At 42.8% G+C, this 121,896-nt stretch overlaps 1 protein-coding gene and 1 long non-coding RNA gene across 3 annotated transcripts; one reads left to right on the forward strand and one right to left on the reverse strand.

The window, feature by feature from the left end:
- Positions 1 to 47,379: 47,379 nt before the first annotated feature.
- On the reverse strand, positions 47,380 to 116,436 carry Gipc2 (GIPC PDZ domain containing family member 2). The gene is made up of 6 exons (XM_036190720.1): positions 116,124 to 116,436; positions 90,465 to 90,650; positions 82,526 to 82,706; positions 62,595 to 62,701; positions 58,804 to 58,885; positions 47,380 to 47,770 (listed from the first exon to the last, which is right to left on the reverse strand). Exons 1-6 carry the CDS (start codon positions 116,361 to 116,363, stop codon positions 47,622 to 47,624), a joined length of 945 nt encoding a protein of 314 aa, XP_036046613.1. The 5' UTR covers positions 116,364 to 116,436; the 3' UTR covers positions 47,380 to 47,621.
- Positions 61,148 to 66,963, forward strand: LOC118585224. Of its 2 annotated transcripts, none has more exons than XR_004945164.1 (5): positions 61,148 to 61,196; positions 61,647 to 61,738; positions 61,964 to 62,079; positions 63,273 to 63,354; positions 66,536 to 66,963. It is a non-coding gene; the product is annotated as an uncharacterized LOC118585224 (long non-coding RNA). The 2 variants fall into 2 exon arrangements; XR_004945165.1 differs by lacking the exon at positions 66,536 to 66,963 and adding an exon at positions 64,074 to 64,467.
- Positions 116,437 to 121,896: the final 5,460 nt, after the last annotated feature.

The following is a 121,896-nucleotide window of genomic DNA, read 5'->3' on the forward strand; positions in this document are numbered from 1 at the left end:
GCCTACCCTTAACTGTGGTTTGTATACCCAGTGAGACTCCATTAGAGAGAACTAATTTTTCCTTTGCAAGCAGTTGTCAGTTTGTGTCTTGGTTAGGGTTGGGAGTTCCTGCCCACTTCCCCCTTTCGGTTCTGAGACCCCATCTGACTTGAATCTCGGCAGGCCCTGTGCATGCTGTCACAGTCTCTGCACGTTCGCATGTGTGAACAGTGCCTTCATAAGAAGAAAAAGAGAGGTTCAAGCTAATGGGCATGCTTTGTCACCAGAACCTCAGCAATAGGGACAGCACAGAGGTCCTGAGCAGAGGCTGAACAGATGTCAGCATCATGCCCTTAGACATCCCAACTGATGACATCAGTCTCAGGTACTTCAGAATTACAGCAACAGAAAATAGACCAAGACATTGGATGCTCTAAGCTCCAACCTAATTTTTTATGCTATCTAGATTTTCTGTATCTTCATTGGGGATTGATCTTCAACAGACTTGGTCTTAAAAAAAAAACAGTCACAGAGCAGCCTCTGTATTCCCTGCTAAGAAGCATCCTTAAGACTTCCCAAGCCCACCAAGATTTTTCAAGTCTCCAAGAGTCAGTCATACATCCCCATCTATACTATTCCAGAGTTACAGATTATGAGAGAAATTTTATCAATTCATCTTATGAAGTTAAGACATTCTTGAAACTTAAAAAAATCCTAACAAGTATAGTATAAAAGAATTATGACAAGTAGAAAAATATCTAAATAATATTACCTATTGGAATTCTATATTATCTTTAAAAAATAATGGACCATAACCCATAACCAAGTTGGGTCTATTTCTCAGAATAAAGAATAGTTCAAACAGTGGTTTTGTTAACTTTATGTGTAATTTAGCATCTCAAGTATCCTGCCTTTTGCCTACCAGGTTGTGGATCTAATTTCTCATCAAATTGCAATGTGACTTTGTGATTTATGCTATGGATGCATTAGGGAAGTGTTCACAATTGATAACATTTTGGTGGGCTGTGTTTTATGAATGCCTCCTCTACATTATCAGCATGACTTTGCCTTCACTTTCTTTTACCTGTCTATATCAATCAACAATTCTCTTACTCCCTAGCTAGAAAAAATAAACAAATACTTGATCATTACTATTTTATTTGTCAGTTTTAACTCCACAGTGCTATAAAAGCATTTGTTAATTAATTATGTTAAAGCAATGTATCCAGTAATGCACATCCAGGTTATCCTTAAACTCCTCAGACAGATGACATTCAGACAACTAATCTAGATGGTCTCAGAAAGACTGAGCAACTGGGCACAAGAAAGAAGAGGGCAAAACATCTCTGGATGAAGTTTCAGATATCTGTAAGATGTTCCCAGTTATTTCAGAAATCTTTCCCAAAAAATGCCTATCAAATTAGTTGCAAAAAAAACTCTAAAATCTGGGCCCCAGAAAGCAACCTTTCCTCTACTTACTACATAGACAACAGGGTAATTAGAAATGTGAAAATATCTGTGAACTACACAATGATGCTGATCTATAATCATTCAAATGCATGAAGATTGGTCACTATGGTTTTTCTGTGTTACTTGCATTTAAAAAGCTTTAGAAGGGATAGGAAGAAGGTGTGGCAGTTAAAAGTGAATGTGTTCAAGCAAGAGGGCCAGAGTTCAGATCCCCCAGGACCCACATAAATTCCAGGAAGACACAGTGGCCTGCCTGTAATTCCAGCATCAGAAGGTGGAAAGAGTTATCCTCAGAGGAAGCTAAAGAGATGATAGATACAGGAGCTCTGAATTTAACTGAGAATCTCTGCTTCAAAGAAACTATGTGGAAGAGGAATCAAGGGAGATTTCAGAGTCAACCTGCAGCCTCTGCATGCATATAGTACACATACATGCATCTACATACATGCAAACACAGATGCATATACAAGCATGCATGTATACCATACATACAAACACATGAAAAGAAAAGACAAACTGAAAAGCTTTAAAGAGTATAATAGTGTCATTTATTACTCATTGAGTTTGTTAATTTGTGGCCAAGGGACATTGAAAACCAAGTCCATTATTGGGGACTCCCCCTCTTCTTAAGAATGGTATTTGATTATCTCAATTTCCCACCCCCAATTTACCATGACTGGCAATCTATGTCATTAATATTTCCTATATTCATTCTACAACCACAGTCTCTTTCCTACCTTTCAATTTGTGGGATTAAACTAGATTCTTTCCAAAGAGAAAAGAGTCTAACATGAATGTAAAATGATCCCACCCCTGCAGGTTTTAACCTCCATTAGAAAACAAAAAACTAACAAACTTCCATGAGTCTAAAAGACACCAACAGCTGCTGTATTGCATAACACTACAAGATAATATTTTCCTTGGTAAAAAAAAATGGGTGAAATTCTAGGAAGCATCTAGAATGATTGTCTTTCTGGAGCAAATAATTGTGTTGATGGGAAATTAAGACAAAAAAACACACATCTGCATTAAGAATTCAAACACAATTCCCAAGTGAGACATTAGAATTCCATTGGATTTTATGGGAGGAAATTATCATAGCTTGGTTAAAATGTGTATGACTCTGGCCAACTTCAACCACACAAGACTGCTTTTCATCTATGTGTTTTGGTAAACAATTAGTAAAACTAAATTGATTTTTTTTAAAAGTACTTGAGCATCTTCAACAGCCCCAAAATCAAGCACTTGGCTCCTGGGCAGCTGACCCAAGCCATGATATCAGTATACAATGGTAACTACCCCAGTTTGGCTTTTTTCCATTCTCCAAAATATCCATGAATGTATCTATATGCTCTCTATATAGCAATGAAGGCTGTCACTATGTGCCCCTACCTAGAAAGAGTATACATTCCTCCCCTCCTGCTTGTGTTCTATCTTGGATGAATCAGTCACTGTGGAAAGATTACTTACTGTTCTTATAAAATACTCCAAGGGAACCCCACTTCCTAGGGGACCACACCCTTGTCATCATCAAAAGACAGCTTGACAGACAGACAAACACAAGAGGATGGCATGTGTTGAGTCCAGCCTGCGTTCTTTATAGCTCAAGCTGTAGTTCTACAGACAGGCAAATCCATGAAGGGAACCAACAATAACCTTTAAAAGATTTTTCTGTTTCCTCATTGGAATATAACCTTGAAAAGATTTCTGTTTCTTCTCATTGGAATAATAACCTTTAAACGACTTCTCTGTTTCCTCTCATTATGTTTAATGTCCTTCTTTAAAACAATATCTTAAAAAGAAGCTAAGGATTAATGATCAGTGATAAAGTGGGAAGAAGTTGAGTCACACATTGCATTGCCCATCCCCAAGTTTCAAGGACAGCCTCAAAGCAGACAAGGTGAGCAGCTTATCTATGACCACAGCCAGCGACACAAGACTGACGTATTTCAAACCTGACTCATGAATGTGTCTACACTGCCAGGTTAGCATGGAGCTCTTAACAACTGAACTAACAGCCTGGAAAACAAAGAAAAAACAAAATACTACCATGATCAAAATTGTTTTGTTCTTAAATTTTGATAATGTTGGTATAGCCAAAACTCATCTTGGCCATAAAGCAGCCTTAGGAAAACATCCATAAAATCTGAAGTTTTAGGAAACATATCTTCCTAACTAGTCATGTGTAATAAAGTCACCACAAAAAGTTTCTGCAATGAGCCACTTGCTGTGTGGAATTACTCTCCATAAACCAGTGAAGAGTTGGGGGGCAGGGGAGCTCTCTTTAGCTGAAAAAGAAATTATCATAAAAGTAATGGTTCAAAATAACACCCCTGAAGAGTACTATAAGTCAGAATCACATCATGGTGTGAACAGGTCCAACTCAAGATTTTAAAAGGCCAAAACCAACGTGTTTGCCATGATGAGCTCCTTCTGAAGGCTCCAGGAGAAAATCCACTCCTGTGCTCTGAACGTTCTGGGAAACTTGTTCTCAGGTCCCCTCATGGTAGATGACATTCTAAGTCATGTTTCCTTCTCATTCTTCACCCAGCAAAGGAATTCCCTCCCCTGAATTGGGCCAAATGCCCATCTTGGTGAATATGTTGGTTTAAGCCAGCCAGAGTCAACCTCTGGAGCCAGATGTGATATCCACTTCACAGCTGACCAAAATGCAACCTAACCCAAATGACATAAACACCAAAAGAAAAAGAAAAAGAAAAAGAAAAACAATCAACTATGGTGATATTTTGTTTGTACTCTTAGAAAATAAAGCTTGCCTGAAGATCAGAGGACAGAGCCAGTCACTAGCTTAAATATACAGGCAAGGCAGTAGTAGCACACACCTTTAATCCTAGCACTCAGGAGGCAGAGGCAGAGATCCATCTGGATTTCTGTGAGTTCAAGGTCACACGGGGCTACACAAGATTAATCCAGTCTAAAAGAGAAACAGAGCCAGGCAGTGGTGGCACACACCTTTAATTCCAGCACTTGGGATCACACACCCTTAATCCTAGCACTAGGAAGGCTGAGACAGGACGTGATATGGCTGGGCAGAGAAAGGAACATAAGGCGAGAGGAGACAAGAATTCGGTCTCTCTCAGGCTGAGAAGTTGATGAGGTAAGAGGTGGTGGTTGTGGCTTGCTCTGTTTCTCTGATCTTTCAGATTTCACCCTGATATCTGGCTCCTGGTTTTTATTATAAGACCATTTAGGATTCATGCAACTATCAACAAATGCCTGTTGCACATAGGAGATGAATTCTCCAAGGTCACGCTCAAGAGCTTCACCTCTCATGAAAAACTAGTCATTGTTATTATGTAACTTATGGGCTCCTCAATCCTTAGTGTTAGAACTCTATCTAATTTCCTCATGTTTCAGCAATTACAGCACAGAAAATGAAAGCAATGTGCCTGGGGATACACATCTCATTAGGCTATTGAAAAGAACATTACCCAGGTGTTGTTATTTCTGGTCTAACCCTCCTGGTATGTTATTACTACACAAACAGGATGAAAATCAGGCCATGTGATGTGTCATTTCTGTTGTTCTATAAACACAGAGTTTACTGGCAAAAATAATGTGTTTGCTAGATTTCTAAGGAAGGCAAATGGAAAAAAGGGTGAAATGGGGGTAGTATAATACCTTTTGTCTTTAACTCATAGAACCCTAGAGCTCTCCTGGAGGTCGAGGAAATGTGGCAGGGGACATCGATGATAAGATCCAAATAGTAACACAGTCGGCTCATATGTCCAGGTTCCAGGAATGAGCAATGACTGGAAGACAAACAAGTCCTTGGCTCTGCCCTCAGCCACCCCTGTACCTGGAACCTTTCTCAGCATCCGGACATACTCATTCTGGTTGACTTTTAAAAATCATAGATGGTGATGTCATCAAGGCCATCCATATTGTCACATCTGGTGGACTTCCTTCCTTCATAAGGCTGAATGACATTCTGTCATATGTATATATTGTCGTGTGTGTGTGTGTGTGTGTGTGTGTGTGTGTGTGTGTGTGTGATCACTGTTCTGGCAGGAACACAAGTAAAGAGACATCTGTGTCCTCCTTTTAGCTACTGAATCAGTGCATGCCCAGGGACACTAGACTCTGGTGATGGAGGAAGAAAATGGCAGAAGACTGGGGCTGGCAGAGGTGGAGTGTGTCCTCAGAAAGAGATCTGTAACTTGTAGCTGAGACTAGGACAGAGATGACAGGGATGGTTAGGACCATGCCTAGGCCGGGATTGCTCAGGTATGTACATCCCTCACCTGCTCTTTAAACCTGAACCTAATATTAGGAGCCCAAAATGGAGTGAGGGTCACTGAATCTTTTTTTAAAAAAAAAATGTTTATTTGTTTATTTTGTATACAGCATATATGACTACAGGTCAGAAGAGGGCACCAGATCCCATTACAGATGGTTGTGAGCCACCATGTGGTTGCTGGGAATTGAACTCAGGACCTCTGGAAGAGCAGTCAGTGCTCTTAACCTCTGAGCCATCCCTCCAGCCCCTGAATCTTTTTGTTGCTCTCCCAATGTAGCCATATCAAACAAATATCCTTTTTCTACTTCTCGCTATTACTCTCTTTTTTTTCTTTTTTTTCTTTTTTTTCTCCTTTTTATATTTATTATATTTGTGTTTTAATTTTACACATCAGCTATGGGTTCCCCCTGTCCTCCCCCTCCCCCATCCCACCCCCACCTTCCCTCCCAACCCATCCCCTCCATTCCCATCTCCTCCAGGGCCAAGACTCCCCTGGGGATTCATTTAAACCTGGTGGATTCAGTACAGACAGGTCCTGTCACCTCCTTCCAGGCTGAGCAAAGTGTCCCTGTGTAAGCCCAAGGTTCCAAACAGCCAGCTCATGCACTAAGGACAGGTCCTGGTCCTCAGCCTGGGTGCCTCCCAAACAGTTCAAGCTATTCAATTGTCTCGCTTATCCAGAGGGCCTGATCCAGCTGGGGGCTCCACAGCTTTTGGTTCATAATTCATGTGTTTCCATTAGTTTGGCTATTTGTCCCTGTGCTTTTCCAATCTTGGTCTCAACAATTCATGCTCTTAGAGTCCCTCCTCTTTCTGGACAATTGGCCTCCTGGAGCTCTACCTGGGGCCTGGCAGAGGATTTCTACATCCACTTCCATCAGTTATTGGATGAGAGTTCCAGCACGACAGTTAGGGTGTTTGGCCATCCAATTACCAGACTAGGTCAGATCAGGCTTTCTCTCAACCATTGCCAGCAGTTTACAGAGGATGTATCATTGTGGATATCTGGGGACCTCTCTTTGCTTCTTCCTGTTCTCACGTGGTCTTCATTTATCATGGTCTGTTATTCCTTGTTCTCCCTTTCTGTTCTTGATCCAGCTGGGATCTCCTGCTTCCCTAAGCTTTCTTTCCCTCAAACCTTGCCCTTCATTACTCCCACTGTTGTCCAGGTTGTTCATGTAGATCTCATCCATTTCTCTGTCATTGGGTGATCCCTGTATCTTTCCTAGGGTCCTGTTTTCTAGGTAGCCTCCCTGGAGTTGTGTAGCAGTATAGTCATCTTTGTTTTACATCTAGTATCCTCCTATGAGTGAGTACATGCCATGTTTGTCCTTCTGAGTCTGGGTTACCTCACTCAGGATGATTTTTTCTAGATCCATCCATTTGCCTGCAAACCTCATGATGTCATTGTTTTTCTCTGCTGAGTAGTACTCTATTGTGTATATGTACCATATTTTCTTTATTCATTCTTCAGTTGAAGGGCATCTAGGTTGTTTCCAGGTTCTGGCTATTACAAACAATGCTGATATGAACATAGCTGAGCAAATACCCTTGTGGTATGATTGAGCATTCCTTGGGTATATGCCCAAGAGTGCTACAATTGGGATCTTCCAATTTTCTAAGGAAGCAACATATTGATTTCCACATGAGTGACCCCAAAAATTCAACCAAGGAACTGATACAGCTTATAAAAACCTTCAGCAACATAGCAGGATACAAGATCAACTCAAAAAAAAAAAAAAAAATCAGTAGCCCTCCTATATACAATAGACAAACAGGCTGAGAAGGAAATCAAAGATACATCACCCTTTACAATAGCCACAAATGATATAAAATACCTTGGGGTTACTCTAACTAAGCGTGTGAAGGACCTATATGACAAGAACTTTAAGTCCCTGAAAAAAGAAATTGAAGAAGATGTCAGAAAATGGAAAGATCTTCCATGCTCACAGATAGGCAGGATTAACACAGTAAAAATGGCGATCTTACCCAAAGCAATCTACAGAATCAAAGCAATCCCCATCAAATTACCAACACAATTCTTCACAGGCCTGGAAAGAATAATACTCAACTTCATATGGAAAAACAAAAAACCCAGGATAGCCAAAAGAATCCTGTACAATAAAACAACTTCTGGAGGCATCACAATCCCCGACCTCAAGCTCTACTATAGAGCTACCATAGTAAAAACAGCTTGGTACTGGCATAAAAACCAACATGTGGACCAATGGAATCGAATTGAAGACCCTGACATTAACCCACATACCTATGAACATATAATTTTTGACAAAGAAGCCAAAAATGTACAATGGAAAAAAGAAAGCATCTTCAACAAATGGTGCTGGCATAACTGGATGTCAATGTGTAGAAGGCTGCACATAGATCCATATCTGTCACCGTGCACAAAACTTAAGTCCAAGTGGATCAAAGACCTCAACATAAATCCAGTTACTCTGAACCTGATAGAAGAGAAACTAGGAAGTACTCTTGAATGCATTGGCACCAGAGATCACTTCCTAAATATAACACCAGCAGCCCAGACACTGAGAGAAACAATCAGTCAATGGGACCTGTTGAAACTGAGAAGCTTTTGTAGAGCAAAGGACACGGTCAACAAGACAAAGCGACAGCCTACAGAATGGAAAAAGGTCTTCACCAACCCCACATCTGACAGAGGGCTGATATCCAAAATATATAAAGAACTCAAGAAATTAGACATCAAAATGCCCAACAGTCCAATTAAGAAATGGACTATAGAACTAAACAGAGAATTCTCAACAGAGGAAGCTCAAATGGCTGAAAGACATTTAAGGAATTGCTCAACATCCCTAATTATCCAGGAAATGCAAATGAAAACGACTCTGAGATACCACCTTACACCTGTCAGAATGGCTAAGATCAAAAACACAGAAGACAGCTTATGCTGGAAAGGATGTGCAGCAAGAGGAACTCTCCTCCACTGCTGGTGGGAATGCAAGCTATTAGTCTCTTTAATTGGCCTGTTAAGAGTGGTAACCAATCCCAGTTGATTAGGGCATCCAGGACCAGGCTCTTACCTAACAACTCCTGTGACAATACCACTCTTCTTTGGACATCAAGGTATGTTCTCTTCCTTAGCTGTTGTGTATAGTGCTGCAATGACCATGGGGGTGCATATATGCACATATTTGTTGGAATCCTGCATTGATTTAAACATATTGGTAATAATCTTGGAGTACCAAAATGTGCTAGTGTTGCAATTAAAAAGAGAAACAAAACACTTCCCCTTGGGGTAGTCTAGCCAAGAGTAAGCCCAGATTTGAATTCTGCTCTTCTCACTATTTCTCCCAGCTGACCCAGAAAACAAACAAACAAATGCTATCAAGCAATATCCATATGTTGTCTTCAATGTTTATAGTGGACATTCATTTTATATGGCTGCTTTCCGCCTCTCTGCTGTTTTCAGCATTTATGACTATACAAACATATATGCATTACTAATGGGTCAGGAGCACAGCAAGGGACCTAACTTAAGATTACAGCTATGCATTAGCTTGGCTTGTAAAAGCTGATTACATGGGAAATTCAGGCAAGTGAGTAAGGTTGATTATTACTTTGTGCTATGAAAGGCAAGTTAAAGAAATGGGCTGAAAAAAAAAAAAGAAATGGGCACAGTAGGACAGCAATCAAGCCTTAAGTGACCTCAAGGTGTATTATTAACTCAGATGTGGAGTCCACCAGAAGTTCCAATCTCTTTTAATATAAGGGATATTTTCAAATATTCTATTACCACAAAATCCCAACTTCATTTCTTTTAGGTAACACCATCAAATTGAGGTTGCTGGGTCATGTGGTAGTTCTATTTGAGGACAAACTCTTCATGACTCCAGTTATCTGAATATTTCAAGTGATTAAACTCGAGGAAGCAGAGCACACAAGGCTAATGACCAGGGGGCTTGGCGTGAAGACGAAAATGAGGACCAGCCGGTCAAAAGACGTGCGGTTTCAGCTAGGCCAGACAGGGAGGTCAGGAGGTGGCCCTGAAGTTATGCTAAGATGGCAGTAGCCCTTACATTACCAGTAGTACCACCGAAACAACAAGCTACATTTTAAAAATATTTAAATCCTAGAGAAACGTGCATACTGGAGCCTAGGAACCTAGCCGGGTCTCATAACTGTGAGTCATTTTCAGGCAGGTCACCTAGTGACAGCCAGCTAGTAGAATAAAGAGAACAGACAGGGGATAATCATGATATGGATGTGCACTGTCTCCTGTATGCTCATGTGTTTGAACATGTGGTCCTCAGCTGGTGGCACTATTTGGGAAGGTTGGTGGAACCTCATGTGCAGCCTTCCTGGAAGTGGATCAGTAGGGGTGAACTTTGACCTTGTACAGCCTGATCCATTTCCTGTCCACTCTGATTCTGGACTGAAGATGTCATGTGACTAGCCAGCCTCCCACTCCCGACTCCAGCCACATGCTTTTCCTGCCTGCTACCATACCTTCCTAACCATGATGGACTCTCACCCTTTCAAACTACACACATATAAACCTTCAAGCTGCTGCTTGTCAAGGATTCTGTCACATAACCTAAGGCTCCTGTCCCAGAGGCCTAGAAACCCTGTCTAGAAGTAAGAGCTATTGTAGATGAAGATGAGCCCATTCAAGGGCCAGCTGCTCCACAGGACTGACAGTCCTAGCCTATAAGTTACATTAGTATCTCATCAGGAATGTATTTAATTAAGTTTTACTCACTCAGCTCCCTTCCACATCCCTGCTGGCCCTTGTCCTCCAGGCCTTCCTGTACCTCCTGACCTAAATTCTCTTTCTAAACATAAGGTGAATTGCATAATTGTGTTATGCACAGAACAAATACAAATAGTTGTAGAATAACATCTGCCTTGCTAACAAGACCCATGAGGTCCATCCAGCAGCAGCTGTGACTCATCTGTGATCTCATCCACCAGACCAGCAAGGCCACCACCTCCCAACCCACCTTCACATCATGCAGGCTCCTTTACACTGCTTTTCATCTACTGAAAGCCCTCTCCAACTCGACTAGAGAAGACCTTGACATTTTCTTAACATTTTTAAGTTGACTATTCTCTCCATTCCCTTGGATAATTCTCTTTCAGCATTACTTAGACCACTGTTTTATTTTATATCTAGTCTTATATATTTAATGAGCTTACAAAGTAGCAGGTTTCCTTGTGGCATTTTCATGTATACTTAAATTTAGTTGAATTTTCTTCTGCTGTCTCCTCTCCCCATCACTCAGTTACCCCATCCTTGTACTCTGACAGTCCCCTTCTGCTGTTGTAACACATGGAACAGTATTTTCCCCTTGGTTTCCTCCAGGACAGGATCTGTGTTTATTTACCACTGGGTTGTCTGCCATATTTGAGTAGATGGAAGACCAGTTAATATGTGTGGAGTTTAACCCAGTTGAATCATTCAATGTATCTAGCCTTCAGACTAAAAGTATACCTTCTTCTAGAAGGCAACAAAGCATCCTGACTTTGAGCAATCCTCATTTCTGCCTGCACCCCTAGTCCCAACTCTCGGGATTAATGAGGGCAGAGAAAAGAGACTTCCAAAAGGTCCAGTCCACACACTCTAGACTCAAGATCAAATCACCCTGCCACTGTGTGAGACTGGTGTCCACTTAATTATTTATTGAGGGTACTGGATTGTATCAATGCAAAGAAGTAAGGGTGATGAGTGGACAAAGCCACCCACCCCTCAGTAAACCACAGTCTCATTGAAAAGGATGGAAGTGGTGTAGACACCGTCACTCCACTGCTCCGCCATACCTCACCTGATCCTGTGGTGTAGACATGGCTGCTGTCACTGCCACTGCTCCGCCATGCCTTGCCCAACCCTAAATCTCTCTGCTCCATTTATTTTCCTTGGAATTCTGTCTTGATTTCCTGTTCCAAAAACCTCCACCCCTTTTAAAGACAAGCTTTCCAAGACACTGTCAGAAAGCAGACTTGTGCCCATATTTCATTTTCTTTTAAATGAGACTTCCTACTGGTCCCTCTTCATGGAATGAAGAAAGGCCCACTTTCCATTATTTCCATAAACATAATCCATTGTTTCAGAACTCTAACTATGTAGTCTGGCTTTTCAGATGAATCATCCAGAAGTCCTTAAAGAATTCAAGATTCCTTAAGGTTCCTACTTTGTGTATATCCTTAGACTCTAACCCCAGATATTCCAGTTCTCTGTATTTTCTTTCAAGCTCCTAGATGTTTGGAAGTACATGAACCTTGAGAAATACTGTCCTAACATCAGCATGCATTTAACCTCAGAACCACGTATGTACACTGTCCACATCTCACCCACACAACTCCTGGACCTATTTTCCTAACTCTTGGAATACATGTTTGCTCATGAACATCTAATCATTTTTTTCATTCCCCTGGCCACCACCCCTGCCTATCCAGATTGGTCTTCAGAATCCAGCCCAGTCCATTCAATTAAAACTGATCACTTGGGTCCTCAAAAATGACAGCTCATGTTTACATTCTCTTTATCTGAAATCCCATAGTAACAATTATTTAAATCATTATTTATACTTATTAATCATGGTCCTATTACCTGTCAGCATGTTTGTGTGTTTAGTTGGTTGGTTTGGTGTTGGGTTTTTTTTCAAGACGGGGTTTCTCAGACTGTCCAGAAACTTTCTCTGTAGACCAGGCCTGCCTCTGCCTCCCAAGTGCTGGGATTAAAGGCATGCACTACCATGCCTGGCCTCATTTTACCCATTTCTTATTTATCCAGATGACTATAAATTAGAATTACTGAGTATTTATAGATTAAGTAATCCTAAAAGCTTCAATTTAAAGAAGGGTAAAATAAGAACTGCATAATAATGGTAAAAATCCAGAGAATCTGATATTACAGGGAAAGAGGCTGGATTTTACATTGAGTTCCAGAAAGAAGTTTTAGCATGAGATTTACTGAGGGATATTTATATGCTGAGTACTATGTTAACTGTATTGTTCATGTTTAATCCTCACAGCTGTCCTATGAAGAAACAAACTCAAGAAGACTCTGCATGTCACTGACACAATGGAAACCCTGAGATGATGTGGTTGACCCTGAAGACCATGAACTTTCCACTACCTACTTGGTGTGCGACAAAACCTCCACCTCAATGCTATACCACTGCTTCTCCCTTGAAGACTCTAATGTCACTTGGAAACCTCCAGCATTTCTTCATAAGAAAGAAGAAAACTTCCTAGAGCAATCGGAGACTATTAAGCCATTGGATCTACAGAATAAGGAGGATTCCTGTTATTCAGCACTTTTCATTTTTCTACTCAACTCTGTGATGTGACATGAAAGGAACTCTAACTCTGAACAGTTAAGGTTGTTTCCTTTTTATATTCTTTAATTTCTTTTTTAAATTCCATATGTGTTTAGTGTGTTTATATATACATGTCATTCTCCTCCCTTTCCTCTCTCCAACTTCTCCTGTGTCCCCTCCCCATTCCCTCTCAAATTCAAAGCCTCCCTTTATTATTGTTGCATATATACATATATATAAACAAATATATAAATACAACCTGCTGAGTTCATTTAGTGACACTTATATGTTTATGTTTAGGACTAACCACTTCTCATTGGATAACCATTAGGGGCTCCTCCCTGGAGAAGACTGATTCTCCCTTTCTCAATAGTCATTGATTACCTGTAGCTTTTCATCTAGCAGTGGGGCCCAATGTGGATTCCCCCATTCACATTGACAAATCAACTGTTGTCATTGTTCCAGTCTTGTTTTAGCAACCATATTGTTGAGACTTTGTGATGCTACTTCCCTATCAAGTATAGAAGACACACCCTTGGAGCAGACATTCGGGTCCCTCTGGTTCTTAAACTCTTTCCACCACCTTCTTTCACAATAGTCCATAAGCCTTGACTTTTGGGTTCTATGGTATACAGGTTGTTTTATCTTTGGAGAATCTGATTTCCACTTCATCAGGCAAGAAAACAGACAAATGAGTGGACTGTCTCACCGTGCTCATCCAAGTTAGACTTCATGCCTGAGTATCTGTGATTTCTTTGTCAACTTATAAGAACTCCTACTACCTTTCCTAATCACAGAGGTAGGATCACTAGCCCAAGCTGAAGAGCACTTAGTGTCATGCTAACCAGAACATCCTCTTGGCTTCCAGGCCTTTGGCTGGTGCTAAGAATTACTTCATTGATGTCAACGTGAGTTGAAAGCTTGAGATGAGGGTGCCACAAAGCCTGGAAGCAGATTCAGAAGAGCCACAGCCTCATACTCCCAGCTGTCCAGCTGCAGTAGGAGCAGCAGGGAGCACACCAGATTTCAAGTCCCAAGCCCAGGGCTCAGTCTACAGGAAGTTGAGTCTCTCCAGTCTTTCTAGAACTGATTCCTGAATGCTCATTGCACAGGTGTGGGAGAGGATCACATGGGATATTTGGGTGTGAGCACTCTGTAAAGACTGAAACTAGATTGAGGACCCCCTCAACAATGCCACAGCAATCAATGCTGCCACAACAAATACTAGCCTGTCTCTCACCTGCTTCTTGGTCCTTCTCTTCTAGATCATAGGTACCACAAGGATAGAACCAATAGTGTTTACCACTCTCTCCTAGAATCTACCATAGTTTTGGGCATTTAAATGGTGCTCAGTAAGTATTTTCAAGGTAAATGGATGGATGGATGGATGGATGGATGGATGGATGGATGGAAAGAAGGAGTCCAATAGTGTTAATTTTTTCCATGAAATTCTCACACCATGCCAAAAGAAACCTTGTGTCATTGATGTCTGATGTCTTCTGATTGACAAATTTGCTTCACTGTGTAACTGAAAAACACCTGTCCGACACAGCTGCAGCCCTGAAGAACTGTAGCACAAAAGAAACAAAACAATACATACAGTCAATGTCCCTTTCTCAGTTTCTCCTTTGATTTAAAACTTCTCATAGAATTAACTTCTAAGCTGATTTCTATACCCTAAAACCATGTGTTTCTATATACATATTTCTTAATATGACTAGATGGAGTATTTTAAACATAAATTCAGTCATGTAAAACTCTCAGATGTTTCCTTGTGGGAGAATAAAGCAAAGAGTTTAGAGGCCCAGAAGTAAATAGCATACACAGAGAGGATGGGAGCAGGAAGCATTTTGTAGAAACAATGATTCAAACAGAAAGTTTACAGACTCTGTCATTCCGAACATCTGAAGGCAATAAGAAGAAACTGGGAGGCAAACAAACAGCAGAGGTTTCATGCCCCAATACTATGAGTACCTTAGAAATACAAATACTCTTTTCTCTGCTTCTATGTGGAACAAATATGCAGACCTAGCAACTCAGTCAAACCACCAGAGGTTTTGTTTGAGGGATAGTTTTCCTTTGTGGTGATGAGTCTGCAGAGGAGCTGAGGACAGAGTGATCATGTGACACCACTGTCATTCTGGAAGAACTGAATAAAGTCTGTATCACTATAGAAAGTTGAGGGCTAGAAACATGGTTCAGCGGGTAAAGTGCTTATTGTAAAAGCATGGGGACCTTAATGTGGATCCCCAGAACCCACACAGGATGCAGTGGTGTATGTCTTTACCCTAGTATTCTTCTATGAGAAAGGAGGTAGAGACAGGAGAAACCTGCAAGCTCATGGAACACTAGCCTACAGTAGAGACTCTGATCAATAATACTTCCCCTTCCATGGGTAAAGAGAATCTTGAGTTAGTTACACCTGTACTACCACATCCTTTCAACTACACTCAAAACAATTCTCGGGCAATAAGGTTGTATCACTGGCATTCTATTTTCAATGTCACAGAATCTCAGTTCTTCATGCTAATTATCCTGCACTTTCTGATAACACAAGTCATAAACTAGTCTTTATAGAAGTAAACTTAGGATCAGTATTAAACTTCATTATTAGTCGAAATGTTTGCCTAAGGAAAAAAAAACTAATTACTATTTATTAAGTAGGCTTTTGAACTTGTTAAACATTCAAGCAATTCTTATAACTCTTTTCAACATTTGTAAATCAGGAGATGTTAAGTATGTGCTTACTCAGAGTTTCACATCTTATTGCAATGGACCAGAGTCCAGTGTGTACAAGTCTAAAGTCTGTAGTCTTCCCATTGAATAACACCACTCAAAAAATGTGGTAATGTTCAAACACAGATAGGTTATTTTTTTTTGAAAGCCTGGATATAATATAAAGAAGAATAGAAATATGTACATGCAAACTCAAAGTAATTACCACTTTAATTAATGTAGAAATACTAGAGATTCTTTGACTCTAAAATGTTCTCTATGGCAGAAGAAATTATAGTAATTAAAATGTGTAGGAAACCTTGAGCAAAGGAGGAAGAAAGAGTTTGCTCTTACAGATATTCAAAAAAGTATACAAAGGGGGAAATAATGATCTCATTGTATTGTCCATCTGAGCCCCTCACTAAGAAGGGGCAGCTCTGTTCTTCCCCTACTCTTGCTGCTGGCTGACGTAGGCTGGGGCATACCCTGGGAATAAATGGAATGTGCTCTTACCCAGTCAGCAGTGACACAAACAGGCTGCTCTAACTGACCCAGGTCAGCTCACAGGCCAGCTCTCCCTGGACCTTTGGTTGAAAAGAAATGACTTTTAAGAAACTGTCTAAAGTTTGTATTTCATCTGTGGAACAGGAAAGGTGCTTTTGTTCTCAGGTCTGAACCAGGAATGTGATCGGTTTGGCAGGAGCACACACTGCCCAGGATCCACATGGTGTCAGGAATGAAACAACTCACATCAGTTGTCCTGTCCTCCATACAGGCACCATGATCCACAGGCCCACAAATATGTAGATAAACATACACACAAAATTAACTACTTAGTAACTAAATTGGAGGATACCAGGAGTTTCAAAATGAATCAGATGGAGTCCTACCATCAATATACCTTTACCTATAAGAAGAGAAACAGGCAGGTTTTCCACTAATGAGTTTATACTAACAACAAGTGTTGGGGCAACTACTGTGTGACCCTGGGGTTCATTTTGGGTGCAGGAGAAGTGAAGACAAAAGTCTATGCTCCACAGAGAAGTAAATAATGTCCAGGGGAAGCGGAGAAAAATTCCAGGGGCAGTAGTCTTAAAGATCCGGGAGGAGTGAGCATTCTGAAGTGAGCTGTGTGCAAAGGAAAATTACTTTGCTGGGCAAAAACTCTGCTTCTAGAAATGAGATGGAAGAACATGCATACACTAAGGAAGACAGACTGGGAAAGGCAGAGGGATACCCAAGGCTCCCAAGAATGTCCCCCTCTGGTGTTGAAGCTGGAGACTAAACAAGGTAACAGCATTTCCTTCTGAGATTTTTCCCATGCATTTCATTCATGCTACAAATTAGTAAATTGTTTATAAGACAATCAAGCCTGGTACTGAGTGCCAGAGATAGGAAGGAACAGCGGTTAGTGGCTAAGTGTAAAATTATCCTAACTCAACAGTTCCAATGAGAAACAGTGGCTCCTCTTAGGAGACACGCTTTGACTCCCAAAAGATACCAATGTTTCTGAGTATTTACTTTTTCCTATGTCATTGCCAACCCAGCACAGTCTCTATATTTTCTAGACTGTAGGGTTCATGTTGGCTTCATTGATTTCACTTGAGTAACACAGTTAGCCAAGTGTAAGGCCTAAATGGACTATGAAACACTGCCAAGTTTTGATGTCCCCTATGCAAAAGGAAACTTAATTAAAATTTCGCTAATTTCTAGAAGCATTTGAATTTGCTCCTCTCTGGAGTTTCCACCCATTCTGAGGAGGTAAAAAATAATTATAGATTGTTGTTGTTGTTGTTGTTGTTGTTTAGAGACAGCGTAGAAACCTGTGTAGCTTTGGAACCTGACCTGGATCTCACTTTGTAGACCAGGCTGGCCTCGAACTCACAGAGATCCACCTTCCTCTGCCTCCCAAGTGCTGGGATTAAAGGCATGTGCCACCACCGTCCCGTTTATAGATATTTTTTAAAAACAGTAGATGAAGTACAAAAATCAACACTAATTCAATTCATGGAATGATTTAGAAAACCTATCCTGCTTTGGGAACTCTAATAGCAAATTATAACGATATTAGCCACTAAACAGCAGAGAGTAGGGAGGAATGAGTCAGCCCCACTGTCTCTTTGCTTACCTCCTTCTCGATACCACCTCTTTAATCCTGGCCTCTGCTGGCCTCAGAAAAGATAGAGCAAGGTAAAAACACCTTTAAATGCTGCTCGTTTTTAATATTTGTTTGTGTATTTCCTGTAGAAATTGTCACTTTCCTGGAATTATGACACATGAAAATTGGAATGCATTAATCCAAAATTGAAATGTAAGCAAGTTAGTTACTATCTACTCTCAAGTGAGTCCTTACTAGGAAATCAACTTGAGGAACTTTGGCTACAGTGGAAGATGGTAAATGTCATTATTCTCTTGGCTGTATCTTTGCCCAGGAATTCAGTGTGATGGTTCTTCTGAGAGTGCATTTCAAAGAGAAGTTGATAGAATGACATTAACCAGAACTGAGCTAAGGACAGCCCTGCCCCCAAAGGAGATGTAGTCCCTTCACATCAACAGCGGGAAGACACAGCCTTGCTGTGTTTGTTCATCCAGATATTGCTAAACAGGAACAAAATAAAGAACTCTACTCTATCTTTGACTTGTACTTCATCTACTACAAAATGATATTTGATGAGGATTCCAGTTAAAAATCAGAATAGCCAAGATCCAAAATTCTCAAGTAATAAGTATGTAGTTCAATGTCATTTCTCCATCCCACATGGTATTTTCATGACTCTGTGAGTAAAGTATAATCCTGCTCTTAACTACATCCTATAGAAATTACATAGGAAAAAAGCCAAGTGGTGGTGGCACACACCTTTAATCCCAGCATTCAGGAGGCAGAGGCAGGAGGATCTCTGTGAATTCAAGACCAGCCTGGTCTACAGAGCCAGTCCCAATACAGGTTCCAAAGCTACACAGAGAAGCCTTGACTTGAAAAAAACAATAACAGGTCCTCCCCGGAACCCCCATCTGGACCAGAGGTGAGTGTCTGGGGTTATAGCCAGAGAGGCAACTGCGCCTGGGTCCCACTGCTGGACACAGGCCACCCTGGGAGGACCTGACCAACTTGGCCCCAGTTTCCTGACAATCGGCAGGCCCTGCGGGAAGGCTCCCCTTTTCCAAGACTGCAGGCAGATACTACAGTCTCCATACACTGCCCCCACACCCATTTGCCGGAGATCCCAGCCACTTCCTGAGACTCAGAGACCAACCCCCAGCTCCCATCCACCCCGGAACTCCCATCTGGACCAGAGGTGAATGCCTGGGGTTATAGCCAGAGAGGCAACTGCACCTGGGTCCCACCACTGGACACAGGCCACTCTGGGAGGACCTGACCAACTTGGCCCCAGTTTCCTGCCAATTGGCGGGCCCTGCAGGAAGGCTCCCCTTTTCCAAGACTGCAGGCAGACACTGCAGTCTCCACACCCTGCCCCCACACCCATCTGCTGGAGACCCCAGCCACTTCCTGAGAATCAGAGACCAGCCCCAAGCTCCCATCCTGCCCTGAACTCCCATCTGGACCAGAGACCAGAGGAACTCCCATCTGGACAAGAGGAGCTCCCATCTGGACAAAATAAGGAGACCCCAGGGACTTCCCAAGACTCAGAGTCCAGCCCCCCAGCTCCTATCTGGCCAGCACTCTCATCTTGACCAGTGCTCCCATATGGCCCAGAGCTTCCATCTGGACCAGAGAGAGGCTCCCTAAATCTATCAACTCTCTCTAGACCAAGTACACTGATAAGACCAAGAACGAACACAAGAGGAGATGGGCAGATGTCAAGGCAGAAGTACATACAACAAAATAAAGAGCAATACAGCATCACCAGAACATAGCCCTTCTCCAACAGCTAGACCTGAACATCACGGAATGGAAGAAGAAGAAGAAAACAACCTTATAAGTAACATCATGAAGAGGCTAGAGCCTTATATAAAAGAAATCAAGTAGAGGAACAGACAAACAAAAAATGGGAAGAACGCTATAAAAAAAAACTAGAGGAAAGGGCAATTAAAGCAGAAGAAAACAATAAATCCTTGAATGAAAATCATGAAAAAGCAAGGGAGACAATCCAAGACCTGAAGAGGGAAATAGAAAAAAATGAAGAAGACACTAGCAGAAGGAATGTTGGAAATAGAAAATCTGAGTAAAGAAACAGGAACTTCAGAGGCAAGTATAACCAACAGAATGCAAGAGATGGAAGAGAGGATCTCTGGTGTTGAAGATACGGTAGAAGAAATAGATTCATCAATCAAAGAAAACACTAAAACCAACAAAGTCATGACTCAAAACGTCCAAGAAATTTGGGACACCATGAAAAGACCAAACCTACCAATCAATAATAGGGATAGAGGAAGGAGAAGAATACCAACTCAAAGGCACAGAAAATACATTTAACAAGATCATAGAAGAAAACTTTCCCAACTTAAAGAAGGAAATGCCTATGAAGAGACAAGAAGCCTATAGAACACCAAACAGACTAGACCCCCAAAAAAAGTCCCCTCGCCACATAATAATTAAACAACTAAACGTACAGAATAAAGAAAGAATATTAAGGGCAGCAAAGGGAAAAGGCCAAGTGACTTATAAAGGCAAAACCATCAGAATAACACCCGATTTCTCAATGGAGACTTTGAAAGTCAGAAGGACCTGGACAGATATAATGCAGACACTAAGAGACCATGGATGCCAGCCTAGACTAATATACCCAGCAAAACTTTCAATCATCATAGATGGAGTGAACAAGACCTCCCAAGACAAAACCAGATTTAAACAATACTTATCCACAAACCCAGCCCTACAGAAAGCACTAGAAGGAAAATTCCAACCTAAGGAAGGCAGATACAACCATGAAAACACAGACAATAGATAACACCACAGCAGTAAACACCAAAGAAGAGAAGTACACACACACTACCACCAAAAAATAAAAATAACAACAGGAACGAACAATCACTGGTCATTAATATCCCTTAATAACAATGGACTTAATTCATCTATAAAAAGACACAGACTAACAGAATGGATATGAAAACAGGACCCATCTTTCTGCTGCATACAAGAAACACACTTCAAATTCAAAGACGGACACCTCCTAAGAATAAAAGGCTGGGAAAAGACTTTCCAATCAAATGGTCTTAAGAAACAAGCTGGTGTAGCCATCCTAATATCCAGCAAAATAGACTTCAAACTAAAATCAATGATGAAGGACATTACATACTCATCGCAGGAAAGATCCACCAAGATGAAGTCCCAATTCTGAACATTTATGCCCCAAACACAAGGGCACCCACATATGTAAAAGAAACATTACTAAAGCTTAAATCACATACAAAACCCCACACATCAATAGTGGAAGACTTCAACACCCCACTTTCACCTCTGGACAGATCTGCCAAATTGAAACTTAACAGAGACATAATGGACTTAACTGATGTTATGGCTCAAATGGATTTAATCGATATCTACAGAACATTCCACCCGAACAAAAAAGAATATACCTTCTTCTCAGCACCCCATGGAACCTTCTCTAAAACCAACCACATACTTGGCCACAAAGCAAATCTCAACAGATACAAAACAACTGGAATAATCTCCTGTGTTCTATCAGACTACCATAGTTTAAAGTTAGATTTCAACAACAGAAAAACTACAAAAATCCTACAATCTCATGGAAACTGAATAACGCTCAACTGAATCACCAATGAGTTAAGGAAGAAATAAAGAAATTAAAGACTTCCTAGAGATCAATGAAAATGAATACACCATATACCCAAACTTATGGGATACTATGAAAGCAGTGCTAAGAGGGAAATTCATAGCACTGAATGCCCACATAAAGAAGCTGGAGAGATCTCATGCTAGTGATTTGACAGCACACCTGAAAGCCCTTGAACAGAAAGAAGCAAAGTCTCCCAGGAAGAACAGATGCCAGGAAATTATCAAATTGAGAGCTGAAATCAATAAAATAGAAATAAAGAGAACAATACAAAGGATTAATGCTACAGAGAGTTGGTTCTTTGAGAAGATCAACAAGATAGACAAGCCCTAATCCAAACTAACCAAAAGACATAGAGAGAGCATCCAAATTAACAAAATCAGAAATGAAAAGGGGGACATAACAACAGACAATGAGGAAATCCAGAGAATCACCAGATCATACTTCAAAAACCTCTACTCCACAAAACTGGAAAATCTAAAAGAAATGGATAATTTTCTGGATAGGTACCACATAGCTAAGTTAAATCAAGGCCAGATAAACCATTTAAATAGTCCAATAACCCCTAAGGAAATAGAATCAGTCATTAAAAGTCTCCCAACCAAAAAAAGCCCTGGACTTGATGGTTTCACTGCAGAATTCTACCAGATCTTCAAAGAAGACTTAATACCAATACTCTTTAAATTGTTCCACACAATAAAAGCAGAAGGTATATTACCAAACTCCCTCTATGAGGCTACAATTACCCTGATTCCTAAACCAAACAAAGATGCAACAAAGAAAGAGAACTACAGACCAATCTTCCTCATGAACACTGATGCAAAAATACTCAATAAAATTCTGGCAAACAGACTCCAAGAACACATCAAAACAATTATCCACTATAATCAAGTAGGCTTCATCCCAGGGATGCAAGGGTGGTTCAACATACGAAAGTCCGTCAATGTAATACACCATATAAACAAACTCAAAGAAAAAAACAACAACAACAACAAAAGTTACATATTGGCTGTTTGGGGTGACTAGTCTCATGTTTAAAAAATAATTCTACTTGAAGCCAGTGAGGGCAGGCCTAAGTTTTGATTCTGATGGATTACAGAGCAACCCTCTGTTCTCTGAACCAGCAGCATCTGGTCCTCCAAGAGCATCCCATGGGTCCTGTCAGCACCAGCCTTGTTAACTCACTCACTCGGCTCCTTGCCCTTCTTAAGGGTAGAAAACAAGAGTGTGGCAGAACCCATTCCTCAACACTTGGCCCAAAATTTACCCACCTATTTGTTGCTGGTGGTCAAACTTTTCATTTCCTTCTTGCCTCAAGTGTGGTTATTTTGTCTCTTGTCACTCTTCCCTCCTTCAAACACTTGGACCCCTGTACCCTTTCCTTCCTTGACCCCACCATGGTGGAACTTTCCACACTGCATTGTGACTACAAACCTCTCCCTCCTCACATTAACTCTATGGGCCTCTATTCCTCTATGGGCCTATATACTCTAGGAGCTATACCCTCCATGGTAAGCTGCTAGAACACCATTTGGTTCACAGAAGTGTTTTCATAAATACCTTATTTGCCTGTTTGTTTGTCTGTCTGTCTGTCTGTCTAAATCCCTGGGTTATGTTTTATAATTTAGCTTCAAACCACATTTTCTTCTTCAAGGTTGAAGGCTTTTACTTAAGGACTTGCCTGGGTTTCCCAGCCCAGCTACCAAGCTTACAGTTAAGGCAACACAACCCTCTGCTACTCTTCCCTGGCTAAAGCCAACCAAGTTCTACCCAGAAACCCCTTCTAACAGCTTAAAGTGAGAAATGTTCAAATCTGTGTCTTCTATCAGAAATACAATCCTCAGGTTGCCACATGATCTGCTGCAGTCCACACCCACGGTGAAGGAGCTCTGAGAAGGTTCTGTGCTGTGCTGTTTCATCTCATTTAATCCTTAAATCCTATGAGTAAGAAGTTGTTCTATCCATTTTACAAATTAGAAGAACTAAAATTTGAAACTGATAACCAAACAGCTAAGTAACTAGTATGTTAGAACCACAGAAGTTAGAAGTAGGTTAGAATCACAGCCAGATCTGTCCATCTCCAATGCCGATGTTACTGTTATTTCCACTAAGTCAGGTAGCTACACTGTATTTTGGCTTCTAAATACTCTCTATCAAAAGCCTGTCTTAGGAAAAATGGAAAATACATCCTCAAAATAGAATTCACCAAGTCTAAGGAAAGAATAAAAGTCGGGGGAGGGAGTGAATCAAAGGCATGTAATGACAGTTAAGACATAGCTATGCAGTGTCGACATTCTGGTCAAATAATGGTGCCATGTTTTCCAGAGTCATAAAGATCCACAATAATTATAGGGAAAGTCCATCTCTGAAATAGCTTTGAGTAATACTGCTGGAATAGAGAGAATGCTACCGGAGAGCTAAAGTTAATTACAGTTGTAATTGTTTTTCCCACCTTGCCTTTTCAAGCACACAAACTATCTCATTAGTTGTGAATATAAAATAATCTAAGCCAGAAGTGACCAGCATCCAAATGTCTATGCAACACAAAATGTTCTCCTACCACCAGATGACTGAACAAGATTAATGTCAGAGGGCATTTCCACCAGCGCTTAACTTTCTAACACTTGCCTTAGACAGAGTATCAAACTATTTCCTTGATCACATGACAGATAAAAGTAGGGACCAAATTCACACCGGTGGGGGAGGGAGGGGTGGTGTTTATGAAAGAGCCAGTATTTTCATATACAAATCTGGGCTTTTTCATCAAGCTTTCAAGGTACAGAGCTCTGCTTTATCTCCTCCCCTCCAACTACCCTCCCTGACTGTTTGATCCACTGCCAGCCATGAGTAAAACTCCACTCAAACATTCCAGCCTCAGATCTGCACCAGGTTTCTAACTCTTTCCCATGGCAAGCCCTTACTCTGTGTACTCCAACAGCCCCAAAAGACCCCTGGAGCTGCCTGCTCACCCTTCAGGTTCTAGCCTGAGGGCATTCTTCATCGGAGAGGCCTTCTCTAGCTACTAACATAAATCCAGTCTCCCATTTGACTCTCCTGGAGCACTTTTCTCTTTGCCTAGTGAATGCTGACTGATTTCACAAGGATGTATTCCTTTGTGGATTTAGTACTTGGCCCTCTACATCAGCACCCAGCTATTTTGTTCATCATCAATTTTCCAAGATTTGACCATGTCTAGAAGTTAAGAATAGCTCCAAATATTTGCTAAGTGGAGGCTGGAGAGATGGCTGTGGTCGAGGGCATTTGTTGCTTTTGCAGAGGACTTCAATGCCCAGCATGCACATGGTGGCTCACAGCCATCCATAACCAATTCTTGGGGATCCAACAGACACACACATGGTGTACATAAATCCATGCAGGCAAAAAATTCATAATCATAAAATAAATATGAAACCTTTTTAATTTGCTAAGTGAACCAAAATCCATAATGTCCCTATATCCTTTACCAGGAAACCCCTCTATCAAAACGCTATTCTTCCCCCAAACACACCTTCTCTACTACCTTGTGACTGACGCCAAACAAGCCTACCTTTCAACCAAACCTCACTGCAGTTCACTTTCCTTACCTAAATAGCTTACACTATTGAATTATTCCTAATCAACTGATAATAATAACTGACTTTAGTGCTCACATGACTGATGGGTGATGTCATTCTGTATGCTGTGAAGATGTGTTGCTCTGATTGGTTGATAAACAAAGCTATTTGGCCAATGGTGAGGCAGAATAAGGATGGGTGGGACATTTTAACTAGAGGGAGAAGAAGGAGAAAGAGCAGAGAGACGCTGCTAGCTGCCGCCATGAGAAGCAAGATGTAAAGATACCAATAAGTCATGAGCCACATGGCAAAGTATAGATTTATAGAAATAGGTTAATTTAAGATGTAAGCACTACAGGCAGGTCCAGGTTGTAGTGCTTACATCTTAAATTAACCTATTTCTATAAATCTATACTTTGCCATGTGGCTCATGGCTTACTGGTTCCACTAAGTTTAAATGAATCCTCAGGGGAGCCTTGGCCCTGGAGGAGATGGGAATGGAGGGGAGGGCCTGAGGGGAAGGTGGGGGCAGGGACGGGAGGGGGGAGGACAGGGGAACCCATGGCTGATGTGTAAAATTAAACCACAAATATAATAAATAACAACAACCAAAAAAAAAAAAAGATGTAAGCACTAGCTAGGGAGAAGCCTGAGCCTTTGGGCTATACCATTCATAATTAATATAAGCCTCTGCGTATTCATTTGGGTCTGAGCAGCTGCAGGACCACAGGCCATGGGAGCTGAATGGAACCAGGAAAACTTCAGTTACACATGACTTTTGAAAGTGGTATTTAACATTGTCTGAAATGTAAAAATAATTCTACATCTACATAGACAAATGTAATGTCTATATACATGCTCAGTTCACTCATGTGTAAAATACCTTCTTCACTGGGAAAAATGTTAATAGTTCAGATGTCTGCTGCCTTTATGTATCTGTGTATTATGTGTTTTATGTATAAGAGTCTTCTGTATCTTACCAGCACAACTACATGATTCATTAAAAAAAGAATTCATGAAACCATGTCTCACCCCTTTTGTCCAGATCACACATTCCTGAGATTTCACTCCTCAGTGTCTCTGGAAGCCACTCACATCTGTCTCCATTTCACCACATCACCATCTTCAGGCTGCAGAAAGCTTCCCCAATGGCTCTTTAGTGTCCCCTATACCTCCCACCTCCATCTTTCCATTCTGAGAAGCCAGATGCTCTGTCCAGACTGGGTGTAGCTCTTGCCCACCCTCACTGAGGCAGGATGCACCATGACTGTCCGCTCCTCTGAAAACAGGGCCGTCCCCAGGCTGTGGGCTCACATCCTCCCTCACCTCTCCACCTAACTGTTCCTTCCCTTCACCCTTCATCACGAACTTCTTTAATCTCTGAGGAAGCACCTCAGCTACTACCCCTCCCTCCCCCTGGGGTCCTCCACCACAGCTAGGAGCTTTGTCTTTTCTCTAGTCCTGAAAGGGGCTGAAAGGACATACCTAAGTGTTATCCTTCCTATTCCCGGCCATCCATTCCCTGTTTATATCGTCCTGTTACTTCCACTTTACTCCATTCATTAAAAACAGTAATAAACACAGCAGAAGCTGAGTAGTTATATTTAATTGACTGATAGCTACAACTAAAGGTCATACAATAAGGAAGCAGCATGAAACACATCGGCATGCTCATCAGAAATGCATGCTCATGGGCTAGAACCATACACACTGATACAAAAATGTTAGATGGAGGTGATGAGATTATGAGTGTTCTTTTCACCTTAAACAAAGGTTAGCATTTTAGAAAGTCTGGTAACCTCTTCAGAATCACTTCCTGAGGCTTGGAAAAGCAAGAGTTCACAGGTCCTCTCACAAGCAGTACTGCCCCAACCCAGCCTCATCCTCAACCCCTCCATTTTATTCTTCTTGATCCTATTATGTACATGAAGAAAACTTTCAATCTATTCTGTCTTTCTTTATATAATACATTATGAACAGCTTGGGGGGAGGGGAGGAATGATTGTTTCCAGTTACAATGCCGCATTGTAGTCTATAATCAGGGGAAGTCGGGACGGGAGCTCAAACTGCATGGACTTGGATGCGGGCCTGCTCCTATTCCACGCCGCAGGAACCGCGGAGAGTGCAGCCTGGAACTGTAAACCATTGAAACACCTCTCCCCTACACTGCTCTTTTGTCAAGCTGTTTCATACCACAAGAAAACTGAAAGTGGGACAGAGATGTTCACATTGTGTTTCATCGTCACTACGGCTGGTTAGGAAGGGCAGCACAGCAGCAACTGAGCAGCAGACAGGTCAGATGTGGAAATTACCGCCAGTGCTTTTCGAGCTGGAGGTCAGGGTGGCACGGCTCAGGGGTGCATCTCAGATTCTCAGCAGAGCACCTGGAATTAAAAAGAGATCCATCTCCGTCAGCAGAGCAGAGCTGCACGAGTTCAGGCCTCCCCAGAGAAAGGAGGTCTTCTCTTGAATCCGTCATAGCAGGCCGCCCTGAAAGCTCGGACTCCCAGCAGACAGAACCCAAGGTGAGGTAGTAGAGGCAGGCAGAGTCCTGCCTTAAAACCCAACAAGTTACTTCGTTTGCCCTAAGAGGACTGAGTGAGGGCACAGATGCCACAAGAGAAAAGGAGGCTCACCGTCCTGGTATCATTTTGTCAGCAAAGCTGAGTGAATTTCCTTCACTTACGCATTTGTAGCTGTCCTGTTATCCCCTTAAAACTAGTTTCTAGAAGTGGGACACAGTCGAGCGTCAGGCATCTCTGACCTTCTCGCCCATATGATCAATCTGAGATGGTACACAGATCTACTTTCCTAACAGCAGTGGATGGAGTGTCCACTTCTTCACACCCGCTATGGTGACAGGGTGTGATGGATAGCTCATTATTAACTCAGTTTGGAATTCTTTACGAGTGTGATCAAAATGTTTTCTACATTGTGTACACTCTCCTAAACTCCCTGGTTGTTTTTATTTCTTCTTTTCTGACTCCTTTGATAATTGCCCTTGCCCATTTCTCTAGTGAGATTTTCATCTGCTCTTACTCATTTATAAGATGCAAAGGTATGTAAGTCATTTCTTCATCTTAGAACCATGACACATTGGGCAGGGGCCCAGAATGGCAAGCCTGACAATGCGCATGATGTTGAAAGCGATCATTTCCATATTTGTCTAAACTTTTACTTAAAGCAAAGTGAGAACTTCCTTGAAAAGAGGCAGCCTTTTAGGACAGATAGACATGAATGGTCCATGGAAGTGCTTAGATTTAACATCTATTAATACCTAATTTTAATCTTAATTTTAAGAAATTCAATGATTATTAGTACAGAAATATGAAATTTTCTCCACAGATATATTCCATTTAAAACATACTGAAGATGTGGAAATCTGAAATTTATGAGAAAAAAATTTCAGAGAGTAATTGCTTGTGTTCTCTATCAAATGGAATTGCCATCAGAGAGAACTTTATCAAGCAAAATGAGCCAGAACCATAAAGACAAGTGTTGCACACTTCTATTACATGAATCCGTTTCTATCACATGAATCGATTTTCACAATAAATTGCCCCTGATATACGTGTGTCTGTCTGTGTACAACCTATTGGTTCTGCTTCTGTGGAGAACTTTGGGTAATATTGGATATCTTTATGGGATAGACCAGATAGCAAAAACAAAAAAAAGATTTTATTATGATATCACCAAGATTGAGAAATCAGGGAAGGGGCTCATCCAGGAGGAAGAATGAGCATATTCTAGGTGTTGGGGGGGGGGGATTGCAAGATGGGTAACAATATAAAGAATAAGTAGTTCAGTTTGGCAGAAACATCACTAAATGGGAAGACAAATTGGAAGGAAACTACAGTATAAAGAGGATAATATTTCAGCATCAGTTATAGCAAAGTTAGCACATGCTAGGCAGTACATTCAGTGCTTTATAGTTCATTAAGATCCAACCAGAACTGTTGAGGAAAGGGCAATTATCAACCCCTTTCCATTTTATTATTTAAAAAATACAAGCTCAGTTACATTAAGTAGCTTGTCTACAGTCATACTTTTTTAAGTGGCTAAGGCAGAATTCCAACTTAATTTTTTTTTTAATTTTGGACATGTCTTCTACACATTACCAGATTGTGTGCTATGCTAAGGAGTTTGCATGAACAGTCAAAAGCTGTTTGACATCCCAAGTTGCTGAGGGGAGTTCAGGTGACACTAAGATATGACCATTGTGCTGTGGAGGTTTGTTAAGCTGCAGTCTATAAGGGTAGCCCCTGGGGATGCAAGTTAATAGCAATGACAGCAACCAGATATAAAACGTATGAATGTTTGAACTAAGGAAGGGCAATGGCAAAGAAGAGGCAAGGATATCATTCATGGACATCAAGGATGTAGGACCAGCACGATTGGATGATGAAGTGGTTTTGCTCTGTCCACTTAGGACCACATTTTAGAATCCCCTGCCCTATTCAGTTCTAAGTTTGGTAATACTACAAGAGAAACTTGTACACACTCTGGAGAGTGAAGTAGCAGTCACTATCTCTGGTGATCTCTATGGTTTACTCGTGTTGAAAGAGAGAAACACATGCTAGAAGGTGTCACTCTTTCCTCCTTTCTTTTCAACTCTGCATCCTGAGTCTGCTTGCTCTGTGCACTCTGTCTTCCCAGACCTGTTGACCAGCAGCAGTGCAGGACCAGATGCCTGCTGTAAATTCACAGAAGTAGCAGCCAACAACAGACCTTCTGAAGACTTCTACACAAGCTGCTTTCAGACCCACCCTGGCTGACTCCCCAGAGCTCTGACTTGTCCACAAGGCCAGTGTTTCTAGAGGACTCCTTAGACACTCTTCCATTCACCACATCTACTCTGTAAACCCTTACTTTCTCACCTCCAGTTCCTTATCCAAGTAGGTTTTCATGTCGCAACTTAAATAGATGCTTCTAAAATCTGGATGGGGCTGCAAAGGACCTGTGGCAATCAAAATAGCTCTGAAAAGAGCTAATTTGGAAGATCTCCATCATTTTATTTCAAGACATTTTTCTAAGAGTTCTATAACCAGTACCTTGTCTTCTGCTGAGAATTCTTTCCTGTTCTCTTATTGGCTAGTGTCTGATGTACCACTAACATTCTACCCATGAAGTTGTGCCTGGTTCCACTGGAGTCTGTTCCTCCACTTCTTTGCAACACCATTGTATTCTAGGGAAGTCACATTTTCTGCTTTTATCATCGCTATTTTCTGACTCACTGCTCTCATCCAGTCTCTAAACTCTAAGCTCTATAAGAACCAGGAGTGTTTCTGTTCCTTTCTTATATTTCCAATACCAAGGAAAGTATCTTTCATGTAAGAATTCTCAGTAAGTTTGAATCTTATATCCAAAATCCAAGACCTATAGACACTAACTACACACACCAGTGGTCACTGCAATTTGCTCTTTGGTGCAGAGCTTAAGTATGAAGAAATATGTGGTGTTTTCTTGAGGAAGAAAGGGAATTTTGTAAGAGAATTCAATGACCATGAAGAAAGTATAAATAATGCTGCATACTTGTTTCCAAGTACTGCTCAATTATGTCACCAAAATTATCCATTGAACTTAACTTACTGATTTAGAAGAGGTTGCATCTCCAAGTCTTCTTTATGGCAAAATACTGTTTTGTGAAGAATCTGTTAACCTTTTAAGATGGCATGTCAGCATTTTCTCTTCCGAGATCCAGCAGAGGACAGGGGCAGTTACCTTGGCAACATCAAACCCATTAGTAGATGGTATTGATAAGAGGGGAGGAAGTGGGGAGGAAGCATTGGCTGTCCATATGCCCCCACACTGGTGTTGTAAGAAACCTAGAAGATAAAGCTCAGATCTGAACAGTAGAATGGTGAAAGCAAAGGCAGAAGAGATCGATGTCAGGAAATATTAAATATTTCAGGTTTGCTGACTGCAATCTAAAATATAATACAGAAGACATATGCTCAATGCTTCAGAGTCAGGATAAATCAATGAAGAAGGTATTTTTCTTGGTGGGCAAATTTTTAAGCTTTGATTAGCTAAGAGATAAAAGCATCAAATTATGAAAAGGTAGATAGATTCATTAGTTTAATGATATTTTGTGAGAATAATAATCAGTCTCAGAGTTTGAGGCCAGGTGGCCACTAGTTATTATTCTACAAGCTGACCTTCAACACCCACACAGTGACATGCCCAATACACGTGAACCAGCATTGGACACAAACACAGAGCTTTCACTGCAGAGCAGTGAATGTTGGGTAGATGGAGGGAGCCAGGCAAGGAGTGGGCCTGGGTAAACAGGAATGCTGGGTCCCACCCAACAAGGCCATGAATCAAGAGTATGTGATCGGAGATCTCACCAGAGTTTCTGCTTTGCTTTCCTCCTCCACATCTTTCCTAACAACAACCTGAACGGTTACTGTTATGGTCCTCGGGAGCAGGATGAAGAGAGTAAGGCCCAGAAACTACAGTCGCACAACTGCTAAATATGCCGCACACATAACATAGAAGGAGCCTTTCAAGCCCAGATGAAGTGGAATGTGGCTATAATCCCAGCACTCTTGGCCACCTGAGGATACACAGTTAAGACTCTATTTCCAAAAAAATAGAGTAAAATGGGTCTGCAGAGATGGCTCAGCTATGCAAAGTCCTTGCTGTTCTTTCAGAGGGCCAGAGTTTAGCTTCCAGAACCCAGGTAGGGTGGCTCACTACCACCTGTCCTCTTTTGGACTCTGCATGCTCATGCACAAACACACACATAACACATACACATTAATTAATAAGGCTAAAACTTTAAAATAGTAAAATAAAATGACTTTTTCAAACATGTTCTTACTTTAGCTTTATAATTTATATACTTATCCACAATTTATTTAATATAAGTTTCAGTCCCCAATATTTATGCAGAGTTTAGGCTATGTTTACACCTGTACCTTTGCTCTTAGTAATTGAAAGTCCCCATGAGACTTAAATGTAGCCTTTCTATTACTAAGTCCACAGGAAACACAAACTCACTAAGACTTATGTGATGGTAATTCTTTTAGAACTAAGATTCTGCTGTGAGAAATCTTAATTGAATTCTATTTATTATTTTTCACACTTACCAAATAATCAAAAAGAGAGAGAGAAATGTCTGAAGGCAAGAATTGAGTGTGCCTAAGAGGCAAAAAGGATAACTGGCATTATAAATATCTGCTAACAGAATGCTAAGTTGTAAAAGAAGGGAAGAAACCAAGCCTGAGGACTGTGAGAATGATGTCCGGACCATCCGGTTTGGCCTAATTGTTGAGACTGGACTTCCCCGAGAACAAGAATCCGTGTGTCACCAAGACCTCATAGCAGGAGCTGCAAAGATGCTTTGAAGCTAAAGTAATGCATCCTTACAGGAAACTAAGTTAGCAGGAGGAGGGGGCGGGAAAAGGAGGAGGTGGGAGGGCTTAGAGGCAGATCTATCGGGTCTCAGAGGCAGGGACACATTCTCCAAGTCTTAGGCAGCTCTGGAGTGCTCAAGCACTAGCTGAGTCTGAGAAACACTTGCATTTTCCCTATGGCAACAGAACTTACTAAACTTAGACGCTTAAACCCACACTAAATCACCATGTACTCGGCTGTCTCTTTTTCCCTAACATCTAGTAACTTCTCTGGGCTCACTGGAAAGGAATGGTGTCTGTCCAAGTTCTCTTTGTCGGACATTTCTTTCTACCACCTTTGAGCACTTGGCTTTGTCTCTCCGACAGGAAAGTCTCTTTTGACAGATTGATACCAAGATTTATGTCAACTGCAGTTCCAAGTAGAAATGCAGGGCCACTCAGACTTGCAGGCCGTTATGAGAATTCTGAAGCAGTCAGAGGTCAGACACTCCTACCCAACTGGAAAATTCTCACACAGACATATAAATATATAGCCATCAAAAAAAACCCTCTTCACTTCGTGTAATACATTTCCTGGGAAGAAATCCAAAAATTTCACAATCGATCCATGACCAGTTCAGGGAAACCTTCTCAAAACTTTCAGAAAGAAACAAGACCGTTGGCACAAGATGCAGGGTCCAGACCTCTGAATCTGGAGAAAGTGCCTGAAACCCTGAAACTGGAGGACTCTACCTGAGGAACTCATCGAGGCCAGCATAGGTTCTGATTCACACTAGGAAACACATTAGGAGGAAGAGCTGACTGGAATTAGAGTGTGTTCAGAGAATGGAAGCCACTAGTCCTGGATTAGATAGTAATCTAAGAACCATTTTTAGCCACTCTTACTAATGAAATCATAAGATCAGAGGAACTCACCACAAACATCAACAGACCATCTGGTTTTGGTGGCACTTTATCAGATGCAGGGTGTCTTACTTGAGTTTCTGTGCTGCGATAAAATACCATAATCAAAAGTAACTTGGGACCAAAAGGGTTTATTTTGCTTTATACTCCCACATCACAACTCATCATCCAAGGAAGTCAGGGCAGGAACCTGGAGGCAGGAGCTGATGCAGAATCCATAGAGGGGTGCTGCTTATTGGCTTGCTCCTCATGACTTGCTCAGCCTACCTTCTTATAGCCCCTAGGACCACGGGCCCAGATGGCACCACCCACAGTGAGCTAGGTCCTCCCACATCAATCATTAATTAAAAAAAAAAAAATGTGCACAGACCAATCTTATGGCAGTATTTTCTCAGTTAAGATCCCAGATATTTCTGAGTTTGTGTCAAGTTAACAAAACAAGACCCACCGGCACACACACACAGCAGTTTATGATTTTGTTAATTCAATTCTTGTGTTAAATGGAATGCAGCTGGAGGTGAGTGAGGAAAAGCTTGAATGTAGCATCTGTTAAGTTGCTGGCAATTTTGTATACATTTAAAGAACAGCACTTTGTGCTGTGGATATCGCTCTGTGTAAATAAAGTTCTGATTGGCCAGTGGCCAGGCAGGAAGTATAGGCGGGACAAGAGAGAAGAAAGAGAATTCTGGGATGGAGAAGGCTGGGGAGAGACACTGCAAGCTGCCGCCATGAAAAGCAACATGTAAAGACACTGGTAAGCCACAAGCCGTGTGGCAAAGTATAGACTAACAGAAATGGGTTAATTTAAGATAGAAAAAGTAGATAACAAGAAGCCTGCCACAGCCATACAGTTTATAAACAATGTAAGTTTCTGTGTGCTTTCTTGGTTGGGTCTGAGTGACTGTGGGACTGGCGGGTAAGAGAGATTTGTCCTGACTGGGTCAGGTAGGAAAACTCTAACTACAAATGGCGCCCAACATGGGGCAAGAGTTTCTACCTAAAACCTGACAAAAAAGATTCTAAGACAGAGCTAAAAACAGCTTCCTAATTGTCTCTCTCAAGTTAGCAGCAGCCTGCCGGTTTGAGCTACTCTGGCGGGTTCCTGGCACGTGCGTCTGACCTGCAGTGCGGCAGGAATGAGGAGTCTACAAGCGGCACTTTACTCTGCTGCATGGTGGATTTAGCCTTTGCTAGTTAAAAAAAATAAAAAAAGTTTCTGGGTTATGCACTGCTTTGATAGAACTGCTTCTGATAGTTGATGGTACACATGGCTCCAGACCCAGAGCTGGCATGTGGAGAAGAACAGGATGCCAAGATGAAGCCACATATACACAGCCAAGAAAAATGGACAGCTGAATTGAAAAGACATCAATAATTTCCAGAATTTAAAATCCTGAATCATGACATGACACTAATGGAATTCAGGTGTTTCTGGTACATGGACTGCTCTCACCAAATGTGAGGTCAAACTGTTGACCTTGTATACATCTTAGTTCACAAAAGAGTCTGTCAGACACGCTAAGCCTGTAGGCTGAAGATGATGCCCCAACACTGTGGAGAAACCTTAGGTGACTGTCCAGGCTGCCAGCTGTCTCTGTCTACTCTTACAAGACTCCTGAAAAATGCTTGCATCCTTCTCCCGGTTCTCAGGTAATATTATATCCTTCTGAGGTCTTTGATGTGGTTGAAGACTAGATAGTTATAATTTTCTCAGTTATGATAAAAGATAAGTTAGATATAAAACCTTAGACTCACAAATATAAGATAGATAGGATATCTTCTTTAATATTGTAACTGTAATTCTTGCTTGATAATTGTTTTGTTATATGTAATTGTACTATGTAAAAGTTAAAACCTTCCTTAAAAAAAAGAAAAGGGGAAGTGCTGTGGATATCGCTCTGTGTAAATAAAGTTCTGATTGGCCAGTGGCCAGGCAGGAAGTATAGGCGGGACAAGAGAGAAGAAAGAGAATTCTGGGATGGAGAAGGCTGGGGAGAGACACTGCCAGCTGCCGCCATGAAAAGCAACATGTAAAGACACTGGTAAGCCACAAGCCGTGTGGCAAAGTATAGACTAACAGAAATGGGTTAATTTAAGATAGAAAAAGTAGATAACAAGAAGCCTGCCACAGCCATACAGTTTATAAACAATGTAAGTTTCTGTGTGCTTTCTTGGTTGGGTCTGAGTGACTGTGGGACTGGTGGGTAAGAGAGATTTGTCCTGACTGGGTCAGGCAGGAAAATCTAACTACAACTTTGTCTTAATAGACACTACAAGGTTAAGCCAAATCTAAGTCCTTTGGAGTCATAGGGAACTTTGGCACTCTCGGTTTCCCATATAAATTCATAATCCTTCTGAATCCTGGACTGATTTTTTGGCTGTTTTGTTAGCTGGTAGAATAATACTTCATACTATTTAGATATCAAAAAAAGAAGAGGAAAAAAAAGCTTGTCAATCTGGGGGTGGAAAAACACCTGTAACTTTAGCACTTAAGCAACAGAGGCAAAGGAATTAGAATATAAGCCAATCTGGGCTATACAATGAGACACTGTCTAAAAAGAAATTTTAAATGCTTTTAATTTTTTAATGGCTTATCAAAAACCAAGAAAGTACAAGATGAAATGTTACTCGGGAAGTTCTTTCTTTTTTACTTTAATAAAATGTAGCTTGTGCTAATCTCTAAAATGGTGAAAGATCATTGTCCCAAACAGGTGCCTTGCTTCTACTGGGACATGTGCCCACCAACATGGTCATCACCAACATAGAAAGAGCCAGGCATCTTATGCTAACATTACTCCATGGTTTTAAGATGCACACATTCAAAGATTGCTGTGGGATGTTCCGTATGTCAAATGTGTTGCTCTGATTGGTTAAAATAAATAAAGTACTAGTTGGCCAGTAGCCAGGCAGGAAGGATAGGGTAGGCGGGACAAGGAGGAGGAGAATTGTGGGAAGTGGAAGGCGGGGTGGGAGACACTGCCAGCAGCCGTCATGACAAGGAAGATGTAAGGTACTGGTAAGCCACGAACCACATGGCAATTTATAGACTAACAGAAATGGGTTAATTTAAGATAGAAGAAGTAGATAACAAGAAGCCTGCCACGGCCATACAGTTTGTAAACAATATAAGTTTCTGTGTGTTTACTTGGTTGGGTCTGAGCGACTGTGGGCCTGGCGGGTAAGAGAGATTTGTCTTGACTGTGGGCCAGGCAGGAAAACTCTAACTACAAAAGATGCTCCATCTTTTTTCCGGCAGTAAAAGTATTTGTAATAATGTCACAGATGCTTAGCATTCTCTAAATTTCTTCCTTCTAGTCAGTCATTTGTTCTTTAAACGTTTCATCTGACACAGTTTCAAAGTGGCCCTCAAGAAAATTCCTGGAGATTAATGTACAACCCACTATAAAAGTTATATCCCCTAAAAATTTATCACTTACATCTCTGAGATAAGTCAAAGCCTGAAGCAAAACAATTGTCATTTATATAACCTTAATTTTCTAGGATTATCCAAATTTCATGTATTTAAATATAGATTGAGCTATCTAATAGTAATGGTTTTGCTAAATAAATAATAGATACAAGGGCAACCTTTGCAGCCATTTAATAAAAATATAGAAGAACATGAAACATGAATACTTCTGAACTACATAGTTATGATAGAAAATAAGATACAAATAGGGTTGGGGATTTAGGTCAGTGGTAAAGTGCTTGCCTAGCAAGCACAAGGCCCTGGGTTCAATCCTCAGCTGAACAAAAAAAAAACAAAAAAGATACAAATGAAAAACTGATGGGAGTGGATGCAGAGATCCTCAGCCAGGCCCCAGGTGGAGCTCCAGGTGTCCAATTGTCCAGAAAGAGGAGGGTCTGTAAGAGCATGAATTGTTGAGACCAAGATTGGAAAAGCACAGGGACAAATAACCAAACAAATGGAAGTACATGAATTATGAACCAAAGGCTGTGGAGCCCCCAGCTGGGTCAGGCCCTCTGGATAAGTGAGACAATTGAATAGCTTGATCTGTTTGGGAGGCTCCCAGGCTGTGGGACCTGGACCTGTCCTTAGTGCATGAGCTGGCTGTTTGGAACCTTGGGCTTACACAGGGACACATGCTCAGCCTGGAAGGAGGTGACAGGACCTGCCTGTACTGAATCCACCAGGTTTAAATGAATCCCCAGGGGAGTCTTGGCCCTGGAGGAGATGGGAATGGAGGGGAGGGGCTGGGGGGAAGGTGGGGGTGGGGATGAGAGGGAGGAGGACAGGGGACCCCATGGCTGATGTATGAAATTAAAATATATAATAATAATTTTTAAAAAAGAAAAACAATATTGGAATATAGTCCTGATTTTATAGAAAAGGAAAGAGAAAATATACACATCAAAATAACAATTGTAGCTTTATTGAATCAGGATTTAATCTTTGCCTTCAATTTTTCCATACTTGAGCTTTTATTAAAAGACCTCATTTTGTTAAATGTATTTTGAAATATTATAAAAAACATTCACTATGATACATTCGGCAAAGCATCCTGAAATAGTAAAAGTTGAAATATTTTCTGTACAGGCTTACACTACCAGAGGAAGTGGGCCTCAAATCCAACCAAAAGGGTTTGGTTACCCACAAAACAGCTGCACCCCTGTTGTACCAGCAAGCACACACTGTGTGGCAGGTTGTCTGGCTTCTGACACACTGTGACTGGCGCTGCTTGTTGGCTGCATTCTTCAGAGGAGCCCCTTCTTCAGTGGTGACTGCTGATGGAAAGTTCATTCTGGTCAAGAGCTGAGAGTAAGTGACTGTTGTATGCTCAGGCCACAACAGGACATCTGCGCCAGCCCTCCATGCCCAGGGACTGTTGCGAAGAGAGGGCAGAGAGTGCAATAGCTGGAGAAAGGGAAGGGGCACTGTAAATACTGGCTTCTGGACATGACAGGGCCATTGCAATCATGAATGCACAGCAGCTGTGGCCACCTACACACACACACACACACACACACACACACACATACACATAAATAAATAAATAAATGTAATAATTTGATTATTGTATCAGCATCATGCTACATTAAAGTATTTAATTGGTCAAATTTTAGTACATTGCCTCTATGCTCTGCAACCATTCATATAAAACATGAATCATCTTTTCCCAAAACAAATTCTGTGATGGAGTCTTCCACTGCCTAAGACTTGGCTTGTGCTGGGGCACAGGAACAGAAAGGCTGGGTCCCAGGTGAGGACTACAAAGAACAGAAGCATCCTCTGGATGTAGAAATCGCCCCTCCTGTGGCCTACTAAGGAAACAAGCCTTTGAACTTTGTCCCAAATGCTGCCTCATTTTATTTTCTCTCAATTCCTTCCAAAGATTCTAGGGCCAGCCACCTAATCCCTTTCTTACAACAGATTCTATTCTCTGTAACTCAGGATCATGTAGAGAAAGTTCAGCTTGGAGGGGCCTAAGGACAACAAGCAGAATTAAGACCATGAAGAGGGGGACCCTCTCTCAACATCAATGAGGCTGATGCTCCATGTAGAGATTATTTGATGTCTTATATAGGTTTCTGTTGCTGCAATGAAACACCATGACCAAAGGCAAGTTAGGGAGGAAAGGGTTTATTTGACTTACACTTTCACACCATAGTTCATCACTGATGAAAGAAATCAGGACAGGAACTCAAACAAGGCAGGATCCTGGAGGCAGGAGCTGATGCAGAGGTCATGGAGGGGTGCTGCTTTCTGACTCCCCACTGGCTTGCTTAGCCTACCTTCTTATAGAATCCAGGACCAGCAGCTCAGGCTGTCCATGACCCCTTCATGCAGTCAAAACCAGCACCACCTGGGTGATTCTTACACTACCAAGTTCAGCGCCAGCATGAGGAACAACCTGGGCCACCTCTGAACACAGCTTCTGTGATACAAACTCTCAGGAAACACTTCCCAGAAGACTTCACCTCAGTGATGCTGTTCTCTTCTTAACCACAGTTAATTTCTTAGTTCCAGCTGAACAGCATCTGTTGTCCCGGGAAAGCACAGGATTTGATTCCCTGGTTCTGGTCTCTATCACAGCAGATTCTTCCACCCAGTGCAACCAGAACCACGGACTCTCAACTCAACAAACAGCTCCGATGGAGTCTTTGTGTATTTGGGGGTTTTTTTTGTTTGGTGGGTTTTTGTTTATTTGTTATTTTTGTGTGTTTGGGGGGTGGTTTTTCATTTGGTTTTGTGGGGGTTGTTTTAGTTTGGCTTTTTGTTTTGGTTTGGTTTACGGTTTTTCAGTTTTTCGAGACAGTGTTTCTCTGTGTAACTGTCCTGGCTGTCCTGGAACTCACTTTGTAGACCAGGCTGGCCTCAAATTCACAGAGATCTACCTCATGTCAGGCCTCCATTTTCTTCATTGCTCTCAATATTCTTATCTTCCAAGTTCCCACAGAAAAGCTCACCAAGCTTTGAACAGTCGATGGTTTTTCTAGCCCAAAGTTCCAAAGACTTTTCACAGTCCTCCCCCAAACAACATGGTGAGGTCTGTCACAGCAATACCCCAGTGTCTGGTACCAATTTGTCTTAGTTAAAGCTACTAGTGCTGTGATGAAACACCATAACAAAAAGCAACTTGGGAAGGAAAGGATGTAATTTTCTCCCAGCTCTATATAGTAGTTCATCATCAAAAGCAGTGAGGGTAGGAACTCAAGCAGGGCAGGAACCTGGAGACAGGAACTGACGCAGAGACCATGGAGCAATGCTGCTTACTGGCTTGTTCCTCATGGCTCTTTCAGCCTGCTTTCTTATAGAACCCAGGACCACGAGAATGAGGTACCACCAGAGTGGTACCACCCACAGTGGCCTGAGCCCTCCAGCACAAACCACTAATTAAGAAAATACAGTCTTGCCTACAGCCAGATCTTATGGAGGCATTTTCTCAATGAGACCACCTGCTCTCTGATGACTCTGACTTGTGTCAAGTTGAATAAAACTAGCCAGCACGTGCCCTTAAAGGGTTGTTAGGATATTCCAGACCCATAGAAAATGAGTCATATGGGTCCCTGTGACTGTCCGTCAAGAAAACACAGTCTCTCACAGGCTACTAAGATCCATGTCAAGCATGCGACTGGGATATTTGGTTTCAATTAGGAAGAGGATGGCATACCCAATAAAACAGTATGAACAGAGAAAATAAACAGTGGTATAAAAAATGAACCACAAATCAGCAATGTCAAGGAATCTACTATAAATTAATGCCTGGCATTCACCACCTAATTGTCCATGCCACTCCTGGAGTCCATGACTAAATTCTGGACAGTTATGTAATCCTATTATCAAAGCAATATGAAGAAACCAGGCATGGTTAAGAGCGACACTCAGGACAGGGCTTTCCCATGGGTGTTCTATGGCATTCTCTAGACGTGACTTATCATCCTTTTGGCTCCCTTTGCTTTCACAGCTCTGCTATTCCCTATGTGATATAACAACCAGTTATAAAGCCCAGAGCAAACCTTTTGATGGAAGGAGTTAATTTAGATCTGGCTGTGTCTCTCCTAGGCAACTCCACCTCCTATAGGTATCATCCTACAGAAATCATCCCTGTCTGTACTGAACCATGAAGGCACAAGCGTACCCTATAAAGTAGGGTCTTTATAGTTATAATTATAGGAAACTACAGCAGATGCTACTTTTAAAACTTTCAGGTAGAGAAGGTTGCTCAATGGTTAGGTAAAACTGCTTCCTGCACAGTCTGAGAACACATGAACCCATATAAAACGATGGATTCAGCCACACACATCTGCAATCCCAGCATTCCCACAGTGAGACTGAATCAGCCAGAAGCTTAAGGACCTGGAGCCTGGAGGACAGCGTGCATCAGCACAAAGTAGCAAAAGGCCCTGACTCAGAACAGAGAGGAAGATGAGAACCAACCCCCGGAAGTCGTTCCCTGACCTCCACACGGACACAGAGGCATGGGAGCCGGTGAACACACGTCATAGGAACAAATGCAAAAGTAATTATTAATTAATTAGCAAAGGCAGCAAGGCTCCATACAATATAAAAAATAAAAATAAATGAAAAAAAAATCTTCTCTTTACAAATTGCCTTTAACTACAGTTAGTGAACCTCCCGAGCAGTGACAGAATTAAAAACACAATTCATAAAAAGGAAGACTCCGGGATAAACACAGTGTTACCGCTCAAAGCCACAAAGAGTAAAAAGCTCAACTGACCACAGCTGAAACGGTAAGATCTGAATCAACCTCCAATCAGAACTGTACCTTAATAAAGATAAAAGCTTTTTCATGATCTACATAATATTGACGATTAGCTGCAGCGAAGCTTGGCTTGTTTATTCGAGCAAGGAACAATTTAATTCTCAATTTCTTGTGTACTCTATTCTCATTCAAAAGTTTCGCAGCCATGAATTAAGCTTTAAAATTTTTAATGTGCCTATTTAATTTTATGCTTGGTATGAAGTCTTCTGTAATTTTCACAGGGTTTTACCCACAACCATTCCCTCTGCGCTCCACTGTTCGGAGCCTCTCTGGGCTAGTGGAACCTGGGCTGGCTCCGTAGACTTTGTCATTAAGCCTCAAAACTCTCAGAGACCACCAAATGCAATCCCCAGAGTTCAGAAAAGAAGATGAGTATCCGAGACACTTTAGCTGTCAACTGGCTATGCTTAAAAATCAGACTAGACAAGTCAGAATGAAGAGAAGATGGTAACAAACACCCGACTTGCTGTCCAGATTCTCAAGAGAAAGGCAGCTTCGAGTAAGCAGCCTGGACAGGTAGTGCCACCTACTGGTCAGACGAGGTAGAAAACAAAGAAGCAGGGTTGACCCACCTGAGTCATGAAATGGCTCACCTGGATGAATCTATCGGGAAGGGAGTTAATTCACTTTAATTTTTTATTATTATTTTACGCATCTGACGGTTTTGCCTGCGTGTCCGTCCGTGCACCACGTATGTTCCTGGTGCTCACAGAGGCCAGAAGAGGGCGCCGGATCCTCTGCAACTGGAGTTCCATAAGGTCACGACTCACCGTGTGGGTGCTGCGAATCAAACCCAGGCATTCTGGAAGAGAGTCCAGCGTTCTTAGCCGCTGAGCCATCTCTCCAGCCCTGGGTTAATTCACTTTAAAAGACTAACCCAAACTGAGCAGTGGTGTTTAATCAAGAAAACTAAAGGAGCAATACTGTCGTATCCCAGAGAACTTTAGAACGACCAGTTAAATGACACTGGCTCCAGCCCAGTCCACCTTCCCAGTCCAGAGCCTCAGTTAAAGTGCAGCTCAGTAAGTCCGTCCTCTGAGAAACTGAGTATTTGACCATCTGGAGGAGGAACGTCCTTTTCTTTCTTTTTCTTTCCTTGTTTTGTTTCATTCGTTTCATTTGAGGTCTAATGTCGAAGACATCCTTTTTCAAATATTCCTTATTTATTCGATGCAAAAAGCAAAATACCTTGTTCGTTGCATTCAAAACCAAGTACTCAGAGCTGGAGTCAAATCAGTTAAACCATGAAATCACTTTGGGCAGGAAGACCCTGTCAGCTGTGTAAGGCCAGTCCTTACTCTCCAAGAAACAGCCCAACCTTCATTTTCTCAATCTTCTCTTTCAAGTCATTCAAGCAAGAACTTGCTACAGCCATGACTATGCTGGTCAATACAAGTTCCAGGCTTAATTATTACTGACTTCAGTTTTCCTAGCCTAAAGAACCACTGCATCCAAGTATGGTTTCCATCCTAAAATCAATCATGTATCTGGACCAGCCCTCCGCTGCTCCAGACAGTGAGAGCAGTTTGAATCCACAACCTTGCTTTCTGGGCTCCCATTCCCTAACAACTTCCCTTGGCCAAGTGACTCGTACATTTTACATTGTTCCCATAAAATATTAGCAGAATTAACTTTGCAGAGATCTGAGGGACTAACTGAAGACTGGGTTCAAATCCTGGGTTTACCACTAGCCATGCATGTGCCCTGGAGCAAGACTTGATTTCCCACAACCTATTTTCTTTAATATTTAAAGGAAGGTGGTTGCTAAGGACTGTGTGAGGTGGTCAACTGAGCAAAGGACTTGGACTTGCTGCATTCCTCCTCCGTAACTGGGATCATCTTTAAGTGTGCAGTTCCTGTCCAGCAACACTCAGACTGTCTTCAGCCGTATACAGCCCAGGGGCCACAGGTTACACAAAAGCTGCTGGTAAGAAAACAAAAATGCCAGTAGTACATAAAAGAAAATGAAGGCCAGAGTAATCATAATATCCTTTTCACTTATTCAAATAACACTTAAAACCCTAAAATTGTTAAAACTCCAAAAATATTTTTAAACTTTCTAGATGTGTTTGGTTTATGTGCCTGCATGTGTATAAGTATACCATGCACATGTCTGGTGTCCCCAGAAACCAGAAGAGGGTTCAGATTCCCTGGAACTGGAGTCACAAATGATTGTGAGCCACCAGATAGATGTTGAGAACTGAACCCAGGTCCTCCGCAACAGCAGCAAATGCTCCTAACTGCTCAATCATCTCTCCAGCCTCAACTCCAAACCTTTTTGATAACAAAAACTGATCCACCCCTTTTTTTTAATAGTTCAAATTTTTCTTTTATTTTTTATTTTTTTTTATTTTTCTATTATCAGCTTGATACAGTATAAATTCTTATCTTAACAGTGTAATGTTTCATTGAAGGTTGCTCAGTAATTGAGTAAGACCAAAACTTATTATAAGCCACAGCCATCCTAGGGTCCCCCATGCCATATATATAGCCTCCATGGTTCTGTGGGTTACAGTCTGATTGTTCTTTGCTTTATATCTAGAATCCACTTATGAGTGAGTACATACCATGTTTGTCCTTCTGGGTCCAGGATGATTTTTTTCTAGTTCCATCCATTTGCCTGCAAATTTCATGCTGTCATTGTTTTTCTCTGCTGAGTAGTACTCCATTGTGTATATGTTCCACATTTTCTTAATCCATTCTTCAGTTGAAAGGCATCTAGGTTGTTTCCAGGTTCTGGCTATTACAAATAATGCTGCTATGAACATAGTTGAGCATGTATCTTTGTGGTATGATTGAGCATTACTTGGGTATATGCCCAAGAGTGGCATGGCTGGGTCTTGAGGTAGTTCAATTCCCAATTTTCTGAGAAACCGCCATACTGACTTCCACAATGGTTATACAAGTTTGCATTCCCACCAACACTGGAATAGTGTTCCCCTTGCTCTGTATCCTCTCCAACATTGACTGTCATTAGTGTTTTTTGATCCATCCCTTTTTTATGAAAAGGTTTACATTTTAAGAAACTATACTTTAAACATAAACCTTATGATTATAATTTACTTTTTGATCAACATTAAGTTTTGCATCTACAAGTAGAAATACACTAAATAATATATGCTAGGATAGTATCAAAATAATTTATTGTTTTATATATAGATCAATAAATCAAAAACCAGACATTAAACTATATGGTTTTTATTCTAAAATGTCTTCCCAAAGCAGAATGTTTTGTCTGACTCTATTTGATGCTATTGTATGACACACATTAGCAAATAGTTACATTTACCCAAAACTCCTTTTTAAGAATCTTTTAGTTTCTCCTCTTTGTTACCACTTGAAAATGATCCATGACCATACCCTCTTCTCACAGACACTGACTATTCCAACTGAAATGACTTAGTTCTTAGAACTCAGTTTGCAGGTAATAGTGCTATTTTATAACTTCACAAATTTAGAATCATTTTATCACCATGTATTGAGGACTAGTAATTACTTTTATATTCCACCACCCAGTGTCAGGAACATAAAAATACATTTAACATAAGGCACAGTCTTTTCCACCCTCTGTTCACTAGCAGCCTGGGTAAAACTTAACTCCCCTAGCCTGTATCTCTATCAGGATAGCAGCGAGGCTATTGATAGCTGCACATTCTCAGATGTCTCAGTGGGCAGGGCCATTCTGTAGTCTGTGTTGTGCATCTGTGCTCTGATTAGAAGATCTGTTACAGTGTTGAAAACCCCTTTTGCAGAGAAGGTCATGTTGCCACCATCTACAGTGGTGAGGAACAGTGACTGCCTCACAGGATACCAGAGAGTCACCCAACATGGTAAAGGATGACTTGGTGGAGACCCAGAGATGCCTGTTTGCTGATGTTAGAAAGAGAAATATTGGAAATCACACATCCTCCAGGAGGGTAAGACCTCTCTTTTTAGCTAACAATCAGCTGCATTATCATATTGATTCAGTGATTCAGACATGGGCTCTCGCTCTCTCTCTCTCTCTCTCTCTCTCTCTCTCTCTCTCTCTCTCTCTCTCTCACACACACACACACACACACACACACACACACACACACTAACCCAGGCACACACTTGCACTCACACACACACTCTCATACATACTCACATATTCACACACTCTCATACTCATTCAAACACACCAAAAAAATCACAATGATGATAAAAATATACAATAAACATTTCAAATCTAACATCTAGTGACTAAAGAAATTACATTTTTTCCTGTTGTTTAAACTACAGTGTTTCTATGGGCCTCCTGCTTCATGTAGTAACTTTCCTGTTCCTAAAACATCAGCTCTCTTTACCTATCTAAGACTACAGGCATTTTTGAAGAAAACTCACTGAACACTTACCAATGGAGCACAACTGGAGCACACAAAAGAATTAACCGGCCTGTGTCCTCTGGACTACCCGTGCCTCATGTTAATGACTTAAACAACTCCTGTGCAGGGTCCAGATGAATAAACAAAGAAAATCAGCCAGAGCATTGCTCTGCTGTGACTGAGGCAGTGACAGAGCCTCAGTGGCATCATGTCACAGGAGGACAGAGTTATCTAGGCATTAACCCAGCATGAAGAAGGCATTACTTCTGGTCCCCAGAACACCCCCACCCGTTTTTATTTCTGATTACTGCCCCAGCACCCAGCATCCTTCATCAGATCCACTAGAGTGCTTGCCCACACTGTCTTCCACCTTATTAAATGATCTGTGCTGGAGCCATTTATTTCCATTTCTCTTACATCCGTGAAATGTCCAAGAAGAGGGAGACTGTCATTTCCTCTCAATCTTCTCAATAAAGTAAGGGTGAGAGGAGGGTGCTAGAACTCTAAAATAATGGCCTAATGCACTTCTTCCCACTCGGCCCTCCTCCTTTATTTCCACTGGGGAATTGATTTCTGACAGTGTTTCCTCCGATGCTTCGGAGGCTGGAAACGATTGCTGCTTAAACCGCTTTCTCACACAGCAAAGACAGCATGGCAAACGCAGTCATTTTCTGAGCAAATATATTTCAAAATAAAAATGCTACAAATATAAACTCTGGCCTAGAGGCCTTAGAAAAGTCAGCAGGAAAGAAGCTATAGATGAAAACCGAAATAATACTTTAAGGTCTGAAAAGAAGAAAAAAAGCACCAGGACTTCTACCCGTCACTTTTTTACCTTGTGTGCCTACCCACCCTGGGCCCCTCCCTACACACACACACACACACACACACACACACACACACACACACACACACACACACACACACTGTGTGCACACAGCACAAGTTCAACCAATTGCTCTTAAGAGCAATTACAAATTTTTAAAAAATCAACCTTACTTTTACAAAGCGTGCCCTAGGAACCAGTCAGCCAAAGCAACCTCCCCCTGCTGCTGCTCACTTCAAAATGAGCGACTGCTTCTACACTGGCAGGTGCCCCTGTGGCTCACCCCTACACATACCCTGTTAACATAACAAAATGAAGATGTTATGAGGTAATTGGACTCTGAGCCTAACTCCCATAATATTAAGATTTGGGAAGAAAGGCATCTGGAGCGATGACCCAGCACTAAAGGGCACTGGCTGCTCTTGTAGACCACCCAGATTTAGTCCCCAGCACCCACATGCCCCTCACAACTGTGCAGACCTCCAGTTGGAGAGTTGTAGATGGTTACAGACGCCCTCTTCTGGTCTCCTCAAGCACTGCATGCGCACAGGCAAGCACATACATGGAATGATAAATGCACATTTTTTTAAAAAGATATTGGAGGAAAAAAAAACACCCCCAAAGCTGTTTGTAATCATCTATTTAATGTGGAAAGTAAGGCATGAGTGTCAACGGGGAACAAGATCACAGGTGTAATGCTCTTTTAAAAATCACTGTTAGAAACTTTTGAACAAACATTGAAATGGATCATACTTTATCTTAAGCATACTTACTACATAGGAAACTATATTAAACAGAATCCATAAATCAAAATTACATTCTGTAGACTGTATCTCATACACATGGAGCTGAAGCAGAGCTCGTCAAGTTATCTAAGAGTCCCCAGAGGGCGGAAGATCATCCACGCCGTCACCGCCCTTGTTTCACGTCACCGATGGCTCCCCACACGTCAAACACAAATTCATCAGGAAAAGCAAAGTCTCCCAGAGTCTCATCAAGTGCCACAGCAAATTCGTCTGGGTTGCTTTTGTCTTTCCCAGCTTCAAACATGGTCGTAGCTGTCAATGATAATTTGTAAAGGTTAATGAGCCGTGAGCCAACATCAGAGGACTGACTGTGTCCACCGTGTCAGATATGAAGCTGTCACCTCTGCCCTGTCCCCAACCTGAGAGCCCATCAATTGGGAGTCTCCAGCATTCATTTGGGGTTGTTTTTTCCTGTTTTGTCTGGTGTGGAGTGTGTGTACATACATAGAGAGACAAGAAGGTAGCCTCAGGTGTCAACCCCTGAAATGTCATCCACCTCTTTCTGAGACTGTGCCCTCATGGGCCTGGAGCTCACTAGTTAGGCTATGCTGGCTGTCCAGCCGGCACCAGGAATCCTCCTGTCTCCAGTAAGTTTTAAAGCACACACCACCACATCTAGTATTTGGACTCTGTGGAGCAAACTTGTAGTTCCCAGAGAAGCATCTTACTGAGTCCTCTATGCAGCCCTGCAGCATCTGATGGATGGAAGACACATGAAGAAAACCCCATGACTAACCTCACCAGGAGTGTTAGCACACGCAGCCTCACCTTCCCACAGTCACTAACCACCCTCTGTCCCTTCCATCCACCCTACTCCCAGACAGCTGGAGTATACTCTTCCCTCACCAAAGGAACATGCACAGCTGACCACACAGCAGTTTGAGTTTTTGTGGCATCTTTCTTGAGTGCCTTCTGGTTTCGGATAGAAAATTAAGATTGTGGGGTTGGGGATTTAGCTCAATGGTAGAGCACTTGCCTAGCAAGCACAAGGCCCTGGGTTCAGTCCTCAGCTCCAGGAGAGAGAGAGAGAGAGAGAGAGAGAGAGAGAGAGAGAGAGAAAATTTAGATGGTATGCATGGTCTGCCTTCCTCAGAAGTGACTTAAACCCTGTGTTCTATGTCTGGGAAACAGCATCCCCAGAGGAAAGCACACATCCCCAGAGGACTTTCCCCAGGATCTAGAATCCCATGGAGTTCACCTACATTTTTGCTCCGCCCCTTATGAGTGCTCACAACCACAAAGGATTTTTTTAATGCCACATATTACAGCTAAGTGCTGACCTCTTGTGGCCACTCTGAAAATATTTTTATGCTCCTTTCACCACAGAACTTTGACTAATATACAGTCTCCATTAACTTTGTAAATATTTAAAGAACTTTCAGGTGTAAAAATTAACCTATTACTTAAAATCTTTATTGTATGTATGTATTTATATGTATATGTGTATGTATATGTGTATGTATATGTATACATTGTATATATGGGGTGTGTGTGTGTGTATTAATGGAACTCCAACTCAGGGTCTTATGTATTCCAGGTAGATGCTCTATCTATGATGAGCTGGACCCTTAGCCCTACAATACATGTTTTTAAAAAATATTTGATTTTTTTTTTTAAGATTTATTTATTTATTATGTATACAGTGAGTGTTCAGCCTGCAGGCCATAAGAGGGCACCAGATCTCTCATTGAAGATGGTTGTGAGCCACCATGTGGTTGCTGGGAATTGAACTCAGGACCTCTGGGAGAACTCTTCCTCTAACTCAGAGGTGCTCTTAACCTCTGAGCCATCTCTCCAGCCCCTTTATTTATTCACTATTTTTTATGTGTATGTGTATCTTGCCAGCATGTATGTCTCTACACCATATATATGCAGGGCTTGTGGAAGCCAGAAGAAGGTGGTAAATGCCCTGTGACTGGATGTTACAGATGACTATGAGATGCTATGTGCACCAGGTCCTCTGAAAGAGCAGCCAGTTCTCTTAACCGATGAGCCGTTCCTCCAGCCTCTACAGTGCACTTTTTAATAAAAATCTACTCGAGATTTCATTGAACTCAACTCAGAAGCTCTTCACAGTGTGCATTGCTTTACTGACCCAGGCAAGGACCCATGGAAGAAACATCATCAATATACCTTTCTAACCAGCTATAAAAGGTATTGTGGGGAAAATGACTTAGAAACTGAAATTCATTTGAATTTTCTTCCCACACATTTCTAGCCTTTTTAATATAATAACTTTTTAAGTTCTGAAACTGCCAGAATTAGTCCAAAATCCTAAATTGGTATCAGAAAACACTGCGGGTCCAGAGGTAGTTACACTGTTGCCTTAAAGCTTCCAGATGGAGTATACAATGTATCCTTGAGTTAGATCACTCCAGGGGACTCACACCTTCCAGAATTTTTATTTTACAGATAACATCTCAAGGTACTCTGTGTTAGCTTGGCTGGTTGAAAAACCACAGCTTAAATTACAACCGTTGGTGTATGTTCATCCTCAGAGTTATTTCCTACAAAAACTCATCTGAAGCCAGGTGGTGGTGGCCCATGCTTTTAATCCCAGCACTCGGGAGGCAGAGGAAGGCAGATCTCTGAGACTGTGGCCAGCCTAGTCTACAGATCAAGCTCCAGGAAAGCCAGGGCTACACAGAGAAACCCTGTCTCAAAAAACAAAAAGAAAGAACATCCTGAAAGCTAAGAAATACTGGTTCTGCAGAGAAGTCAAGTCATGCATTTGTCTGTTAAGTTAGGCTCACATTTCTGAATGATATTTCATGCTAATCGTATCTAAACAACAGAAATTCATAATTTAACAACAGCTAACATCCTTCAAATAATGACTCTTCTTACATTTTGCCTCCCTAAGTGACCAATCATACTACTAATCATGTGTGATGCCAATGGCTTCATGTCAATTAAAGGAATTTACTACAGATATTTCATTAAACTGACAAGGGACCACTGGGTAATTTCGATGAATTTTTTAGAATATTCAATGGTCTACATTTCTGAGCACAAGAGAAAATTCACTCTTCTTTTTTAAGATTCTTTTTCAAATTACATTTATTTCGTGTGTGTGTGTGTGTGTGTGTGTGTGTGTGTGTGTGTGTAGCAGACGTCTTGTACACCACAGTGTGGACTGTGAAGGTCAGAAGACAGCTTCAACTTACAGGAGGCAGTGCTCTCCTCCCACCATGTGGATCCCTGGGATCAAACTTGGGTCACCAGGCTTAATGGGCGGTGGCTTTACCTTCTGGGCCATCTCATCAACCCAGAAAATTCATCTTTAAAGACTTACATCTTAGGCTCATTTATAATCATTTGTACTATTATCCATTATTCTGCTGTACTATCTTTGTATTTTTTAAGATTTAAGGGCTTGAAAGACGAGTCATCTATTATGAACACTTGTTCTTGTGCAGAGTATACAAGTTCAGAAGCCAGCTTTCACATGGTGGCTCACAATCATCCTGAATTCCAGTTCCAAATATGAGAGGCAAGCCAGTAAGCAATAGTCCCCCATGGCCTCTGCCTCAGTTTCTGCCTCTGTGTTCCTTCCCAACTTGAGTTCCTAACTTGGCTTTCCTCAATGGATTGCAACTAATACATAAGCAAAATAAACATGAGGGACACATAAGCCAAATAAACCTCTCCAGGGTTGAGGATTTAGCTCAGTGGTAGAGTGTTTGCCTAGCAAGCACAAGGCCCTGGGTTCGATCCTCAGCTCAAAAAGAAAACAAAAAATAAAAATAAAAATAAATAAACCTCTCCAAGATGCTTTGGTCATGGTGTTCCATCACAACCATAGAAACCCTAACTAAGACAGTGTTCTAGATTGCCAGTGTAAGAAACTGAATCTCCCTGGTGCTACCATATTTTAATCAAACCTGAGCCATGCAGATACCACACACAAATGCTATGGCACATGGCCCCAGCTGATATCTCAAGAGACTAATAATAAACCTCCAAACAAATAGGATTCCAGGTGATCCTGGCCTTGGATGTAAGAGGCCAGTCATCTTGTCACCCCAACCGAGATCCAGACAATACTGAGCAGAGACAAGTGGCTTCCACTGTGCACTTCGATTCCGTACCATGGAAGTTCTAGACAAATACACTGGATGTGTCATGTAAATCCTCTTTAGAGTAGTTTGTTTTGCAAATATCGGAACCACAACAGCACCGTAAGAGCATAAGTCATATTTTCAGTTTTCAAACTAGAAAAGGGAGACCTTAAGTAATAAACCAAGGTCACAGAAAACCAAGGCAAGAACTCAGAAACAGATATGTCTGACGATAAAACCCCATCTGTAGTCCTCCTACCACACTAGTTTTCGTAGACTTCCCTGCCTCTATATCTCTTCTGATATTTCCCCAACCAGGCACAGTGTGCACATGGCATCTGCTTCCTAAGACCAAATCATCATTCAAGGTCTTACTGACTCCACCCTCATCCATGAGACGCATGCCCACACTGCAACGGTTAGCAGTTTCTCTGTCTTCTTGTGGTCATGGGATTGTTTTCCTCCAACTGGACAACTAATGAATACTAGTGATGCTAATTCATAATTGGTGAATTTATTGCTTTCCTTATGTATGTGCAGATCCTGACTGTCCTCCTGAATTGTGTTCCTAGATGAATGCTGAACTGTAATTGCATACAGGATGGCAGCAGGTAATATATAACTGTGAGGTAGAGTGAGCACAAAAGAACAAAACCGATCTGGAGTGTGTTGCGGTGAGAAATAAATGTCAAATATAAATGTGCTGGTCACCGCCTAACTCCAGCCCATTGACTTTCTTCAGGGCATAAATCACCACCTTACATGTTACATGTGTGAATGATTCTTGCCTCTCACTAAAACACAAGATCTCTGGAAGTAATAATAATAATAATAATAATAATAATAATAATAATAATTCCAGTTATCTAATGCTCTCTTCTGGACCTCTGAGGGCATGCACATGGTGCACAGAAATACATGCAGGCAAAACACTTATACACATAAATGAAATAATTGTTTAAAGATTTGTTTTATTTGGAGGGATTGCTCGGTGGTTCAGAGCACTCAGGTTCAATTCCCATGACAACTCACAACCACCTGTAATTCTAGTTCCAAGAGCTACCATGGCCTCTTCAGGCTTCCATGAGCACCAGATTTATTTTATCTCTATTTATTTGAATGTGTGTTTGTTTGATGAATGCAGGGTATATGCAAGTGCGTGCAGTATCCTCTGGAGCTAGAATTAGAGTGGTTGTGAGTCATGCACCATGAGTACTTGGAAAGCAACCCACATCCTCTGGAAGAACAGCAACCAGTCTTAACTGCCGAACCATCTCTCCAGCCTCCATATCTGCATTTGAATAATAACTAGTTCTGATTTACATAACTATGAGAAGTTCTAATGTTGAAGACAGCCCTGAGGCCCTACCTTGAAAGCTTTGTTCTCATGAACTCTAGCACATGATCTAAGAATGGATTTGAATCCCGAATCCCATCCTGTTCACCATTATCTGTAGCTTTTCAGCTGAAGACTGATGAATGGTATCATTTTCCAGCAAACCCTACCTAGTCCATATTTTTCAGGTCCCTGCCCTCTCTAAACCCTCTTACCCTCATTTCCATGCATCTGAATTACCCCCACAAGCCTGTGTCATGTATCCAAATCCTAGAATTCCCCCTGAGTGTAGGTTCTGGAGATGAGGTGACCTAGATGGATGTACACAGGACCATCTGAACTCTACCTTTCTCTCCTCTGAACATGCCCATCTGGGATTCTGCTATGTTGGAATGTTCATTTCTTTCCCTGGATTTGGGGAATTTTCTCCTATGCTGACTAGATTTTCTGTCCCTTTGGTTTTTAATCTCAACTCATTTGTCAGCCCCATGGGTCTCAGGTTTGGTCTCTTGATCATGGTCCAGAGATCTTGGAAGTTTGTGTGCTTGACTGCCCAGTTCTCTTCTTCACTGGTATGTAAGTGTGGGATGTGTTGACCTAGTCTTCCAGTCATGGAGTCTTTCTGTAGTGGGTAGCCATTCCAGCCTTGGCCTGGAAGTTCCAACCCCCACTGAGGCTTTGGTAATGGTCACGCCCACAAGGCGGGGCTGAGAGAGGATGCTGAAGACCCAGGATCGAGAGGAGGGCTTCTCTTGGTTCCAGGACCCCGGAAGCTGGAGGTAGACCAAGCAGAGTGCTCCAGAGAACACCGCCGGACTGCGCCATACTTTTGCCAGACCCTACAAACTACCCGTCTCTTCATTTGTAAGTTACCCCACAAAATAAACCTCCCTTTTAACTACGTGGAGTGGCCTTAATAATTTCACCAATATCTGGCACCCAACGTGGGGCTCAAACCCACGACCCTGAGATTAAGAGTCTCATGCTAGACTAGATAGTTATAATTTCCTCAGTTATGATAAAAGATAAGTTAGATATAAAACCTTAGGCTCACAAATATAAGATAGATTAGATATCTTCTTTAATATTGTAACTGTAATTCTTGCTTAATAATTGTTTTGTTATCTGAAATTTTACTATATAAACGTTAAAAACCTTGCTTTTTGAAAAGAAGTAAAGGGGAAGTGCTGTGGGATATTCTGTATGTCAAATGTGTTGCTCTGATTGGTTAAAATAAATAAAGTGCTGATTGGCCGGTAGCCAGGCAGAAAGGATAGGGTAGGCAGGACAAGGAGGAGGAGAATTCTGGGAAGTGAAGCCTGAGAGAGACATGGCCAGCCGCCGCCATGTAAAGAGATAAGGTAATGGTAAGCCACAAGCTATGTGGCAAAGTATAGATTAATAGAAATGGGCTAAATATAAGAGTAAGAGCTAGACAATGGTAGACCTGAGCTAATGGCCAAGCAGTTTAAATAATATAAATGTCTGTGTGTTTATTTTATAAGTGGGTTGTTGGACTAACAGGGCTTGGTGGGGGCTGGAGAAAATCTCTCCAACTACATCTTTCGTTTGATTTTGTTCATTGATGGTGCCGTCTGCTGTGGGTTTGTGCAGTTTTGTTGTTTTGTTTTGTTTTTATGATTCACTGAATTTTTTATTTCAGTATTTCTTTTTGTTTGTTTGGTAGGTTTTTGAGACAAGGTCTCACTCTGTAGTCCATGCTGTCCTGGAACTCACAGAGACCCACCTGCCTCTGCCTCCTGAGTGTTATCATTAAAGGAATGTACCATAGCACCTGGCACATTTCCCTTCCATTTTACTGACTTTCTTTTCTACACTCAAGATTGATTTTCTTACTTCATTTATCTGCTTTTATGTATCTTTATGGATCTTCTGTGAAGTCCCTGGAAGTTTTTACAAGTAAGCTCTTAGATCCTTTACCTGACATTTTACACATTTTAGTTAGGATCGTTGAATTCAATTGTTGCAGATTTTTGATCTTTTGACTAGCTGTGGAGTTATATTGCCTTGCTTTCTATGTTTCTTGTTTTTCTGTGTTGAGAGGTGTGCATCTGTGGGTTGTACATCTCATGCAGTTTTATCTGGGATCTCAGTGAGCAGCCTGCTCTTAAGGTTCAGTCCTAGCACCGCTCAGAGAGAACACAAATTACTCAAAGAGCCACAATAGAAACCGAACAAGATACAGCAGTGCACTTAGATTAAGATCTATACTCCATCACCAATTACCATAAAACAGACTGTGAGGTGAGGTTAAAATTATTTAAGGTTAATGTAGAGACAAAAATGAGAAAATAACAGGGTAGGGAGAAGGGGGGAGCCAGAAGAGCCCCAAGTAAGGAAACCAAGAATGAATGAGAGTGTTATAAGGGGAAAGTTGAGGGGAAACTTTTATTTTAAAAAAAAAGTCAAAAGAAGGTCACCCAATAATAATAAAAAATATATATAAACAAAATCAGAGAAATGATAGAAACATAAAGCTTTTAGAAATAAGATAAAGTAACAGTATACTGGAAGCATGATAAAAAGAAAAATAGAAAACAAAGAATAGGAAAATAAATGGAGTGTTAGTGTCTTCTCCTGGATCCTTTAAAACTGCAGTAAGTCAGGTGGCCCTGGGGATCAGGGCAGCTTAACCTATAGATTCTTGCCTCTCTTTGTTTATCCCTTTCTATGCCTATGTGAGTCACATGTCAGCTGTCCCCAACTTGCTGTGGAATATTCCTTTATACTGTACAAACTATGTCACATTGCTTTAGTAAAGAGCTTAATGGCCACTAGGTAGGCAGGAAGGACTTCCAGGGACAGAGAGCTCTGGGAAGAAGAAAGGGAGAGTCACCAGCCAGATGCTGAGGAAGCAGGATGGGCAGTACAGAGTAGAAGTAACTGAGCCACGTAAAACCATGTAGATTAAAAGATATGGATTAAGTTATAAGAACTAGTTAGGAACAAGCCTAAGCTAAGGCCAAGGTTTCACAATTAATAATAAGTCTCCGTGTAGTATTTTGTGAGCTGGCAGCCCAAAGTAAGTCCTCCTCTACTAACTGCCTTCCCCTCTGTGGCTTCTTTGCATATGAGGGGCTTCTGCTGACTACATTTAGCTTTGCATTCTGTGGGGTAGGCAGGGGCTGCTGTGCTCCCCCAGCCTCTCAATTCATACACCATGGCATTCCTAATGTTCCAAATGAGGGAGCATCTCCCAAATGTGTTAGGAGTGAGGAAAGTAAACACAACTCTGTGTGGACAGACATGTCTCTGAACTTTTAAAACCCTCTAAACCACAGGGCATGGTGGGGAACACCTTTAAGCCCAGCACTCAGGAGTTAGAGGCAGGCAGATCTCTGAGTTTGAGGCCAGCCTGCTCTACAGAGTGAGTTCCAGGACAGCCAGAGCTGTCACACAGAGAAACCCTGTCTCGAAAAACCAAAAGAAAAAAAAAATTTTTTTAAATCTCTAAGCCTTAACAAGTGTCTCCTCAGAGCCACAGAGTTCCACCCCTGTGGCAGCCCCAGGTTACTCAGGGTTGATCAGCCTTCTGGCATCAGGGTCAGGGCTATTAGACTCCAAAGTCATTGTAGAATAATGAGGCCAGCTCCCAGACACTGGGCATGGGACTACATCTCCTATAACTTCACTGCCATCCTCCCAGTCTTCTGGCTGTATGTCATCCAGGGCTGTAGTAGATTGACTTCGGGCTCCCTGACCAGTAGAGCGTGGGCCTATTGCTTGAAGTGGATAGATGCAGCAGCCTGGAAAAAATCAGGCCACACTGTGCTACAGCCAGCCCCTTAGAACAAAGATCCCCCCTGCTGAGACGGAGAGACCACTCCAGTCTGGATGAGGGGTAGCAAGCTCGTCCCTCCCACTACAACTGCAAGATAAGTCTAGGTCCTGACTGTGCTGTACCTCAATAACAGGAATTTCACAGACTAGGCCTAGTTAATTCACATGTCATGGGACTTCCCACCACACCCCTGAAAAGCTATGACACACACACACACACACACACACATACACACACACACACCAAAAGTAAAGAATAAAAATAAAAACCTTGCCAGGTAGTGGTGCACGCCTCATGCCTTTAATCTCAGCACTCGGGAGGCAGAGCCAGGCAGATGTCTGTGAGTTCGAGGCCAGCCTGGTCTCCAAAATGAGTTCCAGGAAAGGCGCAAAGCTATACAAAGAAACCCTGTCTCAAAATAAATAAATAAATAAACAAACAAACAAACCTTTACTCTGAGAATCTTTAGCCTCTTTCCTTCAGTTCTTTATCCTGAAACACACTACAAGGTGGCCACCTCTCCTAACGCAGCGTCTCTCTGGACCTGCAGCCTGCACACCCCTCCCCAGCTCCTAATAGAACATTTTCTGAAGGGTAATTCTATATCAGCTCCTTCCTGCTGAACCTGCTGCTTCCATTTTTAATTTTTTGTAATTTCTAACACTGACTTGGGATTGTCCTTTATTCCCAGAGCCCAGGGTGGCTCAATTTTGAATAACCACCTCTTAGAGCAGTGGCACCCAGCCACAGCCCTCTGAGACATGGAGGAGGCACAATAGACCTCTCCCTCAAGTGCTGGGGAGTCACTGTCTCATCAATTGTACCTGGGGCATGCGGCCTCCACTGGCTTTTCCTGGGCCTTGCCTCACCTCCTCACGAGGCTTCTGTTCCCTTCCAGGAACCACCCAGCCTTAGCTCCGCCCTGTTTCCTGCTTTGTGTTGAGCCACCTTTCTGTGTACCCACCGGTCAGCTGCCCTGTCTCTCCCTGTGTGGATTTCCCACTCCTTCTCTCCTATAAGAGTCTGTTCTTTGTTATCCCAACTCCTCACTGCACAGAGGCAGCTGCTCATAAGACACATTGTCCACACTGTCTCTGGAGGTACCGTCTAGCATTCTTTTGTTTTACCTGTGAGTGTTGCGGCCACACCATGTGTGTGCAGTGCCCTTGGAGGCCAGAAGGGGGCACCAGAACCCCTGGACCTGGAGCTACAAGCGCCTGTGAGCTGCCGCAGGCGTGATGGGCACTGAATCCAGGGGAGAGCGCTCTTCGCTTCTGAGCCATCTCTTCAGCACCCAGATTTCGCCATTTCTGAAATCAAGACCCATCTCTGGATTTTTTTACTATAAATTTCTTCTATTTTTTCCTCCTTAGTACAGTTGAAGTTAAGGGTTTGGTTTGGTTTTTTGTTTTCATTTTGTTGTGCAATGTTTGCTGCTGGTAGAGCCTTAGTTGATAAAGCGAGAACTTGGCACAGTCGTGGTAGCACAAGAAGTAACAGGAACACACAGAAGCCCGCTGCGAGTCACCTTACTCGTGAGCTTTGTGTCTTTTTCTTTTATTTCAGGAATCCTATTAAATGGTGTACAGCTTTAATATCATAATGTGTGACTTAACCAATAATTGATGTAAATGTGGCCCATCAGATAAGGAAACTTTTCATATGCATCATTTATATATTTTCATGAATATTTTAATTCATAAAATATGGTAAAGGTGGTATTATTCACAGTGTCTAGACTAAAAATTAAAATTTTTGTTTATTTTTTGATACAGAGTCTTTCTATTATGTAGCTCTGGCTGTCCTGGAATACACTGTGTAGACCAGGCTGGCCTTGAACTCACAGAGATTCACCTGCCTCTGCCTCCATAGTGCAGGGATTAAAGGCGTGCGCCACCATGCCACCTTTAGCTAAAATTGTAAAAGTTAACTTAGCAGTAATCCCCCCAGCAAGAAACTTGGTAAATCACTATTCTTTACTATTTTTATGTTCTTTTGTACTCCAGAAATCCTCTTCATCTTGAAGAGCACAGTTGGCTATCGTCTATAAACAACACAGAAATATTCACTAACAGTGTGGCCTTACCCAAGTCAATATCTCGAATTCCCATGTACAGTTCCAGGAGATCATCCACCTTCTCGATTGCCTTTGCTTTGGCTTCTGAGGGCTTTAAAAGGAAAACAAGATGTTGCATTTACACAATAAAGTCTCTTGACTGCCAGGGCACACCCAACAGGAAATGTGGTCCATTAGCTGATTTTAGTGGACGGATCTGAAATATACCTTACAACCTTATAGCTAAATGCAAATCAATACAGCAAATATATAGCTATAGTGTCAGCATTAAATATTATGGATTCAGGGAAGGAAGGGGAGGAAGGGGTGAGGAAGGGAGAAGGGAGGGAGGGAGGGAGCGAAGCAGGAAGAGGAGAGAAGAGCACAGTTCCCAGGTTCTGAACTTCGCAAATGGGAGAAAGATGTGACGTCAGCGATTAGACGGAGTTTTAAGGCATAAGAGGGACAGAAGCCAGAAGTCTTCAGAAGAAAGTGATCTAAGGACGGCGTTTCCAGGGAAGGGGACATGTCAGACACACAGGGGAGAGACACCGTGAGTGACAGTAACACACATGGAAAGCCATGTGAGTCTGTAAAGTCCGATAGAAGAGTACATTACAGTCACTGTAAGAAGTCCGGAGGGCCTGAGAATACAGTGAGAATATGTGACTAGGAGTTGGAGAGCATGGCCGCTAAAAGGTTGGGGGTCTCCAAACTCTTTCCTGTGTGTGTGTGTGTGTGTGTGTGTGTGTGTGTGTGTGTGTGCGTGTGTGTGTGTGTGTGTATCTATGTGTGTGTGTGTGCATGTGTATCTATGTGTGTGTGTATCTATGTGTGTGTCTGTGTGTCTGTGTGTGTATCTATGTGTGTACGTGTGTGTCTATATGTGTGTGTGCGTGTGTGTATCTATGTGTGTGTCTGTGTGTGTATCTATGTGTGTGTGTATGTCTATGTGTGTGTCTATGTGTTTATGTGTATGTGTATGTATGTCTATGTGTGTACCTGTGTCTGTATGTTTGTGTGTGTGTGTGTGTGTGTGTTTCATGTATATGTACATGTGTGACACATTTGTGTGGAGGTCAGAGGCTGATACCAAGTGCCCTCCTCAACTGCCCTCCTTATATTTTTTGAGACAGGGTGTCTCATTGAGCCTGGAGCTTACTGTCTCAGCTAGCAAGCCCCTGGGCACCTCCAGTGTCCACCTCCCCAGTGCTGGGATCACTAGTGTGTATGACTCTTTACATGAAAAAATGCCAGTGCATTATGTATGACTGTACATGTGTGAGGAGTGAGGGTATGTGTGTTTATATAAGTATGTATATGTAAATGAGTGAGCTTTTGTGCTGCATGTGTGTAATATTTGAGTGTGAATTTCAGGAGAGGGTATGTATGTGATATGTGCATGTAGAGAGGAATGTGGGTGTACACATGTATGTGAATGTATGAACTTGTGTGTATGCACAAGTATGTAGAATTTGTGTATAAAGTATGTGTATGAATGTGCATATAAATATGTGAGAATGTGTGTGTGCATTTGTGTATTGTGTGAGTGTGTGTTCAGACTTTCTATGTGTATACATGAGTTTATGAGTGTATATGTGGGGGGTATGGAGTGTGCATGTGCATACACATATATGCCTGTGAGATAAATGTATGCCATTCTGTGTGTATGTGCGTGTGTCGTTGTGTGAATATGTGAGCATTAGTATATACATATGTGTGTGGAGTATATGCATGTGAATGAATGTGTAAAAGTTTGTGTGAAGTATGAGTATACATGAGTGTGTCTGCAATTGAGTGGATATCAGTATTTCTGTGTGTACACATGTGTGAAGTGTTTGTGTATGTCAAGTGTGTGTACATGTGTGTATGTGTGGGTGTCTATGTATAAGTATTGTGACTGTGTGTGTGAGTGTTTAGTGTCATTGCCTGAATTTGTATGTGAGTACATGTGTGTATTTATAATGGTGTGGGATGTGTGAGTAATGTGTCTATATGATGTCTGTGAATGTATGAAAGTATGTACAGAGTATGTAAGTTTGTGTGTAAGCATGCATATGTCAGTGTGAGTGTGTGTGCAGTGTGTGTGGTATGTGTGAGTGCCCTCTCTCCTCAAGCCCACAATTATTTTGTAACTCATCTCCCACTTGCACAAACTCTGCTACTTCTTCTGCAGGGAACCGCTGGCTGACCTCTTGTCTTCCCTGGTCCCTGACAGCCTCTTTGTGGTATCAGGGTGTGTCCTGAACTGTTCTCCAGCCCTGCACCCCTGGTTCCTAATAGTTTCTGTTAATGCCCGCCCTCTCTGAGGAAAAGGTCTTTATTTGTTCTTGTATCACCAGCGCCCGGACTGTGCCAGGCTCGGCAAACACAATGAATAAAGAATGAGTTCTGGGAATGGAGCATCATCCTCGGCTCCCCAGGTTTGTGCCAGGTTTGAATAGAGATCGTTTATAATCTTGTAAGTTTAAAATCCTTTAGAAACTCAGTTGCGGGCTATTTGTACCAATTTAATATTAGCATCAAACTAGCTTCTTTTCATTATGAGCTAGTTTTAATTGACCTATTTAATTAAACAGACCAGCAAATGGATGGATGTTTAATGTTTGTATTTGAATAACTCTTTCCAGTGCCCCAGACAGACTGCAGGTTTCCTTCCTCTCCCTGCAGCACCTCACATACAACCGGTGCTTAACAGACATGCACTGCTTCTGTTAACTATTGGAAACCAGTGCTCACCCCCACAGGGCAGGGCGGTGCCCTACACACTGTACTTCTTCCACACGATGGGTCCCATCTGCTCATTTTTCCTCACAACTGCCAACAGTATGCCCCACTGAAGCTCCTGCCCACTGATTGTCATTCTCTTACAGATTCCTGTCTTCTGGGGAGGCGTGTTCACTGATTCAAGGGACAGTGACCATCTTCAGCAATACACCAGGAGGTGGAAGGAGCAAAGGGAAAAGTAAAGGCTCAACCATTAGATGTTCCTACCCTGCTGTTGTGCAGAAGACTCATTGCAGCTCATTTTCAAATGCTTTGGCTGATGTGGATGAGGGGAACCTGGCTGAGTGGGGAGGGGGGGTCATGACACAACAGCGTGGGGGGTGGGGTGTAAATGAGGTCAGAGTAGAAAGGTGGGGTCAGGCCACAGGCTTAGTAGGTCTGAGGCCTCAACTTTTATTCTCAGGGACACAGGAAGCCCCAGCCTCCCCAGACTTGCATCTCTAAAGGATACCCTGGCTGCTGTACCCAGCACAGAGGGAAAGAGGAAGGCAAACAGGGAATGATCCAGCAGCCTCCAGGGTAAGACAAGGTGCCTGGAGTCTCAGTGCATGCAGGGGGGGGGGGGTTGTTGGAGGCTGGTTTATTGCAGGCTGGATCCACAGGTTCCCTGGCAGGAGGAGCGTAGAGCATGAAAGGGAGGAAAGAGTCAGATATGACTGTTATATTAGGAGACTGGACATCTCGGATATAACCTTTCACTCTAACAGTATTCATGAGTGCATGTCTCAGACTCACTTTAAGTTTTTAGATCATTCAAATGTCCACAGACAAATCTAGACAAGTGACCTGCAGGAGAAGGGGCTTCCCACGGACCACAGGCGCTTCCATGCTTTGGGGTATTTTCCTCTTAACAGCTCAGTGGTTTTCCCGAGGAGGAAACATTGCATGAGGAGGAAACGAATTCAAAGCATATGCTCTGCACCCACCCAGCGCATTTTACTTACCGGGATTACTTTAGCTTTATTTCCAGCTCTAATAAATGTGCATAGCTCTATATTTCCAATCAGAATGGCAATTAAATGAACATAACATACCAGCTCTTCTACCATGGCAGGACCTTTTGATCTCAGACGAAGAGTTCCTCTTGAAGTACCAATTTTTTCTGTTGATGTCTTTCCAGTTTTTGACCTTGGTCCTATTTCTGTAACAACATGTGAGTAGGAAAGGCATGTGTGAAAGTGGAGACATTTCCTTAAGGAAACATTATGTAGTTGTGGCAGATTTGATAAAGAACTTGCCTTCTTACAGAATTACCTAAAACACCACAAGCCTACCTGGCCTCCGTTATTGTCATGGGTGTGTCTATGGGACAGTTGAATCAGCAAAACAAAAGTAAGCCATGAGACAGGCTGGAAGCTTTAGGGAAGAAAGAGTAGGATAAAGAGTTGGCTTTATTCGCAGAGCAAAAAGGTGTGAGTGGCCAGACAGCAGCCTGGAAATCTCATCTGGCCTTCATCTCAGTCTTGAAGAAAAGAAAGAGAGGTCTGAGAAGGGCCAGAGCACTGGAACTTGACGCTTTGTAGACAAAATTCCACCAACACACGGACTGCCCTATAAGGCCTGTTATTTATCAACTTTACAAATAAGGGAGGTAAAAATCAGTGCAGCTGAGATTCAAACCAAGTCTTGCCAGGCATGGTAGCTTCTGACTAATCTCAGCATTGGAAAGGGTGAGGCAGGGGGATTGCTAAAATCATCTCCTGTGATCCCAGACTCTTCACTCTTTATTCAACCTCTGCGGCCCCACACCGACCAGAAGCTGGAAGAATGAATTCAAAGAAGACATACCCAAGGGTGAGTTGGGAAGATAAAAGCTGGGGCAGTTTCAAAGAAGGAATTCCCTCAGCATGGTCACTGGGGGCCATCCAGAGGGGCCAGCCCTGTCCTGGGGCTCTGCCTGCACTTTATCTGTTCTTTTGCAATGAACCCAGTGCTTTGCAAGGCACTAATCCGAAGCAGCAACACAACCGAGGGGAGGCAGGGAGGGGAACTGGGAGGGTGTGCCCCATCTAGACCTCTCTAGTAACACATGCCCTGTGGGAACATGGCCTGCCCAGCCAGATTCACTGTTTGCCAGTGAAACTGGATATTCAGAGGCTTGTATCAATTTCCTGATTTTTTTTTTTCAGTTTAACCTGTTATACCCAACCCTTTAAAAATAACACAGTGGCAAAAATAAAAAGAAATCAGAGTCTAAGTAAGTACAGGATGTCAATCCATAACTTCTGCAAATGTGCCCAAGCCCCTTTGGCAGGGGCCTCTCTTAAGCTACAGCTTAAGGCCAGGTCCAGGGGCTCTACCACGGGGAGACAGCTGGGCTTGCAGACAGTGAGACCAAACAGGCTAGAGGGTTCTGTGCAAGCTGTAAAGGTGCAGAAATCATAGGTACATATGGATGCATTCTTGATAAGAACCCTAGACTGGCCCCATCTGCTGCCAGGTTTTGCTTTCTTGCTGGGAATCTAGGACAATGGGATTAAGAATCTAACACATTCATTTTAATCTGAAATTAGGGACAGAATCTCCAAAACACAAGCTCTCCTCTAAAAGTTACCATAGGATGCACAGACAGGCTCCCTGCAAGGATGGAAGCCATGAATGGTGGTGAGCTAGTCGGTGGCTGAGCAGCTTTCCAGATCACTGAAGCCGCCCCTTCCAGCTGACTGCCAGCACTGGCCTTGCCAGTTACTACATGTCCCTGGGGAAGAAAGAATTCTCAGCTACTTAGAGCACAGTTCCAAAAAGAGTGTCCAATGAGAAAGAATAGGTCACTCCATCTTCAGCACTGGCCAGCAATGGGAGTGTGCCCAGCCAAGGGTCACATCCTAAAGCAGGAAAGTCAGGTGTTGTGGGACATTATTTGAACTGGGCAAAGATGAGTTGCATTTGTCTACGCTATGGAATATTACTTTAACTATGTGAAAGTGTGTTACATTTGCTTCTGCTGCCTTTGTTAACTATGTAAAGATGGGTTACATTTGTCTACACTGTGGAATATTACTTTAACTATGTGAAGGTGTATTACATTTGTTTCTGCTGCCTTTGTTAACTATTTAGAGATGTGTAGCATTTGTTTGTGCTGTATAATATTACTGGAGCTATATAAAGGTATGTTATATTTGTTTCTGCTGCCTTTGTTAACTATGTAGAGATGTGTAGCATTTGTTTGTGCTGCATTTGTTTAATTATGAAAAGATGTGTTGCTGTTTCACCTTGCCTGCCTAAGGCACCTGATTAGTCTAATAAAAAGCTAAACAGCCAAAAGCCAGGCAGGAGAGGGATAGGTGGGGCTGGCAGGCAGAGGGAATAAATAGGAGACATCTAGGCTGGGGGAAGAGAGATCGAGGGAGAAAGAAAAGCATGCCTAGAGCCAGAAGCCAGGCAGCTGCCAGGCAAAGTGAGAAGCAGCAAGAGTAAGATATGCAGAAAGAAAGGAAGGTAAAAAGCCCCAAGGCAAAACATAGGTCAAGAGAAACAGGTTAAAATAAGAGCTAAGCTAAGGCTGAGCATTCAAAACTAATAGTAATTCTTGTCCTGATTTGGGAGCTGGTTGGTAGCACAAAGAAAGCCTGCTAAGTCAGGCTTAGCTGAATACTACCAACAAGTGAACAACATACACAAAGGCGCACACCACACTAAAGTTTACCATGCTCAAAAGCGTGCAGTGCACACATGCCCACATTACTCCACTTCATTTCACTAAAGACTAAACAGCACACAAAGTATGCTGGGTGGGTGGCATAGTGCCACCACCACTACAATGTCACCATGCCACCTGCCCAGCATACTTTGTCTTTAAAAAAATTGCCGAGCAGCAGCAGCACACACTTTCAATCCCAGCACTTGGGAGGCAGAGCCAGGCGTATCTTTGTGAGCTCGAGGCCAGCCTGGTGTACAGAGAGAGATCCAGGATAGGCACCAAAACTATGCAGAGAAACCCTGTATCGAAAACAAACAAACCAACAAAAATTCCTTCAGAGTAGACAGTAAACTACTCCCTTAACACATTTATGTTTTATTCTAGTATTACAGCCATGTGTCTAATTGCGTGCATATTAGCATCTGGTTCAACAAGTGTTGCTCAAAGGTTTGTGAACTTGATCTGGAAAATGAAACAGCTCCATATACTGTTGAACCAATAGTAAGTTTCTGGTGTTTACAAAGCTAAAGACCCAGATGCAGGACTGTGCACCATCAGAAAGGTGTGATCGGCCTTCTGTGAATTCAACTGGGATAGATGGTTTTAATTGCCAAGGTGACACAGTCTCAGTCTCAGTGAGAGGTTGTCTCAATTGGGTTGGCCCTGAACATGGCCTTGGGGCACATTAATTGATGTAGGAACACCCACCCTAAAGTCAGCAGAACCACTCCCTGAGTGTGGGTCCTGGATTATAGAGAAACTGAGCTGAGCCGTAAGCATATGCCAGTTCCTTCTTTCTCAACTGTAGATGAGAAATGACTGTTTTCAGTTCCTGTCGTCATGACTGCCCTACTATGGTGGACTGTAGCCAGGAACTGTAAGCTAAAATAAATATTGTCTCCACTTTCTGCCAGGATATTTTATCATGGCAACCAAACAAGGCTCAGGTGAGTCTCCACTGTATCTTACTCTTGCTGCAACACCAGAATCTAGAAGGGGAAGCTGTAAAAGTAGAAGTGTGAATATTATTAATAAATTACCTTTAGAGCCACAGAAAATGAGCAAAAATATAGAAGTTCCCCCCTATACTCCATGCCCACCCCAGACCACTACCCCATGATCAGCACCCCCACCAGAGCATGAGCATACCCCAACTGTCCTCATCACCCAGAGTTCATGGCTGATACTGAGGCTCACTTCTGTTGTTCTATTTGTCTGTGAAACTGCTTAATGACATGCACCCATCACTGAGTATCACGCAGAATATTGTCACTGACCCAAAATCTCCTTATCACAGAATTTATTTTTATCATCACTTTTTTTTTTTCCTGACAGCCATCTTTTCCTTGGATCATGTGATATCCAAACTAACCACTTGGTGGCACCAAAGCAGAAGTTAAACATTAAACTCTGGTTTAGCCCAGCCTCCAGATTGCCATCACCTACGTTTTCCAAGATAAGAGGAGGTTTCAGGTAAGTCAACTTGTCCCCACAAGACAACAGGCAGGGTGATCCTGCTCATTCAGGCTGATGTGGTGGAGGAGAAGACAGGTTTAGTGTTGGGGAATGTTTTAAAGATTCTGAATGTTGATAGTCTGGCCTAATTTGGAGTACAGCCTACCTAAGCATGTCTGGGCAGCCAGGCCAAGCCCTAAATCCGTCAGTTCACAGAAATGGGTAGACACAAGACTTCTCTCCGGGATGAATTAGGAGAAGATGTAGTGTAGACTGTAGACTATGGTGACCAGCCATAACCTGTGAAATCACTGCATGCATTCATAAGGGCTCCCGGGTCCACCCAGGTGCATGCATACCTGCCTCAGGTATCACTCAGGATATCACAGAGCACTCCAGCTTTCAATGCTTCTGTAGTGGAACTTCCTATCACCAAGAGACAGCTGTGTTCCTCCCCAAACCTCCTCACGGCCGTTACATCTTTCACTCTAATTATGTGGCTTAATTTTAAAGAACATGAGCTGATGGGGGCTATAATTACTGTGAAAATGAGGTTGCGTGCTCTGGAAGAACTCCATAAGAGTTGAAAGAACAGGGGTGTGGGCAAGATGGCCCTAGGAGATTGGGGAAAGTATTTTAACAACCATAGTTTCACATATCTGGCTTTTTTTTTTTTTTTTTAAATGAAGGCGCTCACATGTGTTCATTAAGGTTGTGATTATATAAGAAAAATTTCTGGTTAGGAATGACAGTTACACTCCGGAGACAAAGATAGGAAGATCAGAAGTTCAACGCCAATCTTGGCTACATAGTAAATTCAAGGCCAGTCTGGGCTACACGAGACCCTGAAAGGAAGGAGTGAAACAGGCTGAGCTGGGCAGATTTCATACAATTCTGGTTTGTGTGCTCAACCCAAAAGAAAGGCTTTTTAGGAGCCAAGGGACAAAGACAATTGCCATGTGAATCCAATCCACAGAATCCACACAAAGTTGTCCTCTGACCTCCACACATGTGCTGTGACACATGTATGCCGCATATACACACTAACAATAATGATGGTGATGAATAAAAATAACTTTAAAGGCCATTTAGATCAAGAATAATAATATAATACATTTTTTAGTTTCAAATTAAAATGCAATATTTAATACAGCCATGAATTGCTTTAGTAATTACTTAGCTGACATTTTTAGCCCTAAAACTCCGAATCTCAGCTATATGCTGGGGAGATGGGGAAATGAGCAGGGAAGTGTTGGACTCCAGTCCCAGCCCAAAACCAGGATATGAGTCCCAAGGATATGAAATTAATGCAGACAACATGAATTCAAAAGCACTGCTCTCAGGAGGAGCATGCATGTAATGTGGCATAGATCCTCAGTGACAAGAGGTGATACTGGAGGATGTGGGCGCTCTCCCCATCTCTGCAGGCACAGGCCTTAGCCTGGAGTATGATGCCACACTTGAGGGCAGGGGCAAAGAACAGGATCTTAACAGGTGGTAGGCACAAAGGGGCACAGCTCTCCCCAACAATTACTCTGTGGTCAGAAGAGTCTCTCTGTCTCTGCCTGTCTGTCTGTCTGTCTCTCTCTAGCACAGATTCTCACTCAGTAGCTCAGGGTGGCCTGGAACCCATTATATAGATAGGTTTGCTTCAAATTCCAGTGATCTTCTTGCCTTAACCTCTTGAGTACTGGAATTACAGATATGAGCCACTATGCCCAACTGATCTGGCCTTTTAGGACATCTTGTGAGGACTTTCTGCTGACATGTGATTGTCTCCACCTTCTCACTTGGTTTTCAATGTGGTTCATAAGGTTTCATAGCTCACAGCTGTGTTCTAAAGGCTATGGCTAATGGTTTACCCTATGGAACAACCACCCTTTGGCCAAACCTGTACATGATCCACAGATAGTGGTTAAGAGCATGGACTTTAGACTCTGAACACCTCAGTTGGCATCCTCAGAGCCTCCATCTACAACTTGAGAATGAAGTCCTTATCTGTAAGCAGGAGGCATGTACAGTGCTCTAAGCAGGCACCCTAGGGGCTGATGCAGGGGGACTGGGCCTGGCAGTCTACTCCTATTAGCAGACTGTCACTGCTGCCATCCAGTGGCTTTTAAGAGAGAGAGAAATCTGCTCTTCACTCCTGCCAGAACAAAGTTGGTCACATTCTCTCAGAAAATAAGAAACCAAAACAAAAGACAACAGCAAAGAAGCCAGGCAGTGGTGGCATATGCCTTTACTCTCAGCACTCAGGAGGCAGAGGCAGGTGGATCTCTGTGAGTTCAAAGCCAGTCTGGTGTACAGAGTGAGTTCCAGGACAGCTAGGGCTATACAGTGAAACCCTGTCTCAAACAAAACAAAACAAAAAAGAGAAACATGCAGAGGTCCTTCTTCATAAGCTCAAAAAATTGTCACTTTGAAAACCAAGTGCACAGGTCTCTCTCTCTCTCTCTCTCTCTCTCTCTCTCTCTCTCTCTCTCTCTCTCTCTCTCTCTGTGTGTGTGTGTGTGTGTGTGTGTCAATGTCTCTGTGTATTAATCAGTATATATTTTACCCCTCTCTTAAATAAAGCTGTATAATGTCTCCCTTCAATTGAGAGTAACAGCAGATAACCCCACCCCACCCACCCCAGGACTCTACTCAGAGCCCCTAAAGTATACAGATTTAAGCAAAGGTACTCCAGACTGGAGAGCCTCCATCTGTCTCCTTGATGGGAAGCCTTAAGAGGCAAGGGTCTAGCGGAGAGCCAGGGTGATGAATAGAATCCCAGGACTCTGGTCTCTTGTCCCCTCCACCCCAGAAAGGGAAACACAGCTCCCCCTAAGTACCCTGTAGGGTTCTCAGCCAGCTCACCAAAGCCAAGCGTTCCTACAGCTTCCATGTCTGCTGCTGCACAACCAACCGAGGGAGAAATGTGGAGGAGGGCAGCTCTCTGACCTTGCGGGCAGAACTGTGCAATGGTCTGTGCTGCAGACCCACAGATGCTTGCTGTCTCAGCGTTCTCAGAACTGATCTAGTCTCTGGGGCTGATCATTACACGCCAAATTCACTAGGAGCATATCCACCATCCGTTTATTCCAGAGGAAGAGAGAATGATTTTACACAGCACTGAAACCATCCCTCTGCATCAGCCCTTGGAGTACTGAGAACTGCACACTGGTGTCATTTTACAGATTTGTAAACACACGACCTGGGGGGTTAACTTAAGTGCTCTCATTTGAAAGTCTATGTTCATTTTTTTCTTACTTTTATTTTTAATTGTATGGCTATCTGACCGAGTGGGAAGTGCACATGAGAACAGGTACCTTCCGAGGCCAGAACAGGACACTGGATCCCCTGGAACTGGAGTTACAGGTGGTTGTGAGTGGCCTGATATGGGTCTAGGCCTGATATAGTGCTAGGAACTGAACTCTGGCCTTCTGGAAGAGCAGCAAGTGCTCTTAGCCGAGTCATCTCGCCAGCCCCCATCCGTGTTCTCAGCTTCATGTTCAAGGGCTCCTGCGCTTCATGTTCATGGGCCAGAGTCTTCCTTTAAAAGTGACGTCTAAGCAGGGACCCAGGCATCAGGAGTAAAGATGGCGAGACCACAGGCATGGGAGAGGAGAGCAGAGCAGCAGGACAGAGGAGAAAGTACTCTAGGCAAAGTCAAAGACCAGAAGAAGGAGAGGAGGTTTCAGAGTCCCTCCCCCAGTGACTCGGCTTTTTCACTCTCCACCTTCCTGGGAATGATTCATCTGAAATTTTCCTCCCACTGGATACCTGAGCGGCTAAGGACACTGGGCAGTAGATCAAAGGGCTGGGCGTGAAGGGTGTTCTCTTAGGTTAAGGCTCTAATTGAGGGTTAGCAATCACGTCTGACGCATGTATATGTGTTTTAGGCATACTATACTTTTAGGGTTTTGTTTTTTTTTTAATTAGTTGACAACTTTTGGGTTATTGTTATTGTTTTTGTTTTTGTTTTTGTTTTTTGTTTTTTGTTTTTTTTTTTAAGACATGGTCTCACATAGCCCAGACTGGCTTTGAACTTACTATGTAGTCAAAGGTGATCTTGAACTCCTGGTCCCCTGCATTCACCTCCCACATAATGGGAGCACAGCTTGAAGGTTTTTAATGCCCTGGTTTATGTGCTACTGGGGACCAAACCCAAGGCTTTGGGTATGTCTAGGCAAATACTCTACAACTGAGCTACATCTCAGCACCAATTGCTTTTTCTTTTTTCTTTCTTCTTTTTCTCCTCTGGGGGTTGGGGGAGGGGTCATACTCACAATGTAGATCAAGCTGGTCTCAAGCACACAGAGATCTGCCTGCCTCTGCCTCCTGAATGCTCAGGTCAAAGGCATGCGCCAGCATACCTGGTAAGTTTTGTTTTTAAATGAAGGTTTACAGCTTGCTTAAAAAGAATCTCTAGGGGCTGGAGAGATGGCTCAGTGGTTAAGAGCACTGGCTGCTCTTCCAGAAGACCCAGGTTCAATTCCTGCAACCACATGGCGGCTCACAACTGTAACTACAGTTCCAGGGGATCTGACACCTTCACACCAATGCACATAAAATAAAGTTTAAAAAAAAATTCTTACAGTTACATAGCTTGGTCTGTTTGAGGGGCCCCCAGCAGTGGGATCAGGATCCATCCCTGGTGCATGAGCTGGCTTTTTAGAGCCATTACCTATGGTGGGATGGCTTGCTGGGGGAGGGTCTTGATCCTGCCTCAACTGAATGTACCAGGCTTTGCTAACTCCCCATGGGAGGCCTTACCCTTTCAAAGAAGGAGATAGGGGAGTGGGGGAGGGGATGGCTGGGGGAGGGAGGAGGAATGAGAGGAGGATCTGTGATTGGTATGTAAAATAATTTTTAAAATTTCTTAAATTAAAGAAAGAGTCTTTATATTAGTAAGTAGCTGGCTTTTACACTGAAAATACTTAAACCAATATCACTTAGAATTCATGTCAAACATCTGCCACACCTCATAAAAGCCAACCTGGCCCTTCATTCATCTTCCACAGAATAATTGTGACAAGTGTCAAACCCATGTCCAGCCAGAATTAGTTCTACTACAATAAAACATGATCAGTGACAATGCCATTTTGTCCTTGCAAGCACTTTAAACCTTGAACAAAACAGTAGGTGTGTCAAGAACAGATAAAACACAATGTGTATCTAAAACTGAAGTCTTCATGACTTTTCCTAGAGCTGCTATGCACCCCAAATGCCACCTTCTAATTTTTACATCATTCTCTTTTGCAGTCTCGCGGGACAGAAACCTTGGGAGGAAGGCTGACTTGCAGACTTCCCACCCATTGGCCTAGGCAACCCAGCTCCCACCCTTACAGCATTACTTTCTCCCTGAGTTTCCAGTGCAGTCCACAGTCCTAAGGACTTACCATTTCCTCTCTGCTAATCTGCTAGATAAACGCCTCCCACAGCTTCTCCTCTAGTCAGATACAGCAACATCGGCCTTTCTGACATAATCCCCATAACTTCATTTTGTGTTGTTCTTAATCCCTGGATGATGGCTCACTATCAGCCTCTGAGGAACCAGTGTGCTCCCCACCTGGCTTTCAAGCTCCTCTGACATTGCTATAAGCAGCTTTTTCAGGCTGACCCACTACAGTTCCACAGGGCCTTGCCCTTCACGGTCACCCCCAGAAAACCTCTGCCTTGAATCATGTCTTTCTCATCCTCTCAGGGCAAGTTCAAGTACAATTTTCACAGAGGATCCTTCTGACCTAGTCCAACCTACTCCTATATCGCCTTTCATAATACCCAATACATGCCTGGTGTGTTCTAAATGTAACTCTGTAATCCCATACCTAAGAACTGCCAGGGCAGGGGCCGGAGAGAAAGTTCAGTGGTTAAAAGCACTGGCTATTCTCTCAAGGATGTGAGTTTGGTTCCTAGCACCCATATCTAACAGCTCATCACCTTTAACTCCATTTCTTGGAGATATGACACACTCTTCTGGTCTCTTCCGGCACCAAACACAAACAGACATGCAGACAAAACCCTATACATGTAAGTCTTCTTTAAAAGTGTAAAAGACAAACATAAATAATTGCTGTGAAATAATCCTATGAAGATTTGTCACTTGATTGGTTTAATAAAAAGCTAAATGGTCACTAGCTAGGCAGGAGGTATAAGCGGGATAGCAAGACACAGAAGGGAAGGAAGAAGAAAGGCAGAGTCGCCAGCCAGATGGAGAGGAAGCAGCATGGGCAGTACAGAGCAAAGGTAATAAAGCCATGAGACAGAGAGTAGATTGATAAAAATGGGTTAATTTAAGTTGTAAGAGCTAGTTAGTAACAAGCCTAAGTTATTGGCTGAGCTTTTATAACAATAAGTCTCCATATTGTGAAATGCTATGGAATAACCTTTTTGTACACTGTGAAGATGTGCTGCTCTCATTGGTCTAGTAAAGAGCTAATTGGCCAACAGCTAGGCAGGAAGAGGTGAGGTAGGAGAGCCAGACTGAGAAAATGCTAGGAAAAAGAAGGGCAGAGTTGCCAGGCAGGCACAGAGGAAACAGGATGTGCAGAAGATGAGGTAATAATAAGCCATGAGCCACTTGGCAGCACATAAATTAATAAATATGGTTTAATTTTTGTTTGTTTTTGTGTTTTTTGTTGTTTTGGGGTTTTGGTGTTTTGTTTTGTTTTGGTTTTGAGACAGGGTTTCTCTGTGTAGCTTTGGAGCCTGTCCTGGAACTCGCTCTGTAGACCAGGCTAGCCTCAAACTCACAGAGATCCACCTGCCTCTGCCTCCCGAGTGCTGGGTATAAAGGTGTGCCCCCCACCACCAATATGGGTTAAATTGTAAGAGCTACTTAGTAACAAGCTTAAGCTATTAGCTGAGCATTTATAACTTAATAATAAGTCTCTATGTGGTTATTTGGGAGCTGGCAGGCAGGACAGAATATTCTGACAAACAATTGTCAAAGTGGATCTGTCTTTGATCACCTACTAATACCACACATGGCTCTGTGTGTGCACGCACGAGCACACACACACACACACACACACACACACACACACACACACACACACACCAATCCCCAGCTGTAGGTTTTGTGAGAAAACTCATCTGTCTTAGTTTTGTTTGGATACACTTATTTCCATCCTAGGATCCAGAGGACTCAGGTTGTTCTGGAGATCACGGTCCCACCCTAAAGCCCCATGTCTAGTCAGTGTGTCCACTTTCAAACCAAGCTAGGGTGAAGGAAGGCTCTCATAAAGCCACCACTCTCAAGGTTCTAACACCCTGCATTCTCTGGTCAGATAGCCCAGGACTTTCATGGGAAGTATCTGGTCCCTGACATTGGCAGAGCCTGGCGTAGCCATCTGTCTCATGGCGTTCTCTTCGGGAAAGCTCCCATCCAGCCTTCCCTCCCCTCCCTGCTCCATCACTCTCTTAGAACCCCCTGACCATCAGTCAGCTCCCGAGTGAACTGTATGGCCCACCTCTGCCATGCAGCAGCCTCTGAGCCTGCATGATATTCTGCAGCAGGAGCATGTATGGTTAAACCTCGGAGTCAGCCAGATTCGTCTTGCCCTGCACTTCCACTCCACCCTGTGTGACTCGATGAGTGATTAACCCACCCCAGGCCTCAGTTTACTCATCCGGAAAAGTCTCACCAGAACAGCACGAGGACTAACTTAGGTCATAACAGTACTAGACCTGCCAGCACTGGCTTCCAAGTCTGTGACGACTCCAGTACTACCCCAAGTATTCCACAAATAATCCATGTATAATTCAAAGATGCTATGGATTAGGAAGCAGATAAACCTGTGTTTTATAACACCAGAGGTCATGGAGCTTATAAGAATAAGGGAAATGAGGCAAACACCAATGTTTTGGCTCAGAGTTCTTAACCTTCTCACCCTAAGGTTCTTTAATCACACATCCAATAAATGCCTGCTGTTACTATTAGTGAGATTAGTAGATTCTTAATGTGTTTGCCTCTTTATGCAAATGTAAGCTCTTGAGGATAGCAAATTGTGAACCCCTCCTCACTAAGGTCCTGGTCACTGCCCAGCCCCTTCTCACTAAGACCCTGGGCACTGCCCAGCCCCTTCTCACTAAGGCCCTGGGCACTGCCCACCTCCTTCTCACTAAGGCCCTGGGCACTAACCACCTCTTTCTCATTAAGACCCTGGGCACTGCCCACCCCCTCCTCACTAAGACCCTGGGCACTGCCCACCCCCTCCTCACTAAGACCCTGGGTATTGTCCACCCACTTCTCACTAAGACCCTGGTCACTGTCCACACCCTTCTCACTAAGACCCTGGGCACTGCCCACCTCCTTCCCACTAAGACCTTGGACACTGTCTACCCCCTCCTCACTAAGACCCTGGGCACTGCCCACCCCCTTCTCACTAAGGCCTTGGACACTGTCCACCCCCTCCTCACTAAGACCCTGGACACTGTCTTCCTCCTTCTCACTAAGACCCTGGTCACTGTCCACCCCCTTTTCACTAAGGCCCTGGGCACTGCCCACTTCCTACTTATTAAGACCCTGGGCAAACAGCTTTAAGTTTAGGATGACTATAGGGAGCAAATGATTTCTTGCTTAGTAAGTACTTACAGAAGAAGACTGGAGAGATGGCTCAGTGAATAAGAGCACTTGCTATCTGAGTATGAAAACTTCAGTTCAAATCCCCAGCACCTACATAAGAAAGCCAGTCCTGGGGCTGGAAAGATGGCTCAGCTGTTCAAAGCTAGGCTCATAACCAAAACCAGAAGAAAGCCAGCAATGGCTGCACACACCTCAAACCCCAGGGTTGGGGGAGGGTTGGGAGGCAGAGTCAGGCAGAACCTAGGAGTTCATTGGCCAGCTAGCCTCGCTGCATCTGTGAGCTTTGAGCTCAGTGAGCGACACTGTCCCAAGGTAATGAGACAGAGAGAATAGGAAAGATACCCACTGTGCTCTGGTCTCCACATGTGAGCCACACTAATGCATCTCCTTCCCACACAGGTATTACACCCCACCCACCTCCCCACACACAAAACTCTTACAAACATGAATGGCAGCTACTACCATGACATACAGCTGTTTTCTACAATTTGGTCTGAGGTTAGACAGTGGCAGCTTTTGAGAAATGTCTGCTCATCACCAACTCGCCTGTCCCCGTGTCCTGTAAGTTTCTCTCATGGCTAAAATTACTCCTTGCAGAAAAGGCTTTACCTTTGCAAAGAGCTGAAGATTCCTTGTCTGAAACGCTGAGAGTCAGAAGTGCTTTTTTTTTTATCAGCTTTTCAGATTTGGGGACATCCCTGTGCATGATGGGACACCCTGGGACAGGGGTCAAGACTGCATGTGAACTTCACTTGCATCTCATATACCCCTAACTCACAGCCTGAAGGCCACTGTAAACAGCATTTGTGATGTACCTGCTGTGGTCCATCATGTCAGGTCAGCTATGGAATTTTCCATTTCTAGTCAAGACCAATGTTCAAAAACTTTCAGTTGGGGAATATTTCTGACTTTAGATTTTTTTCAGTAAGGGATGCTTAACCTAATACAACAGCTAGCTATAACTGAAGACTCTATGTATCAAGGACTACTGTACAGTTTTTTAAAGTGTATTTAGTTTTCACAACAGATTAATGAGGTAAACTCTGTTGACAGCTTCACTTTCTGTATGAGAAACCAAGGCCCCCAAAGACAGAGAAATTTACCTGTTATCACACACCTGGCAGAGCAACATACTTCAGTATTGCAATTTGTCTCTTATAATTCACTTCATATTCTCCAGGGTAAGAGCCCCATAATTGCCTCTGCAAAGTGGAAGCCAGCCTGGCCTCCAGAGTGAGCCCTAAGAAGGAAGAAAGGAAGGAGGAGAGGTAGAGGAGAAGTCTTGTTTTTTTGTTTTTTGTTTTTAACGTTTGAAATGGATAAGAAGTCATGTAACACTGAAGAACCAAAGTTTCCCTCCAAATGCAGCGTTTGAAAAGAGTCCACAGCAAGCTGACTCAGGACAATGACGTCCCCAGCTGTGTGTGACTCAAAGGGCTAAGCACACTCTTCGCATACTTAACATCCTATTCTGATGGGTACACATCACAGAAAGGAAGCCTCTAAAAGCAGACATAGCAGACCTGCTACAAAATCTAAATACCCCCAAAAATCTAACCCACAAATATCTTAAGAGGAAACCATTTCCTTTCAATCTCCTTTCTGATTTGGTAAACAAAGGTCTCCTTCTGGGAGCCTCCTTGCAGAAAAGGTAAAAGTCACATATTGGGCAGATTCTCCAGGAAAAATGAGTTGAGGCTCATTTAAACAAAAGGGACCCACCAGTTATTTCCCTACAGTTCAAAGGTCTCCGGGGGAAAGAACCGGTTGGTCTGGTCTAGTTTCAAGAGTCTTCTAAACGGTAAAGTGGATTCCACAGCCTGGGATAGTATGGTTTTGCAATGAACAGGGTTGAGTTCATTGTGAAAGTTATGTCCCTTAGCACTGGCACAAGGAGAAAGGAAAAGAGCCAAGCCCTAAAAAATACCTCTAGAGACATTCCAGCCAACACTTGATAAGGGCTGGAAGGCTGCCATGATAAGGGCTAGAGAAAGAAAAACTGGATCAGACAGCAGCTCGGCAGGAGAAACCATGTCAGGTATGGGGAAAGCTGCACCTCACATTTCCAACAAGGAAACCCTCTAACCCAGAAGCTGTAAATGCTGTGGTTTTGTGTGACTCATCATGAGAAACAGATACATGGTAGTGTTTAATGAATACTATAAATATATACAAACATACATAACTGAAACAGACATGTGTTTGTAACAAATGAAACATTCCCTGGGGCTGGGGATGTACCTCAGTTGGAAAAGTGTTTGCCTTGTATTCATGAGGCACTGGGTTCAGTGCAGAAACAGAGTGTGTTAGTACTCAGCTGTGACTCCAGCACTTGGGAGTTAGAGGAGGATTAGAAGTTCAAGGTCATCGTGGAGGTTTGAATGAGAATGGCCCCGTAATAAGGCTCATAGATTTGGATGCTTAGTCATCAGTGAGTGACACTACACTACTTAGAAGGCAAACTTAGATTAGGAAGAGTGTCTTTATAGGTGTGGCCTTGTTGGAGGAAGTGTGTCACTGGGGGTGGGCTTCAAGATTTCAAGAGCCTGAGACCAGTGGCTCTCTCTTCCTGCTGCCCGTGGATCCCTGATGTAGAACTCTCAGCTCCTTCTCCAGCACCATGTCAGCACTTAAGCCGCCAGCTCCACACCATGATGATAATGGACTGAACCTTTGAACTGTAGGCAAGCCCCAATTAAATGCTTTCCTTTATAAGAGTTGATGTGGTCATGGTGTTTCTTCACATCAATAAAACAGTGAGTAGGCCAGTCATTATCAACCACAGAGCAAGTTTGAGGGCATCCTGGGCTACATGAGACCCTATAGCAAACAGAATAAAACAGAACAATCCAGTATACTCCATTCTATGTATGAGGTACTATGATACTTCCAAATCTGTTCTATTTTGTGTTCTATGCGCTGTGACTGGTCCCACTAGTTGCAAAACAGTGACTGGATGGCTGACCAGCACAAAAGATCCCAAGTGGCCTTTACTCCTCTCTCAGCCCCAAGGCCAACTTGGGAAAACCCAATGGCTCTGCTCTTAGAAAGAATGAGAAGGACACCTACGAGGTAGTCTCCCCCGTCTGACCATTCCTCACTACACCAGTTCCTTTTCCCTCTGCTGCTTAAGTGCTAGTGTCTCCCACAAAGCTCTGATTTCTGTCCTTTGTCTTCACTCTGAATGAATAGATTTGTTCTCAGAGCATTAGAGCTCAGTCATTCATAAAACCCTTCCAGGCTTCAGTTCTCAATGCCCACCAGCCTCACACATTTCTAACTGCACTGTCTCATGGATTTCAAATACATTAGATCCCATATTGTACTTCTCATTCCTCTTCCCTGTCTCCTTCCTAAATCTTACCCTGCTTTCCTCATCTCAAAGAGTCCCCCAATCAACCCACATATCTGTGGGTCATTATTTGCCATGTCTCATTTATTTACCTATGCATTCAATGGCTTTGCAATCCAACCTTAACATTCAGGAAGAATAATAAACATTCAACAGTCAACTCTGTAAATAAAAGTTCTATCTTGGACTGGGAAGGTAGCTCAGTCATAGGGTACTTATCTAGCATGCTCTGAGATTAATCCCAAGTACTTCAGAATGGACGGTGACCATGCCTTGTGGCATTTGTCTATTTCTAAGGCGTAAATACCCACTCTAACAATTTTAAGCAGTCAAGCTGATGCACTATGGTGGGGCTAGGAAGAGATTAATGTCCACAAATGGTTCCTGCACACCTTATCTGTTCAAGCCACTTTTCTTCTCCACATCTGTTGGACCAGCCTGAATTTAGGATTCTGTCTTTACCACAGATAACAAAACATGATCTTTTTTAATTTTCTGACTTCACCCTCAAATCCCATCTGTTCATCTGATACAGTATCCAAATGTCATTCTGAAATCCGGAGTTCATCATGCTGTTGCCTTCCATGAACCACTCTTTGTCTTCACAAATAGGGCTTTTGATCACTTGGGCCTTCCTGACGCTTGGCTTTCATGCCTTACAACACCTCCACCCAACACTTCTATTTCCAACACACTGATGTGTGCAACATTCCCAAATATACAATGGCATTCCATACTGAGCTTATCTGTTCCATTCCCTAGGACGCCATTCTCCAGTATGTGCATGGAGCAAGCAGCTGCTCACCTCTCAGATGCAGCTCAAAGCCTTTCTCTCAGAAACTTTTCCTGGGCTGGAAATACAACTGAGAGAGAGAACAATTGCCTAGTGTGAGCAAGGCCCATATTTGATCTCAGTACCCACTCCTTCCCAGAGCTTTTCCTACACACCTTACTCCCAATTTTTATACTTCTAGTGCATTTAGCAACTCAACACCCATTGTTCAATTGATTTATTTTCATATTCATCTCATCTCACAAGACAGGAACTTGCAGATCTGAATTTTAGCATGTAAGAGCACATGGTACAGAGATGATACACAGTAAGATATCAATAGTCAGTATCATTATCTAGTACCCTAAGACCAGCACACACAAGTGTCTCAGTAAGTACTGTTGAAAGAAATGTACCAGTTTGCTCTTGCCATCTATCAAGACCAGGTAAGTACTAAAATATTAGTACATTCTAGATTGTCAGAGAATCCAAGATCTTCATCTACAGTCCAAGAACAGGAAACAGAATGTTTTTTTCCTTCAGCCCCATGGTGGTTTAAATAAGAATGACCCCCATAGGTTCATGCATTTAAATGCTTAGGGAGTAGCACTATTTGAAAGGGTTAGGTGTGGCCTTGCTGGAGGAAGTGTGTCACAGGGTTTGTGCTCTGAGTTTTCAAAAGCCCAAGCCAGGCCCAGTGGCCCTCTCTTCCTGCTGCCTGTGGATCTGGATATAGAACCCTCAGCTACTCTGACTGAGTGTTGCCATGTTCCCTGCCATGATAATGAACTAAACCTCTGAAACTACAAGCAAGCCCCAACTAAATGCTTTCTTTTTTCAGAATTTCAGTGGTCATGGTGTCTCACATCAATAGAACTTTGACAAACAAATAAATAATAGGGAAAGAAAGAAAAGAAATTTGAGGTCCTGGCCCTAAATCAATGATAGTTCTAGGAAACACAGGAAGAAAGGAAGGAAATACACAGACAATAAGATGGAGACCAAGAGAACTGGGAGGAGCCTGACCCCACAAGTTCCTGCCTCCCCGACACAGACACCCTGGGAAAAAGCCAGAGAATGAACAAATAACTTTTCCTTTACTCCAGAGACAAAAGGGGAGCCCCAAAAAGCAGGGTCAGAAGATGGCACAGTGACAAGACTTCATTCTGAGAGAGACCCCTCAGTCCACTGAAGGGAGAAAACCACTACAGACCATCATCTCATAAAGTAAAAGCCAGCCATTGTTCCAAAATCAACCTGCAAATAGCCCAACCCCCACACCAACAGAATGTGGTCTCTAACACAATACCTCCCTAGCCAGGGGCTTCTTCAGTATGTCAGTGGGTGCCATAAGGCAACAGAGAGACATTTTAGTAGTAGCCAGGCACAAAAGTAAAGTGTATTTTTTACACATGTCTTTGAAAATCCAACCCCTAGAACTGTCATGACTAAGCCCCAGTAACCAGCAATTTGTACCCAAATTAAGGGGTAAGAGCAATGTCCATATAGACATAGGGACCCCAAGGGTGTCAGTGTATACAACAGCCAGGTGGAATGGCATGTGCTTGGGAGACAGGCAAAAGGTCAGGAGTTCAAGGTCATCCTCCAATATACAGTGAACTTCAAACAAACACAATAAAAGTGTGTACAACGTGGGGAAAAAAAATAACAGAAAGAAATAAACTCAAAGACAGATTATGCTTTTGAGACAAACGTAGGAAGAAATTCTATTTCTTGAGTTCTACAGAGAATAGCCTGAATCGTGTAAGACCGTGCATCAGAGGCCCCTGCTCCCATCAGTGTAAGGACCAAACATCAGAAGAGCCACGTGGAAAGAGGCTGCTGCACAGAGGCCTGTGCACCTCCTGCCTCCTTGAGGAGCAAAAGGGTGTGGATGCTGCTGTGTGAGGCAGGAGTCTGGCAGGGCCACTTCTAGCTCCTCCCAGGGTCCCTGAGAAGCAATGAGGCCACGACATCCTCCTCTCAGCCTTCCAGTGGAACTGTCTCCCTCATGCAGCACAACTCCCATTGCATGTCTGTTATCTTACAAAGAGTCTCATGGGAACAAAGAACTTCCTAATTCCACATAGAAAGGCGATCTGTCACTCACTGGAAGGCAGAAGGCGATGGTAATTTTTTCCACTGTTTTCATTAGCTGCCTTGAGAAAACAACATTAAAGACAAGTTAGAAGAAATATTTGTGTTATGTGGGCATCAGCAAGAACACAGGGTGTGTGGGGTGGGGTCAAGGATGAGTCAGGGCACGCCCAGATGATTCTGCTGAAGATATTTTAGCACTGAGGTGCATGAGGCTTCCATGTGACTTATTAAAATAGTGCCAGGTAGTGAGAGAAGCTGGTACATTCTCACACCCATGAGATGGCCCTGGAGGTTTGAGCAACAGTTGAGACACAGCTGCTGTGGCTAAAACCAGGCAAGTACAGATGTGACTGGAAAGGGGGAGTCACATCATGACATCCCAAACTCTAAATGTCAAGGGAGAAAGTGTTTAAGAAGTCTGTGAAACAGAGTGGATGATTGCATTAGATACCACTTCTATGCATAGTGAACCCTCAGCTGCTTGGGTCCCTGGAAAACAATTGTGGTTTGAAGAGCTCCATCAGAAATCTGCCTGCTCAGCAAAGTGAAACAATGCAACCAAGATTGGCTCAGCCTCATATCCACCTCCCATGCCCAGACATCTGACTCTGCAGATCCAGAAGCTGGTTTAGAAAAGGTCTCTCTAGCTGGGCACAGTGGCACACACCTTTAATCCCAGCACTCAGGAGGCAGAAGCAAGTGGATCTCTGTGAGTTTGAGGCCAGCCTGGACTACAGAGTGAGAGTTCCAGGACAGCCAGGGCTACACAGAGAAACCCAAAACAAAACAAAAAGCAAAAACAAAAGAAAGATTCTTTTACTGGGAATTTTTCTTCCCCCTTCCATAGCTGCTTTCCTTCTAAGCAATGCTGTCTATAATTTCCTGTATTCTTCATTAGTACAGTAGATGAGGTGTGGTGAAAGCCCATGTCCTCTCATGGCAGTATCCTCACTCTTAAATAATGAGAAGAAACCAGTTTCTCTTTGTCTGTCTGTCTCTGTCTCTCTCTCTCTGTCTCTCTCTCTCTCTCTCTCTCTCTCTCTCTCTCACACACACACATACACACACTCAACTTACCAAATGCCTTCTTAGGTTCTATTAACTGCAAAGTAAAGAGTTCCTCTTTTTTCAATTCCTTTAGCTTCTTAGCGACTTCAAAGTGACGCCATCCAACAATATTTTCTCCATTTATGGATTCAATATGATCCCCCACACAGATCGTCTTAACTGAGTCAATGGTGCTGCCATCTTTAATTCTCTGAAAGAAAGAAAATCAATGATGCTATCCAGTGGAACTGTGTGGCATTATTTCTCCTGCTCCTCAGATACACCATGCTGACATATTTACAATATCGTTGAATGCTCACTTAAAGAGGAAAACCAAGCAAGAAAGAACAAGCCTCCTTTCCCCACCGGTGCTTTGCCCTCCTTCCATTCAGAATTCAGCCAGCTCACACCCACCATCTCCTTTGGAAATCTTTTCCTGACATCCTCTAACCCAGGCTCCTAAGAAGGGGTGAGGCAACACTTTTCCCACCACGCTACCTGTCATTGTACACACAGCATTCCAAACTACACAGTGATAAATGATGGTTTAAAGATTTTTTTTCATATATATTTGTTCTCTCTCTCTCTCTCTCTCTCTCTCTCTCTCTCTCTCTCTCTCTCTCTCTCACACACACACACACACACACACACACACACACACACACACACACGCCCACAGAGACCAGAAGAAAGCACCAGATCTCCTGTAGATGAAGCTACAGGAGGCTGTGGTGCTGGCAACCAAACACACCCTCTGGAAGAGCAGCAAGTGCTCTTGGCCACTGAGACACTTCTTCTGCTCCATAGATAAATGGCTTTTTTCTATTTTTAATAATTTCAACAAGAGACCCATAGAGCTTACGCTCTGCCTAGTGGCTTTGTGTTTAAATCTGTTGCAAATGCAAAGACACTATGATAGTCAAGGAGACCAGTGTCCCCTGAGCGACAAACATGGTTAACATTTCAGAAGTCAGAGTCTGCGCTTTGACATCCATAAGTGAAGGCGAGGTTGGACTATTGACTTGCATACTGTTGATTTGCATACTATTGACTTGCATTGATGCATTTTAAATGAGACACGCTTAGGACCCATGGAGAAATTTCAAGCTTTTTTAGGGTAGTTTTCATTTTTACATTTTTATTACGTGTGTGTGTCTGTGTGTCTGTGTCTGTGTGTCTGTGTGTGTGTCTGTGTGTACATGAGTGGCATGGTAGGCATGTAGAAGTCAGAGGACAGCTTCCAGGAGCCAGTGCCCCACGGACACCCACCTCACTTGTCAGGCTTGGCAGCAAGCACCTTTCCTTACCTGCTCAATCATCTCACCAGTCCTACTCTTGTTTTGATTTTGGTTTTTAAAGACATATCTCTCTAGGTAGCCAGGCTGGCCTCAAACTTGTAATCCTCCTGACTCTACCTCCTAAATAATGGGATTTTAGGACTGTTCCACCACACCCAGTTTATTAAATTTTACTTCTCTACAATGCACCCAGCATGCAGAGTTTCACCGTAAGGGTAAAATCCATTCGACGACACCAAGCATTCTGAAGGGATCTTAGGGAAAGGGACTCCAGAAAACAGAGCCCCCAAAACACATGCAAGATCTCCCCAGTAATGAGGAAGGAACAGAACAAAGTCCTTCATGGGAACGACAAGCCAGGCAGGTCAGGGCTTGGCTGCTTTGTTATAAAAGTGTATAGTAAAGCAGGAAGTCTCCAAATCTAACTGACATTGTTTTACCAGAATTCATCTGTAGCAGGCACTGCCCCAGTGTGGCAGCAAGTAACTGCCACACCTGCCTATGACCTGCCCCTGGGGCATGGCCGAGAGGAGACCCCCTAAGACTCGAGAAGCGTACATGCTTGCTCTCTCGACTCCTCACAATCCTGGATGCTGGAAAGCAGACTAAGTCAAGAGTTCTCCAGAGGACCTGTAACTGACCCCTTAGTGGCTGTAAGTTACCCCTGAAATAAACCTCTTTTAACTACCAGCTAAACTACATGGAATTGCCTTGTTAATGGCTGCTATATTCATCATCTCTTATACAACTAACAGAAACAAACATGGTAACTGCAACATACTGCTTAAAAAGCAGTTCTACCAGCGGTGATGGCACACACCTTTAATCCCAGCATTCAGGAGGCAGAGGTAGGCGGATCTCTTGAGTTTGAGGTCAGCCTGGGCTACAGAGCACATTCTAGGACAGCCAGGGCTACAAAGAGAAACCCTGTCTCAAAACCACCACCATCCTCACCCCCAAAAATCTACAGTTTCTAAATTGTTGCAAAAAACAAGATTAAACAAAAGATTTTTCTTCTAAAGGGGAAAAAAAGAAACTATTAGACACATTGCTAAATAACCATTCTTAAGCCAGCATGGGATTTGAAAATCTGCATTTAACTTTGACTTTTTTTATTCTAATTGATGTCTTAACACATCTGGAGCCTTTTTCCCCTTTGGTCAATTATATCAAACACATTTCAGTAATCTCACATACGTATCTTTTTTCCACACTTGTAATTTTATTTAAAATAACGAAATACATAAGCTTAATCAGATAAAAGACTTAGAGGAGATGGATGACTCTTACCTGTGAATTAAGGGTCAGGGTCATGAGGAGACACTGTCACCCAATCTGTAAGAAGCTAGAAAGGTCACCAGAAAGCATCCAGAGGACAGGAGGACAGGCAAGTCGCAGAAGTCAGACAGCGGCAGAGACCCAGGCAACAGCTGAAGACAAAGCCTCTGTGAGGACAGATGTGGACTGGGGACCAGGAAGAGAAAATGAAGGAGACACATGGGAGCAGGAAGACACACCTGATGCCGAAGCACAGTAGTGACCTGGCTGTTTTACGTGTGATCTCAGCCAACGCCTAAGCCAACAGAATAAAAACTGAGGTGGTGGGTGTCTTAGGGTTGTTACTGTGATAAAACACCAATGATCAGGCTGGGAATGGTGGTGCATGTCTTTAATTTCAATATTCTGGAGGCAGAGGCAGTAGGATCTCTGTGAGTTTGAGGCCGCCTGGTTTACATAAAGAATTCCAGGGCTATGTAGAGGGACCCTGTCTCTTACAAACAAAACAAAACAAAACAAACGAATAAACAAAACAAAAACAAAAACAAAAACAAAAACAAACGAGAAAGAAAGGGTTTATCCAGCTTACATTCCCTGGGTCACAATCCATTGAGAAGCCAAGGCAGGAACTTAAGGCAAGAACCAGGAGTCAAGAACTGATACAGAGACCATGGAGTTGTGCTGCTTACTGGACTGTTCTTCATGGCTTGCTCAGCCTGCTTTTTCATACAATCCAGGGCCACCTGCTCAGGGGTGGCAGTGCACACAGTGAGCTAGGCACTCCTTCATCAATCATGAATTAAGAACATGCCCCAAAGATCTGTCTAAAGACAATCTGATGGAGACAGATTTTCTGTTTCTCGGCGGAGGTTCTTCTTCCCAGATAATTCTAGCTGTGTCAACAAACAAGCTGAATAGTGGGACTGGGCAAGATAGCTCAATCAGTGAAATGTTAGTTGTGTAAGCATGGGACACACGTGTGTCTAACCCAGTTCTGGAAAGGGTGAGGCAAGAGGATGCCTGGGGCTTCCTGGCTAGCTAGTCTAGTCGATTGATGAGCCCAGATCCCAGGAAGTGATCCTATCTTAGAAAGGAAGGTAGCTAGCTCCTGAGGGACACCCGATATTGACCTCTGGCCTCCACATATACATGTGAACAATTTTTTATTTTAATTTAAATTGTTCATCTAGAACCTCCAGCTCACTCCTGCTTGATCCAAAAAGCGCCCTCTCTCTCTCCAAATGCTGCCCTCTCAGAGAATCCCCAACAAAGAAAAGGTGCCAAAAAGCCCAGTTCTGCATTCTTGGCAGCTGTGGCTGCTCCTCCCCTGGAGTTGCCAGCAGCCCAAGTCCCTGCCTAAGCATTCCAGCTTTTGACCAAATTTGGGCACAAACCCAGCTTATGGGAGACACATCATCACCTCTCACCTACAGACTATATAAGCCCCCTGTAGTTCAGCATGTGACTTCTCCTGCCTCGAACCTGCCTTGAACTCTGGGACTGGAGAACTCACCAGGAGTTGCTTTGCCCAAATAAACCTATTCTTTTACTTTTTCAATTCAGCTAGATCTGGCTTACTGTGTGAGCAGAGAAACCTATTATTGCAATACTGAAAACCTATTATAAATGAGGTGTCAATGGATATAAACTTCTAAAATATAATGTTTTAACCATTAAACAATAACTTTACAGAGATTAATAATATTTGTCAGCATATTATCTGATCTTAAGGCTCAAGAGGCATGAAAGAGAAACATTATTTGCTAATGTTTTTGAGTCATTTATATTATTCAATATTTGCTTAGGAATCTAAAGAACTTTTTCTCTCATCTGGTTTTGGAGATTAATGCTGCAAAAGGCAAAGAAGACATATTTAATCTGGATCCAGGCTGGTGGCAAGCAAGCAATCCTCCTGACTTTCAACATGTCTCCACACTCTCATGTGTTATTTATAAAAGAAAATACAGTATCACAAATAACGAGACAACAAACCTCACATCCCTTCCAAAGTGGTCCCCTGAGGAACTGTCAGCACTTGGATAATTTCTTGATCCAAGGAATATAACCTCTCAACATAAGGACACATCAGAACATAACAGATTAGGGGCTGAAGAGATGGCTCAGAGGTTAGGAGCACTAAGAACTCAGGTTCAATTCCCAGCAACTACATGGTACTTAAAACCATCCATAACCATTGATAACTCCAGTTCCAGGTGATCTGACACCCCCTCTGGCCTCTGCAGGCACCAGGCAATCGTGTGGTGCATAGAGAAACATGCAAACGAAATACCCACACATATTAAAAACAAGTTTTTAATCAAGGGAAAAAAAGAGATTAAAGAGAGCCCTACAAAAAGCTAAGGAATTATTCCAGGGACACAGAAGGACTAACAGAAAGCAGGATGCTGCACTGGGACTGCAGGAGGGAGGGCATGGGGAAGGTAACCAAAGCGGACTAGAGGCGAGTTCTTCCTGTTTGTTTTTATTTTGTGGTGAGACAAGAGCCCAAAGCAAGGCTGGTCTCGAGCTCTCCACAGAGCCGAAGGCGACCTTGAACATCTGATCACGCTGCCTTTACCCGCTTTGGGGTTATAGGCGTGCACCTCTATGCCCAGTTTTGTGCTGTGCTGGGGACAGAACCGAAGGCCTTGTGTATGTAAGACACGCTCTACCCATTGAACTACATCCCCAGCCCAGTCAATCAATGTTCGATTCTTCTCCATTTCATGATCCTACTATGGTTAGATATAGCATAAAGAAGACTTTTGTTCTCAGTAATCACACTCTGTAGTTGGGAGTAAAAAAGGATGAATATAGAGATACAGATATAAATGTATACAAAAACAACATAGCAAATTAGCAAATGATTAAAAGTTGACATTTATGTAGGTGACATATAAAAGCTATTTTTATCATTATAAGATTGTAATATTTTCAATTTTGAAATTATCCAATTTATAAAATTTTTATCATCTGTATTTTAAAGTATACAATATGTGACTTCCTCCTTTCTTACCATGCCCTCTGTCCCCAAAGGGCTAGTGACTAGTACTCTGAGGCAGGCACATGTTTGGCAAGACATTTAAAAAAAATAGAAACAGCAGCTTTGAATGTCAGATGCTAACAGCTAAAGCTTCCACACTCGTCTGCACACACTCTGCTGCCAGTGCCTGTGTCCTAAACTTCCCCTGGATGATCCCACATGACTTTCCCAACTCAATGGTTTTCCATTTGGTCACCCACTCAACCTCCAGTGCATTCCTATCTTCTGCAGAGCTAAAAATAACCATCTGATCAAGCAGGCAGTTGGAGTAGCATCTACAGCTAACATAATAATCCTGTAAACTTTTCTTTAACATGACGGTGCATCAGCAAAGAAATTCATAAACTGTGCTGTGTTGCACAAAGCCTATTGCTAAGTCTTAGCTCAGTGCATAGAAATCTGGCCCTGGAGTCAGACTTCTTGGGTTCAAACCCTGAACCTGCCTGGTTGTATAATTCTCAACAAGCTCTTTAACCTTCCTGATCCTATCTGTGAAGTGGAGGTTGGTAACACTGCCCACCACAGATTGCAAAGACACACTGACAAACTCAGGGATGGCAGAGTAAATAATGATGATTCTAGGAACTGGGATGATTTCAAGAAGCAAACAGCCACAGTTGCCGCTTTTCAGGTGAGGTATCAACTGGAAGGGCAAACAGGGGAGCCTTCAGGGTGGCAGGAATGCAATTCCTAAGGATCTTACACCATTATACCAGTGTCAGTCAGTGAACGGTCATTAAGCTGTAGATTTTTTTAAAATGTTGCTAGACTACAAAATAAAAGCAAATTTAAAAATGCATAGTGCCAATAAAATAAGATTGTTGAGAAAATGGGAGCTAGATCAGTTGGAAAAAGTGCTGGCAGTGAGACCCTAAGGACCAGAGCTTGGATCTCTAGCTCCCACATAAAGAGTCAGGCATGCTGTAATTCCAGCAATGAGGAGGCAGAGATAGCCAGACCCCTAAAGCACTTGACAGCCAACCTAACCTAACCAGTGAGCTCCCTGAAAGGCCTTGTCTCAAGAACTGAGATAAGTGACTGAGGAAAACTGAGGAACATCAACCTCTGGCCACCACACACATGAACACATATACATGCCTCTCCATGCATGTGTGCACACCCACATGCAACTCTGTACACATAAAATTAAATGAAAATAAATCGAAACAGGATGGCTGTGAAGGTTAAACAAAAAACATGTGAAGTGATAAGCGTTTGATAAGCATGTCAGTGGCTGCTATAAAGGCAGCCACCCCCCATCCCCCCCTCCAGTTGCTAGGATCACCTGAGCCCAGTTCAGGGACAGCATGGGCTACATGGCAAGACAATGTCTCAAGAGAACATTCAAGCATTGTATCTGTACTGGACATATAGAGATATTCCCTTGGTCTCAGCAATGTGACACATAGCTGTTTATATAGATGTCATAAGTGATCTAGGGATGGTTTGAGCTGTACAGGAGGGTGTACACAGGTTCAGTACAAACCTGTGCTATGCTATTTGTATTACACACTTGAGCAGGCTCAGATTTTAGCATGCACAGGGGTTCCTGAGCCAACCCATATACACATGCTCACACACACACACACACACACACACTCACACACACACACACATACACTCACACACACACACACACACACACACATGTGCGCACTCATGAGGGGAGAACAGCTGTACTCATTACAGCAGAATTTTTACTTCTTAGCTATTCTCATTTTCATACTATTTTAAACCTCTTATCTTTACAACTCTGTATTACTCTTTTTGTATTCATACAAAAGAATTACACTGTTCAGATAATTCTGAAGAACATTTTTTAAAGAAATAGATGGTGGCTCACATCTTTAATCCCAGCACTAGGGAGGCAGAGCCAGGAGGATCTCTGTGAGTTCGAGGCCAGCCTGGTCTACAGAGCAGGACAGGTACCAAAACTACACAGAGAAACCCTGTCTTGAAAAGCCAAAAAAAAGAAGAAGAAGAAGAAGAAGAAGAAGAAGAAGAAGAAGAAGAAGAAGAAGAAGAAGAAGAAGAAGAAGAAGAAGAAGAATTAACATTAAATCATGGGAAGTCATCCAGGACCTCCTCAGAGATACAGGGCGACTTCCCGGAGTAAAGGGAAAGCACCAGGACCAGGCCTTCCTGCTCAAGAAGTTCTAAATTGTACACACTGTTTAAAGCAATGGAAGAATTTCAAAAAGAATTTTTAAAAAATGCTATCTTCAAACGTTTGTGGATCCTGCTGAGCTACTTAACACCCCCTGAAGATGACTTCTAATCTCTTTGACCTAGCAGTTTTCTTAATTGGGCCACCCTGTGATTTCTCTCTTTTTTTTTTTTTTAAACTTACCTTGATAAAAGCATAGCCAACGCCATTATCTGTGATGGTGAGTCCTAGGGAATCCTCTGATTTATAGACGTTCACTTCCTTTTTTATCCCTTTCACATGGGCAAATATGAAATCTTCAAGACCCAACTGCCCACCGAGGAGCTTTGCCATGTCAATTCTGGGTGTGTTTAAAGTACAAAATAAAATCTGCAAGAGAAAGAAACCTTTTAGATCCATCTGGTCATTAATGGACTCATTTAATAATAGAATTCAATTTATGATGTAAAAGTCCCTGTCATAACATGTATTAGTAAGTTGGTGGGTGGGAAGAATTTGAGGCCACATTTTCATGTTAACATGTATATTGGTTATTTCTGAAGACCAGTCCCTAAGCTAAGTCATTCATGCCCACGCTCTCCTTTAATCCCCACAATGACTGTACAAAGGACATTGTTATCCTCCTGTCACAAACAGGAAATGGAGACTTAGCAAGATAAAGTAATTTGCTTTAAGCTCACCAAGTGTCAAAGCCAAGGATCTGAATTAGGTGACCCATTGCTCACACCTTCAAAACGTGAGATTCTAATTCCAGAGGTCTTCATAATGCACATGCATGATAGTGACACCTTTTACATACCAACTCCTGTTCTACCTCCCTCCCCTTCTCCTGCTCCCCCCACCCACCTACCCCTATCCCACCCAACAGATCTTTTTAAATAAGAGAAATTTTATTCTTTTGCATCACAGTGCTACAAAATAGACATTTAAGTGAAGGTGTTGGACCTCTTGCCTAGCATGAACCAGGCTGTGGGTTTGCAGGGGTGGGGGTGGGAGGGGATTTTTTTTCTACCAAAAAATGGCCAGCCCACATAGGGCCCATCTTGATAAAACTGCTGTCCTGGCACTCACTCTGTAGCCCAGGCTGGCCTGGAACTCAGAGTTCAGCCTGCCTCTGCCTCCTGAGTGCTGGAATTGAAGGTGTGCACCACCAGGCCTGGCCCTCTACAAGCCAGTTCAGGCTTTTTAACAAAAAGAAATAGCCTTGTTGAGTTACTTTCACTTTGCTTCTGTGTTCCTTTGTAAAATAAAACACCAAGGTTACTATTTGTTTCCAATGGGCTCAATGCCCAGCACAGGAGAGAGGGTACAAATTAAACAGTGGATGAAATGTTTTAGGAATAAACTGTATGTCAACAACTAACAAATACAACCATTTAAATTTTAAAAAAGAAATGGAGGGACCAGGCATGATGGCACATGTCTTTAATCCCAATATTCAGGAGGCAGAGGCAGGGGACCTTTGGAGTTCCAGACCAACCTGGGCTACATAGTGAGACCCTGAGGCTTGGATGGCATTGCTAAAGTTTGGGAAACATTCAGACTTCTTACAAAATTGAGTAAGGTATTATGCATAAAAAGAACTTCACAAACCAGCACGTTCTAAGGGTGCTGCACTACTATTCCCATAAGACAGCATGTTCTGAATAACATCTACAACTATATGTGAGAGCTTCCTAAAAGGCATGATCAGAGTAGAAGAATTAAAGAAGAGAACCAGGATAAATTTCATTTCCCCCAGAAAATGTAGGTGGTGGCTATTCTTGGTTGCCAACTTTTAGTTTTTAACCCAAGTTGCCAGGCACACCTATGAAGAAGGATTTCTAGTTAACTGGATCATTTGAGGTAGGAAAACCCACCTTAAATCCATACCACTTGAGGTCCAAACCTGGGCCACACCTTCTCGTAGCAGCCTACATGAAGGACAAGGAGGAAGGAAGCGTTTGCTCTTTGTCTGCTTGCTCTTGTTCTCATACCACCAGCAGTAGAGCCTACGTCTTTGGGATTCCAGTATACACTGAAGTGCACACACACACACACACACACACACACACACACACACACACACACACTGAAATGTATATATACTCTATCAGTTATGTTCCTCTAGATAACCCTGACTAGAACAGTATTCTTACTGTGTATTTTTAAACGTTAATTGCTACTCTCCCAGTATTTTAAATTCCTACCATGTATTTGTTACTACTGATCATTGAAACTCACCTGGCTAGGACAGAGAAAGCCTGAGCATAGTAAATTAATGCTACATTTCTTACGGTGACGCCATTACACATTCTCTAGATACTTTGTGGGTAGCACAGAGTAAATATCTGTCACTAGTGCTTCAGAAGGTCTTCTAGTCCATAGTCAGATAAACACATCTCCAAAAACACATCCAAAATATTTTTAAAACTCCAGGAAGTTCATTTCTAGCTCTCTTTTGTTTGATATTTTCCTTAAACAGGAACTACCCTGGCCAAAGATTCTACATGTTCCAACAAGATGGGGGGCGGGGGGAAGCTATGGTTTGTACACCTAGAAGTGCATTATTTGTGGTGTGTGTGTTTTTTTAAAAAATAGTCTTCTCTCATACAACACATCCTGACCACAGCGTCCCCTTTCTCCACTCCTCCCCCCACCTCCTCCCTTCCCCTTCCTTTTTCCTTCAGAAAAGAGAAGGCTTCCAAGAGACAACCAAACACTATAAAACAAGATACAATAAGACAAGTCAAAAGTCCTCACATCGAGGCTGGACAAGGCAACCCAACAGGAGGAAGAGTCCCAGGAGCAGGCCAAAGAGCCAGGGACTCTTGTGGGTGTTGTTTGAAGGGTAAGCAAGTGAAACAGTTGACTCCTATGGCTGCCTACAGCAGCAATACTAAAACATTTCATGGAACAGTCTTCTGAATCTGTTTTCCCACTAACCTTACCTTCTTTCTACCCTAATCTCAAGTAAGAATTGTAGAAATGCCAGTCGATGTCACTGTAGAAAATAAAAAAGGGAAGCACAAAGCCTAGCAGCCCTCTCTACTCTTTCACGGGATTTCCACTCCACTACTACATGTAAGAAAACATTGGTGTTTGTTTTGTTAATGACGAGGTTTAACCTGAACTATTCTCTTTTTTTTTTCTTCAGATTTATATCATTTTAATTATGCATGTGTGGATGTGTCTATGTGAGGGTGTATACATTTGAGTGCAGATGTCCAAAGAAACTAGAGTTGTTTGGTTCCTCTGGAGTTAGGGCTACAGGTGGTTGCGAACCACCTGATGTGGGTGCTGGGATCTGAACTCTGGTTCTCTGAAAGAGCAGCAAATGCTCTTAACTGCTCAACCATCCTCCAGCTCTGGGCATTTGTATTGTCTGAGGTTCAAAGGCTGGTCTGCATATTGAATTCTATGCCAGCCAAGACAGTCTAATAACCCTAAAACAACAACAACGACCTTCCAAAAAGTTTAGTGTTTTCTGCTATATAATGCCCCAGGCCTTAGTCATTGTTCTATTGCTATGAAGAGACAATATGATCAAGGCAACTCTTATGAAAGAAAGCATTTAATTGGGGCTTGCGTACAGTTCCAGGGAGTCTATTATCATCATGGCTGGGACCATGGCAGCATGCAGGTGTGCTGCTGGAAAAGTAGCTTAGAGCTACATCTTGATCCAAAAGCAGAGAGAGAGAGACTTTTGAAACTTCAAAGCCCACTCTCAGTAACAAGACTTCTTCCAACAAGGCCAAGCCTCCAATTCCTTCTAATCCTTTCAAACAGTTCTGCTCCATTGTGACAAAGCATTCAAATATCTGAACCTATGGGGGCCATTCTTATTCAAACATACATACCCTCAAAGGGTAAACATGTAATATCAAAAAACTTTCATAACTCAAAATTATTTTCTATGCTGATACTGGGGCAAGGTATATATTGTCCTAACATGGGCTCCCATTTCCACTAAAGCACAGTGGGTACAAGCATCTATTTCCACTGGGAACAACGTGCTGAGGAGATGAAAGTCCAAAAGGAGAGAAGAAATTCAGCATTAAGTATAGGAGACACTGATGAATTATGGGTACCAGCCACTTCTACATTTGATGTTACAATAGCTCCTGGTAATGGTATCTTTCAGATTAAGCAACACTAATCTGAAAGTGCAAATTCAGAATGTTCCACAATCCAAAACTTTTTGTACTTCAACGTGATATGGAATATTCTATACCACAAAATTGTGTTTTCTGCCCAAAGTTACTTTTAAAAGTATTATACACCATTACCTTCACTCTATGTGTATGAGATTTCAATGAATTGTAAGTGAATTTTGTATTAAATATGCAGACATTCCAAAATCAAAAATGAAACTGGAATCTAAAATACATCTAATTCTAAGCCCTTTAGATAAGGGGCATGCAACAGAGAGGTGTGTTTGTTGGTTGGTTGGTTTTAGTTCAGGGTCCCAAGCATGATGAGAACATGCCTCAGGGGCAGTTAGGTGGCTCAGCGGGTAGAGGTGCTTGGCAAGCAAGCCTGACATCGTGAGTTCAATCTCCAGGACCCACATAAAAAGCCATATGCAGTTGCTTGCCTCTGCAATGCCAGTACTCCCTCACAGAGATGTGAGGCCAGCAGAACCAGCCAGTTTCAGCCCTTGGGCAGAAACAAGAGAGGCCCTGCCTCCAAGCAAGATGAAAGAAAAGAACCAACTGCTGAAAAGATGTCCAACTTCCACACAGTTGCCGTGTCATACACATGCTGCCTCCCAAAGTAATCTTTAAGAACACACTGCCACTGAACTGTATCTCCAGCCTTGCTTTTTCATTTATTTTTTTCCGAGCTTAGAAAATAATGGCTTAAAGAGAAAAAACAGGAAGTCTTGTCTGGGACTCCAGCCATGACGAACTGACTCCAATCTCTTTATCCTCCAATGCTTCTCTGAGATCTAACATCTGTATATGGCCATCTAAGTCCCTGTCACTTCCCAATGCGTTAGCACAACTAATCCTTCTGAGTCAGGTGTGAAGGTAGGAATCTCGTGCTCTCAGCAGATAAGGACATCAGCTCGGATCCAAAGGAGTGTTCGTTTGTCTAAGGTCAAAGTTGTAACAAGAATTCAGACTCTCATGGTTTTTTTTAATATATAAATTCAGTCTTCAAGGAAAAGCTTCTATAAATCAGAGACTGCATGCTATGCTGTGTGGAACCAGTCTGTGTAATAAATTATTCACTTCCTAAAAAAGTAAGACAACTTCTGGAAGGAATTACTCTCAATGGCTCTAAAAGACATACACTGGGTGTTTAACAAACTCCAAAATACCAGCAAAGCATGACTGCTCAACTTGAATTATAATAATTGAGGTTTTGTTTTTAATGTTGCTTCTGGTAACTTTAAACTATTTGCATTTATTTCTTCGTATTACAAACATAGCCATACCAAAACCTCATGTTTTATGTTCTCAATAAAACATCCATACTAAATCTCTGGTACTGCTTTAAATAATGCGCCACTCTATATAAAAGGCCTTAATACCTGTAGTCACTAGAAACAGTTTCACAGCTTAGAAAAGATAAAATTGGCAACAAGACAGACATTTGGAAACAAGATACTGCATGCTTTATTTAGACCTTCATGAGGATATTGTAGAAAGCCCTGCCTCGAACAGGGTAGAAGTTTCTATAAATGATCCACCTCTAACTCAGCCTCCCCAGGTCAGCAGTGGCAAGCCTTAAATAAAAAGTGAATCACTCTTTGTGATCCTTCACCAGCACAACACAAGTACTTTCCCCGGTGTTTCTAATGACCAAAATAGTACGACAAAAGAATTCTATCCAAAAAATGAAAGTCAACTCCATATTTCTAAACCACCAAATGACTTCTCAGAATAACCAAGGAACATATTTTTCTGCTATGAGGTCCAATCAAGGGAACTATGTAACTAAGAAAATCAAAATCACAAGGCAGGTCTTAAGACACAAGAAAATGTTAAAAGGACATGGGTTTTAATCTTGTCTGTGTGGACACAACCCAGACATTAACCCAACAAGTGAGACATTACCCTCTGCCACAATACCCCTAAAATAAGGAGACAATTGAGAAGGTACTTGCCAATTGTAAGACATCATAAGTCAAGTGATGCTTCCAAGTATCCAGCCTCCCTAATCAATTACCTTCCATAAAGTTTCCTCTTCCTCAATGCGAAGGATAATGAAAACACAGCTGAGCAAGGAGACTGGCTTAGTTGTTATATCCTGACACAGTGGGATGGCTTATGAACATAGTGTGTGATGAGGTCTGTGAACTGGACTTTTCAGATACATCAGCAAATCTGCACACACAGTGGTAAAAACGCCCATTCGACATTAAGGGAACCTTTAAGCTAAATATCCCACTGTGTTTTGCAAAATGCTCATGAAGAACTGTGTTGAGTTCTTCGGGGAGTCTGACCTATATATAACACTTAGAATAAACTGTCTAAAGAGCAGATGACATTTAAAAACCACCTAAATGGGGGCTATAGAGAAGGCTTAGTAGTTAGACTTGGTGCACTTACAGAGGACTGGAGTTCAGCTCCTAGTGTCAGAGAGCTTACAACCACCTCTAATTCCAGCTCCAGGGATGCAATGCCTTCTTCTGGCCTGTGTGGATTCTTGTATCCGTGTGTGTGTGTGTGTGTGTGTGTGTGTGTGTGTGTGTGTGTGTGTGCAGAATTATGGCATGATGAGACACACAGACATCAAAGTGGAGAGATAAGGGAAGATGGTCTAGAACAGAATTCTGACAAAAAGCTGCAATGGTGGAAGGGTACACTAGAGAAACCATCAGAAGGAAAGGACAGAGGGAACAGGTCATGGACGTTTATTCCACACCAAGACATTTGAAAGATGTTAGGAAAAGGTACTTTTGGGCTCCCTAGATGAGGTAAATGAAGTATTTGGAAAAAGAAGGTGAACACCACCTCAGGAACTTTAATCTTTATTAGGAGATTTGAAAATGTAAGAAATGAATCAACGGATAGAGTGGGAGGCGGTGGCTAAACACACAAGTATGGTTTACATTATGGTGGACTATGTGTGAGGTTTCAGCTGGGCGAGAGTTACTCGGTTTTGACCCTCTTCCTGCTCCAGGGATAGGGATTCACAGAACCAATGACTGGGAAAAGGATTCTGTGCGTGAGTAGGTCTCAGGCCTAAGTAAAGAGCTCTTTGCTAGGAGTTGTTCATGCTTGCCCCCTCCCCCACCGCCACCACCCCATTCCCACCACACAGCTTCTTCCCACCCTGTTTGCCAGCACCACATCTACTCTGCCTGTGAGATCCCTCATACTGGGACAGGCAGAGCATTTGGAGGAGAGAGGACCTAGCAGGGTCAGAAATCTTCCCGAAAGGCTGGCAGGCTAGCACAGAGCTCCATGCTCAACTTCCAAGAATGTGTTGCCACACCAGAGCCAGGACAAAGAGTACCAGGCCCCTGGCTCCAGGCTAGGTACTGGCCTGTGACTGTGCTACCTGCTTCTATTTTTATGCCCACACATATGCCCTTCCTCCAGCTCTCCTCAGATGCTTGTGATGTGTAACCCTCCTCACTGCTTTGAGAAAGGGGGATGGGGAAGCAATCCTGCTGCCCCTCCACTGCAAATGTACAATCACCTCCTGCCTACCTTTTGTTATCACTAGGTTAACTTCCATCCCGGGGATATCCTTTGTCTCAAAGTATTTGTGAGCACAGCCTCTTTTGCTCTATGGATTATTTGGGTATAGGATATAATTGTATGCTTTCCTGTTCTGTTTCATTTCCTCTTAAGAAGATCAACAGACATGGCCCTGTGTGTTAGCACATTGAGACTAAGACATATATAAAAAGAAAATTCTGGTAAGATGGCTCTGTGGGAAAAGCTCTTGCAGTATGAAGCTGATGGCCTGAGTCTGGTCCCTATAACCCTTATGAAAAAGACAGATTTGGTGATGGTATCTAAAACCCCAGTATCCCATAGCAAAATGAGAGACAGACACAGGAGAATCTCCAGGGACCAAAGAGCTTGGGAAAACAAAGTGGAAACACAGAACCATCTCCTGAACATTGTCCTCTAGCATGCACATACCATGACACTCACATGTCTGAAGAGGAACAGAGAGAGAGAGAGAGAGAGAGGGAGAGAGAGAGAGAGAGAGAGAAACACACACACAAAACAACAACAACAATAACTTCTAATTAAAAATAAAGGAGAGGCTGTACTTGAACATTCTGCCACAGATAGCCAACCCCAGACCCCTAGTCTGGGCTCCTGGGGCTGTGATATGAACATAATTACCAAGATCCTAGGAGATTTAATGTAGAGAGAGCCAAAAATTAGCTTTAGCTGCTGAACATGGATGCATGTTTAGCAGAACGATAAGCTAAGAAATATCCCCTCATGGTCCTGTATGCTTAGCAATAATACACAGAGAAATACCCTCCCAAAACCCACCTCCCCATCTGACTTCAAAACCTGTGCTTTCTGTTGGGCCATGCTGATGCCCCACCTGTCAAAAACCTTGTAAACCTGCCCAAAGCTGCAGTAACCTGTGACACTTTGAGACATTGCAACCACATGCTCTTCTCTACAAATTATATTCCTATAAGGGCTAGAACTGTAGTTCAGGGCTTGCCTGACATGTGCCAGCCCCTGGCTTCCTATTTCTAGCATCTAGAGAAAAACCAAAGCATTCCATACAACTGATTTTAAAAGCCAGCAGAGGTCTCCTCCTGTCCTCCCAATGGAGAGCATCACCTGCAGTAGCAGGGGCGGGGGTTGCAGGTAACAACCACTCAGGAAATGGGGAAAACCTGTGAGAACTCTTGGTTATCACATTGATCATGTGATGCTGGCATTTGCAGGAGATTTGGAAGGGCTCAGAGATGCCACATGAACTGCCTGGCTTGGTGAAGAAATGGGTAACATTCCAAATAAATTTCAAGTGTCCTATTAGATATTCCTGCTGAGAAGGTGAGAAACACATTCATTTAAGTCTAGACTCTAACTCTGTGTTACAAGTGAAGTAAGTACTTTTTGTTCTGAATTCTCCTGGACTGCAGTGACCATGCAAATCAAAGACCCATTTGTTTTATGCAAATATTTACTAAGAATCGTTCATTTGAGAAAATGAAGTCACTAACAGAACCCTACCCATATTATTTACTTTTAACAAGTGTTTCAGTTAGCTCCTGGTGTTGCTATGTTTATTTCACATGTAATGGTGTTTTGCCTGCATGTATGCCTGTGCACTCTGTGTGTGTCTGGTACTTGAAGAGATCAGGAGAAGGCCTTGGGTCCCCTTCAACTGGAGTTACAAGCAGTTGTGAGCTACCACATAGATGCTGAGAATCTGGAAGAGCAGCCAGTGCTCTTAACTTCTAAGCTATTGCTCCGGCCTGCTATGAAAATGTATTTTGTCTTCTGTTTTTTCCAATTATCTATATACTAAAAACATTATTTGTTTCTCTCTAATATTATGATTAATTAATATATCATGCCTTAAATTGTATGCATAGATAGATAATGTTTAAAGTATTATTTCAGAGTGGTAATGATGGTATCACATGTTTAGTATTAGACAAATTTGAGCATAAAGTTAAGAATCATTTATGAAGCCAGGCTTGGTGGCAAACATCCTTTAATCCCAGTACTTTGGAGTCAAAGGCAGGTAGATATTCATGAGTTCAAGGCCAGCCTGACTTGCCTAACGATTACAGAACAGCCAGAACTACATAGAGAGATCCTGTTTTGTTTTGTTTTTTAATTAAAAATCATTTATAAAGGAAAGAGAAGGCATTGGCTTTGAAGGGATGCATGCAGGAGGAGGAGGGTGATTTTAAGACCAGTTTGGGCTACATGGAGATTTCTAGCTAAGCCTGACTACATAACAAGACCTTGTGTTGTCTGAGGAGAAAAGGGAGGCAGGGTGAACTTTGGATTTGGAGAGACACTCGGGGTCAAAGACTTTGCCCTGCACCGTCTTCATAGGGCACTTGTGTTGTGAGCTCCAGTCGCCTCCACTGTGAATCGTGATCGTTTTTTAGAGGCTCGGGAAGGAGTCACCACTGTGGATAAGATAGCATGTGTCAACAGTAATCACATTCTTCCTGTTCCTAGTGGGGACTTCCCTTCTCCCACCCATTTATACAGACGGAAGATCAAGCTAGGAAGTGGGAAATACAAAGACTAGAGACAGAGAGTAAAGTAACAGGGATGGGGAACACCCCAACTACAACCAGAATGTGAGCTAATGTCAAATGAGAGATATTTTGGGAGGCTGAATCAGAATTGGCCCTGGATCAGGAAGAAAATAGCTCTAACACAGATCAAGTGGCCACCCTTGCATGAAAATGACACATTGATGTGTGAATCACCATAACAATGATACAGAATCACCATCTCCTTAACTCTGACACTGTGTATCCCTCCAAGGCCACTTTAACACTGTAACTTAGGAACCTGTTACTTTTACAAACTGCTATGTGGATCCTGGGTGTCAGCCACCAAATAAAAACAGTTGGACCTGTCCCTCTACATGTGCTTTATCTCCAGGGAGATTTTTATACACATAACAATGGTGCTTTCTCAATGCTTGAGTTCCTAGCCTGCTCAGCCACTAATAGGTCAGACACTTTCTGAAAAGTGAACACTGACAAGCTCTAAATCCCTTCCAGGTTTTCAGATATCCAGAAAAACTGCGGGACCTTGTAGGCCACTAATAGAGAAATGTAGGTTAGTAGTTAGTCACCTATTACTATCAAACTTGTCGTCATATGTTAGGTATGTTTTCAAGGTCAAACAGAAATATATTTTAGATAGAGAGGTGGTCTTCAAACACTTCAGAGATCTCCAGAATATGATATTTAAGATGTTTTAATAACATAGATTTTTTTACCTTTTTTATGACTACGAGATGTGTCTGCTCCTGGTAGCACAAATCTACTTCAGGACCTGGCTGGTGTTGGCCAAGTCCAAGCTTTGATTTCCAGCTATTCATTTAACACCCAAACACTCAGCATACCACACAAGAGCTACAGTTCCTAATGCCAAGCTTTGCTTTTTGGTTTTTGTTTTGCCTTTTTTTTGGATCCTAACCCAGAGAAGCCACCTCTTCACTGCCTTTCTCCTGTCTAGCTCAGCAAGCATCTAGCCCAAAGGTATTTATTAATTAGTTACTCCTCTCTGAATAATTAGTTTCAAGGAACACCCTTTGGCTAACTCAGGGCTTTATCCTCAGGAGACAGAGAAAAACAACAAAAGAGTACAAGGGCCTTCTATGAGACACACAGACTTCTTTTTTTCCCCCGTAGCTTTGGTGCCTGTCCTGGATCTTGCTCTGCAGACCAGGCTGGCCTTCAACTCACAAAGATCCTCCTGGCTCTGCCTACCAAGCGCTGGGATTAAAGGCATGCAACATCACTGCCTGGCTAGAGACACACAGACTTCATAGGAATCATTAAAATGTGGCTCCACCTTGCTGACACAATAGCAGTTATCCTAACACAGGGACACCACAAGCTCACAGTGGCTTCCCCTCCAGGCCTTTGTCTCTTTCTTAGATCCACTCCTCACCTGCCACTACCGACTATACAGAACAGGTGTTCAGTGTGCTTCTAACCAGCTTCACCTTTAAAGCGCGGAGAGAGTGACATTCACACAGCTCTACGTCATTGTCTTCACCAAGCATACACAGAGCCCTGAGCCCCGACACTAAGGTTCTAGCCTTAGCACCACATGAGTCATGCTCGGTGGTACAGTCATGTAAGCCCCCAAATTTAGGAAGGTGGGAAGGAGTGTCAGAAACTGAAGATCCAGAGCTGGCTAGATGGTAAAGGTGTCTGCCACCTGATGACTTAAGTTAGATTCTGGGGTCTATCCAGTGGAAGGAGAGAAGCAACTCCCATAACCTGCCCTCTGACCTCCACAGCCATGCTATAGCAGTGCACCCCCACATACAAATAAATAAAGGTAATAAAAAAATAAGAAGTTGAAGGTCTTTCTTGGTTACGGATGGAATCTGAGGCCACAAGAGACACTGCCGAAATTTAAAAAAAAAAAAAAAAAAGTATACTGAAGTGATAAGAGTATAAGTATAGGGCTGGAGAGATGGTTCAGAAGTTAGGAGCACTTGCTGTTCTTGCAGAGGACCCAGCTTCAATTCCCACATAGCAGCTCACAACCACCTATAACTTCAGTTCTGGAAGATCCAATGCTCTCTTCCAGCTGTCTCTGCACCTGCATACACATGATACACACATTTACTCATAAATAACTTTTAAAAACTATAAAGATCTGTGTGAGACTCATTACCATAAAAACCAAGACAGTGGTTCCTCTTGGAAGCAAGTGGAGGAAACACTTGGAAGGCCCTTCTGGGACAAGGTCTGTCTCCTGATGCTCCTGGCTTCAAGAGTGTTCAACTGCTCCATTATACCTGACATGTCTCATGTGCTCTCCTCTGCTATGTTTACTTAACAATAAAATCTCTCTTAATGGAGGATGAAAGGAAGAAATGTTGGCAAATGTTTGGTAGCTGTTGGTGCTGGGCACAGGAATAAGCTATATTATTCTCTTGCTTTTGCATGTACAGATTCCATAATAAAAAGCTTCACATTACAAAACTTAGCTGTATCCTAATGCTGGTCCCTGCCCAGAGTAGCCCTCAAAGGAGAGACACAACAAATCAATACCCTGACAAGAGTTACCAACGTTCAGGGAGGGGCATGCACTTCAGTCCCCATGTGGAGGGGTTTTGGTAGTCTGCGCCCTCCAGCTAAAGAACAGGTTAACAAGAAAGAGCAGAGGAAAACTTTCAGGTAAAGGACAAGATAATGCATGGAAGTCCTAAAGAACAACATGTTCCAGGTAGGCCATGAGATAATGCTAATTTAATTTAAGACATCTCAGAATATGCACCATGGCCAGCTCCTCTCCTGCAGGAGTCTTCTGTTTTCACCTGCCTCCACCACATGACACTGCAGGCAGGATAGAGTTGAATCCAGGAGCCACAGGCATGAGAGAGTCCTGGCCCTCCCTCACTGGACCCAGACACAGAGACTCTAAGAAGCTGATTTGTGACTCATAATGTAGGGCACAGAAAAAATGTAGTCCCCCAGCAAAAAAAGAAAGAAGAGGTAAGAGGTATTTCGCTGTTAAAAAAAAAAAAAAAAGTGTGTGTGTGTGTGTGTGTGTGTGTGTGTGTGTGTGTGTGCACGCATGCATGAGCATGCTTGTGCATACAGATGAGACACTCATGGGGAAGTCAGAGGACAGTCTCAGAAGTCAGTCCTCACCTACCTTGTTTGAGGCAGGGTCTCTCTATTGTTGTTCACTGCCATATTCACCATGATAACTGGCCCTAAAGCTTCTAGGGATTCTCCTGTCTTTCCATGGCAACACTGGGATTATAGACTCGTTCCACATTCAGCTTTGTGTGTGTTCTTGGAATCTGAAGTCAGGTCCTCACATTGGCACAGCAAATGCTTTACCCGCTGAGCCATCTCCCAGCCCTAGAAAGGAGCTTATTAGCCACTTGGACTAGAACAGTTTGTTACAGCAGCCCAGACAGACACAGGCACACACAAATAGTCCTAGATTATCTGAGTGTCTCTAGCTCTTGCATAACACACCTACTGCATACTTCAAATAGCTGGAGGAATGAGCAGACATGAAGGCCCACTACCTAATCAGCTCCTTCAGGCTAGTCTGCTCAGCTCAAGAGCATACGCTCATCTCTGAGCTTCTTTTCGTTCTGTGTTTTTTAATTCATGTGTTTGTGTGTGTGTGCACATATGAGCACGCACCCTAGCAGGAACATGAGGTCAGAGAACAGCTTGCAGTAGGCAGTATTCAGGCCCAGGTATAGAACTCAGGTTGCCAGGGTTGGCCACAGGTGCCTTTACCCACAGAGCCATCTCACCGGTCCCCCTCCTTTGCTTAAAATTTTCTTAAAATTTTCACATGAAAATGAAACTAATGTTCATAGGGGAACACTAAGCATGCAAAGTGATTGTTAACACATTTCTAAGTTCTTAGGCAAGATAGCACAAATCCAGAAAATACCAGCAAACCAAACATTATTTATAAAGTAAACAGAGCAAATGCATGGTTGATTAAGCTTTACCTGCAGAACATGAGTCGGGTATTTCTGCACCATCTAAAAAATAAGTCACCTTCCTGGCCTGGAGAATAAAGCTGCACAATCTAGGAGACTTGAGTTCCACTGCTGTCTTTACTGTCACTTAGTCTCACTGTGTCCACCATGCATCTCACTGTGTCCACCATGCATCTCACTGTACCCACCATGCATCTCACTGTGTCTACCATGCATCTCACTGTGTCCACCATGCATCTCACTGTGTCCACCATGCATCTCACTGTACCCACCATGCATCTCACTGTGTCTACCATGCATCTCACAGTGTCCACCATGCATCTCACTGTGTCCACTATGCATCTCACAGTGTCCACCATGTATCTCACTGTGTCCACCATGCATCTCACTGTGTCCACCATGCATCTCACTGTGTCCACCATGCATCTCACAGTGTCCACCGTGCATGTCACGGTGTCCACCGTGCATCTCACTGTGTCCACCATGCATGTCATTGTGTCCACCGTGCATCTCACTGGATCCACCATTGATCTCACTGTATCCACTGTTCATCTCACTGGATCCACCAATGATCTCACTGTATCCACTGTTCATCTCACTATACCCACCATGCATGTCACTGTATCCACCATGCACATTTATCTAACAAAGGCGTATGGCAAACCATCTGGTGACTTAAGAAACAAGACTTTTTAAACAGCCCTGCTCTCAGGAAGAGAGAGGGAGAAGTCACTGAGTGTAACTCAGGATGCCAATGCTATGGGGTACAGTGTGGTGATATTGTGTTCCCCAATATATTGTGTACCCTAATAAACTTATCTGGGGTCAGAGAACAAGACAGCCACTAGATACAGAGGCCAGAAAATGGTGGCACACACACCTTTAATCCTAGAACTTCTAAAGCAGAGATCCGTCTGGGTCTCTGTGAGTTCAAAACCACACTGGAAACAGCCAGGCATGGTGACTCCCACCTTTAATCCCAGGAAGTGATGGCAGAAAGGTATATAAGGCTTGAGGACCAGAAACTAGAAGCTTTTGGCCTGGTTAAGCTTTTAGGCTTTTAGCAGCAGTTCAGCTGAGATCTGAGGACTCAGAGCCTTCCAGTTTGAGGAACATTTACCCCAATACCTGGCCCTGGGTTTGTTTTTATTAATAAGACCTTATAAGATTCGTCTTATAGTACAGTGTGCACTTGCCACTTTCAAAATGAGTAGGTCCATAGGGAAAGTTTCTTGGCAGAATTGCAGTTGAGAATGGAATTAAAAAGACTAGGGTTGGGCTGGAGAGATGGCTCAGAGGTTAAGAACATTGGCTGACCTTCCAAAGGTCCTGAGTTCAATTCCCAGAAACCACATGGTGGCTCACAACCATCTCTAATGCCACCTCTTCTGGCATGCAGGCATACATGCAGACAGAACACCATATATATAAGAAAGAAAGAAAAGAGAAAGAAAGACAGACAGACTGGGGTTTAAAAAATATTGAAACAAACAAACAAAAAAAAAACAGCATTAGAAAAGACACAATGGGAGAAAATGCTTAAAACTTACTAAATGTGAGGTTGGAGGTGTGACTCAGTTGACTAACATGCACAAAACCTTGGATTCGCACCTCAACATCACATAACCTGAGCATGATGGAACACACCTGCAACCTGGCACTCAGGAGGTGGAGGCAAGATGATCAGAAGTTCAAGACCATCCTCATCGACATGCACTTTAAGACCAACCTGGCATACTTGAGACTCTAACTAAAAAGTCTGAAATGTACAGAGAAGCATGTCAAAACACATGATGATAGTAGCGGCCACAGGGGAGACATAACATGATGAGAGGAGGTAGCAGGGGGCTACCTTGGTTGGTGGAAGGTATTTAGAAGTAACCAGAAACTCCGAAGACTGAAAATATCAAAGAATTGGAGAATCAGAACATAAAATAGGTGGAGCGAGGGAGACCTAATTCAGGGTGTCCCTTTAGCACGCACACATCACTAACCATCAGTAAATCCTTTCCAAAGACCACCGGACTTCTGCCCCAAAGTTCACTCCTACATATAACACACTATGAATGAGAATGCTGCCTGGAGACTGTGCCCCAAAGGGAGCATTGAGGTCTTGGGCTGGAAGGTCTGGAGAGATAGGTCAGTGAGTAAATCACTTGCCAGGCAAACATGAAGACCTGCATTCAATCCCAAGAACCCGTTTTAAATTGAGGGTGCTGGAGAGATGGCTCAGTGTTTAAGAGCTCTTGCTTCTCTTAAAGAGGACTCTGGTTATTGGCACCCACTTTAAGCAGCTCACAACCACCTATAACTCCAGTTCCATGGGTTCTAATACCCTCTTTTTGCCTCTGCAGGCATCTGCATGCATACAGTGCACATACAGGTATACACATGTACACATAAATAAAATAAAAAACTATACGTGGCAGTGTGCACTGGTAGGCCTCAGTGCAAGGGCAGTAGAGATAGGTGGATCCTAGGGCTCAATCACATCCAGCCTATTTGGCTCCAAGTTAGTAAGAGATTTTACCTCAAAAAATGAAGTGGACAAGATCTGAGAACCATCACTTGGGGTTGACCTCTGGTCCCCATATACGTGTGTGTGTGTGTGTGTGTGTGTGTGTGTGTGTGTGTGTGTGTGCATGGGCGCGGGCGCGTGTGCGTGCGCGTGTGCGTGCGTGTGTGTGTGTGTGTGTGTGTGTGTGTGTGTGTGTGTGTATGTAAGACAGCAGCATTTGGCTAACTGAGGAGATATTGGGAATTAATGGCTGCTAGAGGAAGAGGACCATTTTTCTTCGATAGAGTAGGTACTGGTAAGTTTCCCATGCTTATGTAAATAACTCCCTACTCATGTTCCATAAAAGCAACCCTAACTAAACTCACTGGGCCAAAACAAAAGGACAGGAAAGTGGGGGAACTTGTCAGGAAGAGGCACAATGGAAATAGGAGAGAACCAGATAGGGCAATGGTGGGTGAATCTGGTTAAAATGCACAATACTCATATATGAAATTGTCAAAGAAAAATAAGAAATTAAAATTTTAAACAAATGGAAAGGAAGAAAGAGAAAATGAAAGAAAAAAATAAAGAATGGAAGGAATGAAGATAGGTTTCAGGTTACCGTAGAGTGGTTGGGGACAAGGCCATCGAAGCATAGGCTTGCCCTGTGCATACTCAGGAAATGCTGCTAATCCTACAGCCGTGGACCTTAATAAAACTGTTTACTGGGGAAATATTGTGCAGTCTTGGAGTGATTTTACCTGACATCCACTCTCTGAGGGGCTGTTCCCACACAAGAGGAGGCAGCCGAAGCTACCTCGGGTGCCTCCTGAGGTCAGCTGTGTTTCTCCCACACACCCTCCCCCCATTCTGTGGCATTCCTGTCACTGGGAGTGGGGTGTCTGTGAATCCCAGCCCCCACCCCTCCGATCTTCCTAGATTTCACATGTGTGGGTCAGGTCAAGAGCAGTTCCACCTGCCAGTTATGTGTGTCACTGGGAAACCAGTAAAGACTGAAGAACATTTTATGTCCTCCAGAACTCCACAGCTTGGTGCTGGTGCCAAAAAGTTGAGAAAGGAGAGTGCTTCAAAAAAGCCTCAAAAGGCAGCTTCCCATATGCTGCAACTCACGTAGGAAGTGACTTTGCTTGCAAACAGCTGCAAATGTCAGCATTTACAAAATCAATATGCTAATTAGCTTGACTGCTGTAATTGCACTATATATATCTATCAAATACTGTGTTTTACACCTTAAATACATACTTTTTTATATTAAAGGGAGATGCACAAGCATGAAAATCTGAATTTGAATACCCAGTTGGGCATGGCTATGTATGCTTATAAGACCAGCTCTGGAGAACAGTGACAGGCAGACCCCAGAAGCTTGGTGACCAGTTGGCCTAGCCAAAAGGGCAAGCTTCCAATTTAGAGAGACACTATGTCTCAAGGCAAGACACACAAAGCAATAAAAGAAAACACCCAACATCCCCCTCTGCCTCTGCTTATACACACAAAGTTGTGTGTGCACCCATGTGCTTACATTCATGTGGTACGTACACACACACACACACACACACACACACACACACACACACACACTGAATTAAATTGAGAATAAAGAAAAAGGTTAAAGATATAATACTTTCCCCACTGAAGACAGTCACTCCTGCATTCAATATAAAAAGTTAACATCTACATTAAACATCAGCACTAAAGCTTTAATGCTAATGATGTAGAATTATAAATACTAAATCTGTGAGGATTCTTTTACTCAACAAATACATTTTTCATAATAAATATGAAGCCATGGAGCTGGAGATATAGTTCAGTTGGTAGAGTGCTTGCCTAGCATGCACAAAACCTTGGATTCAGTCCCTAGCACCCCATAAACTGGGCATGGTAGTACACACCTGTAACCCCAGCACTCATGAGGCTGAGGCAGGAGAATTGCTACAAGTTTGAGGATAGCTTGGGCTTCACAGCACCTAACTCAAGAAACCAAAAAACCCACAAGAAACTTAACCAAATTTCCAAGGATGTTCCAGGTCAGGTAGAGCTTTTAGGCCCTTGGAGTTACATCAGCAAACAAAGAGGACAAAAGTTCTTGTCCATGTGGAGCTCTTATTTTATTAGCACAGGACAGAAAGTAAAGTTGTATAGTTAGATCAGTAGAACGTAGTGGAGGAAAATTAAACAAGGCAGTAATTGGGAGGTTCTATGTATCAAGATGGGATGATCAAGGTCAGCCTTGCCAAGAGGAACAACATGCACCCAGAAGAAGCCCATCAAAGTCAACAGTCATGAAGAAACCCTCAAGGGCCTCCAGCATTCAAGGAAGAACACAGCCAGACTGGCTGGGGCAGAAAGAACAATGATATAGAGATCGCAGGACTTGGAGTCCGTCATGGCATTTGGGCTTTTCTTCCAAATGAGATGAGACTCCACGGAGGGTTGTGAGCACAGAATGAGATAGTAACTACATCCCAGTAAAGACAGCAGTTCTGAAGGAATTTGGCTATAAAGGAGAATTGGGAATGGTAAGTTTAAGAGATGGGAACACAGCCTGGAAATATGGTTCAATGAGTAGAAGCCATGATCTGAGTCTCTGATGACCTGAGTCCACAATGGCCTGAGTTCCTGATAATGACCTGAGTCCCTGGTAACCTAGTTCCTGATAATGACCTGAGTCCCTGATAATGACCTCAGTGAGTCCCCTCTGTGGACCCACTTAATCAAAAGCTGGATGCAGTGGCGCATCTATAATCCCAGCTCTCCTACAGTGAGATGGGAGGTGGTACAGGGTAATCAGCCAGATGATGGTAGGCCAGAAGTACATGGAGTAGCAGAAAAAGAAAGACCCTTCCTCAACAAGATGGAAAGTAAGAACAGGCTCCAGAGATGGGAACAAATGCCATGAAAAGAACCCTGGCTGTTTTTCTATTAAGATTAGTAATGACATGTTTGGAAACGGAGAGCTTTAAATTTTAAAATCACATTTTGGTTTTGGCTTCATGATCACACATGCACATGGTCCTAGCTACTAAAAAGACAGAATTGACTAAAGCTGAGAGTTAGAGGCAAGTCTGTGCAACAGAGTGAGACATTTATACATTTGTGTATAAGTCAAGAGAGAATGAACCACACGATGGTTCACTCACTCATTTGATGAGCTATTTGGCATCTAATTATACAAACTGATAAAGGTTGCACATCTCTAATCCAAAATGTCCCCAAATCTGAAACTTTTTGAGTGTCAACATGGCACATGTATAAAATTCCACACCTGACCTCAAGTGATGGGATGCAGAAAAAATCTGGGCATGTACTCAAAGTGGTCTAAAAATTACATTCAGGTTGTGTATAAGGTGAATATAAAACATAAAATTAACTTTGCTGTGTGTATAAAGTATATATAAAACAGAAGTTAATTTTCTGTTTAGACTTACTTAGCTTCTATCCCCAAGACATTTCATTTCATTATGCAGATGCAAATATTCCAAAATACTTTTTAAAAGTCTGAAACAAGTGAGGGAGGTCACTGACCAGTATAATCAAGACCACGGAAATAATTCCTGAACCCTGGAAAGAAACTGAGTCTGAGTTTCTGGTTTCTGGATATACAAACTTCTAACCACATTCTAGTGTATGACCTGCTCCTACAGTCTTTCCTCATAATAAGGATTTTGAAGACATATCATGCAACCAACTACTTGCTGAACAATTACAGTAGTTAAATATTCAAAACGCCTCTTCAACAAAATGTGTAACCATGCTCAAGAGCTCATGAGCTACAGTCACAATGACTCAACTCTTTTATGTAACCTGAATTTTTTTAAAAACACTTTAGAGATTGGGGAAATGCTGCATGGTTAAAAGTGCTTGTACAGGGGTTGGGGATTTAGCTTAGAGGTAGAGTGCTTGTACAAGCATCAAGATCTGAGTTCAGATCAACACAACATAAAAAGCTGAGTGTAGCTGCGCGTGCCTGGGAGCCCAATGTTGTGGGGCAAAGACGGAAGATTCCAAGAGCCCAGTCAGCCTAGGTACTGAGGGGATGGTCAGATTCAGTGAATGGCTCTGTCTCAAGGCAATAAGGCAGAGAACAGAGGAAGGCACCCCAAATTCTGCTCTGGCTCCTGTATTCAAACATCATGTGCATGTACACACTCTTACCGGCATGAACCAAAATATATATCATACACACATGCATATGCTACACACATCTACACACATATACCACCCACTCCCAACACACACACACACACACACACACACACACACACACACACACACACACACACGAAAAAAAAGAAAGAAAAAATGCTATTCAGCTTTCTAAAGAGATGCCCTTCATTTGTGTGATGAGTTAACCAGCCTTTTAGAGTCAATTACTTACTTTTTTTTCCTCTTTCTCTCTCTCTTGCTTACTGAATTGCTCATTTAGCTGTGTGTGGGGGGAAAGCATTGGATAGAGGCTTTTTGCATAATCAGCCATCTGTTTCAATGCAATGATTACAATAGTCTGCACCCAGCCAGCACCAGTACAAACCCAAAGCAATTCGTAGGCTTCATTCACTTCTTCCTCCAGGGACTAGGAAACAGCTAAAACCCACAACAGTCATTTCACAGGAGCATCTTCTTGTTTTTGTATTTGTTCGTTGAGCGTCATGATGGGTTCTGTAGAGATGATCTCATTCAGAAACATCATGTGCTTGGACTGTATTCATTCCTCATACACTACCCCTGTCCTGTAAGGACCTTCCTTTTCCCACAGTCCTGTTTCTACTTTCATGACATACTGTAGCACAAATCTTAAAAGGTCTTATTAATAAAATCAAACCTGAGGCCAGGTATTGGGGTGAATGATGAAAGATCAGAGAGGCAGAACAGCCACAGCTAACTTCACCTCGCCAACTTCTCAGCTGATCTCATTTCCTCAAACTGGAAGCCTCTGAGTCCTCATCCAGAATGAATCTCAACTGAACTGTTGCTAAAAGTCTAAAAGCTTTAAAAGGACCTAGTTCCTGGTCCTTATGTCTTATATACTTTTCTGCTTCCTGCCATCACTTCCCAGGACTAAAGGTGTGTCACCTTGCTTCTTCTTCTTCTCCTTCTCCTTCTCCTTCTCCTTCTCCTTCTCCTTCTCCTTCTCCTTCTCCTTCTCCTTCTCCTTCTCCTTCTCCTTCTTCTCCTTCTTCTTGTTTGTGGGCTTTTGCTTTCCTTTTTTGTTTGTTTTGGTTTGTTTTTCAAGACAAGGTTTCTCTGTGTAGCCCTGGCTGTCCTGGAACTCGCTCTGGAACTTATATTCTACCTGCCATCCTTCTGATCACAAGAATGCATCTTAGGTATGTGACCAACAACAATTGTTTTAAACAAATTTACTTGTTTGGCTTTTCAGGACAAGGTTTCTCTGTGTAACAGGCCTGGCTGTCCTGGAACTCGATTTGTAGCCCAGGCTGGCCTTGAACTCACAAAGATCTGCCTCTCGAGTGCTGGGATTTAAGGCGTATGCTACCACTGCCAACTTTTGCTTGGTTTTTAGATAGGATCTTGCCTTGTATGTAGCACAAACTGGCTTCAGACTTGTGATCCTCATCACTCTTAATATACAACTGAAGGTTTTTGGTTTTGTTTTTCGTTTACTTAGTGTACTACAGAGTATATGCAATGGGCATGATGGTTACAGAAGAGCTGTGTGATGCGATCTTGATTTCAGTAAGCAACTTCAGTGTCAGCTACTGGGACGTTTAAACTATACAAGGATAAGCACATTTATTATTTGACAATTTCATACATGTGAGTAATGTAACTTGGTCAAACTCCCCACCCCCTGTGCTCTCTTATCCCCCTCTGACTCCTGCCAAGCCCCATTCTTGCCAACAATCACTTCCAAATCGTTTCTGAGTCTAGCTAGGGCTGCCTCCATGAGCATGAGTGTGGAGCTATCCACTGGAATATGGGCAACTCCCAAGTGTCGGCACCATGGAAGACTTGACTGTCTCTCCCAGCAGCCCTCAACAGCCAGCTGCTTCCCAGGAAGGAGCAGGTGACCAACACTCTGTCCTGTAGAAGTACAGCAGTCAGGGAACACCTTGCAGGAGTTCAGCATCTTTCCACATGTGGATTCTGAGGATGGAAGTGAGGTGGTCAGTCTTGGCAGCTACCTCACCCACCATTCAGTTATTATAATCCAGCTGGAAAACTAATGTTGGCTGTGCACACAAACACGCTGATACATACATATTGTTGCTATAAAAATGTGTTTATGGATTTTGCACATCAAAACACCTTATGCTTATTGCTTCTCTTAGAATTTTATCTTGCAGGTCAGTGCACTCAAAACTGAAAACACTTTACATGTTTATCAAGCTACTACTAAAAGACTGGAAAACTGATTATCAATGCAGTTTTATAGGATTTGGGGTCAAGAAAAAAAGGGGTTCTCATGGGGGCTCTGCCATTTACCATGTATGATTCTGAATCTGAACCTCAAAGCCCTAGTTTCCTCTTTGTGAAGCAAGAACACAATAATCCTTACTTCTTAAGGATTAAATAGATGGACTAAAGTCATTTGTCTTTAGCTCAGATTAATGTATCAATAAGTGATAAGAAAAACTGTGTAAGGCAAATTGCTGAACAGTCTTATTAATAAAAACCTGGAGCCACATTGGGGTGAATACTGAGAGATCAGAGGAATAGGACACACCACAGCCGACCTCACCTCACCAGAGAGAGCTGCTCCTGTGTACCCACGCCTACATGCCTTTCTGTCCCTGCCCTCTCCCTTTCTCTCTCTGCCCAGCTCTATCACTTCCTGTCTGTACAGACCTCCAGACCTCAATGGTTAACTAGTGCTGGTAATTAAAGGTGTGTGCCACTGGCTCCGTTCCCAGTGTGGCCTTGAACTCCAGAGATTTGAAAGAATCTCTGCCTCCCAAATGCTAGGATTAAGGGTGTGTGCTACCATTGCCTGACCTCTGTGTTTACTGTAGTAGCTGTCCTCTGATCCTCAGATAAGCTTTATTGGGGTACACAAATAAAATATCACCACAAAACTGCTTGTATAAAGCACTGAGTCTGGAGTCCCTGGCTACAGCAGAGAGCTTCAAGCTGTCCGGTATTATGCTAACAAACACACTAGCTTGGGAACCAGAGGACCCAAGCTTAAATAGAAACCTTGCTTTTTTTCCTCCCAAGCTACGTGACCTTAATCAAGGCCCAACCTCTTTGCACGTCAGCTCCTTGTTTAACTGGCCTGTATCAACAGTATTAATTACAGTTTTTAGAGCACTGACCATATCCAGTGTAATCTGCTAGGTTTACACACAAACTCCTCCAGTCTGCATGTCAGCCTCCGTGGTAGATAGCCTTATCTCCATTTGATAGGTGGCTGATGCTGAGAGACATCAACCTTGGCCAGGACCACCCAGCTACTGCTTGATGGCAGAGCCTGGCTCCACAGTCAGCTGCCTGTTAACCTGCTGCCTGCCTTCCCCAGGAAGGGAAAGGAAATGGCTGCTTTGACATCACCTTTCCAGTCAACAGTCCTGTGCAAACACTGTGTTATGGTGGCGGTCCTTTGTTCAAAGAACTGAGTGACACAAAGAATTTGGGGTGTGTCCTTGGAGCCTAGAACCCTGAAAGGACAAAGTTATACTTTTAAAACTCTTCTCTTGGAGCCGGAGCGATGGCTCAGCAGCTAAGAGCACTGACAGGTCTTGCGACAGCCCTGGTTAGATTCCCAGCACCCACATGGCAGCTCACAACAACCTCCAGTCTCAGGAGTCTGACCGTACAAGCACATGCAAACAAAACACCCACACACATCATTGTTTTAATCTCAAAGAATTAATAAAAATGACTCTTTTCTTATTGAAACTTCACCTTGACCTCAATTTCATTTAAACAGACCGATAAACAATGAATTTAAAAAGAAAGAAAAAGGGGTTGGGGGCTTAGCTCAGTGGTAGAGCGCTTGCCAAGCAAGCTCAATGCCCTGGGTTCAATCCTCAGCTCCAAAAAAACAAAACAAAACAAAAAAACCACACACAACTAATTACAGAACTGATGTGTATAAGCTACTGGACATTACACTCTACACTTCTGGAAGCCCACTGCAACAAAAGTCTGCACTCCTAAAGAAACAAAATTCTGTGTGTGTCTGTGCATGCACGCATGCATACATGTGTATGCAAGAGCACACGCATTCACACAAGAGTGAATAAAATGCTTTCATGTGTGCAGGTGCATGTGAAGGCCAGGGGACAGTCCTGAGCATTGTTTCTTGGACTCAGTTGTCTCACTTCAAGTAGACTAGGCTGGCTCAGGCCCCAGAGATCAGTCTCCCTAGGCACTGGGGTTACAATGGGTGTCAAAGCACCTGCTTTTTTTTCTGTTGATTTCGGGAATTTGAACTGAAGCTTTTTGCCGAAGCTCCAAAACATTTCCCTCCCACCTGCATTTGCAGGAGGCTCTTCTGGGTAAACATAAAGGGGCCACAGAATTTCCCATAAACTAATGTATTCAGGAAAGAAACTAGGTGAACTCCATTTCTGGGCACTATGTACTCTCGCTAAATTTCTTGATCCCTTTTCAAAGATACCTTGGGAGAAGGGTGAAGCTGAGCTCTTGCATGTAAACTGTTTGTTAGTCAGACAGTTTGCTGTGGTTTTCTGAGTCACCTCCTTAAGAATAACAACCCAGATTCTTAATTTCTTATATATTACCAGAGCATTTCTTCTGGAGCTGTTAAGAATAGCAGTGGTGGACAAAGTGAGCTTCACTTTGGACCCACCAGGACGTCTTTCTCCTTTACTCTGGGTGTGTCCAGGAAGGCACTTCACTGTTTTTCCCTCCCCTTTATCTCTGGTTAAGACTCCCAGGGCAACTCTGACAGAAAGTCTAAGAGTAAAGTCCAGGTCCGGTGGAGGGCATTAATTTGTCCTGGCAAGTCTGAGTCCCGGAAGGTGCTGGCGCACATCCTACCCTGCACGACTGGCCCTGAGCACGTCCACGGCCGGCTCCTCAACAAAACAAAGCCTAGTCGCCGGACCCCAGTGACCCACAATCCGGATCTGAGCAGACAGTTCCATCCGGCCCCAGCACTGGCCTTTTCCTTGAGCATTCTCTTCCCGGAGGCGCCGGGGACCGCCCCACCCTGCTGGCGACTTGACGCTCAGGGACTGCGCCACCAGCTTGGGCAGCAGACAGGCTGCGCTCCCTGCGCTTACCTCGGACGGCTCGATCTCAAACACGCCGGCGATCTTGGCGTAGAGCTCCTGGATGCTGGAGAACTCCTCCACTCGGCCCGTGGCGCTGCCATGCGCCAGTTGTGCGTGGAACACCAACCTGCGTGCCGGAGCTGGGGGTCCAGGGACACCCTCGAGGACGCCGGACTTCTCGCCCTCCACTAGACGCGCCGTCTCCTTGGACTTGGCCGCCTTCTTCTTCCCGCGCAGTCCAAGCGGCATCTTGCAGGGCCGATGGCGTGGGCCACCTGTGCTACCCGTGCCAGCTCCTTGGCCTCGGACAGTGGACTTTGTGCTCAGGGCTCTGGCCCCAGCTCCCTGCAGGTGACAGCGGCTGTTGGGCCAATGGCAACAGCGCTTCCGCCTGGCGGCGCGGGCTTCAGGCCCCCTCCCAGTGGAGGACAAGGCACCTGAGCACGGCAGTCACTGCTCTCCATGGCTCTGGCAGAAGGAAAGCTGTGCATGGCGGGTCAACTCCCTTCTCGGCCCAGGCCTCCTCTGAGTGAAAAAGAATTGATTTCCATGAAGATGCTGACAAAGAAATCTTACAACTAGCATGTTGGCCCTGCCTTGCCTTTCAGAATCTGGACACTCAGCTGGGTATGGTGGGTGGTTCAGGCCAGTGATTCCTCCCTCCCCTCACCCCAGCAAGCACACATACACCGGACTATTAAGGTTAGGGCAGGATGATTGCCATGTGTTTGAGGCCAGCCTGGGCTACAGGATGAACCCCCCCCCCCAATTTTAGTATTTACGGGAAAATTAAAAGATGTTATGTCCTCTACAGTATGCAGAGCAGGCAAGGCTTTAAAAGAAAACTGTTACGTTTTTTCTTTCCTTTTCTCATACACAGAATCTAAGGGACATTAGAGAAGGAGGAGGAAGGAAGGAGAGGAGACAGAGCAGTGGAGGAAGAGATGTAGAAACAAAAAACAATCGTCTATATGCATGAAAATGCCATAAGGAAACTCATAACTTTGTGTGCTAACTTTAAAAAGGAAATTATAGTAGACATGGCATTCGGCCACACTCTGGTAACCACAGCCTGTGACTTTGTCTCTAGGGATTTATACAGAAGTCATCCTTCCCGGTAAAGGAACTCACAAAACCTTGTGAGTCTGTCAAGTCCGAACACCTGAGCCAGGCCCTCAGCTCCTCCCTTTAACCTATTCATTTTGGAAGGAGAGCTTTCTCCTGTAAGCTTCAACACTCCCAATTTCTTTGTTCCACCCACTTAGGGAAACTCAGTCCTGCCCTTCAGAGAGCTGAAGCAGCCATTCACTGAGATGTGTGTGCCCTCAGTTCCCCATACCTTGTTAGTAACCCTATCCACCTTATGTCTCTAAGCTCTGAAGCTGTCTTTCATCTGACTCCATCTGATTTCTACGCTCAAGGCTCTCTTTTTTAAAAATGTGTATGTGCACATGCGTGCATGTGCACGCATTCCTTCACACATTCATCTGTATACTGCAAGTGTATCTGTGGAGATCAGAGAACAACCTTGTTTGAGACAAAGTCTCTTGTATGGTGCTATGCACACCAGGGCATTTGGCACAAGAGTTTCTGAGGTTTCTCCTTCTCCACCTCCCATCATAGCCCTCACACTTGGACAACAAGTGTTTTACCCACAGAGCTATCTCCCTAGCCCAAAGCTGTCTACTTTTAAGGTACCTATTGATTTATTCCTCATCTCCTGGGGCCACAGATGATCAGCACCACATTGTTCTCCTATCCTTGCTGTTTCCTCCAGCTGCTGCTTTTTTTCCAAGGAAGCATTTGCTGTCAGCCGTGAGCAGACTGTGCCCCACACTCCCTGAGACTGGGTTCCCTGTACAATCAGCCTGCATCATCACCCAAGTCTACCAACTAGAAGCCTTAAGTGATTTGGCTTTGCCCCACCTTCAGTTTTGCTGAGTTGATGCTTTCTGAGCACCCCCAGACTTATTCAGCCGTCCTCCCCCATCCCCGTGCTCTCCCCTAAATGACTGCACTTCCTCTCAATTGCACAGATAGTGTCGGCCAAACCACATATCTGCAGTTCAGTCCAATAGGAAGAGTATGGTCTAAGGAAACTCTTAAGACTGTCTAACTGACCTCATTCTTGATAGTGAATGTTTTCTCTTTATCCTCAACTAAAATGAATAGACCCAACATGCACTATGGTCCAAGTCAAGACATTTTTGAGTCATCAAACCAATTTTTTTCCATCTCCCATCACCTCTCCTAAAAGCCCAGCCTTGAAAATCCATGTTTCTCCAGGTAAAGTTAGTAGATGTTCTGGGAGGTAGGGTGGGGTAGGGAGAGAAAAGAGTCTGTGATTGTGACGTGGGAGCTGAAGAGATAGCTGTTAATAGTATTTGCTGTGTAAGCAGAAGGACCCAAGTTCAATTCCCAGCAGCCATGTAAAAGCAGGGCACAGAGAGTTTGTACCCCAGTGCTAGGAAAGCAGAGAATGGATGATCCTTCATCTTGTTGGCCAGCCAGTCGAGACAAATTGGTAAGCTTCTGGTTCAGTGAGAGACCCTGCTTCAAAAAATGAGGTGGAGAGCAATTGAAAAAGACACCTGACATTGACCTAGCCTTCGAATGCATATACGCACACATGGCCACACACAGAGAGTATTGTGAACATATTGAACATTCTGGTTCATCTGAATGACTGAATCCAAGATTCTGCCACATGATCTCAGAGTTTGAATTTGTCTTTGCGGCTATGATTTATACAGCACCAAGTAGAATCATTTGGTCTTGGCCTAATAAGAAAAGAGGAAAGCCAGGTATAGTCACAACACCTATAAACCTAGCACTTCAAAAGCTAAGGCAGGATGTCTTAAGTTTGAGGCTAAACCAGGTGAGAGAAACTGTTTTAAAAAAAAAAAAAGTAATAAGCAAAGGAAAGTCTGAATAAATGGTGCACCCTGCTCAAGTGGAAGCTGAAGAACTTGTCATTGCACTGTATGAAGAGCGACAGAGAAGTCCAATTTAATCAAAGCAGGAAGATAAGTCATCATAGGGCGTGTGGCAGATGCATAGTGAGGATCTGGGAACATGGAATGTGAGCCTCAGAAAAGCTTTAAGGAGAAAAATGTGGGCATTTCTTTTCTTCTTTTCTTTTGTGCCTCTTACAATCCTCCTGCCTCAGCCTCTGGACTTAGAATGGCAGATTTTGCTACCACACCCAAAAAACAGGATCGCCCAATAAAACACCAAAAGAAACAGGGTAAGTAAGGTGTTGGTGTCAGGAGGTCTGGGGATGTAGTTCAGTTGGTACATTGCTTGCCCAGCATATACACATATACACAAGTAGGTAAGCATGTGAACACACACACACACACACACACACACACACACACACACACACACACACATTTTAATTGGATGTCAATAGCTGTGTGGTTGTATTTCCAGGTACTCTGTTCTGTTCCATTAGTCTAGATACCTGTTTTGTGCCATTATCATGCTTTTTTGGTTACTATGGCTCTATAGTATGATTTGAGATCAGGTATTGTGTTATCTTCCACATTGTTCTTTCTTTTAAGGATTGCTTTGGATACTTAAGATCTCTTCTGTTTATATATAAATGATAGGGGTTTTTAATACTGCAAAGGATTTTATTGATATTTGCATCAAGCCTAGATTGGGATATCTATGAGAACACCATAAAGCTGTTCTCACATTATTAATTCTGTCAATCTATGAGTAAGGGAGGTCTTTCCATCTTCTGGTGTCTTCAATTTCTGTCTTCCATGTCTAAAGTTCTGATTGTCTTCTGTCTTCCCTTCTTGGTTTGGTTTATTCCCATGTTGTTTGTTTGAGGAGGGGTATTTGTCTTGAAGCTACTGTGAAGAGGAGTTTTTCCTTGATTTTTTTTTCTCAGCATCCTCATCACTTATAAATAGAAAGGCCACTGGGTTTTGTATGTTGACGTCATATCCTGCTACTTTGCTGAAACTGCTCATCAGGTCTGAGTTTCCTGATGGAGTCTTTAGGTTTATATACCCTGACTTTTCCCTCACTCCCTGCTAGGTAGTTCTCAATGGTAGAAGGCATTTCATATTTCTCTTTAGTGTTCTGTTTAAATTTTTATTGTCTTATATGTATAATAGATATCAGTAAGTATAACTGAATAAACTAGATTTCCCTTTGGTATGGCCTAAGATGAACTAATAGAACACAACTGAAAAGTATCAAGCTAGGTATATGGCTCAATGAGAGAGTGCTAACCTAAAATGCTGAGGCCCTCTGATCTCAGCACAGTTAAAAAAAAAAGAAAAGAAAAGAAAGAAAGAAAAAGTATTGGGTTTTCATTTTGCAACTAGGATTAGAGTGCAGCTCAGATTGGCATTTCTAACAATATTAAAGTACCAACTTTAGAATCAAATATAAGTGAGTCATTAAAATTTTCAAATTAATATACTCTTATGTCTGTCAAAAGCAATATTATCTTATTGATAAGGCAATATATAGCTATTAAATGAATCATAAAATAAATTTATTTTTTTCCTCAGAAAATATAGCCTCTGATTAAAACATTAGTTTTGAAGAAACACACATGGTCCCCACCCTGTCCCACATACCCACTGTGGATGGATCCATCAAGCAAATACTTAGGAAAAAATAAACACAGGATTTGTTCAATGCCATGCAGCTTTCATTGGCACTAAAGATAGCTTGTTTTAGAGTTGCATGGCAACGATGGGCAACCAAAGATGACAAGTAGAGGAAAAAATAACTCAGCTGAAATTCAAATAAAATTTGCCAGGAATGATTGTAAATAGCAAACTTAAAACTGGAAGAAAGAGGGAGAAAGTGATGGAGTGTGGAGAATGAAGTCAGAGAATGGATAAGCAAGTGCCTAGTGAGTCTACTGGGAGCTTGCTCTGTCAGCTTTGTTGTGGGATAGAATATTTGTTTAACCAAGGAAAGACGTACTGCATTTGTGTTGCAGAATAACTGTTTAGCTGTGTAAAGGTATGCTGCATTTGTTTAACTATATAAGATGTGTTGCTGTTTCACCTTGCCTCCTAGAGCACCTGACTGGTCCAATAAAAAGCTGAACAGCCAGGCAGAGGAGGGATAGGCAGGGCTGTCAGGCAGAGAGAAAAGGGGAGGGGGGCAGCCAGCCAGGGGCCAGAAAGATAGACACAGAGGAAGCAGGAAAGCAGGATGGACAGTACATAGCTGAGGTAAATGAGCTCCAGGGTAGCACACAGATGAATAGAAATGGGTGAATTTAAATTAAAAAAGATAGCTAGAAACAAGCCTAAGGTTAAGGCCAAGCATTCACAATTAATAATAAGTCTCTGAGTCATGGTTTAGGGGCTAGCAGTCGCAAAAGACCTGCTTCATGGCTTTGTGCCAGAACTTAGCATATGTCATCTCAGCCATGGCTTTGTGTTATGGAATATTAGTTTTGAATGTGCTACATTTGTTTATGCTGTACAACATTTGTTTAATGATGCAAAGATGTGTTGCATTCTTTTATGTCACATTTGTTTAACTCTATAAAGCTATGTTACTGTATCTGTCTAAAACACCTGATGGGTCTAATGAAGAGCTGAACAGCCAATAGTGAGACAGGAGAGGGATAGGCAGGGCTGCCAGGCAGAGAGAATAAATATAAGGAGAAAAAGAGAAGAGAGGGGAATAAGAAAAAAAGGAAAGGGGACATCAGGGGCCAGCCACCCAGCTACACAGCAAGCCATGGAATAAAAAGTAAAGAGAGGTACATAGAATAGAGAAAGATAAAAGCCCA

Source organism: Onychomys torridus, chromosome 6 (genome assembly GCF_903995425.1).
Source record: "Onychomys torridus chromosome 6, mOncTor1.1, whole genome shotgun sequence".
Classification (NCBI taxonomy): Eukaryota; Metazoa; Chordata; class Mammalia; order Rodentia; family Cricetidae; genus Onychomys; species Onychomys torridus.

Coding starts and splice junctions, on each gene's coding strand:
- Gipc2 (XM_036190720.1), bottom strand. CDS start 116,363: ATGCCGCTTGGACTGCGCGGGAAGAAGAAGGCGGCCAAGTCCAAGGAG. Junction 62,702..82,525: donor AGAACCTAAGAAGGCATTTG/GTAAGTTGAGTG, acceptor ATGTTGTTACAG/AAATAGGACCAAGGTCAAAA. Junction 47,771..58,803: donor AATTCGAGATATTGACTTGG/GTAAGGCCACAC, acceptor TATCATTGACAG/CTACGACCATGTTTGAAGCT.